Source organism: Telopea speciosissima, chromosome 1, assembly GCF_018873765.1.
Source record: "Telopea speciosissima isolate NSW1024214 ecotype Mountain lineage chromosome 1, Tspe_v1, whole genome shotgun sequence".
Classification (NCBI taxonomy): domain Eukaryota; kingdom Viridiplantae; phylum Streptophyta; class Magnoliopsida; order Proteales; family Proteaceae; genus Telopea; species Telopea speciosissima.
Genome location: NC_057916.1, coordinates 28,185,366 through 28,294,093, shown reverse-complemented (window position 1 = coordinate 28,294,093; position 108,728 = coordinate 28,185,366). Strand labels below are relative to the sequence as shown.

Below are 108,728 nucleotides of genomic sequence, written 5' to 3'. Positions count from 1 at the left end.
TTGACAAAATTGCCCTTCACTTAAGACTTGAATAACTAATACTTAAAAGACTAATCTGCCCCCACAATTTTTCAAGGAATATTCTCACCAAGCCAAAAATAAGGGGCTGTGACACTGTTCACGTGAACAGTAATGGGAACAGTGTTTTGGCCTCTTCTTCTTCAGGTTTTGATCTACATCAACTCTCCCCCTCTTCGAAAAGAATGTTAGGGTGATTTTAGTATGGTGCACATCCATCTTCAATCTGTAGAAAAATTCGGGTGATTCCTTGGATGTACGAATGTAGTCATTGAGGCAATGATGTTGTTCTTCAAGGTACTTCAAGGGGATGATAAACTCCATGTGTGCCACTTCAACGTCTTTAGATGTGTCCATGGGGTCGTCTTCTAGCTCGTCTTCTACCATTGTGTTCTTGACCTCCACATCAATTTGATGGTTGAGCTTCTCAACCACTGGTGCAGCTTGGTCTACTTGAATTTTGTTAGCTATATGTTCTTGAATTTCTTCAACACCGACTGTCTTAGTAGAATCTTCTGTTGGTGCATCAGCCATTGGTGAAGCTTCAATAACAGTCGTGCCACTTGCTTTTGAGTTGATATGTTCGGCGTTCCTTGTGGCTGTACCGTCGATGTTGTCACATTTGGTTGTAACCCTTTTAAAGTAAAACAATGGTATAGATGTTGTCGATCAGGTAGGACACACGTGTTGTTTTTAGGTTCAATCTAACCTGGTCGCTCGTCCAACCAATCACAACCTACTGCAATAAAGCTTTTTGGAGATGGTACCGGCTGACACCAAACATCGTCATAGTATGAGGAACACTCAAATTCAACAAAGACTTGACCTGTAGGCATGATGCAAATCTCTCCTATCTGAGACAACATATCCACCACAGATTGTGAAATAATGTTGTCACGTCGCCTCTCATCAACGCATAATATGGCTGTGCTCCCATTGGGTAGACGAACTCGGATCTTGAAAACAAAGGGAGGTGGATCTATCGAGGCTTGGTTGGAGCTTCCATCCACCCTATCTCTGATACCAAATAATGTAGAATAGGTTCAGCTGAGAACCACTCTACATTAGGATCGATAAACCGACAAATCCAACATAGCAACAGAACCAGAAATTTGAAGGATAGGGTTTTAGCCAAACCAGCCAACTGATGGACACCTCCTTTGGATCGAAGGTAGAGAATGCTAGGGAGAGGCTATCTTCAAATTTTGATTCATTTCTGATGGCTCGATGTGAAGTTATCAAGGAACCACCAAAATAGAAGGTTAAAGAAAAACCTTCCAAATCAGGCTGTGTTGTTCTCCAGCAGCAATGGCAGCAACTTAGAATAACTTGGAGGAGTAGTAACAGATCTCGGATGGCTTTCTGTGCAGTGGAGGAGCTTCCCAGCAAACCAGGCTCGATGGAGAAGAAGAAGAATGGAGAAAATAAGAAATAGAAGGTTGGGGGGATAGATGGATTAGGCTCTCTCAGCCAGGCTCCTTCAGCCCTTCTAGTCAATCATTCAACTTGAGAAGAAATCACAATTGCAACAAAGCAAAGCAATATTTTCATTCATCATAATCAAATCGTGGGGAAATGAACTTTTTGAAGTAGACAGCCTATCAAAAAGCGAGGGGGTAGTTCATGCCCCTGTGAAGGAGTCTCACATAGGTTAGAAAAAGGAGAACTAGCTTATCAGACCATCAAAACTAATAAAAAGGTCATGTTCATCTAAATGCTTTTATTGCATGTCTTAAAACTATTGAATTAAAAGATAATGTGAGAGCTCCCAAAATTGTAGGAGAATAAATCAAAGAACAAATCCTCTCCAAATTGCTCAATCCATGGTTTTAATGCAGGTTGCACCTCACTCTATTGATTCCAGTTCTAATTACTGAAAATTGCCTTGGTGGTATGCACTGGAAGATCTTATTTTGAAGACTAATTGATGGATGGGTTCATAGGATATTGGTTGTACACATTAAGGGAAGCTATGTTTAAGGGTGAGTTAGGAGTGGGATTAGAGTTTTTGATGTGGTTAGGGAAAATTTCAAGAAATAAGGACAAAAGGGGGAAATTATCAGAAAAAAAAAAAAAAAAGAGGTAGAGATAGGCAGGTTCTGCTGTGATATCACTAAAGAGCTCTAGGAACTACCCATAAAGTTCTGAAAGCATATCAGGTTAAAGGGATCCGATAGAGGAATAAACCAGCAGCACTTTAAGTGCATTTTGTTTCTGTTAAATGGGCCATTCGATTTTATTAAAATCAGGTGTGGCACACAACCTATGAGCAGGAGCAAGATTAAAGTTACCGAAGAGGGTCATGGACTCGACAATGCAATAAGATATAAGGCCCAGGGCTAGACCTGGATCTTCTCTAGGGAGTAATGTTTTCAAAAAATGTGAAATATCAAGTACAAACCTCAAATTGCATGAGATTAACCACTTCTTGTTTTGTTAGGTAGCTTGTTGAAAAAACTCACATCTGATACCAAAATCAATCAAACAAAAAATAAAGGCCTAAAGAAAAATTATGGGAATATTACTTTCTCTTTCCTGATTCCTCAGTTGATTCAGTTATTTAAGCTAGACACCGATATCTAAGTGAATAAAATCAACTATATATCTAAACCAGTTAAAAAGTAATGACTATGAAATTGTCAATTCCTTGAAGAAGAAATCAAATTACTCCCCACCAGAGAGAGAGAGAGAGAGAGTCATGGATTAAAGCAGTTGTGCAGCGTATGTTGATGCTCTAAAGGTTAGTTTGGTTACTGAGACCAGGGGGAGCCCATGTGGGCCCCACTGACCCTTTTGTTCCGAGTCTGCCTGTCTAACATCTGGCATTAGAACCATGATTGTACAATTTAGTGCCCTGAAATTCCCCAACATGATGGCCAGTTTTTTCTTTCTCCGTTCATTGTCTTTCTTTTCCAATAGAGACCCTTTGTTAATTTCAGCGTGATGTCTATAGTAAGCTATTGATTCCTTGTCTCTCCATAACCATTGGTATGGTGCCTCCGATGCTATGCCCTTGAGCTTTTGTGTCATAAAACCCCCAAGTGATGATGAGCTTAGCTGCCTTAAAGGACCTTGTTTGGGGCTCTGGGTTGATATTGAACTCAAACCATAGTTCTAATTCTCGGCGAGATCTCAATAACTCGAGAATCTCGAGCTCCTCGAGACGAGATTACATATGAAACTTAAAACCTGCAGTGTTTCGAATATTTCAGTCGAAATTTTGGCGAAATCTCGAAAATCTCCGATATCTCGACCTGCTTGAGAAGAAACTACTCTTGTTTCTTCTCAAACACTATGATGTAGCATTCATATGTCATGTAGATGGAAGACAATGCACGTCGGTTCCATCGGACCATGTGTGGACTTGATCCAGCATGTCATAGTTCATATCAATAGACAGACTCACAATATTGTATTGTGGGGACATGGAAGATTATGGTGTCTATGACATATGTATTGTTCATTGTACTTGGGTGTCTATTTAACATGCATTGTTCACTGTACTTTGTAGTTTTTACTTTAAGTCCTTAACTATGTCTTAAATAATTATTCAATATTATGTGTCTTTATCCATTATTGCATAATTTACTTGTTATATTTGCCCATTATGTCTCATAGCACTCAATCAATATGTATAGGCAAATATTACGTGAGGACTCAACATTTACTGCCAACCAAGGGTGCAAATCCAAAGCATAAAATTGGGTGTTTTTTTTTGACATTTTGAAGATTTAAATATGTTTATTAAGTCTAAAAAAGTTTCTCTTAAAGTTTGGGAGCCAACTATGGCCATTTGCCCACCGAAACATCAAACCAGAAAGAAAAAAAAAATGCACTATCTCGCCGAGATCTCGGTGATATCTCGAGAATCTCGACCTGCTCGAGACACCTCTTCGAGACGAGTTTTTGTACCTTGACTCAAACTAATGGACCACAATCACCTCCCTTCTCTGGAGCCAATAATTAAGAGTTCATTGCAACTTCTGTACCAGAACAACCATGCTGGAGATTTTAACCTTTCCAGTTGGAGGAGACTTGAACAACAACTTTCCTTTATTTTAGCTTGACTAATACTCCCTTCTACACATTTCCATGCAGTCCACCTCCAAGAAGGTGCTTTTGAAACCATTAGTTGCTATGTGAATTCAAAAGTCTTTTTAGGATGATAGGTGAAGGCCAGAATTCTGCTTCCTATGTGTTTCATCATACTGGTGAGGGACACAGTTTGGAGGATCTTTGTAAATTCTGCGAGGGACGAATTCCTGTTTCTGAACCCCCATGATGATGCGTATCTTGTTAAGTAGAAAAGATACAGAACAGCAGGAGCTGTTTTCAATGAAGTGATGACTCCAACCAGCAATAACACAACTTTCAATCGGAGGTATTGATGTGTAGGAAAAAAAGCCTAGAAGATGAAGTACTTGCGCTCGCCTAATTTGTATGAAGCTCCACCCTGGTTCCAGTAAACATACAATGGAAACTGAATATACCTGCCTGTATAAGAGAAACATACTGCACATAGAGGACTCGCATCGATGGACATCAATAGAAGTGCATGGATGGGCTTGGATAAACATATTCATCGTGTTGGTTCTTTATGGTTCTGTACTTAAGATGAATAGATTGGCATTGGTTCTACAATTTTGTGTTTCAAGTTTGCATCGTTCTTCATTTTTTTTTTCCTTTTTCTTTTAATGTGATAAGATTGAGTTGGAGAATAATTCTTGACTGCCAACTGTTTCACTATAACATGATTGTCATGTATTGGGTACAAGTTTCGCAGTTTCAAAATTTTCTGGCAACGATCTTATAATCATGGCTCTAAGATGTGACAATGCAGTTTTGCCAAAAAAAAAATGCTTCATACAACTTAATTACTCAACTGTTCCTCTTTGGAATGTTTTCCTAATTCTTCCTATTAATGAACTCTTTTTAAAATATTTTGTTTGTTTTTGTTGTTTATATGTGTGTTTTCTCTTTGTTTCCATGTTTTCCAGTTCGGAAAAGTTCGCGTAGAACTCACTTGACTCTTTTTTAAGTGTTATTTTAGCAACCAGGAAAACTTGATGAAACCTTTGTTTGAAAAATCAGACCACAATTGAGCTGTCAAAAAGTTACTGAAATAGGGATTCTCCAAGGTAAGGTGTAAAAAACATCTAATTGCTTGATTCCCATGGTTTTCCTACAAACCATACGATGTTTTTTCTTTTTCTTTTTTGGTTTTTTGTTCTAGGCAAAAAAAACTCTACTTCGTAGACCAGCTAAGGGAATTCGTGGTCTGGAACAATACACCCTGTAATTGGAATAATTACCACAATGGTCTGAAGTATCTGAAATGCCCTTATGATTGTATCTCATCCAACTCTCAAAAAATGTTGTGGTTGAGCAGAATAGCAATCCCTCATCCTTTATTTTATTTTGATTTTCATTGCTGATTTTTTTTTCTTTTGTTCACAGATTATTCGATCACATTGACTAAACTTTTTTTATTTAATGCCAGCATGGTTCAACTTGTTGATGGAATGAAATCCTCCTCCCCCCCCCCCCCCCCGCCCCTCCTCAAAAAAAACTCAAATTCTCTATTCCTCAAAGAGAGGGGGGGGGGGTTTGATATACTCTTGATTAATATCCCACAGAGTTAAAGAGGAAATGTAGACTAACTTATGGACATTATCCACTCCTAGACACTGGATGTGGATGACACATTTACTGGACAGGCCAGAATAGATTTACCTTGTGCCATTGACCTTTTATTAACCACACCTACACCACTGGTTGCAGAGCTATGGCAGCCCCCCGAACAATTGTGTTGCAAACCATTTTTTTTTTTTATATTTATGTAATTTTCTGTTGTAAGACAATTAGCAGTTGATGATCTTGCTCTGCAGTCATCGGCAGGTATCTCAATGTGAGCAAACAAACGGCTTTGGTATTCGACTGTAGATCATACTTCTCTTAGAAAAAGGGTTCTTAAATGCTTGTTACGAATACCTTCTCCATGCATCTATTTTTGTTTTATGTGGGAAATTGTTTAGCATTCATTTGAAAGGCAGGGAATTCTTAGATAGATCATATGCCAAATTATAGTTGGCAATCATATAGACCACCAAGAACAGGCTTCTCTTCATTTTTTGGATGTCTATAATATCCCAAGTCTTGAAAAGAATTGAAGTTTTCAAACAATTTGTGAAATATTATGATGATAAGTGGAAGTCAGATTTGAGTGGATTTGACGCATTACTAGGTGATAATATGAAGTTATGAACATGTCCATTAAATTTGGGTACTCACCTGGCTGCAACGTCGCTGCCTTGGCATGCTTGCAGTAAAGGATCCAGATCTCCTACGGCCCAGCTACCTGTAGCAGCCTGTGCGACGTGACAGGGCCATGTGTGCAATGACTGCCTTACCCCCGCTCGGGCAAGGCGTTGGGCAAGGGGTAAGGCGGTCATTGCGCACGCAGCCCAGTCTGCACTGCACAGGCTGCTACGGGCAGCTGGGCCGTAGATGATCTGCATTGTGCAGTAAAACATGCCACAAAGGTTGAGTAAGAAATCTGCTCTATTTTTGTATATTCATTAATGCAACATGCACATAAATACAAACACATAGCATTTAGTTATCGTTCAGAATTTCACTTTTTCAATGGAGGTTTGGAACAACAATAAAAGGATATTAGTCCTAAACCTGAACCCTTACTCAGTAGTAAGGGTAATGATGCTATTAATGCAGTAGGTATTATTCTTCAGATTTTAACTATTCTTTAATCTTATAACATTTTCTTTATTGTCACCAAAAAATAATGTCATTAATGAGTTTAGTAGGAGATGTTTACAGCATTTACAAAGTGTACATTTACAGCAAAAGACTAACCATGTGATAAGAAAGGGAAAACATAGCTTCAAGAAACCAAAATCTCAAAGGAGAAATGGTCTCCAATGTTCATCAAAATCTCTAGGAATTGTCCAACATTAGTGCATAATCGAGCAAAAATTCTCCTATTTCTTTTATTCCAAATGGCAAATGGAACGAGCTGCGAACCACCAGTGCTTAAGAGAGAGGAGAGGGGGCGGGGGGGAAGAAGTTAATATCTGTAAACTTGTAAACACATGCTTAAGACAAGGAGGGGGGCGCTTGCAGCGCTGAACATACCCATTAAGCTTGGGTGAAAGAGTTTTCAAATGGTCACGCTCTGGAGGTAGGGAACTTGCCTAGCTGAATCTACACTTTGTGTCATGAGTTAATCTATCATCACCATGAATCTTTCCTGTTCACAATCATAAATCAACTTGCAAGAGTCTCATGACCAACTACTTCCCTTTCCAGCCTCAAAATACACCCCTTGTTAGTAATGGATTTGTTTGAGAGATATCTGATTTCGCTTGAAAACACTTGCACTACAAGCTTGACTGAGAACGCTTATAGCCAAGCAGCCAACCCAGCTCCTCCATAAGTAGACCAAATAAAACTTCTTCTTTACCAGTTCCTTTTTTTATTGCTTCTTTTATTTTTACATGGAAGCATAAATGTATCCCATTGCTGGCTTCTTCTTACAACTAACCCTTCTGAACACTCTTGAGAGTGGGTCTGTTAAACAGACAACAGTGCTACATGAAGACCGAAAAGAATCGCTACAAATGATATTGAGCATTGCAATCCCATCTGGTTTCTTGAATAATGGCAGTCCATCCACTTCTGTGAAGCAAACATTGCCTAAATATAACTTTTGAGATCAACCATGCTTCATAAAGTTTGTTGAAGAGCAACCAATGGTTCAGTTGGTTGTACTAAATATTTCCCATATGTTTATCTTCTTGTAATATTTAGAACCAAAGCATGACAATATACAATTCTTGTTATTGCTTGAGCATTCTCAAGTATTACACTAATCCACTCAAATTTTATCCTTGCAAACGAACAGGGTTGCAACCATTCCATATTAAACTACAACTAAGTCGTTCCTATTCAAAGGGGGAAAAAATAAAGTAAGGATCTAAGAACGCTAATCTAATCGGTCGCGCTCTCTCACATCTAATCGCCTTGGAAATAACCGCCTTACCTTCATGAAAAGATGGAAATTCAATGCAGCAAGGCGTTCATTTCCAAAGCGATTAGGCAGTTATGTCTCTAGACGTGGTCCGCCTAGACCACGATCCGTCAATCAACAATAAAGACCCAAATAAGATCTTTGTCTACTAAGTACTAACAGACTAACAATGATTGCTTGACATCTTCACAAATTAACCAAACAGGAAAAGATTATTGGTACTTACTAGTATTATTTTTCTGGTGTGTTTGAAACGCTTCTACTCTTCCCACCAAGGTTCTAAAACTCGGGTTTCAATTAGGTTTCTACCAGTCAGAAAATGAGTTCGTCTCGGTTTCGACCATATCTCAGTCGAAACTTGGGACTTTCTCCAGACTAACTCGAACATTGGTTTCGAGGCCCAAAAGTTGGTTTTTTGCCCTAATTCTTGTTGTGCTACCCTATTTTTGACATTTTAAACTCAATCAATGCATTAGTTTCACATAGAGAACACTAAAAATATTACTTGTGGTTTTGATCCAAGTTTGATACTGTATATTGTTCTTGGACATGGTATCAAATAAGGTTTAACTAGGACATAACTTCTTCAATATAAATGAGATTTAAGTAATCTTGGATTTGTTAGAAAGTTTTGTTTTGATAGCTTTTCAATCAATCCAAGATTGCTTAAATCTAATTTATATTGAAGGAGTTATGTACTGGTCAAACTTAATTTGGTGTGCGCGAATGTTGTCAAAATCACTCTAAATGAAAATATTTTTTTGGACATCAAAACAAATGAATATTTTATCGCACTTTTGGTTTTTAGCAATGTTTTGCCATATTGACATTTATGGAATTTTTAGATTTGAGAAAAACCTCAGCATTAAAAAGTTGAAAATTGCACTTACCGTCGAAAATTCAGTTTTTATTCTTGAACTGGGGGGTTGACTTTTTTTCCTTTTGGAATTTGACTTTTTAACTATTTTTATTGAATTCAAATAGGGGGTATTTGCTTATTTATGAATATTATCTTAAGTAAATGAAACATTTACTTAAATGATATTAGACATAACTAAATGTTTGTCCTGGTTTCTGGCAGTTTCTAGCTTAAATACCTGTCTGTCCAAGTTTCGAGCCAAGTTTCCCCTAGTTTCGATGGGCATATGTGTCGAAACCACCGAAATATGATCGAAATTGGTCGAAACCATCGAAACCTGGTCAAATCCAGGGATTTTATAAAATCCCCCTTCAACTCGTCTCAGAAACCTAGGAAACCAAGTTAACTCGATGGCTTCGACAGGTTTCGTTCGAGTTTTTATTCCATGCTTCCCACACAGGCAAAAATGAGAGCGCGCGAGGCGAGTTTTGATTATAAAGCATCAAAGATGGCCGAAGTCTAACCGGTTGAACCGTTTAGTCTCATTCCAATCGGGTTTCACCCGCTGAACTGATATTTACACGGTCAAACTCTCACTCGTCCGGTTCCGAAGAGGAACTCTGGAATATATTCGATCGCCGTGCTAGCGAGCCGGAGACGGTTCGGATTCCGTCCTGACCGCCCGGTGAACGTTGATGGTTGGTCTTCGGGTGAACCAGTGGTCGATCTCCTCTTGAGAGATTTGCTTTGCTTTTTATTTTCTTCCCGTCCATCTGTGATTTCTCTGGTGAGCGGTTTAGACCAAGGAGCATAGCCGCGAGGTACCGTTTTTGTTCCTTCGACCTTGTCTGACTGATCGTTCGGCAAGATGCCCGTGAGGGTGGTGGAGAGCTCGGCACCTTCGCAAGTTTCAGGTACTAATTAAACTCGGATTCTATTTCTTGTCTGGTGTATTAAAGAGATGCTTGGTTGTTTTTTGCTGATTAGAGATGGAAACGTCTTGTGGTGGTGCGCGTTTTTGGGAGGTGATTAGGGTTAGATTTAGCTTCTGGTTTTGAATAGAAATTATGGGCGAACTGGCGATTGTGTTTTCCGATACCACTTACCTACTAACCAACTGACTATGACGCCTGCCTACCTAGAAGAGGGTGAGGAAGAAGAGAGGGATTTTCTGGGAGGAAACAATTGGAATTCTAGTGGGGGGAGAGGCGGGAGGGGTATGTCAATTGGAATTCTCCACTATTGGCGGGTCATTTTCTAGCTAATTTAAACAGTCTGCATTAGAAGTTATTGTTATAGATGGGAAATCTTTAGCACAAATTAGATGGAGGTTGAATGTTTACACATAGTACTCCTCCTCCACCTCCCCCACCCAACGTGGTACTTTGACCTTATCATTTTTCTGACTCGAGCCTTCCATTTTGTTATCTGCAATTTGTAAGCTTTATTTTGGGCGGACCTCGGTGCAACATTAAGGTTGCTCCATTGCAACCTAGTGGTCACAGGTTCGAGTCAGGAAGCAGCCTCTCCGTGAAAGGGGGGGGGGGGGGGTAAGGATGCGTGCATTTCTGAAAGAATGATAGTATGGCTAAAGTTGAATATGTGATTTTAATTTTTTTCGAACTGATGGATTTTAATTTTATTAATGATCAAAAGTGAGAAAATTTCTTGAAGCTGAGGTTAGAGGAATTCCTGAGAGACAAATGAAAGTCTCTCTGGCCCTGATGCATACTACAATCCTCACTAGATTCTTGCCACTGAAGCGTATTTAAAGCTGGTACTACTAAGTCCGAATTGTGGTTTTGGAAATACTTCCCATGCTGAAGATATTGTTGAAGCAAAGTTCACAGCTGAAGTTTTAAAATCCCTTGGTCTGGCATCTACCAAGTTAGCACCCAAAGACCTCTTTATTCCCTTTTGGAGACGCCTGGCTTTCAAAACAACCTGTAAAAGGCAGCGAACTAATTGTTCTTGAAACATTTCTTTCCATTGCTACTGAAGGCAACCATAGGCCAATACCTCTATTCAGTCGTCCCTTCACCATATACTGATCAAGGGGGGGGGGGGGGGGGGAGGCGATTGACAGAATGGGATGCAGCTGAATAGCATGTGTTCATGTGTATGTTATAAACGTTGACAATTGTTCAAGATCTCGGCGAGATCTTGCTGAGATCTCGGTTTGATCTCGCTGAGATCTCGGTTTTGTGGGATGTCGAGACAAGACACCTTGTGTCAAGACAAGACACCTTGTGATACACAAATACTTCAAGATCTCGAGATCTCGGCTCTATATCTCGTTTCGGTTCGACTCAGTCAAACCAGACTTTACTTATGGTACAAAAATTACATGTCTCGACGAGATATCCTCTCTCTCGCCTGTCTCGCCTTTGTGAAGGGGAAAACTCCATCTTTGGGGGTTTTTTTCACTTCTTTTGGCAAATCCCACCTCCAGCACCTCATCAAAGCTTGGTGCATTGAAGATTGAAGCTCCTAATCAAAGCTTGGTGATTGAGCCGGGGCCCCCGAGGGTGATGGTGGTGCTGGTAGTGATGATGATGATGGGGATGATCCAGCCGGGGGTGATGGTGGTGATGGGGGTATGCGCGAGAGGTATCACTACCAGGAGCCAGAGCGTGAGCCTGAGCCAGTGCACTTCACAGGAGAGAATCAATTCACTCATGCCACACAGGATGAGGCCCATGGTGGAGTTGCCTACAGGAGAGGGCCGAGAGGCTCATGTCAGAAATTCAAAAAACAAGCTGGGGAGCAGCAAGATAGCTTGGATGACACGATCAGGAGCTTGACTGACAGTATTGGAGGCTTGAGTATGGAGAGTGGTATTCATCATAGGGAGCAGTGGCATACACCATCAATATATGGCACGGGGAGCACCAGTTCCGAGTATAGTCACTATGCTGGGTATGGTCAGTTTGGGGGCTTTGGAGAGGCCGGCTCTTCATCATCATTACCCTCTGCCTATAAGTATGAAGGTCAGTCACACTCACACACTGAGTCAGGTTTTGTGGAAAGCATTTTTGGGGTCCCGGCCCCCCAGCCATACATGTCTTTGCCGGTTCCACGGGCACCATCTAGTAGCGGTGGCTCTCGATCGAGTTCCTTACGTTTTGGAGATATATACCCTAGGTTAGGGTACCTCCAGTACTCTGATGACTCGGTTTATAAGGTTGTTGTACACTACTTCGAGTGTTACTTCCACAATCATATGTCATCGCCAGCCTTTGTGATGCAATCAGAGCAGAGCTTGATTCGACAACAACAACACCACCTACGTGGTCATTATGATGATCCGGCCCGACACTCGTTTCAGTACGTGCTTCGATTTATTTAATCTATGTGACTATGTCTTTGGAAAGGTTTCTAACAATTATGAACAATCAGTCCATCATTATGTAGTATGTAATGGTTTATGGTGTGATGTATTTTAGTTCCTAATGCTTATTTAAGTTGTTTTGCACTTCTACTTTAATTATTTATGAGTTCTAAACATTGAATGGACTATGAAATAGCCTAGGGTAGACCTCACGCACGCCGTAGACTACCAACTTAGGGTCCGTAGTTGAAGTACCATTTTGGGTTTGAATCTGTAAAAACTAATGGTTCCACTGTGTTTAGAAGTCCTAAAATAGGGGGAATGTCAAGTTTCAGCCCCCATCTTGGCCATATGGCCACCGAAACCTACCATCGATCTCAAAAAAAAAAAAAAAAAAAACATTATCTCGCCGAGATCTCGGTTTCGTGGCCGGGCGAAACCGAAACCTAAAACCTTGACATTGACGGTCACAATTTTGCTTGTAAAAACTGCTATATAATTTCTTTCCATGGGAGGACTAGGCTACTAGCAACTGAAATGTCTTGGCACTATGTTGCTCCAATTGTTACCAATCAGTACCTCAGAAATACAGCAGTAAAGATTCCAACAATGCCCCCCCCCCCCCCCCCCCGCCATCAAAATCCTCTCCTTGGACACAGTACCAGTAGTAGTTTGCTTTCCAAGGCAGCCAAAAAGGGCAGCTACTTATTTATAATTCTGTAACAATGTCTTGTGCTCGTGTTATTCCTTGTTATTGAAGTACACAAGTTCATCATTAAAACCCATCTCCTTTGCCAGTTCAATCTGGTCTGTTGTTGAATTAATTCTACATTTTCTGAATCCCAGACCTGGAGCCAACTATCTAATTGTGTTCTTGACAGCCCACCCTGTTTTGGAGGATTTAACTGAAGAACCTGGTCCTGAGCTCGGCAATCTCTTCCTTGGGGGGCTGTCTCATATTCCTAGCTTCACAGCATTTTGAGCATCTTTCAACTGAAGGATGTTTTTCAGTGGTTTCTCTTCCATGCTATAAAAAATACCATCAATTTCCTAGATGGGTATATAATTCTTTAAAAAAAAAAAAAAGGCTTGAAGTGAACCAGGATGTTGGAAATGGCAACTTTGCTAAATTTTGATTCCCAGACCCCCCCCTGGCATAAAAAAAAAAAAAGGAACGAAAAAGAATAAGCTATTCTACCACTCTATCTAAATACGGCTATCAGAATGGGGACTGTTTAATTTTAAGATTGGACTTGTTGGTTGCTTCTTATAAGTTGTTTTGAATGCCGTGAGGAAGAAGATACTTCAGAACTATATTGTTACGTTTCTTCCTCTGTCTCACTCTTATTTGGCTTCTACGGTATTTATATACGTTACTCTAACATAAAATGTTTTCTTATGTGCCAAGGTGCAAACCAGGGACATGCTCTACCTCCTGCTTTTACACTCCTGAGTGTAGGACAGGTGAGCTTTTTATAAGAGCCCATGAAAGTTAATTAACTCCAAGTAGAACTTTGAGATGTCTTTCTATGTTTATGATGTTATAATGTATTTCTTAATCTAATATACTGACTACAGTTCCTGTTTGGGCCACCTCCTAAGTTCTCACGTAGATCTATTCATTTCTTGTTTTATACTTTTATTCCTCTAAGAGTTTCCACTCATCCGTTTCCACATCCTCAACACATTGCTAATGTTTTATGGTAGACAAGTTTTAATGCTAGGACTATGTTCGTATGCATCAAGTATCCAAGGTACTAAAACTCGGGTCTCGGTACCAACTCGGCTCTTGGAAAAATCGAGTCGAGTCGAGATCTCGCCGAGTTAGTGCATTTTTATTTTTATTTTTTGACTTGAAGCCTCAACTCGGTGGGTTTTAGACCTAGTTTGGGTCTGAAACTTGGTATTCAGCCTATTTTAGGTCATTTAAACACAATGGCACTATCAGATTTTGCAAAAACAAAGTCCAAATATAAGTTTCAATTCGGACCATAGGTTGGTAGGCGGTGACGTACTAAAATACCCTACTCTACACATAATTTAGTAATAGAGAGCAAGCAAAACATTCAATTAATAGCTAAATAACTTAAATAAGAATTAGAAATGCTAAATTGATACATCAAACTGTTTAACACTGTTACAACTATCATCACATAAAATGACTTTGAATCAAGTATTCAGTCCCCGCTAGTGTCACATAGTCTTCCCATGACTTAATGTGGCTGTAATGTTGCATATAGTGCTCCACAGCAAGCATATAAGAGTTCTGTCGAGTTAGGTAAGTAAATACATAGTAGATGGGTCATTTCCATGGGTCAACCCGAGATCTTGACCCAAGATCTGAGATATGTCGAATTATGTCGAGTTAGGTAAGTCAATACATAGTAGAAGGGTCATTTCCATGGGTCGACCCGAGATCCGAGATCTCGCACGGCGAGATATTGCACTTTTATGTACCGTATGCCATCTCGTTTGGGTTTCTCAGAAAACTGAGAAACTCAAAACTCGCCGAGATTTCGCTGAGTCGAGACGAGTTAGATGGGCAAAAAACTGAGTCGAAACCGAGATTCGAGATCTCGCCGAGAAATTGAACTTTTGAGAATTGTATGGCATCTCGTCTCGGTTTCTCAGAAATCTGAGAAACTCGCCGAATTGTAGGACTGATCTAGAAGAGTGGTGAGTACGTCACCAAAAAGTTAAAACTTGGGATGAATTTTTTTTTATCAAGTGTGATGTTTAACTTGATGACTTTCCCCTTGCATGATCTTCTTTCTTTTTTTTTTTCCCTGTTTTTGATTGGCTAAAAACAGAAAACTTTAATTGAGAATGGGCATAAATCAGATACAGCACATGCAAAAGAGAAATGAACTATACAAAAGTACATGTGTATATATGTGCACAGACCTTTTAAACTCAGGAAAACCCACCAACTGCCATCAACAGTATTGAGGTTATGTCTTCAAACTTCTTGGAAGATAAGCCCGGTCTGTTAAAAGTTGACCAGTATCCAACAGAATCTTGTAAAACTTGTTTCCTTTTTGTTAAAAATTCTTCATTCGCTCGTCCCATAAAGCCCAAACCCAACAAATAGCATAGAGGAGCAATTGCTGCACTATGTAGCATTGTAGCTTTTGGGAGGAAATTACTTATAGGCCACCGCAAGAAAGTGTCTTTTGGACCAGGAAAGGGAGGGGAATCAGGTCAATGCCAAACAAACCCACATAGGAAACTCAGAAAGCAACTTGATTTTGGCAACGGTCCGAGAACCCAATCAGCCTGCTTTAATGGGCCCAACTGATCTGTTTTATGAAGAAAAGGGGACTGATAAGTAGTATGCTCCTGTAAACAAACCTGTATCACAGGACCAGGAAATGCTGAGGCAGTCAGCAATAATACTGCAATACTTTGGTAACATTGACATCTTAATATTTGAAAGCAAGATATAACATAAATGGAGATTGATAGAAGTGGCATCATATTTGTATCACAAGCATACAACCAAATTTTATATCGAGTGATGTTATTAAATTAGTTGAGAAGTGATCCGACTTCAATTATATCAAGTTTAGACTCTTCATTCTTCACCACAAAAAGTTTGGTTTTTCAGGCTTTTGCTGGAACTCAAAATGTTTCAAGCATACAAAAGGATGAAGCGTGGAGGGTTAATGTGCGGATACAAGGTTGTGACCTTGATCATGGTTATCTATGTGGCACAATGGAAGCCCTTAATGTTCCTTCGGCTGACACACCTGTAAGAACTCTCTCCATCAAGAATGCATAACTAAGTGTCTTTGGTTTTATTATTCCTTTTTCTATGTATTTCAATAGGTTACAGTCTGCTTATCTTTGTTCTGTTTGTGAAAATACGCCTGATAAGTAGTAATATATGTCATATTTTCCCAGTGATTTACTGGCAATTTTTTATGAAATACTATTTGAAACTTAGCTGTTGATTAACCATGTTAGTTGACGCAATATCTGTGCAGTCCAAACTCCAAAATCTGATAGTATATCTTCTTCCCTTATTTCCTTCTACCTGTTTTTTATATAAAGGTTGTTGCTTTCACGAAGTTTATTTTTAAGGATTACCTGCATATATTTCAGTATTTTTTCACACGTTGCATTTCATTGAGGAATTTCTACTTGCTTCTGGAAGTCAAATTGTTAGTGCTGTGATTTCTTTTTCTTTAATAATCACAAACAGTTAAGTCATCATTGCCATCACCTTCACTCAATGTTTAAAATCTCATTTCGTTTCGGTATTTCGGTCTGACCGAAATATCTGAAATTTTGGATATTTCGGTCGAAATATTGTATTTTTTTTGCAAGGTTTCAATAGGTCATTTCGGTGGGTTTTAGGCGAAGTTAAGGCGTGAAACTTCATGGAAACCCTATTTTAGCCTATATAAACACATGTAAATGTTCAAATTGCAAAAATAGTCACCCAAAGTGGTGTTTTGAATTTGCACCATTGATTGGCAGTATACGGTCGAAGCCTAATGTATAACTTAGTTACACATACACATTGTTTAAAACTTTAAGTACTAGAGGACATAATGACTGATAAGCAATTTAAACAAATAAATTCACTTGGAAACATAAATTCAATGACTCATAATTCATAATATTAAGTACAATAAGTCAATAACATCAATATCCCAAATTCCCAGTACAAGTCAAGTAGTCATCAAGTGACACAAATGTCTACTAATAATAATTATTCCGTCGTCCAGGATTGACCCCACCCATAGTCCGGTGGAGCCGACGTGCATTGTTCTTCGACTATAGGACATATGAATGCTACGTCATAGTCTGGGAGAAGAAACGAGTGGTCATCCACAGTGACCATGTAAATATCATCATCAACATGTTGAAGGTAACCTATCCTAGGATATGGGTCACCAAAGTGTGAATAACCACGACTACCCATTGATCCACTGTGATATGACGGCTCTGGGAGCATGTACGGGTAAGGCTGGTGGGTTAGGTAGGAGAAGATGTCGTCCACAAAAAATGATCCACTACGTCCCTAGATGCGGCGAAGATTCGAAGGCCAGTTCAAAAATCACCAAAGAGAAGTGAAGGAGGAAGAAATGGGAGAAAGAAAATGAAAAAAGCAAGCCTTGTGAGCTCTCGGTCGAAATTTCGACCGAGACTCCTGAGATTTTGACATTTTATAACTTGGGTTTGTAACATCTTGCCGATATTTCGGCAAGATGTTACAAAGTACCGAAATCTCGACCGAGTTATTGCATTTTTTCATCTCGAAGTGGTGTTTCGTTTCGGTCAGACCGAGTTACTCGAGATTCTCGAAATCTCGATCGAGTTTTAACAAGTTTTTGTACTATGCCTTCACTTTTCTGACCATATTATTTTCCTTTTGGGATGCAATTCTCTACTCCCCAACCCCAAGAAATCGCATTGTCATCTTTATCTCTATCCTCTTCTCTTCCAGCCAATGCTGACCATGTTTTGATTTATAGTTCTGTCATAAATTACCATTCTGTGGGAGGATTTGCATGTAAGCTTCCACTATAATACCCAGATGAAATCATTTTGTAGGAAAATTTACCGATCTTGATGATTTCTTAAATCATTTAGTTGTAATGAGAGACTTACTTTTAAGCCAAAATGAAGAACTAAATATCTGCGATCTTGTTCAAAATTTTTTTAGTGGATGGGGGATATCAGCTTTGGTTAGCCTCAATTATCTTTAGATGAGTGCCTTCTAATAAAGAAACATCTGATTATTCTTTGGTCTGCTGGTCGATGTTCTGAACCATAGAGTTAAAAAGCCAATATATGAGTTACTATATTATTGTTAGAATAGTAGTGTGTGACGGTGTCCATGGAACTTTAGGTGTTTATGTCTTTAGTTATAATATCCAGCGTTTTAAGGGCCATACTTGTAATATTCTACTCATATATATATATATATATATATATATATATGTAGTGATACTATGTGGGTCACTAATCAACATTCTTTTCTTCCGTATCTTCTTCTTTTCTCTCTTCTTTCTCCTTCTTCTTCCCCCACCACCTGGAACTGGCTATTCATCTACCATTTTTTTGTCCTTCCCTAACATATTAGTTGTATAATTCTTAACTTGGTATTAGAGCTGGAAGAGTTTTGAGAGTCGACCAGATTATGTTCCTTCTTTTCTCTCTCTGCAAGCCCTAGAACTGAGGAAAGGCAGTAAGTTCTAGAGCTTGTAAAGAACGTCCAATCAACTATAATGAAGTTGAGGATTGATACTATGGTAGAGACCTATTGAAGGTAGTCTTTCCTGCAAATAGAGTACTGCTAGGTCAAGGAAGAAGCTGTTTTCTTTTCTCGTTTTTGGATTATTTTTTTTTCCAAGCAAGGAGATCAGCCAACTGGGATCGACCAGGGGTCCTCTATCGATTGTATACGAGTTTCGTTCGAATGGTGTTGCAGCTGCTGTACACAACTCAGAATCGTAAAGGGCTATAAACTTCCTGTTTTGCAAGAAAAACTTATGATCTGTTATAATCCCTGATGCAGGAGAATCTTGGACCGGGCCGACCCAAACCCAGTTGCACGGAGATGAACCGGGTCCAGTTTGAGTGTTTGGATCTAGTAGGATTTTAGGAAGTTTATTTTATTGGGTTAATTATGTAAGGAGATCTTTAATTTGGGTAGGATATGTAGGAATAGTTTTAAATCATCAAGAGTCCTAGAGTAGTTTCCTTTTTTAAAGTCTTTTTTTTTCTTATTTATATGGTTGTAACCAACGTATTTGAGAGAGAATGAAGAATGAATTGAATTTGAGTTGTGTGTGTGTGCACTCCTCTTCCTCCTTCCCCCCCCCCCCCCCCCCCCCCCCCTGCCCCCCCCCCCGGTTCTTCTTCTCCACGGTTTCTTCTCTTTTCTTCCTGCAATTCTGATTTCTTCCAAACTTCTCCTTTCTCCTTTCCGGTCCCCCATTATTTGGTATCAGAGCCGAAGGATCCAACTCCTTCCCTGTTAATCTCTCTCAACCCTTTCTTTTTCTTCTCTATCCCTTTCTTCCATTACCTGTTGTGCAACCAGCAGCAGTATAAAATAAATAAAAAAACCTGCGTATCACCCTCCCATGTCCCACCCCTCTCCTCCGACCCCTCTGAAAGCCCAGCCCCACCTTTCCCATCCCCTTCTACCTTGCTGAAACAACGAAAACACAAAAAAAGAAAGAAAAGTTCGACTCTGTGGAAACAGAGGTCGAATCCAAACCCAGACCCATCCCTCAACTCAACCAGAAACCCAGAACCCTTTTCTTCCACCACAACCCTCTCCTCCCTTGATTTCAAAAAAAAAAAAAAACTCTGTGATGTCACAGCAACCCTAAACCGCAAGTCCGCAACAAACCCCACTGCCCCTTTTCAGCGACAGCCCCCACCGCCCTTTCCAGTGACAGCTCCCGCCACCCTCCCTCTGAAATATAGGGTTCGACCCAGTGAAAAAAAAAAAAAAAGGAGAGCAGAGACGGCAGAGCGAGAGTCAGAAGAAGTGAGACAGAGAACATCAGGAAAAAAAAGAGGAGAGAAAACTCCTACCTGGTTTGTAGCTGCCGCTGCCTTCTTCCGTCGAAGTCGCCGTCCTTTGCTGAAGTCCAAGTGTGAGTCAAACTCCTCCAATCGCTGTTCAATTCTCCTTGTCGAAGATGAAGTTCCAGTCGAACTCCCCAAGCTTCAGCCATTTTTCCTGTAGGCATCCTCTCTGGTTACCAGTGGTAGAAGCCAAGTCTATCACATCTTTAAAAAAAAAAAAAAAAAAAAAAAAAAAAGGTAAAAGAATTTTTTTTTTTTAAATTCTATCTCAGAAGAATACAGATCACATGTTTCATATCTTATGGATATTTAAAGGGCTCAAGTAAATATCTGTGACTTGTACCTTCTAACAAAATTCCCTTTTTTTTTTTAATTTGATAAGATTTGAACAGATGATTGGGTTGGTGATCCTGGTATACAGGCAATAGTTATAAAATTTGATTAGTGACTGTTTATGTTAGTTACTGTTTTTGTTGGTTTTTAAAATGAAATATTTTGGTGCTTCAGTAATTTCAGTTTAATTTTTAGTGAAATATTTTGATAAATATACAACAACAACTCAGCCTTATCCCAACTAAATGGGGTCGGCTACATGGATCCTTGCCCTCCAAACAGCTCTATTCGAGGTCATATTTGAAACAAGACCTATGCTATGCATGTTTTTCCTCACCATTGAAAGATATAAATATAGATAATTAAAATGTTGGTTGGAGAAGTTGATTTATTTCTTCGCTCTAACCCAGCCTAGCCCATCAATGGTTCTGAAGTGTTTTGAATAAAATTTCCAAAAACCACTAGCTGCAAATTAAAATTTTTTATTTAAACATGTGCTTCATTTAGATGACTGAAATTAAATATTTTGGTTTTTTCGATCAACTTGGGACTACTGTTCCAGTGGTCTGCCAAAAGACTGTTTTCATAAGTTCCATTTTGGCATTCATCCCCCCACCCCCAACAGAAGGGAAAGAAAAAAAGAGTTAATTGCCTTGACTACTGATGTAATTGACCTTGAATCAAATAAAGCTCTCGACTTTTGAATATATTCCTATTGCAACACAATTTGATTCATGCTTGTTTTCTTCAAAGAAGAAACCTTACATACCTTAAATCCTATAACCTGTTGAAGATATTTAAGTAATTATTTGAGGCCTTGTTTCATCCAACATCTCTTTTTTTTTTAATAAATATTTCAGGTGGTGACATTCTGGGAGGGGGAAATCGTTGATACAAAGAACTATACTTTCTTCACTGGCAAGTGGGAAGCAACGTATGTCACCTTTGTCCAATCCCTTATCAGGGGACATTATGATGTTTGAAGAGCTTCCTTCAAATTGATAGAAGTAGTTGTGGATTATAATGGGTTTATTGAATGATATTGGGTGCTTCTGTACTTTGTGTTTGAAAAAGTAGGGCTGCTTTTATGCTCCTTTTAGCTCAAAACTTCTACATTTTAACAGGCCAGAAGATGACGTGAGGCACTGGTCCAAATTTCCATCTTTCTCTCCACTCTCAGTAAGACATTATGATTTTCTCTCTCACACACACACACCTGGGGGAAAAAAATAGATAAAGAGAATCATGGTTGTCTTCCATGTGCAAAATTGTTTTACTGAATGATCTTTTCCATTTTCAGAGTCAAGTGGAGGTTGATGGTGGTAAATCTTTGGACCTGAGTAACTACCCTTATGTATTTATGGTAGTACTCAATTCTCAAATGTTTCAGCAACTGTGGAAGAAGCTCATGTTGAATCAATTATTAATGTAGCCTTTCTGTTTTCCCTGCTCAGAGGTGGAAAGAGCAGTACTTTGTGAATGTTGGAATAGACTGCGGCTTAACCATTGCTGGTTTTTACTATGTCTGCTTCTCTTGTAGCGATGGCTCCATCAATGGCTTCTATTATGATCCTAACAGCAGGTATACATGATAGCGCAATTGTTATTTCTTTTACCCATATTTGTTGAGTAAATTTTTGCCCTGTATTGTTTCTGAATGACAGTGTCTGCCCATATTTTTTTTAACTTCAGATCAAATTCCTTTGTTGGCTAAGATTGCAATACCAAGTATCCACCCCTCCTCTGGGAAATTTAACAATGTACCCAAAGATAATTTTGAATCAAACAGAATTTAGCAAGTTAAAACATTTCTCCGGAGTTTCCTAAACACCCGCCTTACAGCAACAAAACCTGGCACTCCAACATGCCCCGACTTGCCTTCTGAGCCCTACACTCGTCCTTGTAAATCAGAACTCCCTTGCATGCTTAAGGGCAGATCAAATTAGGTTTGGCTCATAGTGGTTAAACCTTCCCCAAGCCTGACTTGTTGCTGTCCCTAATAACTGTGGTGGTGAAGAGGAAGAGTGATTTGTCCTTTTGATGACTGAATGTGTTTATTTTCATTAGAAATTTGGTGAATAAAAGGTGAGAATATGAGAGGAAGGGTGTTTTTGACAACTAAACTATGTAGACACCAAAGAGTTGATGATCCCCCCCCCCTCTTTTGTTGAAACATTAAATCAAGAAAGGGTTTCTTGTCCACTGAAATTGCATCAAGGCAAGATAAGGTCATATTTGGCTTTAATAATTTGGCTGGAATTGTTGACTGATTCTCACGTATGGCAAGCTAACATCTAGGTTTTGGAAAACAAGGGTAACAATAATATTAAAATAAGTTAGTAAAACCAAGGTGGACTGTTATATTAGATATTTAGCTGCCGTTGCTTGGTGTAATGGTAAAAGCTCAAGCTGCCAGCACCAAAATACTGGTTTGTGTTTGAGAGGCGCCACTTTGGGCAAACAATGTTGGAGGTTAGGACCATCTCCAGTTCACCCCTCTGAGGACCCTGCAAAAGCAGGACATGTATTGAGTTGAAGCCCTTTTAGGTTGGTCTTTGTAAATGAATCTCTTGTCCCCCCTCCCTCCCCCCCCCCCACAAAAAAAAAAAAAGAAAAAAGAAAAAGATGCCAATAAATATGTGCATGGGAGATACACTGGACTAAGCAGTCCTACATTTAGGATTAGCTTATCTAACTAGGATCTATTAAACCTGTTCACAAGAAAATTAGACCATCCATCATTTTCCTAAACCTAATGACTGACTGGTGAAAAGCACAAAGGAGTGGTATCTGAAGCATAACAGCAGGACCGCTTCTTTCAGGCAAAATTACATCATTGAATCATGTACCAGAATGGAATGTAACATGTGTTCGTACATCTGTTTGTCTTCATATATCAGACATGGCACAAAATATATAGGGAAATGTATCATCAACTAATTTTCAATCATGGCTTTTATACCCTTGACATATTGAAACAACTGCCACTATTGGTTTCGAACCAGTAGCGATTCATACTAGTGTATCAACTAAAGAAACCTTCCTGTTTATATTACCTGGCAAGTTGAAATGAAGAAAGATCAACTATCTGATTTTGAAGCATGCTTGAACTTGGTTGTTCTTTAGATACTGAGAAGGATAATTGAAACAAATTCCGGTCTTCTGCTCCCTAATTATGCTAGCTTGGTGCAAAGCCCTGAATGCTTTTCTTGAATGAGAGCAGAGACCTGGAGCCCCTTTATTTGGTATACAGTTTCTGCGCCCCCCACCCCCCCAAAAAAAAAAAATAAATAAAACCCCCAAAGATTATGTATATCGGTGGTTTTTGCACTCCTTGGTCATTCTGTATGAAAAAGTTTGGTTGATCTTTGGTGAAAACCGAAAATCTGTGGCCTGTGTTGAACTTACACCCAACATGATCTAACATTGTCAACACCAAATTTAACAAATTCCTCCAGCAGTCTTTAACTTCTGATTGATTTGAAGTTGAAAGTTATTGGAGCTGAGTAGATGCATAGAATGACTTAAATGGCATATTTTCTTTTTCTTTTGAATCTGGACCAGGTCTTCAGTTCCATACTTTTGATGAATCTCACCTTTTGTTTACAATTTGTGTTGTTTTGTCATTGACTCGAGTGGCGTGTTTTCTTCTTTTTTTTTTTTAAAAAAAATTTCTTTTTGTATTAGGGCCATGGCTTTGGTTCCATACGTACGATGGGTCTGACCTTACGTTCACAATTTTTGTTGTTCTATTATTACCATTCTCATTTTCATAATTAAATTATGAAGTTGAAGAATATATTCTCAACTCCAACTTGCAGCCCATTTCAGAAGCTTGAGTTGAAGTCCACAAACGAAGGAAGGTCAGGTTTCAGCTTTTCATCGTATCAGTTGCAATAAAATTGAATGCATACAATGCCAGTACGGTGCTCTCGTGGTAATTTTAACCTCCTACATGTGAATTTTATGGCCTTTGCTCCTTATTTAAGCTTTCAGAGTTCAAAAATGAATTTGTGTGTAATGTAATAGGTGCATAGAAGTGAACTATCATGTGATGTACATTCTATTGGAACAAAACAAGTTTCATATACACATACAACTTCTTCGTGTTTCTAATCCTAATGCCATGAGGGTACTTTTTCATAGCAGAACTTTCATTGTTTCAAGGGGTACAATGGATACTGTCAGGCTTTCAAAGCCACAATTGGCAGAACGGGAACAAGCGTGTGCTCCATATGGTTAGGGATGAGAGAACATGTTTTATGTTGGATTTTGAAGCTCTTTTGGAGGAATAATTATCACTTCCAATTCTCGGGCACCTCCAATTCCTCTAATAGGGGGGGGGGGGGTGTGGTGGATCCCACCTTAGGCAGTGTTTTCGGGCAGGGGGTAGGGTGGTTATTTCTGCCCCATGTGAGGAATTGAAGGGGACGGCGAACTGGAGGGGTTAACGATTCCTTTTGGAAGCTGAACCCCATTATGTGGACTAGGGGAAGAGAAGTGATATTTTATGAAAAGAATGTGATCAAAATGCTATGAAGGCTTCACATCTTTGCCCATGTATATTTACACAAATGCCTCTCATATGACTGTCCAACTATTAACAGCTTGATTATCCCTATAATTTGTTTTTAAATGTCTTTATACGTATATAGGGAGAAAAAAATTTCCTCCCGTTAAGATTCGTAGCATCTCAACTATCTCTGCCATATGGGAACGAATTAGTCATTTGGACTGTTGAGAATATAGGTAATTATTGGGATCATGGTTTTAGTAATTGGTATCATCTCGACCTATACTGATATGATATCGATCCTGATTGGCCCGTATCAGCCTGGATCAGATGATTTTACTCGTAAATGTTAACAAAAATTGATTTAATCTACATTTTTACCTTTGGTCAGGACCCTGGGATCGGTATTGTATTGGTCAAGGATCGGTACTGGTGGAACCTAATACCGATTCTTCAAATCATGATCGGGATAGGTCACAATTTAAAATTTTTTATCCATCTCAATTATGTGGCCTCCATGTATGGTAGTATGGGATCATTTTCCTTCTTCAAAGCTATAGGATCTCCAAATTGTCTTCAGAATCAAATTAAAAAAGAAGGTATTAGCACATGATGAAGTCAAATTGAAATGAAGACCAATGTCTAGATTATGATTTATGCAACATGCTGACTTAGTTTTATATGATAGAATTTTTATTTTTTTTTGGGTAGAGTTTTCTATGAGAGATGATAGCATAGGTTGGAATGCATTATGGAAATATATTACTCCCTCCGTTCAACTAAGATAATTTTATTAATCTTGATTGAGGTTTTTCAGAGTCTCAAAATGTTTGTTCATTGTAAGATCCAAGACTTGTTTTTTTTTTTTTAAGAAGGTTTTTCGAGCAAGTGGCATAGAGGAGCATGTGCACCAAAACAACATAGTACATTAGATGAGCACCAAAACAATTTAGTACATTAGATGACAATGAGATCATTATATGTTAAAGAGAGAGAGAGAGAGAGGTGCTAATGTGTTCTACCCCTAGCGGGGGGAACTTTTTCCCTATTCTTTTATGGATTTTCCATTATGCCCCCTATGTATTCATTTACACATTTGTTTATCCAAAAAAAAAATCTACACATTTATTGTATGAGCATTTATTTGATTTTTACCTTTATTAGGGAAAAAGAATGCTGCATGATCATGTTCCCATGCACCACACACCTCCTCATTGATCCTCGTGCTTGTGCAGAGGCTACATGATCGGACAGCAAACCTTTCCCCTTTCCTTTATTATATTAAATTAAACAATGCAGCCATATTGGAAAAAGAGTTTGAAATAGTGGCTTATTAATTCAAAAAAGGGGGTGTGGGTGGTTTATGCATTAAACAACCTCCTTAAAGTCGGGTTTTTCCCTATAAGACAATCTTTGTAGGATAAAAGGAGCTATTTCTAAATAATAGTCTAGCAATATTCTTGGAATCTTTTTAACATCGTTTTTTTGAAGGATTGAGTTTTCCTCTACCCAAGATGAATGGGATCCCATTCACCGCGGAGCATGAGAAGGCTGGAGGGGATAATCGGGAGGACATTTTGAGAACATATTAAAACCTGATAAGGATTTGTAAATCCTTGGATGGTGGGTGAACTGTCCTCTATGGGTGAAGGAAAACTTAATCCTATTTTATGCATCTTTTTAACATTATGAGACTGAAGTTTATGTGTTTTTTTCAATCTTTTTGGAATTGAAGCTTGACAATGAGATCTACACCCCCGATCGAACCCCAACCCACCCCTACCCAAAAGTGTAAGAAATAATATGCACACCACATCAATGAGGATCTGAAGATGGTATACTTCATATGCTCAGAATAGGAGAGAGAATGTCACTTTGCGAAAACTTAGAAGGTATATATTAGAATCTGCGGCATGAAGTTCTTTTTTCTTTATTTTTATTATTATTTTATTAGTAAATTTGGTAGGCCCAATGACAAGTTTATCTAATACGACCAAAAATCTGCCATTTCAGGCTCAATTAGTGTGGATAGGTAAACCCCTAGGTCCCAGCTTATATGTCAAGTTATGCCCAAACAAAGTCTACAAAGTGGTAAAATAGAATTTTAAAAAATGGAGAACTATGGAAGAGGGCACAATACTGGTTGGAATATCATAGGCATATATGGACATATATGGGGGTGATTGCCAATAAATAAATAGGGGAGTATATGGTTGAACTTGAATATGAATTTTGACATGACTGTATCATTACTATCCTATATTCCCATGATTGAAGTTGCCACATCATTTTTCTACACTACAAATTTTGTGGACCGTTAAAAGAAGTTTATCTTGACAAGGCTGTGAAGTAGTTTATTATAATAATAATAATAATTAACTATGTCCTCGAGCTCGAGATTTTAACCTTTCATGGTAGTATTCTCGTTGACTTGGGATTTGCTAATAATTAAATTTGTTTTGTTGAAACCCCTATTGTGACTAGCATTTGCTGTTGCAGAATAAATCAATTTAAAAATAGGATAACATGCTCGATAAGGCATAAGCCATTGGTTGAAGATAAAAGTATATCGAACCCATATGAACTCTTACCATGAGCAAATTGTATCCATTAGGAGAATATGAGTTCGATCAAGATTTGTTTCTCCGGAGTACCACAAGCGAGCATGACATCGTTATGAACATAGAGTCCCAAGGTATGGAACCTGAGAAAGAGGCTTGCCGAACTTAAATTAAAAATTGGGGGCAATATAATCCTTACGTAGGGGTCATTCTATTCAACTTTCAGGCATCAAGATTCGAGAAGGTTTTATCGAAAACATGAGGAAACACTAGGAAAACAACAAATATTTCTTGGTTAATTTCAACCCTGCAACCTATAAGCAATAGGAAGGGGTCCTACAGACCTATTTTAAAACGTATCAGCCGACCCGATTTACAAATCTATTCTAACTATCAACGAATTCCTAGGATTTTAGGTGGAATGGGGATTGTAATTCTTTCTACTTCTCGATGTATAATGACAGATCGGGAGGCTCGACTAGAAGGAATCGGAGGATAATAGATATTGCTGACTCTGATATCTAATAAGTTATACCTATTGTTGGATTTGAACCAATGACTCCTACCGTATGAAAGTAATACTCTAACCACTGAGTTAAGTAAGTTATTTATCATCACAAATAGAAACAAATAAGATCATCACATTGATGGATTATAGATCCAATATTACTTCTAAGCAATACTAAAGCAGGAAAATCTTGACAAGATAGTTTCTACATGATAAAATATATATCACAAACGCAAGGCCCACGTCAACAAGGATACTACCATGAAAAGGTTGAAACCTCGAACTCGAAGACATAGTTTATTATTATTATTATTAATGACTTGAGGGCATCCACATGATAGAGGATGACACACACACAGTCACACACACACACACCCATTCCTATGGTCAAGTTTTAAACCACCCTAAATGAGCAAAGGAACCAAAAAAGTCAGTCCAAAGTTTCATTGCTTATTTATTGTAATGAATTTGGTGGCACTCTTGTAAATATAATTTTAATTTGCTTGAAAGTTTGGAGCAGTCTTCTAGCTAGTTGTTTCCGGATGAAGGAAGTTATTCGACTATGGTCCCACAAGGAGGTGAGTAGGTCCATGTATAGTATAGTACTATAGTAGGCTTACTTGGTAAAGTAAAAAAATTGTTGAGCTGTAAAGCTTAGCATTAAATCAAATAATGTTACGTACACCCTTATCCTCGTGTGCTCACGCAGCTATTGGTTATTGTATAGTTGGTCAAATACCAAATGAAACAACAACTAACCAAAAACAAAAAATATCCTCTCTTCATAAGGTACTGCTGAGCATTTACCCCTTTTCATGAGAGAGTTGGCCCCGTTTTTATGCCACCACATGCCTCTCTCTCTCTCTCTCTCTCTCTCTCTCTCTCTCATGGTTTAGTGCACGGTATTGGCCAGAAGTATTTTTATATGCTCTATTTCAGGGGGCAGCTCCATTTTCTTAAGTTCCTCTAATAAAAGGGGGGTTGGACCCTATCCGGGCAGTGTATTTGAGTAGGAAAAGGTGGTCATTTATGTCTCCTTCTATTAGAAGAACTTGGGAAAATGAAGTTGCCCAGAAAATAGAGCAGATAAAGGTCCGTATTGGAATGAGTATCGATCAACATGGAAATTGATATGGTATCGGTTGTATCGAATAAATTTATCTTTGATTTTTCATTAAAAATATGTTTTTGACCATTTTACCCCTTATCCGTATCGTATCACTGATACGATATATTGGTATCGAGACAGTATCGGAATCGATCACATGCAAAACTGGTATGTATCACCCCGATACAGGCGACAGGATACCGAAACCTCAAAACATGTCTGTCTCTCTCTCTCTCTCTTTCATTAATCACGTACAATTAACTTGTATTTTGGTATTTACAAAACAACGTACCCTTAGGTATTATTAACCATGGTTGCCCAAGTATAAATAAACCCAACTCCTTTCTCTCTCACTCTCCCTCAATATAAGTATAACGTACAGTAACGTCCCTCCCAGTCTCCCCCACTATCCACTATACATTTTAGTGGAGAGTGTGGAGGAGACTACGAATAGATCGAGGGCGAAGGTTTAGCAAAAACTGTCCATCTAAAAAATAAAAAACTCTGCGTTCCTGCTCCCCCTCTATTCTACTCTCCTCGCTCCTTCCTATAGCTACTACGTTCCTTAATTGCTCCCCTTAATTTTCTCTTGTCCTTCCTCCATTCACCAACCGTGTAATATTCTCCTTCCTTTCTTCTTTGTATTGCCTAGCTTCCTTAGCTTGCTGTATAGATCTACCAAGTATACAAACAACTCTCCGTTATATTAATTAATTAATTTATTCTTCTTTTAAATCAATAATACAAGGAAGGTTTTACAGGGTTTATGGAGGAGAGCAGCTTATTACTCTGCGACGAGGACTGGCTTAGAATTAGCCCTGTCCAGCCTTACCCAATTCACAAGGATGATGATGATGATGATGATGATGATAGTGTAAGCAGGAGGAGCACCACCAATGTTGTTGTTGGTTCGTTCTACACCACCACCACCACCACCACCAGAGAAACCAGAGAAGACCGTGAAAATGCTCTTAAGGTTTTGTTGCAGAAAGAGAAAGAGATTGGTTATATGCCGGAAGCTGCTGGATACATTGAACGTCTCTATTCCTTGGATTTAATGACCACCAGATTCAAAGCTGTTCGTTGGTTTATCAAGGTGATCGATCAGCTTCAAAGCTTCCTTCCTTCCTTCCTTATTATCTGCTCTCTCTCTTTCTCTCTCTCTCTCTCTCTCTCTCTCTCCATTGCTGCTTAAATTCTTCTTCTTTATATATACATATATAATGCTATCACTAATTCACTTATATAATTTTTTTATATATTTTCAGTCTCAATGCCGGTTTAATCTTTCTCTAGGAACTGTCTTCAATGCTGTGAATTACTTTGATCGATTTGTTTCCGCAGAGTATTCCGAGGTACAGAATGTGAATAACAATATTTCTCTTTCTCTTTCTCTTTCTCGTCTCTCTCTCTCTCTCTCTCTCTTTTAATAATCAAAATTTATGCAGAAATGGGAGAATTGGATGATTGAATGGGTCTCCGTTGCATGTTTGTCGATCGCTGCCAAGTTCGGAGAAGTATCAATCCCTCAGCTTCAGGTGGGGGTACGTATTTAATGGAGATTAAGAATTAATTAACAAAATAATAACTTGTTAATTTCCAGGCATGCATAATCGTGGTTAAAACTTCTAATTGCTACTCTCTCTCTCTCTCTCTCTCTCTAAGTGCTAATTGGTTAATGGTAATGGTGAGTTGAAAGATATGGGAGGATCATGAGCTTTGGCTGAAACCAATAACCCCCACCATCCAAAGTATGGAACTGAAGGTATTGAAAGCGCTTGGATGGCGCCTCAATTGCGTCACACCTTACTCTTACGTGGATTTGCTTACGTGCCAACTTGATTCTCTCATCCAGCCATCTCAAGTTCAGGTTGACTCCTCCTTTCGCCTCACTGAACTCATTCTTCTGGCCACTCTTTCAAGTACGTCTACGAATTGCGAATTGGGTCTCTCTCTCTCTCTCTCATGATTTTCTTTCTTAATTAGTATGTAAATATATATATACATATATTAATTAACTGGTACCAAATGGATGGTCCAGATCCTAAGTTTCTGGAGTTCAGGCCTTGTACCATTGCAGTATCCGCGTTCAGATGTTGTCTAGAAGAAATGTTTCCTTCCAAAACCGATAAACATCTCTCCATTAATATTCAACATCTCATCCCTCCAGAGTTAAAGGTAAAAGAAATCACTGCCAAAAAAATATGGTTTTCTATTTTATTTTCATTCACAATTTGACATGAACTCATGGTGGTGGTGGTGTGGTCTATGTGTGTGTATGTATATAGGACGATATGGACAAATGCTACAAAGCCATGGAAGAACATTTAGCGGATCCTCTATACAATGGAATGACTTTTGGGCACTCTTGTGGCCCTTCCAGTCCCATCACTCTAATCACCAAGGAGACCACCTTGGATCGCCTTGCTCTCTTTGATCTCCATTGTTGTTGCCTCAACTCCAATCCAAAGAAACGAAGGAGAGAAGAAGAAGAAGAATGCACGGTTTCTTCATAGTTCAGAATTAATCCCAATATCACTTCATCTGGTTTTTGGTTTTTTATTTTTTATTTTTTTAAATCCTATTTGTCTTCTGTAATTAATGGCTCCTATTGTTGTTGATTTGTCGATGATTGTTATATTATATTGCTTTCACTATAAATTGAAATGTGAAATTTAAGAATGAAATATCCAATCTCTTGTTTGATGCAATTCTATTCACAGCCCTTTAATTTGAAGATGCAAAAGTATACAACTCATTTATTGTCATGAGGGAAATACAGTTACAAAACAAGAAAAATAAAAGAAACACATTCAAGTTATGGAAATATATGTTAACGAATTGATTTCATAATGAAGTTGGAACTTAATTCAGCAAATATTGCATGCAAGGATTGGTAGAGTAAGGTGTTAATTAGAGTCTTTAGTTGGCCTGAAGAATCCTTCCCTTATTCTGCTCCTCAATTTCCTCAACAGCTGCAAAAATTAAAACCCAGAAAAACTCTCGTGAGTCGTGAATGATAAATGATAGCCATAGCCACGCACGCAATCGAGAACCGTCCATGGCCAGAACTTAATACACCACCTGAATAAGCATTGGTAGAGATTGGAACGTTTGTGGACGCCTTGTTTGTTGCTGGATTTGTTTTTATTGTTGTTGCTGTTGTTGTTGTTGTTTTTGTTGCTGAGCCTGATGATGGTGAGGAATCGTTGGAGGTCCAGAGCAATGAAGAAACGGCCTCCCTAACCTTCTCCACCATCCCATCTTCATGGTTAAAACCACTGGTGAGTTTCCTTGGACTGATGGCTTCGGTGATCACCTGAGAAAGGGCTCTTTCTTCTTCACCTGGTTCCAGTTTGTGTGTCAGATACTCTTTCACCGACACCCCTTTGTCCCATTGCTGCTGATGGGAACCAGCCCCAGCACCGGTTCCGATGACGATGCCGGTGCCGGCAACACTACCAGTATGTGTGTTGTCAGCAGTACTTGGAGAGATGATGGGGTTATCTGCTTGGGTATGATTAATCTTGAAAGCCATTTGGTGGGTGGCTTCAGAAACAGTGGTTGGAGAGATGATGGGGTTATCTGCTTGGGTATGATTAATCTTGGAAGCCATTTGGTGGGTGGCTTCAGAAACAGTGGCATAAGCAGGTGCGAGATTGGCTGTGACAGCTGCACGGGCTGGGGCAAGCTTATCGGTCACGGTTTGGGTGAGGGTCTTGTTTTGGGCAACTGGGTCATTAAAATGTTTTGTGTGAGGAGGAGGGTCTTTGTCAAGAACTTCCATACTACTATTATTTTGAGTGGTGAAATTAGTAGCCAACATATGCTTTTCAGAGATCACTGGATTTGCTCTTGGGTGTTGCCTCGCTGCTTCCCTACACTCCTCAGGTGCCATTTCTGATTCATACACTGCAGTGGGAAAGTAAAGATGAAGAAGTCTTAAGTAAGTGATAATAAAAATCACAAAACGTACATCTGTTTCTACCTTCTGCCATTAGTTTGCTTGGAGGGATATTTATGGAAGCAAAAAAGACACATGTTATCATCTAATTGTACGTGAATCCAGAACCCTTTGTGTTTGGTTTGATGGTGAAATTAATAAAAAAAAAAAATTGCAAATATATTTCTTTTCATCGCTACATTTGCATTTAGATTGATCACATGTCAAATTTTAGTCATCTAATTTATCTTATGATTTATTAATATTTCTCTTTAATTATAAATCTATTAGTATAAAATTAATCTTGATTTCGACAATTTTCAGCATTTACCATGAAAATGCTGGGGTGTGTTACAGAGGGTTGTTCTAGACACACCTTTTGGCTGTGTTTTCCGGATACTTGGGGGAAGGAAAGTGATGCATTTTAGTTTACTTTGTTGGTTATTTTTCCTAAGAAAAAAATAGTTAGGAACCCCAAGATGGGAAGGAAGTACTCTTTTCCTTAGACTTTGAGTGCTCAATCCCTAGTTGTATCATGTGGAAGGGTAATGTGGCTATTCAGACTATCAAATATGTTAGAAATTATCTTTGATTGGTCATTTTCTAAATTTCAAACTCAAATTCAATCATATACTTTCCTAAATACTAGCATACACACGTTGTGGTTCAGTTAAGATCTCCTACTCACATGTCAAGTCTGCTTCAACAGAGTTGGGAGGCAAAATAAAAAGCATTGAAAAATAATATAAATCCCTACTCATCCATTGTCCAATGCCAAAAACTTTTGAGAAACATTATTCTCCAAATAAAATTTGGTTAATATAATTTATGAAAAATAGAGAGAATATTAAAAGAATAATCTTTTACCAATTTGCATGGAAATCACAAGGCAATTAAGCAATCATTTCTCATATTATTGCTAGACCAAATAAATATTTAAACTATTTTCTAAATAATATTTCATCAAATTTTGGCTTCATTTTTTTCCATGTAAAATGTTCAAAGTAAAAAACAAATAAGGGTCAATGTTTTTCTTTTATTTTATTTTATAAATTTTAAAAGGTAAATTACACGTCACCCCCTGGTTTTCAAACGAAACTCAAATCACCCCCTGATTTTTGAAAATACTCAAATCATCCTCTGTATTAAACCTCAATATGACAAATTAGTCCCTACCGTTAATTTTATGCTGTTAAGTGATGATGTCAGCCAATTAAATAATTTTAAATTCCTAAACTACCTTTGACCTTTATAATTTTACCCTTGTAACTAGAAACCCCAAATTCATCCTCTTCATCACATCTGCAACTCAATCTCCAGCAGAAGTAACGGTGTTAACTTAAATCCCTGGTCGGAACAAGGGAAAGGGGAGAAAGAGGGGATGTAAAGTAAGTTACTAGGGGCTCCCAGATATTCGGGCTCTCCTTCTTGGTCATCATCTTCCTCCTCCAAGCTAAAACCCCATGCAGGAGTGGCATTATCTTCAGAACTCTGCTTTTTCTTGGCCAGTGTGTCTCTCCATCTCTTAGTCTTCTCTTTCATTTTTGCCAATACTGATTTCCTCGATTGCGGACTCTGATCTTCTTCGTGGAACACAGGAGAGTGTGCATCATCTGGAATCCAATTAAACATTATTAACCAAATTATAGGAATTGCTTTTACTAAATCGATTACAGGACTCAAATTATCCAGATCATCTTTAAGTGCTTTTGTTTAATTTGCTCTATAATCAACTGAAACTGAAAACCATGAAGAAGAAGAAGAAGAAAGAAGTATTGATGAGTTAGGTTTGAAGATTAGTTACCGTAGCTGAGAAGTTGTTCTATCGTAAGTGTATTACGTGGAGTTCCTCCGCCACTTCCCCTGTTTCTTTGCATCCGCTCCATCTGAGCCATTTTCTTTCTGCAATTTGCAATCAATCACCACAATCTTGAGTTGAGTAAATGAGACTTCTTTCAATTTCTTTCTCTCTCTCTCTCTCTCCAACTTTCAAGACACAGTAAATTCTGAAGAGAGGCTAGAAATGCTTATAAGTTGGGATTTGGGGTTTGGATTTTGGAGTTTACCCTGTGGAATAAGAAACCGACATGTGTTATAAGAAGATCCATTAGAAAAGCTTGTGGGCTCCAATTATACACATGGCATGATATACAAGACTGTACATTAGAATTGTTTCCACGTGGCATCGTACAAATGGTCATTTCTTAATATAACCGTCGACTAGGTCTCTAACTGAAACAACCCCGTTTCCTTCGTCTTTGACCCCAAGTTCCGCGCAGGGAAGAATCGGTTAGTGTCGATTTTTATCCGAATTGGATTGGAATCGGTCTCCAAGAACTCTAGAATTAGTCCTTAGATTTAAAAACAGTGAATTTTAAAGGTTTTCGGGTTTAAATCGACAGTATTGGAGTGGGCAGAATCAGGATCGATCACGGCTGATCTATCAATTTGATTCCCTATCACTCCTCTTGGGTGGGTTGGGGTGGGAGGGCAAAAATGTTCAAGTTGGAAAATGCCATGGACATGAGAGTCCCTTGTATTTGGATTCGGTTAAGAATCTGTTTTGGATATTCTGTTTTGTTACTCAATTTGAATTTGGTTTCGATTTGAGACACATTCTATAAGTTTTGCTATAGCATTGAAGAAGATGAAATTTATCGTTTGAGATACCTTAGGGTTACACTATAAGTATTGATTTTGGATTGGTCCAATCAAGGTTCGATTTGTTTTCTATTTAGTTTTGATTTGGTTCGATTTTAAAATGCTTGATTTTGATTCTAATTTTTGTTCACTTATGACACCCTTAATTGTAGTACGTGGAAGCACTCATCTTTTAGTTTGAAAAAACCCTCGCTCATGGATTGTTAAATTAGAATCAAACTAATATTTACATTGAAACATGGTTTTAGTAATCGAAATCAGTATCAGATGAATCAACTTGATTGGTTCTTGTAATCGGAATCTGATCAACGTAATTGCCTGATCCATATTGAAATTGACCGAGCCCGATCCCAAGTCCAACCGATTCCTGATTCCCTCTTCTGAATTGCCTATTATTCATGTTGGAATTTTTTTCCCCCTATTGTTTCTTATTTTAAGAATCGTATCAGATGAATCAACTCGATTGGTTCTAGTAATCGGAATCTGATCAAGGTAATTGCGATTCCTGATTCCCTCTTCTGAATTGCCTATTAGACTTTGACAAATTCGAACAGGAGTTCTTGACATGCCACCACTTTAGCTTCTATCATCTATGATACCAATTCTCTTAAACGAGATTAAAAACCATATGGTGCGTAATGCGCAGAAGGCGTACCACACACTTCTAAATCATAAAAGTGTGTGGTGTGCGGAGCTGAGAGGGGTTGGTAGATAAGGTGAAGGTGAAGGTGAAGGTGGAGGTGGAAGTCATATCTACGGTGACAGGAAGAAAGCAATGGCTACGTTACCAGTCGTTTCTTCATCGTTCCCTATTCACGCTAGAGCTGAGACTGCTGCTCATCCCACTCATCATCGCTCGCTCTTCCACCATTCTAATCGGCAAAGCAGAACAAAGAACCAGAAGCCCGTCTCCTTGAGGATCCGAGCTGCAAAACTTCCCCCCCGTGTAAGTCATTGAATCTTCTGTCCATTCTTCTTGTCTTTCTTTCACTTTGTGACCTGAAATAACTGGAAGCAAGGAAGGTAGATGAAACGGGTCTTGAAATTTACAGGTGGAATTGCCAAAAGTGGAGCCAAAATTCACAGCCCCTTTTCTTGGCTTCACAAAGACTGCAGAAATATGGAACTCCAGAGCTTGTATGATCGGCCTTATTGGGACCTTCATAGTAGAGCTGGTGATTCTTTTTCCTTCCTTCCTTTATAGATAAATCTGATATACTTACTCTTCCAAGTACAGAAGAGATCAGCCACAGTCGTTCTCATACCTCTGTTTCTTCTTTGATGGTTTGTGGTTCAGATCCTGAACAAGGGTATTCTTCAGATAATTGGAGTTGACGTGGGTAAAGGACTTGACCTTCCTCTCTGAGTACTTACTGGAGTAAATGTATATTCTTCTTCCGACTTGGGCTTGTATTTGGATCCATTACTATTCTTCCATCGTTCTGTACCTATCGTGATCAATAAATTAACTTAGATCACCCCCTTAAAATGTTTTGCATAACTTCAACAACATTTTACATCTATCTGAAAAAAGCAAAAAAATATTTGAAATTTATGGTGTGGGTTAGATCAGTCACACAATTCAAAATAGTTGAGTGTCCCTCAATAACAATAACATGGACATGATAACAGTTAGATCATTCCAATCCAACCATCAGAGGCATGACTATCTACTGTGTGAGCACTTCCACAACACTGGTGCATTACAAGTCACCAGTTCCCCCTTCTAACAGAGGAGCATAATTCTGGTTGTTAACTTCAATCCAACTATAACCTGGCTTCTTCCTCACTCCCCTCTCACACATAAGTTTGCGTATTTCTGTGGCATCCTCCCAACAACCCCCAGTTGCCAAGATATTTGCTAGCAACACATATGTTGCAGGATCATTAGGCCACAGTTCAAGAAGTTTCTTGGCAGAACGCATTGCGATATCTACATTTCCATGAACTTGACAGGCACTCAGCAAAGCTTTGTAGGCCGAGGGTCCTGGCTCTATACCCATGTTATTCACAAAGTTTTCCGCTTCATACAGACGCCCTGCTCGACCAAGTATATCAACAATGCAAGCATAGTGCTCTACTCTTGGAGGTTCCAGTGAATTATCACGTCTCATCAAATCAAAACATTCAAGCCCCTTATCAAGCAACCCAACATGGCTACATGCAGAGAGCACTGAAAGGAAAGTGGTTTGGTCTGGTTTGATACCAGTTCTTCTCATGTGCTCAAACAAATCAACAGCCTCCCTACCATAACCATGTTGAGCACATCCAGATAGGAGTGAATTCCATGAAACCAAATCAGGTTGATCCATTGATGAGAAGACCTGCTTTGAATCATCAATTGAGCCGCATCTTGCATACATGGAAACAAGGCCGTTCTGGATATTAACATGTGATGCATACCCAGTTTTGAGAATCAGAGAATGAGTTAGCTTCCCTTCTTCCAAAGCTGAGAGGATTCCTATAGCTCTTAGGACGCTTGTGAACGTGAAGAAATCAATTGTTATACAAGCCTTCCGCATTCTAGCAAAGCATTCAAGGGCCTGCTCACCCTTTCCTAAATGAGAAAAACCAGCAATGACAGAGTTCCATATTATCTGATCCCGGGTTGACATGGTAGGGCACATCTTACAGAATTCCTCCAAAGAACCACATTCTGAATACATGGTCATGAGGGAAACTACTATATATGTGCTGGACTCCAAGCCTTGTTCGATTACTTGGCAATGAACTTGCTTGCCATGATCCAAATCATTCGGACTAGAAAATGAGCTCAAAAGACTGTTATAGGTTATGCTATTCAGTTTAACACCCAAACGCCGCATTTCTCTTGTCAGAATCATGGCCTCATTAGATTGTTGATGATGTGCATATCCAGTGACCATTGAAGTCCACGTAACTGTATTTCTATCTGGCAAGTGATCAAACACTCTCTTCGCATCGTCAATATTTGAGCACTTCGAGTACATGTCAATCAAGCCTGTTCCCACGAAGACATTAGACGAAACACCAGACTTCAGACCAAGAGCATGTACCTGAATTCCCAACTCCCCTGCTTTTACTCGTGAGCAAGCCACTAGAAGAGCAGAGATAGTGGATGGATTTGGAGCAAAACCAAGTCTGAGCATCTCCAAGAACACTTCAACGGCAATATGGGGAAACCCGGCATGAAGATAAGCGGTAATCAAAGAATTCCAAGAGACCACATTTCTATCAGGCATTTCATCGAACATCTGTCGTGCCGACGAAATGCTGTCACAGTTACCATACAAATGTACGAGGGCACTATTGATGAATACGTTAGAATCAAAGCCGAGCTTGATAATTGCGGAGTGAGCTTGCTCTCCCGCGGACAGATATGACGAGTGTGCACAGGCAGACACAAATCTGCTGAGGTAATGAGGTTTGGATACTGACCCATTTCGCAGCAACCGAGCGAAGAGCTCCTGTTTCTCATAACTCGACTCCTTCTCCACATCGCACGCAATCTGATCGTTGCAGGAGACGAAATCGATTTCCGGGTACGTAGACGAATATCTGCAGTTCGTTGCAGCGCGGGAAAATGATGAGTTGGTGATTATTGCCGCTGCTGCTACTGCCAGAGAGCGTCGTAAGTAATAGACCGGGAATCGGAGGAGCATTTTCTCATCATCTCGCTTTTTTCGTCCTTCATTTTCCTGTGGGTGTGATTCTTAGTTCGAACTTGCAGTCACCAGCCCACCACACACATTTCATCCTCTGAAATCGTCCCAGAATATTGGTTTCATTTGATTCTCGACCGAAATTGATATTGAGGGGGTGGACCGCCGCCCGCCAACCGGAAATTCTGCCATAAATTGAAGAAATGGAAGAACAAATATCGAAAATTTTACAATTTAGTCCGGAAAAGCTGAATAGGTTTTTGGCACGTAGGCATGGATCCAAAACCTGCATTAGGATGTAATCATAATCTCATATGTTCGTCTTGGAATCAGGTTCCTCTCCCCAGCGGGTAACCACCATAGTTTGAAGAATCGGTATCAGATCGGTAGGATCGGCTGATTCGTATCAATATCGATGGAGATCGATACAGATTCTTGACCCCAATACAATATCGATACAGGGGTACTGATTAATAGGGGTATAAATGAATAGTTAAAATCCGTTTTCGTATCCGTATCCGTTTAGCACTATTCGAATTCGTCCGAAAGCTAAACGGATGTAGATACAGATAGGCTATAGCTATCCGGAAAAACTATATTTACATGTAAACGGATAAAATATCCGATCCGTATACGTGTCCATATCCAGTTAGCACTATCCGAATCCGTCCAATAGCTAATTGGATGCGGATACAGATATAGCACTATCCGAGCCGAATCTGATCCTTTACAACCCAACTGATTAAGGGTAAAAATGTAAACAAATACGGACCCAGATCGAAATTAGATTGATAAGATGTTTGATCTACAACAAAAGCCAAACCAATAACTATCAAATCGGCCGGTTTTTAACGATCACTTATTGGGCCAATTTTTTTATTTTTAATGACCCAGCACAAGATTATAACATTTAAATCCCTTACTTTCTAACCCCCCAAAAAAAAATTCCCTTACACGTATTAGTAACCACCACCACCACCACCTCCCCACCCCACCCCACCCCCTCCAAAAAATAAAAAATCATGCTTATTATAGTTTTAGTAAAAGGTAATTCTCCAAAAAATTTATTTACCAAAAAAAAATTTCTCCAAAGATTTTATTAAAAAGCTTAAATGAAAGCAAACCAGAATGCATTCATACAAAACAAAGGTACTGATTAATTTGTGCTGCAGATTCAATTGTTCAATTTCACATGCATATCACTGAATATTGAATTCCACATAGTATGACAAACAAATTGTCATACAAAAAATTTGCTCCCTGTTACAAAACCCTGGCAAAATCACTTCCACTTTGAACTTTGATACCAATGTAATTCAGTCATAGATACTGTATTCAGATTTTTATAACACCGTGTAGTGCATTTACAATTCTTGGATTGGTACATACTATGAAAATTGGTAAATAAGTTCATGGCAATGCATTGACCAGTAGATACCCCCCCCCATCGAAACAACCAATGCATTATGGATCAAAATCTTGAATTTATAAATACAGCTTAGTTTACAGAAGAAAAACCCACAGTTTCTTGAGATCAGCTGCTACAGAAATCCAGCCACCAGAAAATTACAGCACTCTGCTGATACGAGTATCTATCACTGACACCTTTGAATAAGGGTCTGGCACCACTGAATAAGGGTCAGAGAACTCCATATCTATCTCAGGCATCTCTGAATCAGGATCAGGTAACTCAAACTCCAGTGCTTCAGCCAGTGAAAGCCGATGATTTCCCCATTCAGTCTCTGCCCATTTCCTCATCCGTTCTCCTTCTGCCTTCCTGTTTTGTTGAACACACAGAACATCCGCATATCCACCTTTATACATGCAATAGATGCCATGTCAATTCACTATGAAAACCATTTTTTTTAACAGTCCAAACATCAAATCATCCATTGTTTTCAGTTGGTTGTCTGATGGTCGTGGGTAGAATGAGCATGTAGCAAGTATGCGTTTACACATATATGGTGTCAAATTGAACTGTGGTGGGGGATGGTCCTACCACAGTCTAATGGTCCTTTAACACATGGGTTAAGAACATTGTGTAGGATCCAGAATATGAGTAAACTTAAAGCAGATAACATGAACAGAAACACTATTTGGAGCCCAGGAAACTGATCTGCAAATTGTAACTTTATTTTCAACCAGGGTAACTCAATGCAATTCCAGGTTTCGACGCTGTAATTTTTAACGCAGTTTAATTACAAAAAACAATAACTCAGCCTTATCCAAACTAAATTGGGTCAGCTACATAGATCCTTACCCTCCAATCAGCTCTATTTGAGATCATACTTGTTACAAGGCCTAAACTATGCTTGTCTTTTCTCACTACTCCTAGAGTCATTTTAGGCCTGCCCCTAGCTCTTTTAGTTGCTTCAATCTGAATCAAATCACTCTTCCGCACATGAGTGTCCCAAGGCCTCTATTGAACATGGCCATGCCACCTCAAATGACTTTCTCAAAGCTTACCATGTACCAAGGCAACTCCTAACTCAACTCTAACATGGTCATTCCTTATTTATCCTTCCTAGTTTTGCCACACATCCATCTTAACATCCTCATCTCAACTACACTTGGACATTTCTTAACTGCCCAACATTCCGCACCATACATCATAGCCGATTGTACGCCTATCCTATAAAATTTTCCTTTAAGCTTTAAAGGAATGCATCGATCATACAACACTCCGGATGCACCTCTCCATTTCATCCATCCTATTTTAATTTTGTGGGAAACATCATCCTCCATATCACATTTTTTATTTATAATTGAGCCCAGATATCTAAAATAATCACTTTGTGGTATCTCTCTCATCAATTTTCACCATTTTATTATCCATCTTAGTGTAACTAAAGTTACACACCATATATTACGTCTTTGTTATACTTATCTTAAAACCTCTTAATTCCAAGGTTGATCTTCATAACTCCAACTTAGCGTCAATCTCTATTTTTGTCTCATCCCACCAAAACAATATCATCAGTAAAAAGCATACACCAAGGAACCTCATCTTGAATGTTCCTAGTTAAATCATCCATGATTAGCGCAAACAAATAAATCTCTAACATGTAAATGGGCTTGATTTCAATGTCGGTGATGGAATCATGGTTGTCCTCCCCACATTATTCAAATATACCCATCACTTTGGACTGGTAACAGTAGGTGTGGCATCTTGGATGTATTTTTCAGTCATAGCCATTAGACAGTTAATAACCATCACTACCAAGAGTTTCTGCTTGTATGACCAAGAAGTCTAGGACATAGTTGGAAGAAGAAATATTCAGATATATAAGAAAGAAAGGAAGCCATTTAGATCAGCCAACATGAGGTGAGAATAATTCAATGGCTAGGTAATCCTACAGCAACAGCCCAACATCTGAATAATCAGCGTGTTAACAAAAAAAGAATGGACATAAAACAATAATAAGGACCAAGAACAACAACATATAGCTATGTATAATCTCTTCATACAAAATAGAAAGTAACACAAAAAGACAGGTCCATAGTGCATCTTGAAAAGCATTTAGATATTCAAGCCATACCTCTTGCAAGGGCTATTATATCTCTTCTATCTACCTTGCATTCTGCACCAGCATCAAAGGAATTTTAACTGGGTTCAAAATTAAAATGAAAAGTAAAAGTAAAACTACAAAGACAAAGACTTAAGATGGAGAATGCTATACCTTCACTCTCCAAAGGTGGAGATTTTAGCAATTCGATTGCCCTCCTGTAGAGTCCCTACAGGTAAAACATTGAGTAAAGCAATGAGGCCCATATCAAAACGTATCAACAGAGTTTATGCTCACAATAAGAAGAGAAGAATCATTTGAAGGGCTAGTGAATAAACAAGCTAACTTCTTGAAGAAGTTTATTGGGAAGTAAATAGAAAACACAAATCAACTGCATTCAGTCGTCAACCTATCAGGTTTATCAGAGAACTACAACTGATCATATTAAGTCACTGAACCACTGCTTCACAGATCCAATAACCAACTACAATGACATTTGCTAAATAAATCATGGAAGATGCTTTGGTCTTCAAACTTCTCTATTTGCAATAGTAAAGGCATGCATCAGTTCCAACCTCTTGAATCAAAAGAGTACTTGAAAACTCTAGCTTTGCTTTGTGCCGAAACATGAGAGCTATGCAGGTTAGGATGATCCCAACCTTCGGATGATGCAATCCTAGATCATAACAAAGATGAAAGGAAAATGAAAAACAAGGACAGTAAACATCCAACATCCTATCAAGTGGAAGCAACGCACTAAAAAGATCCTACAGCACTCTCATTTAATGACTGCAAGCAAGGGTTACAAACCATAACACTCCTCTGCTTGCGTTAATGCCCTTGTCAGTACGTCCTCTGCATCTCCAAAAAATCTGAAAATAATACATGCAGGATGCAGGACTCATAAACATAAAAGAAGTGGAGGAATAAGCTAAATGCAAGATCAACTAGTAAAAAAAAGCTTACTTACCTTGCATGTGCTCTAAGCTGTCCTAAAGCACAAGAGGCCCCCAAAAGAACTTCTTCTGGTAGCATATTGCAAGTGGATAAGATACACGGGTCAACAAAATCTCTGGTCTCAGACACCCCTCGAATTGCCTTCTGATAAAACAGCTCCGCACGCGAAAAATTTCCAATTGCATGCAAGTATTCTCCATATGACAAAGCAACATTGCCTATAAACAGAAACCATCAATATATGATAGAATCAACATGTCCTCCACAAGGACTTGATCCGATAAAAAGCATCCTACCAAAGCAACTTTCATTGGCCCCGGATCCTACAAAGCACAACCCCGCTGCAAAACCAGAAGCAGCTCGGTTCTCAGCCACGAGTACAAAAATAAATAAATAATCTACAAATGGCAATGCACAAAGGGCAAATAGGTATTCAGCCAGACCTGATTCAGTATTACCAAGCACAAGCTCAACTAGCCCTTTGCCAGCTTTAGCCCGAGCTTCCAGAACACCACCATCGGTGCAATATTCAGTTTCTGATTCACTGCTTCGAAAGAGTCGCAAGCATTTATCTGCGAGCACTGACGAGGTATCATCCTATATAGGGAGAAGGATTTTCTGAAATGAATTCAAATGACCAAACACTCCTATGCAATAACTCTCCCCCCCCCCCCCCCACCCCACAACACACACACACACAAACAAAAAACAAAAAGGAAAAAGACTAGCAAGAAGAGCTAATTTACGAACCTTCCCCAACTCCAGATTGAGTCCAACAAGACCTTCCATGGCAGCAACTGCAAATTAAAGTGCATGAATGGTAAATACCAGTGTCATCCAATTCTACAAGGGAACTCAGGATAACTGTTGGGAATATGCATCCAAAACCATAAATGTAAACAGGGGAACAAACTTATCTGAACCATAGATAAACTGCAGTTAATAACGGCAAACTTAAGCACCAAACACAGCATCATGAACCTTGTTAACTACTGTACAGTGGGATACAATCTGATTGTAACACGATAGGAGGAGTTTTCCTTCTATTGTGACTTGGTTAGTATCCTAGTGAGTCCAGGATTGTTAGTTTAGGTTAAATTTAATTTATTTTTGCTTCTGATTCCTTCTATTAGGAGTCCTCTTTCTATGTAATTCCCAGGTTATAAATAAAGCAATTGCAGGGACTGCTAGACAATCAGCTCTTCTTCTCTAGACAGTCCCCCTTTCCATTCCTTCTCTTCTCTTCTCTTCTCTTCTTCTCTGATCACTGGTTCTATTATTCAGATACTGTCACATGGTATCAGAGCAATAAGAAACCAGTGGTAATCTCCTGCAACTCTGTTTTGATTGGTGCTTTAAGTTATTTTCTCGGTTCCTGGCTGTCCAGCACCATCCCTCCATTAGAATCATCCCATATTACAGCCTCAGCTCCATTAAACATCCCCCTCCACTCGATCCTAAGTTCTGCATTCCTATCTCAAACCCTAAAATCCCCCCAATCTCCATTAAGTCCAAAACCCTAGAACTTTCAGATCCATCACTTCCAGCAAATAACACAGCCACTAGGCCGAGTGGTGTTCCCTATCAGTACAGAACTCAACCTTAGCCCCTTGCCTTAATTCCTAGTCTAAACCCTAGATCCCATCACTCTCATCTTCCCCAAAACCCGAAACCCAAAACCCTAATTCTCTGGTTTTTATTTTCTCACTCAAACAACATCAAACCTATATCATTAGCTTCCCCTAGACCTGCCTATTAAAAACATATAAGACTTACCTTCATTACCCTAAACCTAACCCTAATTCCCCAATTCTACCCATTCGAACCAACAGCCCCTTTTAGATCATGTTGCTTGGCCTCTAGTAGGATCCTTCTCCTATCTAGAGCTACATCAAGTGGTATCAGAGCTCATGGCTGACCCCATGGCTGCAATGCTCGAGATGTTCCAGCAGCTTGAGCTGAACAAAGGGCTGCAACTGAAGCCCAAGAGGCTAAAGCTGATGCAATCATGACTAGATTGCAACAATTGGAAGAACAAAGAGTATTACGTCTAGGGCTAGAGCTACATTAGCTATTAACTTAGTTTTTATTTTTGTAATAGTTTCTTAGTTATCAAGTCTAGGTATCTAGTAGTTTCTAATTTTATTTCTTTCTTTTTAGTAATTACTATATTTACTAGTTTCTAATTTTGTTCCTTGCATGTTGGCTGAACTATAAAGCCTAGTTTCTATTTTCATTAGGTTTCTATTTTAAGAAGTTGTTATTTCTTTTAGAAGTTACTATTTCTTTACGTTTCTAATTTTGTAAGCTGACCTATTCCATTAAATAGGCAGCCCCTCTTGTAAAAGAGACAGACTTGGACAGGAGAATGCCTTTTCTAGGAGCTGACTTTAGGTAGTGAAGGATACGAAGAACAGCCTCCATATGAGAAGAGTAGGGATCATGCATAAACTGACTCCCAGTACTCACAGCAATAGCAATATCAGGACGTGTGTGTGAGAGATAAATCAACTTCCCCACTAGTCTTTAGTACCGGCCTTTATCAACAGGTTCACCCTCTTTTTCCTTGAGACGAACAGTAGCATCCATAGGAATATCTGAAGGGTGACATCCTAACAAACCAGTTTCAGCCAATAAATCTAGGACATACTTCCTTTGGGAGAAAAAGATGCCTTTAGAAGATCTGGCACCCTCAATCCCAAGAAAGTACCGTAGCTTTCCTAGATCTTAAATCTCAAACTCCTGCCCAAGAAAGGTCTTCAACCGGCTGATCTCATCACCATCATTGCTAGTAACCACTATGTCATCAACGTAGACTATAAGAACAGTGGGTTTTCCACCAACCCTCTTTATAAAGAGAGTGTATCTGCATTACTCTGCTTATAGCCCACAGAAATCATGGCCTTGTGAAACCGGCCAAACCATGCTCAAGGTGACTGCTTCAGCCCATAAAGTGCACGCTTCAATTTACACACCTTACCTTGGTTTTTGTCACAAGAGAACCCTGGTGGAATGTCCATATACACCTCCTCATCCAGTTCTCCATTTAGGAAAGCATTCTTCACATCCAACTGTTACAATTCCCATCCATGATTGACTGCACAGGATATCAAAACTCGAACAGTATTCAGCTTTGCAACAGGGGCAAAGGTCTCCTGGTAATCAATGTTGTATGTCTAGGTGAACCCCTTTGCCACGAGTCGTGCCTTATACCTATCCACAGTGCCATCCACCTTCTGTTTCACTACAAATACCCACTTGCATCCAACAGTTCTCTTCTTCCATGTGTTATTTTTTTTTCAGGGGTTCCATTTCTTCCATCATCGTTGCCTTCCACTTTCCATCTGATAGAGCTTCCTGCCAATTGTTATGAATACGAACAGAAGAAAGAGAAGAAATAAAAGCACGAAAGAATGGAGAAAGGGAGTCATAAGAAACAACATGGGATATAGGATGCTTAGTGCAAGCCCTGACACCTTTGCGAATAGCAATAGGTAAATCAGGAGAAGAAGTATTACCAGGTGGAGAGGCAGCAGGTTCTGGAATTAGGTTCGGCAATTAAATGGGTACTGGTGCTACAGTTGGTTGAAGCTGCTTATGTTTCCTTGTATAAGTCTGCACGTTAGATTCATTAATCCTCCTCTAAAATTCACTAATGGTTTTCTGGACTGGAGTCTGGACTGGAGTTTGCTCCCCCTGAATAGGAATGTCAACAATATCATCTGGGATGGTCTCCTCCTGTATAGGAACCTCTCCCCCTGAGGCAAAGGGAGGACTGGGAGTAGGAGGAACAGGAACTGACTGTAGGGGAGGTTCTATGGTCAGCACATATTCACTAACACTCTCCCCCTGAAGAGGTGGGGACAAACAATAAGATACATTTTCATGAAAAACAACATCCATACTGACCAATGTACGTCTGGCAGGAGGATAATAGCATGTGTACCCCTTCTGGGTGGCAGAGTACCCTAAGAAAATGCAGCAGAGACTACCGGGTTCAAGTTTACCAGGGGACCTAATATCCCTGGCATAACAAATGCAACCAAACACCTTAGGGGGAACAATAAAAGAAGAAGAGCCAAGTAATAGCTCGACAAGGGACTTGGCGTCAAAGAACCCGACTGGGCAGCCTATTTGATGAGGACAACATCTCCCCAATAAAAAGAAGGAACGTGTTGAGCAAACATAAGTGCTCTAGCCACCTCCAAGAGATGGCAGTTTTTCCTCTCAGCCACACCATTCTGGGCTGGAGTATCAACACAACTAGTCTGATGTAAAATCCCATGGGCAGCACGGTATTTTTGAAACTGACCTTCCATATACTCTATCCCATTGTCACTTCTCAAGACTTTGAGAGTGGCATTAAATTGGGTCTGGACCATCTTGTGAAAATGCTGAAAATAGGAAAAAACTTCATTTTTTGTGTGCAACAGGTAGACCCAAGTGAATCGGGAATAACAATCTATAAAAGTGACATACCACTTATGACCAGAAAGAGAAGCTTTTTGACTAGGACCCCACACATCAGTATGAACCAAGTGAAATAAGGAAGAAGACCTTTTATTAGAAATAGGATAGTTTGAACGTGTCTGTTTGGCCAAGACACAAAGCTCACAAAAAAAATCTTCCTTATTACAATTTTTTACTAATGCTGGAAATAAATGAGATAAAGTACCTAAGGGGGGTATCCTAGCCTAGAATGCCATTGGTGTACTTCAGAGTAGAAAGATGCAGGCTGACATAGCTGAGAAGGTAAAGCTTGTGTAGCAAGAGGGTCACCATCAAGCAAGTACAATCCACCATGCACTTTACCTGATCCAATCGTCTTCCCCGAGTCCAGTTCCTGAAAGACACAATGAGTTGGAAAAAAGGTCACTTTACAATTCAGATTTTTGTAATACTACTAATAGATAGAAGGTTAGTAGTGCAATTGGGAATATGCACCACAGAAGACAAGGTAAGAGAAGGGGAACAACTAATGGATCCTTTCCCGGAAATAGATGAGAGGGACCCATCAGCTATTTTAACTTTATCCTTGCCAGAAGTAGGGGAATAGGTATGAAAAAGGCTGGAAGAACTTGTCATGTGATCAGTGGCACCGGAGTCTATGATCCATGGAGTGGAGACAACCAATGCACAATGACCAGCAAAGGAAATACCTGAACAGGCAAAATGAGAACCTGATGGTGTGGAATAACGGGCAACAGATATAGTAGAGGCAGCGGAAGTCTGTAACATACGCCTGAGAGCCTGAAATTCTTCCTAGGAAAAAACTTGTTCAGCAGTGGGGGTTGTAGTTACACTTTCAGTGTGATTAGCCTTGCTTTTAGGTTTACCACGACCACGTTTGGCCTCAAAATCAGTGGACTTCCCATGTAATTTCCAGCACTGAGCCTTAGTGTGATATAGTTTGTTGCAATGTTCACACTTTATAGACTCTTTTGCAGGAGCAGCAGCAGTAGAAGCACTACTCTCAGAAGTAGTAGAAGATTTGGAACCAGTAGTTTGTAGGGTTGATCTCTCAACTGTAGGAGCCAACATCATAGCAGCCCGACGTGTCTCTTCAGTATGAGCATAAGAAAAAGCCTGCTCCAATGTTGGAAAAGGGACCCTACCAAGAACTTGCAAACGAATTGGATCATATTCAGCATTAAGACCAACCAAAAAAATCATAAACTCGAAACTGGTCTACATACTTGCAATAGGCAACAATGTCAACAGCTGTAGAGGGCTGAAATCGAGCGTAGCCATCCAATTGTTGCCATAAGCTCTTGAGGACAGCATAGTATTTGGCAACTGACAACTCCTTTTGAGTAGTGGTATGGAGTGTCTTTCGGATGTCATAAACTTGTGCATCATTCCCCAATTGTCCATAAGTTTCCTTGGCAGCAGCCCATATCTGTGTGGCTGTTTCAAGGAAAAAGTACTGACTGGAGAGTTCTTGTTGCATGGCGTTCAGAACAAAGGACATAACCATAGCATCATTAGCATTCCATCGAGCTTGAAGGGGGCCCTCTTCAGTGGGCTGTTTAGAGGTGCCATTAAGATGGCCACTAAGTCCTCTTCCAGCCACAGTCAAAGAGAGAGATCTGGTCCACATTAGATAATTGGTGCCATCAAGTTTAATGGCAGCAGCATAAGGGAGGAACTCAGTCCTGGACTGAGCATCTCCTCCAGAAGTAGCCATTGTAACATCAGAGTCTGGCATGATGATGGCAAAACCTTAGCAAAAAAAAACAGAAGTAGAAGCTGAATATCAGGTCTAGTAACCCTCTTGACAGCAGCAACTTGCTTGAAAAAAATAGCAGTAGCAAACAGCCCTAACCCAAAAATCGATAAGGCTCAGGGTTTTGAAAAAACCCCGAGAGAGGAGATCGATTGGGGTTAGGGGTCTTCAAAAAATCTGAAAGTGGCTGATATTGATGTTGAGTGCTCTTTGAAGTTGAAGAAACACACCCTCCAAAAATCAGCAAGTTCTGAAACCTGTAACCCTACAAATCGATTGGAGTCAAGGTTTTGGAAAACCCTGAAAGAGAGATCGATTTAGGGAATTGTCTTCAATTGTTGGTGCAGACCTTATATAGTTGCTGTCCAAGGCTGCTAATATGGATCTCCAAGAGGTAAAATAATCCTCAGGGTAATAGAGGCTCAATCTCCAATAGGGGAGAAATCCAAAAAATCGCAGAAGGGGAAATCCGCAGCTATCGATCTCAAGTGTTGTTTAACATTGATGAATGAGGTTTGATGAAGGGCAGCATCTAGATCAGAAGATCACCTCATTAGAGCTGCCCTAAAAGGGACGGAGCGAAGCAAGGAGAAAAGATAGAAGGGAAGAGAAGAGAAGAACAATGGAGGGGAAGTTTTGAAAACCTAGATCAGAGAATTTGGCTCTGATACCATGTTAAGAAAACAAAATATGAGAGAATGCTTGAATGATCGAATTGATCAATCAAGCCATATATTTATAATATGGAAGATTACATCTTAGAGACAAAAATACCCCTAGCTATAGCCGACTTAAATAGGCAGTACATAAACTTAAATATAAAGCAATAAAAAGACTAGAATACTCCCACGGTATTCTGGTGTACATTATTCAACACTATATAAGTGGCGTTTTGACTTGGGATCCTATCTGGGAGGGTTTTAAAGTTGTTCCATAGCATGATTTATCAAACCTAGTGTAGATTCAAGTCCGAAAGACATCTGGAACATCCTACTAATTATAGTGTGCTCAATCATTCCGGTTTTTGTTTTCTAGGAATTTTCAATCTTGTGGGTGATTGTTGGATTCTATATTAAAATTCAAACTTCATGGCCAACATTGGATAAGGATTTACCAATGTTGGGGAGGTTTTGTTGATGTGTTGCCATGTCGGTGGTTCTTCTCTAAACGTTGGACAAAGGTTTCTCAAAGTTGGGCTTTATCGGAAACTCTTACAATATGTTTTATATGTTGCCCAATGTGTAATGAGTTTTGACAGATGTCAGATGTGTGTCAGTCGACATGTCGACGGTGTCAGCAATTTCTTATTACATGTCCAGATTTCATTGGGCTTCGATAACGGCTGATTTTTTAGTTTCTCTTTAATAGAGATTAGAGAGACACATCTTTGGGCTCTATTGGAGGTGCTTCCAAGGGATGCCTCTCCTCTAGAAATAGCGGACGTCTTGGACAGTTGGAGTTTTAAGTGTCTCCTTCCTCCTCTCTATATCCTACACACTTTCTCTTACTCTTCAGTATAGTTTAGTTGTTTTCAAGTGTTTTTGTGTGTTCATGATTGTTTCTTTCTTTTGTTGATTGAGCACAACCCGAGTATGTCCCAACGTGGCCCAGTAAGCAAGGGGATCCGCAAGAACCAGGCTTGCACCATAAGGGGTATCTATAGTCTTAAGGAAAGTGATTGGCGGCGCTACTCAGCCCCATCAATTCCTTAAGGTTCTTCATGCATTTTCAATTTCGTGATGCCATGTTTGGTGCTTAAGTTTGCCCTTATCAATTGTGGTTTGTCTATGCCTCTATAGTTCAAATAAGTATCTTGTTTCCCTTATTTACATTTATGGTTTTGGATGAATATTTCCAACAATTCAACACTGGCAACTAGTCGGCAAAACCTCACCCAAGGTCCCTAAATCCTTATCCGACAATATTAATATAAAATACAATAATAAGGAAGATGCCAACCAACCTCTAACAGCCAAAGAAGATCGGGAAAAATCTTGAATTGTCTCAAGTTTCTCTATTGCTTCGTCGATGTTTCCCCTGTTGGAAAAAAAAAATGGATTGACGGCAAATAGTAGTGTCAATGGTTAAATAACTAAAACTAATAAGAATTTTCTGTTGGGTTTGGTTTGCTTTCAGCTTCATCAAAGATTAACGAACCTTTCTGATAATAAGCTGGACATAGCGAGCAGGACCATTCCCCTTGAAGTATCTGTCCCCTCTCGTAAGTTACCGGACAGGCATTGCTCCAGAACAAGGAGGCCTTGTGCGTAAGATTCATCTGTGAACAAATAATATAAATATATCTATATAACAGGAATTTATCCACTTGTAATGGTTCAGATAATATCGAAGCCACTATCGTGGAATGGATAGAAGATAACAACTAAATTAAATTCATTCTTTGGGTTATGAGAGAGAGAACGATGGACCTGATTTCTGAGATCTAGCGTGACCGAGTGCGTATTTGATCATCTGAAGAGAAACAGGGTCGACATCAATGGCGTTGGTTCCGTAAAACCTGAGGGGTTTGGGAAAGACGCGGGAACGTTTCTGAGATTGGAAAGCAAACCCGTTGCAGCTAGCGCCTGCAGATGCCGCTGTTCTGAGTCTTGTTACCGTGAAGCGAAGCATGGCGTTGGCGCTTGGTGGTTATCCAGAGTATGAAAGGACCTTTTACTCGAATCTGGGACATCCAGCCGGGGGACAGGGGTTTAGGCCTTAGGGTTTATACTAGCGGCTCAATGAATCCATGGTCTCCACTCTCCACTCCCCCACTCCCCACTCCCCACTCCCCACTCCCGGGTCCAACAGGTGCCACTTGCCACCTGCATCGGCCATTCGACCCGTCGCATTCAACACGAGATCTATTGCAATCGTGTCGTCAAAAACTGCTTGCGCAGTCAGTTGCACCCTGCTTTTTTGAATGCAGGGCTTAGGCTTTGGTCTCGAGTTCGAGACTTTCCAACCACGGTTCTAGCGTCACAGGGAGACAAGAGTTGGTTGGGCTTACTATGCTCGAAATTTGAAAGCCAAAGTGGGCTGTCGAGTGCCAAATCGAGTGGGCCATTATGCTATGCAATGGTTGTGCCACATGGCAATTTAAATAAAGCCCAAAAAATATTTATATAGTGTTGCTTATTTGTATTTCCTAGCTATTGCTGCTCTGAACCAGCTCCCGCCTCTTGCTGTTTTTTGGAAGAACAAATTCTCTTTTCTTCTCCTCTTTGTGCTTAGTGTCACACCTTTTAAGGATGGCTATGAAGATTGGCGAAGGCACAGATCAGACCAGAATGAGAACAACCGTGAGGCTTTAGTATTTCAATCTCGTCAATTTAGGTTGAAGAAATGGAAAAAGATACAAGCTGGCGAGGTTGTAAAACCAAGTGCCAATGAAACAATCCCATCTAACATGGTTTTGTTAGTAACAAGAGATCCAAGTGAAATAGTTTATATACAGACAATAATTTTAGATGGGTATACTCGGCCAAAAACAATTTCAACTATTTTTTGAAGGGCACACCATAACAGGGAAAGAATAAGAGGGATAAAAAAAATACCTCTACACGCTAAGCAGGTCGTCGGGATTGTTCAGCTAGGAGGACAAGAAGTCATCGGAATGTCTTCGTCGGAGATTCAAAGCCTCTAGAAGATCACCTTCGAGGAGATGAAAGGGCTTGTAGAGAGTAAAGCTCAACCTTAATTACTTGATTTCATTTGAGATTTGGGGTCTTTGTAAAGAAGGGTAAATCCTTAAGTTTATCCTTCTTCAAAAGTAGTTTGACCATTTAGTAAAATCTAATATGTTGATATCATCACTTAATAGGGAGTGGATCACTCCGATATTACTTGAGTTACGGATTAGTTTTAGGGGTACAAGTAATTTACTCTTTGTTTTTTAATAATAGAAAGGAAGTACATGATAATATAAAACTACAGTATCATAGGAGGACTACTATAGTGTTATAAGGATTAATGAATTATAGAACTTATACACCAGATATCTTGGGGATCGGAGGGGAAGTGGGGGATGGGGACAAGTAGAACGGAGGAGAAGATCCCCAGCCAAGAGAGAATAGCCGACTCCCAATCATCCACTGAAAATGTCTCTAGTCACTCCAGCAAGGGGTTATTGACGAGGGCTGCTAGTATTTGATTGAATTTGAATAAGAAATTTGAGATATGGACAATTCAAACAATTCCTATCCGACTGATGTGGACTAGACTCTCATCCCATTCCTGACCATGGAGCGCATTCATTGCATCAACTCCCCCCAATTTTGAGCCATAAGCTTCTATATGGTTGGTGCATGGACAACCCATTTTAATACCACTTAATGACGTCCAACCCAAAAACCCAATCTTAATGGTGGAGAGGCCCTTCCAAGGTCATAAGCCAAACAGTTGCACTACTCGACCAATGTGAGACTAAACTCCCCTCCCATTGATGGCCATAGAGCGCATTCACTGCATCACCCGTTCCCTATGATAGGTGGAAATCCCGCCCTCAAGATTCAGCTACGCCCCCTCTCATTGGCCCCTGTGCGTACAGGGGCACGCTCCCCCACAGAGAACGGTTTCCTGAAAGTTTTATACATACTTACAAGTAAAAGAGTTGCATTAAACACACTTAGATTGAAATAAATGCCCATCTAAAATGACATAAACACCCCTACTCTTTCTATTTAATGAAGTCGATGAGAGAATCTCTCGTGTACGAATTCTTTTATGAACATCGTCAACACTTTTATCATGGGATAAGAACACTCGATCCTCATGCACTTATTGACCGCTAAATTATTGACTGTATTTCCTAGGGGCATGGCAGTCATTTTTGCTTGCCCCTGTATCTGGGCACATGGGCAGCGAACCCCATGCGCTCAGGTAGCATTCTCTTTTCTCAAAATATGTATATATATATATATATATATATTATTTTTTTTTGAGATTGGGGGCTTTTATATATAATTTACTTTGGGGGGGGGGGACTGGGGAGGGGGGAAGGTAACAACCACGAGACTCGAACTCGAGACCAACTGTGCTAAGCAGTTGTTGTTAAAATAAACATACTTATATTTTGAGAAGATGGGCAAGCCTGATAATCTTGGATCCGGCACCTCTCCAGGGAGCTCAGCGCCCAGAGAGTACCCATGGGGCATCCAAGGGTTGGGCTGTGCCACACACATCTCAACACACATCTAGGGATGTGCGCGGCACAACCCAATGGCTGGATGCTCCTTGGGCGTGCTGGGCTCCCTGGAGAGGAGTTCAATTGGATAATCCTTCGTTAGATTGGGATCATGGAGCATTGAAGTCAAATAAAAAGGAGGAAAGAATTGAGCTTCATATGAATATAACAGTTCATACCTGCCTATCGTAACACGATAGGAACAATCCGCAAATAGCCTGGGCCTGCCAGGTTTCGCCAAACCCACAGCCCACAGCTCTGCGTGCAGTGCGAGTCTGTGACCCTCTTCTCCTGTTCTGGGCACTCGCTCTCCTTATCCCAGACACCCAGTTCCCCCTACCCACCGGGGAGAGAGAGAGAGAGAGTGAGTGGCGTATTGGGCTACGAAACCCGTATACCAATACTATTCTCCGATTCTCTCTTCGCCAGGGATCAGTTCATATCCTTGTCCGCCTTTCCTCCCTCATCGAGCAATAGTCAGTCAACACTCAACGGGGCACTGACGATGGCGTTCTGCGGCACGGTGCAGCTGCTGAGCCCCAGTCTCGGCCCTTCCCTCAGCTCCCCACGCAGAGTAGCCACCTCCTCCGTCTCTCATCCCACCGTTTCACACTGTCGTTCTTCTTCTTCAACCACCATCAAATGCGATCACTCCACTTCACTTCCTCTTCCGAACCCCTCAAATTGCTTCCCTAAACCTAAAATCCTCCCCTCTCTCCCCAAAGCCCTAGCTTTCTGTGCTGCCTCCGGTCTCCTTTTTCACCTATCCTCCTCTGCCCCTCCTCTCTTCTCTCTCGCCAGTCACGGCCCGGGCAACAGCGGACCCGTCGATGGAGGCGGTGGCGGTGGCGGTGGTTGGGGTTGGAATGGCAATGGAGGTGGAGGTGATAATGGCGGTTTATGGTCGCGGTTATTCTCTCCGTCAGCAATAGCTGGAGAAGAAGAATCTCAATCTCAAGAATGGGATGCGCATGGTCTTCCCGCCAACATCGTGGTTCAGCTCAAAAAGCTCAGCGGATTTAAGAAGTACAAGATTTCCGAGATTCTATTCTTCGACCGTCGCCGTTGGGCCACCGTCGGAACCGAAGATTCCTTCTTCGAGATGGTCTCCCTCCGACCCGGCGGTATTTACACCAAAGCCCATCTTCAGAAGGAGCTTGAAACCCTAGCAACATGTGGGATGTTCGAGAAGGTAGATCTCGAAGGGAAGAGCAAACCCGATGGAACCCTCGGTATCACGATTTCCTTCACCGAGAGCACGTGGCAGTCGGCAGACTCCTTCCGTTGCATCAATGTTGGTTTGATGCCGCAGTCCAAGCCCGTGGAGATGGACCCTGACATGACTGATAAGGAGAAACTGGAGTATTTCCGGAGTCAGGAGAAGGATTACAAGAGGAGAATTGAGAGGGCAAGGCCGTGTCTATTGCCGCTGCCTGTTCAACGCGAGGTATTGCAGATGCTAAGGGAGCAGGGGAAGGTCAGTGCCAGGTTACTACAGAGGATTCGGGACCGAGTTCAGAAGTGGTACCACGACGAAGGCTACGCTTGTGCGCAGGTGGTGAATTTCGGCAATCTCAACACGAAGGAGGTGGTATGTGAGGTTGTGGAGGGAGATATTACCCAAATGGTTGTACAGTTTCAAGATAAGCTTGGGAATGTCTGTGAGGGTAATACCCAACTTGCTGTCGTCAGGAGAGAATTGCCCAAACAGGTAACGAGCTTTGTCTTATAAGTTCATCTAGTCAGTTTATATACTGTCTAGTAAGTTTATTTATTCAGTTTCAGTGAACGATGGTTTCTACGTGATCTTTAATCTGTTTTCTTGGTTGAGTTTTAAACGTTTCTGTTGTGTCCAATACATTAGCTTCGACAAGGCCATGTTTTCAATATAGAAGCGGGGAAACAAGCTCTCAGGAACATAAATTCTCTTGCTTTATTCTCCAATATTGAAGTGAACCCACGGCCTGATGAAAAGAACGATGGAGGAATCATAGTTGAGATAAAGCTGAAGGAGCTCGAGCAAAAGACAGCTGAAGTCAGCACAGAGTGGAGTATCGTTCCTGGACGTCAAGGTCGACCCACCCTGGTATACATGTCATCTGTGGGAAATGTAAACTCTTTTATTCGTGGATTGCAGTTGGACATATTTTCAGCCATGGCTAACTTCTGAATGTTGCTACCTTCAGGCTTCAATCCAGCCTTCGGGAACCGTTTCCTTTGAGCATCGGAATCTCAATGGGCTGAATAGATCCATTCTAGGTTCAGTAACCACCAGCAATTTCCTCAATCCACAGGTATTATTAGCCTGTAGTTTACATTCCTTTTATGTGACCTAGGCTATGTTTCATGCTTGTGTAATTTCTTGTTCAGGATGATCTTGCTTTCAAGCTTGAGTATGTACATCCATATCTTGATGGTGTATACAATCCTTGCAACCGTACTTTCCGTGCAAGCTGCTTCAACAGCCGGAAACTGAGCCCAGTTTTCACGGGTGGACCTGGCATTGAAGAAGTTCCACCCATATGGGTTGATCGAGCAGGCTTCAAAGCCAATATAACAGAGGTAGGTCTTAATGCTTCCATTCTATTAATGCTATATTATTCAAACAGGCTTGAAAATTGTGTGAAATAGAGCAGCTCCCCAGCATCATCCTGATTTTCTTTTGGCACTTTTTAGAGCTTCACTCGGCAGAGCAAATTTACGTATGGATTGGTGATGGAGGAAATAACAACACGAGATGAAAGCAGTCACATTTCTGCTAATGGTCAGCGGCAATTGCCAAGTGGAGGAATCACTGCAGATGGACCTCCGACAACTCTCAGTGGCACTGGCATTGATCGGATGGCATTTGCACAGGCAAATATTACACGCGATAACACCAAGTTTGTGAATGGAGCCATTGTGGGTGAGAGGAATGTGTTTCAGGTGAATCTCCAATGCTTGTGTTTGTCTTATTGTTGTATGCCATGTACCATTTGGTTATGATATTCAACTTTATTACACAATTGAATCAACCAAACTATTATTAATCCTGAATCATTGCCCAGATTATACTGAGCGAGGTGCTTCGTGGTTTTATGTTTTTTACTGTTCTACTGCACAATTTATAAGTAATACGAATTTGTACTATTTGGGAGGCCTTTGCTGTATTTCCCTTCTTAAAAGCTAAATTCTCCTTGATGTGTCCTTTTGTTTTCTTTTATGATATGGGTTTGATAATCATCAGCTTTATGGTGAAAGAAGTCTGCAGTTATCATCACGAGGCACCCTAGTATCAATCATTACCATTTGAGAAATGAAATGTACTGTAGAATAGATATTTTCTGGATTAAATAAATTATATATTTCAAGCCACTGTTTTGTTTGCTGTTTATAGTTTATTGGGTCTTTGAAAAACTTTGGGGCGATGTCGATTTACAATGGTGCTCTTGGCTGTTACTGAAATGAAGGTGTGGATAATATTTCAAGTAGTTGTTATTTTGCCAAATTCATGGAAACAGGACATTTCGAGTTGCCATAAAAAATGGAAATAATATTTATAGTCTTGTTAAGAAGTGTTTTTTTTAAATGATAAATGTAAACAAATCTGTATATTTCTCTTTTCTCATTTATTCTGCATTTCTGTTTATAGAAGAAATTTCTTTTTGTTCAACTAAAGTCCATATTCATAACCAAATGCAGCTGGACCAAGGCCTTGGAATTGGCAGCAAGTTCCCATTCTTTAATCGCCATCAGCTAACGGTGACCCGCTTCGTCCAGTTGAAGCAGGTTGAGGAAGGTGCTGGTAATCCACCACCCCCTATATTGGTCCTTCATGGCCATTATGGTGGTTGTGTGGGAGATCTCCCCAGTTATGATGCTTTTACACTCGGTGGACCTTACTCTGTGAGGGGATACAATATGGGCGAGCTTGGAGCTTGCAGAAACATCCTGGAGGTTGGTACTGCTTTTATGCTTCATAGCTTTCAAATAAACTCGTAACCTTTTGCATGTGATGTATCATAGGTATAAGTTTTGTAGGCTTCATGTTTGTTTGTGTAGTTAAGGCGAAAAAGAGCCTGTCTGCATTTCTTGTGACATTGCTGCAACTTGAATAATGATCAAAGCCTCCTCTTGGAACGACATAAAAACAATGAATGCGAAGCTGCTGCAACTTGAGTTGTGTTGTGAGATTTGCTGAAGGCGTGGAGAAAAACTTTGGTTTTTTTAATCTATATTACTCGTTTTTTTGGTTTTTAACCTTGGCAGCTGGTGAAAACTTCTGTTAGTCTCTCGAAAAAGGAAAAAAAGTTCTAGTCTGCCAAGACTAGAGATTTTCTCTAGTCCAGCACCAAGTTTTGCCACGTGGAAGGGTGATGTTGCAATTTTGGTTATATGGATATCTAGAAAATGGTCATATGCCAATTTTTAAACTCAATTTCAGTTATGCACCCTCCCATGTTTTGGCATATTCGCTTGTATTTCAGCTGCCATTTATTTTTTCGCTGGATTTTTAGGGCTTTATTTTGCCACTTGGCCGACTCCATTTTGGCTGAAACTTGTACTGTGCCCAAAATTTCAGCTCTATCCAATTTGCCATGTGCAAATATTGGTGTCAGACTAGAAAAACCTTTTCCTATTAAAGAAATAATTTTGGGTGGGAAGCATTCGTATTACTTACTAGTTTAGTCTTTATGGTTTTTTTACCTCCTTGTGTCCTATTTTTCAAATTATACGCTACTTGTTTTTGTTACTCTATTTTTTGTTCATGAAAGATTTTCTTTAGATACTTTATATACATAGAGGAGTATATATGTATGTAAATATACATACATTTGGGTGTGTGTGTGAGTGTGCCCCCCATTGTCTAGATTTAGTATGGTTGCCATGTCCAACACTCTTTACCCGTGACCATGCATTAAAGATTAGGAAAATCTAAGTTCTTTAGTGCATACTAGATAATGAGGCCTATGCATTGTATTATAACCAATATTTAGAATCATAGAGCATGCTTTGATTACTCAAGCAAGCAAGGGTATGAGGCTGCATTGGTTGAACAATTGCTGAGTAGCACAATCCAACCATGGAGGTACATGGACTAAAGTCATGCACATGCATGAACCATAGTGTAGTAGTGCCTGGCATGAAGCAATGAGGTGCAAGAGATGTAATGCAAACCCAATATTGGTTCTATTTTAATATTTATGTGATGCAGATTCATCACCGAAATGGGCTTATTTCTTTAGAAATAAGTCTAGGGTTGGGTTATATGTATGTTGGGCCTTTGATCCCATGGGTTTTCTATGTAATAGGCCACTTTAATGAGCCTAAACTAGGGGTATATAGGTTGCATGTGGGATTAGTCCAATACTTAGTTATTTTTATGTTTTTAGATTGACCTGGTTTAGAATTGGTTGCATCCAATTGGTTCAATTGGTCTAATTTAAGTGAAGTGTTCCTATTGGTTAATAGGTCCTTATATCCTATTTGCTAGTATGAAATCTTCTTTTAAATTAGATTCTTTTATTTTAAGTTAGTAGGGGTATCTTTGTCAATTTACTGTTTAAATTTGTTAAGTTAGATTAAATCTCTCCCTTCCACGATTTTAGAAGGAGGAGACTTTAGTATGTACTAGGATTTGGCCATTGGCCCTTTATCATAAAAGTAGAAATCGTGGGAGGCTCCCCCCCATTGAAATTTGAATTTAAAAAACTGTTTCCTGCTACTGGCCGACTGCTGCTGCTGTTTTGCTCTTTTGAGTGTGCATCCTTGTGGATTTCAAGGTGGAAAGGGTGGGTGGATTCCTGCGACTCCTTACATCGTGATGGCTGGGAGGATCTCTCTCTGAAGGTGGCTTCATCCTTCATCATTCAAGCTACTGTCGGTGGATTCCAGTGGTGAGTTTGAACTTTAAATTTTGTTTTTTCTATTCATTCTCCTTCCCAATCAATTCCCCCTTTATTTTCTGTTTTAATTTCATAAACCCTAGTGTTCTAAATTCTGTCCAGCCATAGCCTATCACCCAAATCCCTTCAAACTTCAGATACAACATCACTACAGTAACCCCTCCACTCGATCCTGACTGCTGCCCCCATCCCTAGTTCAAAACCCTAGAATCCCCTCATCCCCCATAAACCTAAAACCCTAAAATTCCAGAATCAGTACTTCTAACCATCAAAACCCTCCCATATTTGGATCGAACCTTCCCCTCCCTGTTTGGTAAACTCGAACCCAAGCCCAGCCCTCACAGCCCACTTGAAACCCTAGTTTTGGTTGTTTTCCTAATTTCTAAAACCCGAAACCCTAACACTAATTCTGCAGGAATTTTAAACTGATCCAAATCTCAATATTTTTATATCAAAATAACCCCCTAGACCTGTTGATCATTACCATATATTACATTCACCCCTAACCCTAGCCTAAACCCTAAATTTGCCCTAAACAGCCCCAAATCTGCCCCAAACAACAGACTCGATCAGAACCTGATTTCACCTGGCTCCTAGTCGGATTATCTCCTATTCTAGGACTACATTACTATGGTTATGGAATTTTAATTCTTTTGGTTTTATTTGTAATGGGCTGGATTATAAGGCCCAAAGTGGGGGTCTAAAGGGTTGTATGAAAATAGATATTGAATTAGTAGTAGGGTCTATTAGATAATGTGGTTGGCTTTGGTTTAGTCATTGAAGAGTTCTATTTCGTTTAGTTGTGTGCTGCCCAAGTTATTTAGAAGATTTGGGCTTCAACAATTCTAGTTAGTTTTAGAGTCCTTCTTAATTAAGTTAGTTTAGCTATCTAAGAGTTTTAGATGTAGGAGGCTTTCATTTGTTTTCTTATAAATAATTTCCCCCTGATGATGGTTAATGTAATAGAATACAGAATTTGGATTTAGATTGTGTAGCCAAGGGTTCCTCTTTGCTCAATGTTCTCCCCTATCCCTCTATTCTCTCTTCCTTTTCTTCAATTTCCATTCACAGGTACTGTTCACTGTCCCATAGCAACTTTTATCTCTTCTTTCTTTCCCCCAGTGAAGGCTACTGAAAGGAGCAAATCAGCGAGCCTTTCCAATCTTGTTTTATTAGGAAAACAGTTCAGACTTGGGCTTGTGGAGCAGCTTGTCTGATTTTTAATTCATACTCTGGAATCAGGCTGGCTGCATCAACTTGGTATTAGAGCCTAACCTGGCCATGAATACCTTTATTTTGAGACTAGAGTTCATTTTTCCCAATTGTAAAGGGAGGAATGAGAATCTTGTCTTGCAGTCCGTGGTGCTAGATGTCATGCATTTCCAATATGTCATCATAGTTGGTCAATCATGGATGGAAGAATGGAGGGTCATCCTTAATCGTGAAGGGAACGTATCTTAAAACCGTCTCATCTACAACAAATTATTGTCCTCAAAAGGGTTGCAGCATGATAGCTCTTTAACGACAAAAAGGAGTTGAAAGCGGCTTGAACAGGATGAAGAACTTGCTATTTCAACTGAGCCTGTCAGGGAAATTCAGTTCCTTCTAGCAGAAAATGAACTAGTGAAAGATCCTATTGCAACGTAAGTTGTTCCATATCGTGAATTCATTCTTCCTCTATTGAAGACAAGGAGCTGCAAGCACACATCCAAGTGTTCTTATTCCTACTCTTCTACAAAACTAGAGGACGAGTTTTTCTGACTGAGGGAGAATAATGTAGACCTAGTACAAAAATTGGTCCTATTTGTAAGGGGCTGGATTTTAAGGCCCAAAGTAGGGGTCTAAAGGGTGTTACAAAAATAGATATTTAATAAATAGTGGGGTCCATTAGGTTGGCTTTAGTTTAGTCATTAAAGAGTCTTATTTTGATTAGTTGTGTGGGGCTCAAGTTATCTCGAAGAGACAGTTATACAAGTGCACATCCATGGTTGGACCATTTTGACTCTCTCTGGAAACCCGGGGCAAGCTCGGCTGGGTCCAAACCTGGTTTTGTGATTCAATAGAGCTGTCCTGGATAATTTCTATTTAATGGGGTATTTTGTAATTTAATGTTTATTTAATTATTTCTTTATTGGTGTTTTCTACCTAGGATTGAGAGTCCAAATTAGCTTGGAACTCTATTTTTAGACTTGAGTTTGATTCCATTATAGTTTTAGATAGGAGTCTTTTATTTATTTTTTCTTTATATATGTGAGCAATGTCATCAACAAAATTATTTTTAGAATGGAATGAAATTTGGAGTGTTTTGTTCTTCACAGTGGTGGAGTTGTGTGCTACCCCCTCTCTCATCTCTTCATTCCCATCGTTATTTTTCCATCTCCCTCTTTTCTTTTCTGTTAATTCCTCCCATTCTGCTGCTGTTTTCCCTTGTTCCAGTTATCTGCAGTACATCGGGGTTGGGTATAGTTCGATAGATCTTGTTGGTGACTCAACCTCTTGACTTGAAACTTTGGGAGATCACTTTTCTCCCCAATACGACACAAACCCTTGAATCTTATTCATAAAGTCCATTCTTCCATGAGTAAATAATCTGAGATCAAACCTGGTATCTACAATACCATGTGGTTTAGTTTCAGAAGATCTCTTTCAACTTCCGGATTGCTGGTTGGGTGATTTATTAGGTGGGGATTAGAGATTAGTGGCTTGACAAACTACTCTTGAATCTTTAGATTGATTGGATCTCTTGAGTTGGAGATTCCCATATCGAAATTGTTGCCCTTTCTGCTGCTGGTTCGACTCTGAGGTTGAAGACAGCCTCTATTGTGAGGTATTTTAACTCTCGTTTCCTTACCTTCCAAAATTACCCTTCCTGTTATCTCTAGTCTATATGTGTCCTTTATTTTTTTACTTCCAAATCTGCCCCTGCTCAATAAATCCTCAACCTTTTTCATATCCATTTCTCTTCAACTTACCTAGTATCCCCTTGAGTAATCTGGTTATTTACCAGGTTGCCACTTTCCCTTGGCAACTTCAATTTATTTACTGTTTTGCCACTAATACTCTTGATTTGATGGGTGGGCCCATAGTGACCCAAATTAAGGGTTTTTCAAACCCCGGGATTGTATCACTTAGGCTTCAACAATTATAATTAGTTAAGTATTTTAGAGTCCTTGTTAGTTAAGTTATAGTCTAGCTGCCTAAAATTTTAGATTTATAAGATTCTCTTTTGTTTTCATACAAAACCCCCCCATGATGATGGTTAATGGAATAGAATACAAAATTTGGATTTGAATTGTGTAGCCAAGAAGGCTTCCTCCTTTCTCTCTCTTCTTTCTCTTCAGTTACTATTCATGGGTACCGTTCTTTAGTCTATAACAACCCTTTTCTGTTCTCTTTCTTTCCCCAATGCAGGTAATGTAGTCCTAGGTAGGAGTAGTCCCACTAGGAGCCAGGGTAATGGGGTCACACACAAGGGCTGGCCGATTGGGTTAGGGTTTTCTAATTTAGGTCAAAACTAGGGTTAGGGTTGGACAATGACAATGGGGTTTATGGGGTTTTAATGTGCAGGTCTAGGGTGCTTTAATGACATATAAATAATAGGCTTTGGAAAGGTTTTAAAATTCTGCAATTCTGGGCAGAATTGTTTTGCAGGCTTTGGGTTTTAATGGAGGTTAGGGTTTGATGGATGAATGAGGGTTTGGATGTGGTCTAATGAAGGGAATGCTGGGCAGATTGTAAAGGCTAGGGTTGGAGGATTAGGAGAAGAAGGGTGATTGCTGAAACTGTAAAGTACTTACTTGAACACTGATCTTCAATGGCAGCAGCTTTGAAGATGAACAATGGGGTCTCCCGATCTACAAGATGCAAGGAGATAAGTAACAGCCCTCCCGATCTTCACGATGCAAGGAGATCCACCAATCATAGTTGTCATGGGGTGGCCATATCGACGCCATGGAGTCATATCGCTGGAGAAGTGGGCATATCGACCACCGATATAGATGATGTAAGAATATCGACCGATATGGCCTCCATGTCGTCGCCATAGCGCCGCCATGGGCGCAATACCAAAACATATGGCCATATCGGGCGACATGGTTGTTTCAAATTATAAAACTTAATTTTTTAACAATAAATTTTTTTAACCATTTTTTATTTTAATGCTTTTTCCTTAACATAAAAAAAAATTTTAAAAAATGAAACAGAAAACACGAATACACAATCACATATTCACATCAGCAATTTTTTTTATTTATTTAGATGGGTTGTTTATTAGCTTTATTCACTCAATATAAATTACGTTCTTGTAATTGTTTTTTTGTTTTGTTACTTTTGTAGTCACTTTCATATGAATCATATCTCAACTCTCATGAATTTTCAACTTTATTATCAGCAAGACTATTGCTATCAATTATTTGATAATCCATGATTTCATATACACTAATGGATATTACACTTTCATGAATTAAACCATAGTAGATTAGTAGTACACTTTCATGTTAACTTTTGATGTTATAGGGTATATATTATAGCATACCAAATGTCATTAAAAATAGAGAAAATAAAAAATAAAACATGGTCGATATGATCGCCATGGCGGGTGACATGTCACCCCTCCACCGACTTGGATCGCCGTGACGACGTGACAACTATGCCACCAATCTCTTCACCTTGATATTACTCACAAGGCACACTCACAATGGAGCATAGGCAGCAACAAAGGCAGCAAGCATAGAGCTGAGTTTTTATTAATCAAAATTCGTATTCAATGCTGGCCTCCCTTACAAACTTATATAGAAGACTCAAAAATATACTTAGACACTAAACAGGAATGGCCTAACCCTATCCCTAACCTATTAGGTAACTTAAACTGACTAGGAAACTAGAATACTAAAAGAAATTGACTTTAAACATGACTGGACTTATAGAGTCCTAATCCAGCCTAACTTACATCACATGACCACTTAAGTTGTCACATGACCACTTAACCAAGTCACATGATCACTTAAATTGAACCAATTGGATGCAACCAATTTGAACCGGTTCAATTAAAAAAACATAAAAATAAATTAAGTATTGGGCTAATCCCGTATGCAACCTATGTACCCCTAGTTTAGGCTCATTAAAGTGGCCTAATACATAGAAAACCCTTGGGAACAAATGCCCAATATGTATATAACCCAACCCTAGGCCTATTTCTAAAGAAATAAGCCAATTTCTATGATGAACCTACATCAGCAGGCTACTGAAACCAGATAAATCAATGAGCCTTTGTTTTATCAGGAAAATAGTTCAGATTTGGGTTTGTGGAGCAGCCGATCTGATCTTTAATTTCTAATCTAGAATCTAGGTTGGCTGAACACATCAAGATTTGCCTCTTGACTGAGGTGTACACCTTAATAAAGTAGTGATGCAGTTTCGGTGCAACATTAGGGTCTGTTTTGATAGTATTTGGTTATGGGCTTTTGTTTTAAACATTTTTATTTGTATTGAGCTCAATTATAAGGCCCAAAATTTAAATCTAGAGGGGGTACACGAAATTAGTACTTTAATTTGGTAGTTAATATTATAGTGGGTTCCATTAGCTATTGGTTAGGAAATTATCTTGGGTAAATTACGTATGAGGTGCCCAATCTTTGACAAAAGGATGTTTTGGGTATGTCATCTTTTAAAAGTGACAGTTGGGGTTCCCTATCAGGTTAGTCCTACCCCAAGCTGAGTAAATTTCCAATTTTACCCTTTAACAACTCTCACTTCCCATCTCCGCACCGGTCCACCCCATCAGCTCCACCTCCACCTCCTCGCAACCGTCAACCACTTTTGTGTTTGTTTTGGAGAGCTTTTGTCCTGGGTTTACTGTGTTTTAGACATGGGGAATGCCCTTTGGTTTGCGAGGGAAGGGGGTATTAGAAGTTGCAAATGTTTCAGACTTCTCTTCTTCGATTTCTTCGGCATCAGGGAGCAAGTGGAAGGAGGGTGTCCCGCAAATAGCAACACAACCACTCCCCTGTTGCTGCTGCTACCGTTTGACTTTGAGCTCACCAATCTCACAAAATTTGCATCTGATTCTTGTATGTCGCCCGCACGGGGAAGCAAGCGTCATTGACGCAGCTCGATCTGCATATGGAATTCATTCTTTCTTCCTTTCTTGGCCTCTGGCGAGTTGGTCTGGAATACAAATCTTTGTTGTAATGGGTTTCTCTTTCTGAAGCTATAAATTCTCTGAAACAAGTCTTAGATTGCAAGAAAAGATCTCGATAGTGTTGAACACACTGCCTCTCAGTGGCCATCTGTTCAACAGACAGCAGAAACGGAAAAGAAAGAGTAAAGCCCTTCCTTTATTATGGCATCGTCCTAATGCGTCATTTATGTGGTTTTGGGTGGTGTTTATGAGTGTTTGTGTGTAATAATTTCACATCATTAGCCTTAGCCATGACTGATTTCTCGGTTCTGGGTTTCCTGCAAATAGCAATGCTACCACAACCGCCGCCACCATCATCACCACCACCACCAACAACCATAGTGGAAGGGTTGGCTTATTCCCCAGCACAGCTTCTCCTAATTACAAAATGCCTTAGCTTATTCCTGACAGCAGTAGCAACCCTTCCAACCCATTTTCTCTTCTTCCCCTAACAACCTCCCTGCGAATCTCCCTCTCCCTCTTTCTTTACCTCCTGATGTTTTTTATCAGCAGCAGCAAACACATCTTGAGCTTTCTGCTTTTTAATTCACAATTGCTAATAAACCAACCATAAGTCCATCATCCTCAGACCCTGGATTTTTTTGTGCCATCATCTTTCTCGCAGGAAGGGCAGCACCTCCTTTCTCCCCAATCGAAGTACCACCCACCATGCTGCTGTGGTTGACCCGATCTCTCAGATCTCCCAAGGTTCTGTTTGCTGAATCGGGTGAAGAGCTTTACCTACGGAGGCAACAGCAGCAACCACAAGCCTTCCCTCATCATCTTCAACAGAGGGGAATAATGGCGCGGAGCAAAATCAGCAGCTCTCCCCAGTAGGGAAGCCCCTATAAAGGGTTGCTTTCTACTTCAAGGAGGCCCTGCAATTGCTTCTCCTCACTAACAACACTTGCTCCACTCCTCTCCATAGGAATTCCACAACTTTTGATGTTCTCGAGATCGGTGCCTACACGGCCTTCTCGGATACATCTCCACTCCTGCAATTCGCCAATTTCACATGCAACCAGGCCGTCCTTTAAGTACTTGATGGGTTTGGAGGATGTTGTCAGCTGGGTTGGTGGAAGTGGAGGTGGAGCCGATAGGGTGGGTGGTGGGGTGGCTTGAGAGTACAGAGAGCAGAGATGAGAAGGATTGAAGGAGTAAACTCCATTTGAGGTAAGATTAGTCTAATAAGGAACCCCAAACATCACTTTTAAAAGATTAGGCACCCTAAATGTCCTTTGGTCAAAGAGTGGGCACCTCAAATGTAATTTACCCAATTGTCTTGTTAGATAAAGTTTATCTTACTTGTGGGACCCAGTTTAGAGGAGATAAGGTTAGTTTTGAGTTTAACTAAGAACTCTTTCCAAAGCATCCCTGTTTAAGTTGGGTCTTTTAGTTTTTTGTTATTAAGTTATTTGGTTGGTTAGAAACTCCAATAATGGCCAGCAATTGAGGTGGGGGAAGGGGAGGAGAGAGAGAGAGAGAGAGAGAGAAAATCGGTCTGATTTTCTTTATTTTACAGCTTAATAAATACATGTAATGCTTACACAGCCCCCATGATTTGATTAACGGATTGATTTAGTTTGTTTTGAAAGTGAGATTGTTGCCTCTCTCCTTTCTCTCTCTTCTCCCCTCTGTGCCATTTCTTTCCCCCATGATGTCCCCTCTCTCTCTCTCTCCTTCCCCTTCCCTGCGATTGAACTTTCTGATCTTCTCTCTCTCCCTCTTCTCGTCTTCCACGATCTGTACCCACCACCACCAGATCATTTTCCTCTGATCGATCTACGTCATGTAGTCTCAACTCGACTCAACTCAGCCTTATCCCAACTAAATGGGGTTGGCTACATGGATCCTTACCCTCCTATCATCTCTGTTCAAAGCTATACTTGTTAAAAGTGAATGTCTTTCCTCACCACTTCTGCTAGAGGCATTTTAGGTCTACCCCTGACTCTTTTTGCTCCTTCAATCTGAATCAAGCCACCCCTCTGTATTAGAGCATCTAAAGGCCTCTGTTGATCATGGCCATGCCACCTCAAACGACTTTCTCACAACTTATCATTTATCTGAGCTACTCCCAAATCAGTTCCAATTTGTTCATTCCTTATTTTATCTTTCCTAGTTATACCACACATCTATCTCAACATCCTCATCTCAGCGACACTGAGTTTATTTATGTGATTTTTCTTAACTGCCCAACATTCCGCACTGTACGTCATTGTCGGTCCTATGACTGTCCTATAAAATTTTCCTTTTAAGTATTAAAAGAATATTTTGATCACACAACACTCTTGATGCACCTCTCCACTATGTCCATCATATATTAATTCTCTGCATAACATCATCCTCTATTTCTCCTTCTTTATTTATTATGATTGTGCTCAGATACCTAAAATAATCACTCTGTGGAATCTCCCTCTCATCAATTTTCACGACCTTAAAAGTAGTCTATGGAACAATATTTCCCGATAAAAAAAATTCCAGTTTAATGGGCTTCTAAAAAAAATTCATGAGTTCAGTCACATACATTAGGATATTGGATGGTCTAGAGGATGTTAAAGTTGGATGGTTCTGTTCAAACAATTGGTTTTCTCCTTGGTCTTTTTCTATTCTTGTTATTTCTCCCATGTGGGAGCATAACAAATGGTATCTGTGATATCTATATTTGCATTTAGCAGGAAACAAAACACAGCTTTATTCTCATGTTCATAACAATCATATGCCATGGTTTTTTCTGAATACAAATATGAAAAGAGCAAATTACATAGCTGACTAGTTTCCTATGATGTTATGCAGCTTGCAGCTGAGCTGCGTGTACCCGTGAGGAGCACCCACATTTATGCTTTTGCTGAACATGGCAATGATCTTGGAAGTTCGAAGGATGTGAAGGGAAACCCAACAGAATATTACCGTCGAGCAGGTCAAGGCTCCTCATATGGCGTTGGTGTGAAGCTGGGTCTAGTGCGTGCAGAGTATGCTGTTGATCATAATTCTGGGACTGGTGCAATTTTCCTTAGGTTTGGCGAAAGGTTTTGAGAGGAACGGTTTCATTTAATTTCAAAATTTTGCTTAAGATCCATTTCTTTTGCTGGCATTTCTGCAGTTAGAGAGAATATTTTTTCGGAGTTGTAGGCTGAAAATCAGAGTTATTTTATATACTATACTAGAGATAGTTTCTCGTATAAGTCAAATTCAAGGCTTCCTGCTCGGACGAATCTGGAGAGAAATCCCAAGTTTGTGCGTAGGACATTTGGACCTACTTATCTATTCAAAGCCTCTAGAAGATCACCTTCGAGGAGATGAAAGGGTTTGTAGAGAGTAAAGCTCAACCTTAATTAATTGATTTCATTTTAGATTTGGGGTCTTTGCAAAGAAGGGTACATCCTTAAGTTTACCCTTCTTCAAAAGTAGTTTGACCATGTAGTAAAATCTAATATGTTGACCTCATCACTTAATAGGGAGTGGATCACTCCGACATTACATGAGTTACGGATTAGTTTTAGGGGTACATGTAATTTACTTTCTTTTTTTTTAAATACAAAGGAAGTACATGATAATATAAAACTACAGTATCATAGGAGGACTACTATAGTGTTATAAGGATTAATGAATTATAGAACTTATACACAAGATATCCTGGGGATCGGAGGGGAAGTGGGGGATGGGGACAAGTAGAACACAGGAGGAGATCCCCAGCCAAGGGAGAATAGCCGACTCCCAATCATCCACTGAAAATGTCTCTAGTCACTCCAGCAAGGGGTTATTGACGAGGGCTGCTAGTATTTGATTGAATTTGAATAAGAAATTTGAGATATGGACAATTCAAACAATTCCTATCCAATTGATGTGGACTAGATTCTCATCCTATTTCTGACCATGGAGCGCATTCATTCCATCAACTCCCTCAACTTTGGGCCATGAGCATCTATATGGTTGGTGCACGGACAACTCATTTTAATATCATTTAATAACATCCAACCCAAAAGCCCAATCTTAATGGCGGAGAGGCCCTTCTAAGGTCATAAGCTAAATAGTTGCACTACCTGACTGATGTGGGACTAAATTCCCCTCCCATTCATGGCCATGGAACGCATTGATTGCATCACCTGCTCTTTGTGATAGGTGGAAATCCTGCCCTCAAGATTCATCTACGCCCCCTCTCATTGGCCCCTGTGTGCAGAGGGGCACGCTCCTCCACAGAGAACGGTCTCCCAAAAGTTTTATACATAATTACAGGTAAAAGAATTGCATTAAACACACTTAGATTGACATAAATGTCTATCTAAAATGACATAAACACCCCTACTCTTTCTATTTAATGAAGTTGATTAGAGATACTCTCGTGTACGAATTCTTTTATGAACATCATCAACACTTTTATCATGGGATAAGAACACTCGATCCTCATGCACTTATTGACCGCTAAATTATTGACTATATTTCCTAGGGGCGTGGTAGTCATTTTGCCTACCCCTGTGTCTGAGCACAGGGGCAACGCACCCCATGTGCTCTGGTAGCGTTTTCTTTATATATATATATATATATTTTATTTTTTTTTGAGATTGGGGGTTTTTATATATAATTTATTTTGGGGGGGGGGGTTGGAACTGGGGAGGGGGGAAGGTAACAACCACGAGATTCGAATTCGAGACCAGCTGCGCTAAGTAGCTGTTGTTAAAATAAATATACTTATATTTTGAGAAGATGGGCAAGCCTGATAATCTTGGATCCGGCTCCTCTCCAAGGAGCTAAGTGCTCAGAGAGTACCCATGGGGCATCCAAGGGTTGGGCTGTGCCGCACACATATCGGTACACACCTAGGGATATGTGTGGCACAACCCAACGGCTGGATGCTCCTTGGGCGTGCTGGGCTCCCTAGAGAGGAGTTCAATTGGATAATCCTTCGTTAGATTGGGATCATGGAGCATTTAAGTCAAATAAATAGGAGGAAAGAATTGAGCTTCATATGAATATAAGAGTTCATACCTGCCTATTGTAAGTTTGTAACACGATAGGAGCAATCCTAGGCCTGGCAGGTTTCGTCAAACCCACAGCCCACAGCTCTGTGACCCTCTTCTGCTGTTCTGGGTACTCGCTCTCCTTATCCCAGAAACCTATTTTCCCCCCACCTACCGGAGAGAGAGAGAGAGAGACCGTATACCAATACCATTCTCCGATTCTCTCTTCGCCAGGCATCAGTTCATATCCTTATCCGCTTTTCCTCCCTCATCGAACAGTAGTCAGTCAACACTCAACGGAGCACTGACGATGGCGTTCTGCGGCACGGTGCAGCTGCTGAGCCCCAGTATCGGCCCTTCCCTCAGCTCCCCACGCAGAGTAGCCACCTCCTCCGTCTCTCATCCCACCGCTTCACCCTGTCTTTCTTCTTCTTCAACCACCATCAAATGCGATCACTCCACTTCACTTCCTCTTCCTGACCCCTCAAATTGCTTCCCTAAACCTAAAACCCTCCCCTCTCTCCCCAAAGCCCTAGCTTTCTGTGCTGCCTCCGGTCTCCTTTTTCACCTATCCTCCTCTGCCCCTCCTCTTTTCTCTATCACCAGTCACGGCCCGGGCAACAGCGGCCCCGTCGACGGAAACGGTGGCGGTGGCGGTGGCGGTGGCGGTGGTTGGGGTTGGAATGGCAATGGAGGTGGAGGTGATAATGGCGGTTTATGGTCGCGGTTATTCTCTCCGTCAGCACTAGCTGGAGAAGAAGAATCTCAATCTCAAGAATGGGATGCGCATGGTCTTCCCGCCAACATCGTGGTTCAGCTCAACAAGCTCAGCGGATTTAAGAAGTACAAGATTTCCGAGATTCTATTCTTCGACCGTCGCCGTTGGGCCACCGTCGGCACCGAAGATTCCTTCTTCGAGATGGTCTCCCTCCGACCCGGCGGTATTTACACCAAAGCCCATCTTCAGAAGGAGCTTGAAACCCTAGCAACATGTGGGATGTTCGAGAAGGTAGATCTCGAGGGGAAGAGCAAACCCGATGGAACCCTCGGTATCACGATTTCCTTCACCGAGAGCACGTGGCAGTCGGCAGACTCCTTCCGTTGCATCAATGTTGGTTTGATGCCGCAGTCCAAGCCCGTGGAGATGGACCCTGACATGACTGATAAGGAGAAACTGGAGTATTTCCGGAGTCAGGAGAAGGATTACAAGAGGAGAATTGAGAGGGCAAGGCCGTGTCTATTGCCGCTCCCTGTTCAACGCGAGGTATTGCAGATGCTAAGGGAGCAGGGGAAGGTCAGTGCCAGGTTACTACAGAGGATTCGGGACCGAGTTCAGAAGTGGTACCACGACGAAGGCTACGCTTGTGCGCAGGTGGTGAATTTCGGCAATCTCAATACGAAGGAGGTGGTATGTGAGGTTGTGGAGGGAGATATTACCCAAATGGTTGTACAGTTTCAAGATAAGCTTGGGAATGTCTGTGAGGGTAATACCCAACTTGCTGTCGTCAGGAGAGAATTGCCCAAACAGGTAACGAGCTTTGTCTTATAAGTTCATCTAGTCAGTTTATATACTGTCTAGTAAGTTTTAATCTGTTTTCTTGGTTGAGTTTTAAACGTTTCTGTTGTGTCCAATACATTAGCTTCGACAAGGCCATGTTTTCAATATAGAAGCGGGGAAACAAGCTCTCAGGAATATAAATTCTCTTGCTTTATTCTCCAATATTGAAGTGAACCCACGGCCAGATGAAAAGAACGATGGAGGAATCATAGTTGAGATAAAGCTGAAGGAGCTCGAGCAAAAGACAGCTGAAGTCAGCACAGAGTGGAGTATCGTTCCTGGACGTCAAGGTCGACCCACCCTGGTATACATGTCATTTGTGGGAAATGTAAACTCTTTGATTCGTATAATTGCAGTTGGACATATTTTCAGCCATCGCTAACTTCTGAATGTTGCTACCTTCAGGCTTCAATCCAGCCTTCGGGAACCGTTTCCTTTGAGCATCGGAATCTCAATGGGCTGAATAGATCCATTCTAGGTTCAGTAACCACCAGCAATTTCCTCAATCCACAGGTATTATTAGCCTGTAGTTTACATTCGTTTTATGCGACCCAGGCTATGTTTCATGCTTGTGTAATTTCTTGTTCAGGATGATCTTGCTTTCAAGCTTGAGTATGTACATCCATATCTTGATGGTGTATACAATCCTCGCAACCGTACTTTCCGTGCAAGCTGCTTCAACAGCCGGAAACTGAGCCCAGTTTTCACGGGTGGACCTGGCATTGAAGAAGTTCCACCCATATGGGTTGATCGAGCAGGCTTCAAAGCCAATATAACAGAGGTAGGTCTTAATGCTTCCATTCTATTAATGCTATATTATTCAAACAGGCTTGAAAATTGTGTGAAATAGAGCAGCTCCCCAGCATCATCCTGATTTTCTTTTGGCACTTTTTAGAGCTTCACTCGGCAGAGCAAATTTACGTATGGATTGGTGATGGAGGAAATAACAACACGAGATGAAAGCAGTCACATTTCTGCTAATGGTCAGCGGCAATTGCCAAGTGGAGGAATCACTGCAGATGGACCTCCGACAACCCTCAGTGGCACTGGCATTGATCGGATGGCATTTGCACAGGCAAATATCACACGCGATAACACCACGTTTGTGAATGGAGCCATTGTGGGTGAGAGGAATGTGTTTCAGGTGAATCTCCAATGCTTGTTTTTGTCTTATTGTTGTATGCCATGTACTATTTGGTTATGATATTCAACTTGATTACACAATTGAATTAACCAAACTATTATTAATCCTGGATCATTGCCCAGATTATACTGAGCAAGGTGCCTCCTGGTTTTTGTTTTTTACTGTTCTAACTGCACAATTTATAAGGAATACTAATTTGTACTATTTGGGAGGCCTTTGCTGTATTTCTCTTCTTAAAAGCTAAATTCTCCTTGATGTGTCCTTTTGTTTTCTTTTGTGATATGGGTTTGATAATCATCAGCTTTATGGTGAAATTTGTCTGCAGTTATTGTTGAATTAGGCTGCTTACTGCTTACCGCTTACCGCTTACCTGATTGGGGTAAGCAGTCCTAGTTCCAATAGGATTGGTCGTACCTGTCCTAGCTTACTAGGATTAGTCCTAGTCGAGTTAGGGTGGTTAGTCCCACTTTATTTATGTTTCTTTTTCTTTATTATTTATTCCTTTTATTGTTTTTCCCCAACCGAGTCCTAGTTTGGGATTCCTAGTTGCATTAGGAATTCCTAGTAGGACTAGGACTGAGTTAAGTTTCTATTTTCAGTTGTAATTCTGTTCTTTATATAAATAGGGCCTGAATGATCGAATTATTCATTCAAGCATTCTCTACATCTCTCTTTTAACATGGTATCAGAGCCAGTCTCTCAGATCTAGCCTGGTTCCTAGCCCCCCACCCTCCTTCCATTATCTCTCGATCTCCATCTTCTCCCCCCCACTCAACTCTCTTCACTTTTTCTGGTTTTTTCTCCACTTAGGGCAGATCTAATGAGGTGATTTGTAGATGCTGCCCTAATTTTTCACCTCAACAATTGATGATTTAAAAAGTTCTTTGATCGATAGCTGCTGCCCACACTTCTGCAAATTTTTTTTTGGAGTTCTCCCTTATTGAAGATCAGATTCTCTTACAATTACATGCTGGTTTTCTTGGGATCCAACACTGCTGATTTTTCTGGACAGCTGCTGTCTCTGTTTCTCTTCCTACCATTGAGGCATGTATCCATATCACTCTCCAGGTGTTTTTTTTTGAACAAATATTCAAGACCTGCTGCTTCTCGATCTGGTTTATTTCTCCTCTCTGCGTGGGCAGTTTTGTTGCACATATTTGCATAAACTATGAAGACAGATTCTGCAAATTTTTTTTACGACTTGAAGACCCCTGAATCTCAATCGACTTCTCTTATAGGGTTTCCTCAAAACCCTACCTATGGATTTTTTATTTAGGGTTGGTTCTTATTGCTACAGAAGGGACTCATCGTTCAGTTTTTATACTGTTTTGTCTGCAATATGGGAGACTCAGATGTAACCACGGCCAACTCTGGAGTTGATTCTCAGCCGCGGACAGAATTTCTCCCTTATGTTGCAGCTATTAAACTTGAGGGATCAAATTACCTCATCTGGGCCAGATCTATCTCCTTGACTATGGCTGGTAGGGGACTCACTGGCCATTTTACTGGCACCACCACACAGCCTACTGAAGAAGGTGCTGCCCGTACTAAATGGGCTGCCAATGATGCTATGGTGATGTCCTTTATTACGAATTCTATGACCACTGACCTTTCCAATCAATATCTACTCCTTGACACTGCTACCCAGATCTGGACTACTGTCAAGGGAACTTATGGCCGTTCAGGTAATGATGCTCAGGTGTATGACATCAGGAAGACACTCCAACATACCACTCAGCAGGAGTTGTCTGTCACTAAATACTATGCTGCCCTCAAGTGTTTATGGCTGCAATTGGATCACTATGCTAGGTTTTCACCTACTACTACTACTGACATCACTGCCTATCATTCCTATGTTGATAAGTTTCGGGGCTATGATTTCCTGGCTGGCCTCAATGATGATTATGATCCTATTCGGGTACAAGTCCTTGGTCGGATTCCTTTCCCCACTTTAGAGAAAGCTTTTTCTTATGTTCACAGTGAAGAGACAAGAAGGGCTGCCATGATGATTACTCTCAAAGTTGAGAGATCAGCATTACTGACTGCTGCCTCCACTCCCGTTACTTCTTTTGACAGTGTTTGTGCTACCACTACTAAAGAGCCTGTGAAATGTGAGCATTGTCACAAACCATATCACACGAAGGCTCAGTGTCATGGCAAGCCTGCTGATTTTGAGGCCAAACGAGGACGTGCTAAGTCTAAAAGCAAAGCCAATCACACTGAAAGTGTAGCCCCAACTCCTACTGCTGACATCAGTTTCTCTCAGGAAGAACTCCAGGCTCTCCATCGTATGTTGAACACATCCACTGCCTCTACTACGTCTGCTGCCAATTCAGGTTCCTTCTTTGCCCGTACAGGTATTTCTTTTGCTGGTCATTATGCATCTGTAGTATCCACTCCATGGATCATAGACTCCGGTGCTACTGATCACATGACAGGTTCTTCTAGCCTTTTTTATACATATTCTCCTGCTCCTGGTAAGGATAAAGTCAAAATTGCTGATGGGTCCCTCTCCTCCATCTCAGGGAAAGGATCCATTGGTTATTCTCCTTCCCTTACCCTGCCATCTGTGTTGCATATTCCCAAATTTACAACTAACCTTCTTTCCATTAGCAGTATCACTAAATCCCTAAATTGTAAAGTGACTTTTTTCCAACTCACTGTGTTTTTCAGGAGCTGGACTCGGGGAAGATGATTGGATCGGGTAAAGTGCATGGCGGATTATACCTGTTTGATGGAGATCCTGCACCTACTGAGTCTTTACCTTCGGCATCTTTCTCTTCTGAAATACATAAATGACACTCTAGACTAGGCCATCCCCCCTTAGGAACTTTATCAAATTTATTTCCAGCATTAGTTAAGGATTGTAATAAGGAAGATTTTTTTTGTGAACCTTGTGTTTTGGCTAAACAGACACGTTCAACTTATCCTATTTCTAATAAGAGATCTTCTTCCTTATTTCATACTGTTCATACTGATGTATGGGGGCCTAGTAGGAAAGCTTTCTTGACTGGCCATCGGTGGTATGTCACTTTCATTGATTGCTATTCTATCTTCACTTGGGTATACCTTATGTACACAAAAAATGAAGTTTTTTCTTGCTTTCAGCACTTTCATCAATTAATTAAGACCCAATTTAATGCCACTCTTAAAATTTTGAGGAGTGACAATGGGAAAGAGTATACAGAAGGTCAGTTCCAAAAATACCTTGCTGCCCATGGAATCCTCCATCAGACCAGCTGTGTTGACACTCCAGCCCAAAATGGTGTGGCTGAGAGGAAAAATCGCCACCTCTTGGAGGTGGCTAGAGCTCTTATGTTTGCTCGCAATGTCCCTTCCCTTTATTGGGGAGATGCGGTTCTTCTGCACCTATTTAATTAATAGATCGCCTACGGGTTCTTCTTTCCAAGGCCCCTATTGAGCTATTACTTGGCTCTTCTTCCTTCATAGTCCCACCTAAGGTGTTTGGCTGCGTTTGTTATGCCAGGGATACAAGGTCCCCTGGTAAACTTGACCCACGTAGTCTCCGCTGCATTTTCTTGGGTTACTCTGCTACCCAGAAGGGGTACAGGTGTTATTACCCTCCTTCTCGCCGGACTTTTGTTAGCATGGATGTTGTTTTTCATGAACATGTTTCATATTATGTGTCCCCACCTCTTCAGGGGGAGAGTGTTAGTGAAGATGTGCTGACTATTGACTCTCCACCTCCACTTCAGTCTGTTTACTACGAGTCTGAACCAGTTCGGCCTATCCTCAGTACTTCTCCTGACTCAGGGGGAGAGGTTCCTATACAGGGGGAAACTATCTCTATTCAAGAGGAGCAACCTACCCCGGTCCAGACTCCTATCCAGAGGACTATTAGTGAATTTCAGAGGATATTGATGACCGTATTGTGAAGACCTATGGAAGGAAACATAAGCAGGTTCAATCAACTATTGCTCCAGTACCCATCCAATTGCCGAACCCGGATCTAGAACCTACCTCTCTACCTGGTAATATTCCTTCTCCTGAATTACCTATTGCTCTTCGCAAAGGTGTCAGGACTTGCACTCAGCATCCCATATCTCATGTTGTTTCTTATAACTCACTTTTCCCATCCTTTCATGCTTTTGTTTCCTCTCTTTCTTCTGTTCGTATTCCTAACCATTGGCAGGAAGCTCTATCAGACGGAAAGTGGAAGGCAGCTATGATGGAAGAAATGGAGGCCTTGAAGAAAAATAACACATGGGAGCTTGTGGTTCTTCCACCTGGGAAGAAAACCGTTGGATGCAAATGGGTGTTTGTGGTGAAACAGAGGGTTGATGGCACTGTGGATAGGTATAAAGCACGGCTCGTGGCCATGGGGTTTACTCAGACATACGGCATTGATTACCAGGAAACTTTTGCACCTGTTGCAAAGTTGAATACTGTTCGTGTGTTATTATCTTGTGCTGTCAACCTTGGATGGGATTTGCAACAGCTAGATGTAAAAAATGCCTTCCTAAATGGAACACTGGATGAGGAGGTGTATATGGACGTCCCACCAGGGTTCTCTTGTGACAGAAACCAAGGAAAAGTGTGTAAATTGAAGTGTGCACTTTATGGGCTGAAGCAGTCACCTCGAGCATGGTTTGGCCGGTTCCACAAAGCTATGATTTCTGTGGGCTATAAGCAGAGTAATGCTAATCACACACTCTTTATAAAGGGGACTGGTGAAAAACTCGCTGTTCTTATAGTCTACGTCGATGATATAGTAGTTACTGGTAATGATGGTGATGAGATCAAATGATTGAAGACCTTCCTTGGACAAGAATTTGAGATTAAAGATCTAGGGAAATTACGATACTTTCTTGGGATTGAAGTAGCCAGATTTTTTGAAGGCATTTTTCTCTCCCAGAGGAAGTATGTTCTAGACTTATTAGCTGAAACTGGGTTGCTAGGTTGCCATCCTTCAGATACTCCTATGGACCCTACTGTTCGACTCAAGGAGAAAGAAGGGGAGTCTGTTGATAAAGGCCGGTACTAAAGACTTGTAAGGAAGTTGATTTATCTCTCACACACTAGTCCTGACATTGCTGTCGCCGTGAGTACTGTAAGCCAGTTTATGCATGATCCCTATTCTTCTCATATGGAAGCTGTTCTTCGTATCTTACACTATTTGAAGTCAGCTCCTGGAAAAGGAATTCTTTTGTCTACGCATGGTCATCTACGGATAGAAGCATACACTGATTCTGATTGGGCTGGTTTTGCAGATCGCAAGTCTATTTCTGGGTATTGCTCCTTTATAGGTGGAAATTTGGTCATGTGGCGTAGCAAGAAGCAAAATGTTGTTGCACGTTCTAGTGCCGAAGCTGAGTTTCGAGCTATGGCATAGGGTATTTGTGAGTTACTCTGGCTTAAAGGGTTGTTACAAGATCTTGGTGTTCCTAGTCGTCTTCCTATGATGTTGTACTATGACAACAAGGCTGCAATCAGCATAGCACACAATCCTGTACAGCATGATCGTACCAAGCATATTGAGGTGGATAGGCATTTCATCAAAGAGAAGTTAGAAGATGGGTTGATTTGTATTCCTTTTGTGACATCTGCGGATCAACTTGCTGATATCTTTACCAAGGGATTGTCTGGAAAATTGTTTCATCCCAATTTAGTCAAGTTGGGCATGATCGACATCTTTGCTCCAACTTGAGGGGGAGTGTTGTAATAGGCTGTTTACTGCTTACCCGAATGGGGTAAGCAGTCCTAGTTCCACTAGGATTGGTCCTACCTGTCCTAGCTTACTAGGATTAGTCCTAGTCGAGTTAGGGTGGTTAGTCCCACTTTATTTATTTTTATTTTTCTTTATTTTTTATTCCTTTTATTGTTTTTCCCCAGCCGAGTCCTAGTTTGGGATTCCTAGTTGTATTAGGAATTCCTAGTAGGACTAGGACTGAGTTAAGTTTCTATTTTCAGTTGTAATTCTGTTCTTTATATAAACAGGGCCTGAATGATTGAATTATTCATTCAAGCATTCTCTACATCTCTCTTTTAACAGTTATCAGCAAGAGGCACCCTAGTATCAATCATTACCATTTGAGAAATGAAATGTACTATAGAATAGATATTTTCTGGATTAAATAAATTATATATTTCAAACCACTGTTTTGTTTGCTTTTTATAGTTTATTGGCTCTTTGAAAAACTTTGGGGCGATGTCCATTTACAATGGTGCTCTTGGCTGTTACTGAAATGAAGGTGTGGATAATATTTCAAGTAGTTGTTATTTTGCCAAATTCATGGAAACAGGACATTTCGAGTTGCCATAAAAAATGGAAAAATGTCTATAGTCTTGTTAAGATGTTTTTTTAAAAAAAATGATAAATGTAAACAAATCTGTATATTTCTCTTTTCTCATTTATTCTGCATTTCTGTTTATAGAAGAAATTTCTTTTTGTTCAACTAAAGTCCATATTCATAACCAAATGCAGATGGACCAAGGCCTTGGAATTGGCAGCAAGTTCCCATTCTTTAATCGCCACCAGCTAACGGTGACCCGCTTCGTCCAGTTGAAGCAGGTTGAGGAAGGTGCTGGTAATCCACCACCCCCTATATTGGTTCTTCATGGCCATTATGGTGGTTGTGTGGGAGATCTCCCCAGTTATGATGCTTTTACACTCGGTGGACCTTACTCTGTGAGGGGATACAATATGGGCGAGCTTGGAGCTTGCAGAAACATCCTGGAGGTTGGTACTGCTTTTATGCTTCATAGCTTTCAAATAAACTCGTAACCTTTTGCATGTGATGTATCATAGGTATAAGTTTTGTAGGCTTCATGTTTGTTTGTGTAGTTAAGGCGAAGAAGAGCCTGGCTGCATTTCTTGTGACATTGCTGCAACTTGAATAATGATCAAAGCCTCTTCTTGGAACGACATAAAAACCATGATTGCGAAGCTGCTGCAACTTGAGTAGTGTTGTGAGACTTGCTGAAGGCGTGGAGAAAAACTTTGGTTTTTTTAATCTATATTACTCGTTTTTTGGTTTTTAACCTTGGCAGCTGCTGAAAACTTCTATTAGTCTCTCGAAAAAGGAAAAAAAGTTCTAGTCTGCCAAGACTAGAGATTTTCTCTAGTCCAGCACCAAATTTTGCCACGTGGAAGGGTGATGTTGCAATTTTGGCTATATGGATATCTAGGAAATGGTCTAAATTGGCCATATGCCAATTTTTAAACTCAATTTCAGTTATGCACCCTCCCATGTTTTGGCATATTCGCTTGTATTTCAGTTGCCATTTATTTTTTCGCTGGATTTTCAGAGCTTTATTTTGCCACTTGGCCAACTCCATTTTGGCTGAAACTTATACTGTGCACAAAATTTCAGCTCTATCCAATTTGCCATCTGCAAATATTGGTGTCAGACTAGAAAAACTTGTTCCTATTAAAGAAATAATTTTGGGTGGGAAGCATTCGTATTTCTTACTAGTTTAGTCTTTATGGTTTTTTTACCCCCTTGTGTCCTATTTTTCAAATTATACATTACTTGTTTTTTGTTACTCTATTTTTTGTTCGTGAAAGATTTTCTTTAGATACTTTATATGCATAGAGGAGTATATATGTACGTAAATATACATACATTTGGGTGTGTGTGAGTGTGCCCCCCATTGTCTAGATTTAATATGGTTGCCATGTCCAACACTCTTTGCCCGTGACCATGCATCAAAGATTACAAGCAAATAAGTAATCGGTGTCGGAGGGAAAATCTAAGTTCTTTAGTGCATACTAGACAATGAGGCCTATGCATTGTATTATAACCAATATTTAGAATCATAGAGCATGCTTTGTTTACTCAAGCGAGCAAGGGTATGAGGCTGCATTGGTTGAACAATTGCTGAGTAGCACAATCCAACCATGGAGGTACATGGACTAAAGTCATGCACATGCATGAATCATAGTGTAGTAGTGTCTGGCATGAGGCAATGAGGTGCAAGAGATGTAATGTAAACCCAATATTGGTCCTATTTTAATATCTATGGTTATGGAATTTCAATTCTTGTGGTTTTATTTGTAATGGGCTGGATTATAAGGCCCAAAGTGGGGGTCTAAAGGGTTGTATGAAAATAGATATTGAATTAGTAGTAGGGTCTATTATATAATGTGGTTGGCTTTGGTTTAGTCATTGAAGAGATCTATTTCGTTTAGTTGTGTGCTGCCCAAGTTATTTAGAAGATTTGGGCTTCAACAATTCTAGTTAGTTTTAGAGTCCTTGTTAATTAAGTTAGTTTAGCTATCTAAGAGTTTTAGATGTAGGAGGCTTTCATTTGTTTTCTTATAAATATTTTACCCCCTGATGATAGTTAATGTAATAGAATACAGAATTTGGATTTAGATTGTGTAGCCAAGGATTTCTCTTTTCTCTATGTTCTCCCCTATCCCTCTATTCTCTCTTCCTTTTCTTCAATTTCCATTCGCAGGTACTGTTCACTGTCCCATAGCAACTTTTATGTCTTTCTTTCTTTCCCCCAATGAAGGCCACTGAAAGGAGCAAATCAGTGAGCCTTTCCAATCTTGTTTTATTAGGAAAACAGTTCAGACTTGGGCTTGTGGAGCAGCTGGTCTGATTTTTAATTCATACTCTGGAATCAGGCTGGCTGCATCAACTTGGTATTAGAGCTTAACCTGGCCATGAATACCTTTATTTTGAGACTAGAGTTCATTTTCCCAATTGTAAAGGGAGGAATGAGAATCTTGTCTTGCAGTCCATGGTGCTAGATGTCATGCATTTCCAATATGTCATCATAGTTGGTCAATCATGGATGGAAGAATGGAGGGTCATCCTTAATTGTGAAGGGAACGTGTCTTAAAACCGTCTCATCTACAACAAATTATTGTCCTCAAAAGGGTTGCAGCATGATAGCTCTTTAACGACAAAAAGGAGTTGAAAGCGGCTTGAACAGGATGAAGAACTTGCTATTTCAACTGAGCCTGTCAGGGAAATTCAGTTCCTTCTAGCAGAAAATGAACTAGTGAAAGATCCTATTGCAACGTAAGTTGTTCCATATCGTGAATTCATTCTTCCTCTATTGAAGACTAGGAGCTGCAAGCACACGTCCAAGTGTTCTTATTCCTACTCTTCTAAAAAACTAGAGGACGAGTTTTTCTGACTGAGGGAGAATAATGTAGACCTAGTACAAAAATTGGTCTTATTTGTAAGGGGCTGGTTTTTAAGGCCCAAAGTAGGGGTCTAAAGGGTGTTACAAAAATAGATATTTAATAAATAGTGGGGTCCATTAGGTTGGCTTTAGTTTAGTCATTAAAGAGTCTTATTTTGGTTAGTTATGTGGGGCTCAAGTTATCTCGAAGAGACAGTTATACAAGTGCACATCCATGGTTGGACCGTTTTGACTCTCTCTGGAAACCCGGGGCAAGCTTGGCTGGGTCCATACCTGGTTTTGTGATTCAATAGAGCTGTCCAGGATAATTTCTATTTAATGGGGTATTTTGTAATTTAATGTTTATTTAATTTTTTTTTATTGGTGTTTTCTACCTAGGATTGAGAGTCCAAATTAGCTTGGAACTCTATTTTTAGACTTGAGTTTGATTCTATTATAGTTTTAGATAGGAGTCTTTTATTTATTTTTTCTTTATACATATGAGCAATGTCATCAACAAAATTATTTTTAGAATGGAATGAAATTTTGAGTGTTTGGTTCTTCACAGTCGTGGAGTTATGTGCTACCCCCTCTCTCATCTCTTCATTCCCATCGTTATTTTTCCATCTCCCTCTTTTCTTTTCTGTTAATTCCTCCCATTCTGCTGCTGTTTTCCCTTGTTCCAGTTATCTGCAGTACATCGGGGTTGGGTATAGTTCGATAGATCTTGCTGGTGACTCAACCTCTTGACCTGAAACTTTGGGAGATCACTTTTCTCCCCAATACGACACAAACCCTTGAAACTTATTCCATAAAGTCCATTCTTCCATGAGTAAATAATCTGAGATCAAACCTGGTATCTACAATACCATGTGGTTTAGTTTCAGAAGATCTCTTTCAACTTCTGGATTGCTGGTTGGGTGATTTATTAGGTGGGGATTAGAGATTAGTGGCTTGACAAACTACTCTTGAATCTTCAGATTGATTAGATCTCTTGAGTTGGAGATTCCCATGTCGAAATTGTAGCCCTTTCTGCTGCTGGTTCGACTCTGAGGTTGAAGACAACCTCTATTGTGTGGTGTTTTAACCCTCCTTTCCTTAGCTTCCAAAATTACCCTTCCTGTTATCTCTAGTCTAATTGTGTCCTCATTTTTTTACTTCCAAATCTACCCCTGCTCAATAAATCCTAGACCCTTTTCATATCCATTTCTCTTCAACTTACCTAGTATCCCCTTGAGAAATCTGGTTATTTACCAGATTGCCACTTTCCCATGGCAACTTCAATTTATTTGCTGTTTTGCCACTAATACTCTTGATGTGATGGGTGGGCCGTAGCGACCCAAATTAAGGGTTTTTCGAACCCCGGGATTGTATCAATTAGGCTTCAACAATTATAATTAGTAAAGTATTTTAGAGTCCTAGTTAGTTAAGTTAAAGTCTAGCTGCCTAAAATTTTAGATTTATGAGACTTTCTTTTGTTTTCATATAAAACCCCCCATGATGATGGTTAATGGAATAGAATACAAAATTTGGATTTGAATTGTGTAGCCAAGAAGGCTTCCTCCTTTCTCTCTCTTCTTTCTCTTCAGTTACTATTCATGGGTACCGTTCTTTAGTCTATAACAACCCTTTTCTCTTCTCTTTCTTTCCCCAATGCAGGCTACTGAAACCAGATAAATCAATGAGCCTTTGTTTTATCAGGAAAGTAGTTCAGATTTGGGTTTGTGGAGCAGCCGATCTGATCTTTAATTTAATCTAGAATCTAGGTTGGCTGGACACATCAAGATTTGCCTCTTGACTGAGGTGTACACCTTAATAAAGTAGTAATGCAGTTTCGGTGCAACATTAGGGTCCGTTTTGATAGTATTTGGTTATGGGCTTTTGTTTTAAACATTTGTTTTTGTATTGAGCTCAATTATAAGGCCCAAGGGGGTACACGAAATTAGTACTTTAATTTGATAGTTAATATTAGTAGTGGGGTCCATTAGCTATTGGTTAGGAAATTATCTTGGGTAAATTACGTATGAGGTGCCCAATCTTTGACAAAAGGATGTTTTGGGTACATCATCTTTTAAAAGTGACAGTTGGGGTTCCCTATCAGGTTAGTCCTATCCCAAGCTGAGTAAATTTCCAATTTTACCCTTTAACAACTCTCACTTCCCATCTCCGCACCGGTCCACCCCATCGGCTCCACCTCCACCTCCTCGCAACCGTCAACCACTTTGTGTTTGTTTTGGAGAGCTTTTGTCCTGGGTTTACTGTGTTTTAGACATGGGGAATGCCCTTTGGTTTGCGAGGGAAGGGGGTATTAGAAGTTGCAAATGTTTCAGAGTTCTCTTCTTCGATTTCTTCGGCGTCAGGGAGCAAGTGGAAGGAGGGTGTCCCGCAAATAGCAACACAACCACTCCCCTGTTGCTGTTGCTACCGTTTGACTTTGAGCTCACCAATCTCACAAAATTTGCATCTGATTCTTGTACGTCGCCCGCACGGGGAAGCAAGCGTCATTGACGCAGCTCGATCTGCTGATGGAAGTCATTCTTTCTTCCTTTCTTGGCCTCTGGCGAGTTGGTCTGGAATACAAATCTTTGTTGTAATGGGTTTCTCTTTCTGAAGCTATAAATTCTCTGAAACAAGTCTTAGATTGCAAGAAAAGATCTCGATAGTGTTGAACACACTGCCTCTCAGTGGCCATCTGTTCAACAGACAGCAGAAACGGAAAAGAAAGAGTAAAGCCCTTCCTTTATTAAGGCATCCTCCTAATGCGTCATTTATGTGGTTTTGGGTGGTGTTTATGAGTGTTTGTGTGTAATAATTTCGCATCATTAGCCTTAGCCATGACTGATTTCTCGGTTCTGGGTTTTCTGCAAATAGCAACGCTACCACAACCGCCGCCACCATCATCACCACCACCACCAACAACCATATTGGAAGGGTTGGCTTATTCCCCAGCACAGCTTCTCCTAATTACAAAATGCCTTATCTTATTCCTAACCGCAGTAGCAACCCTTCCAACCCATTTTCTCTTCTTCCCCTAACAACCTCCCTACAAATCTCCCTCTCCCTCTTTCTTTACCTCATGATGTTTTTTATCAACAGCAGCAAACACGTCTTGAGCTTTCTGCTTTTTAATTCACAATTGCTAATAAACCATCCACAAGTCCATCATCCTCAGACCCTGGATTTCTTTGTGCCATTATCTTTCCCGCAGGAAGGGCAGCACCTCCTTGCTCCCCAATCGAAGCACCACCCACCATGCTGCTGTGGTTGACCCGATCTCTCAGATCTCCCAAGGTTCTGTTTGCTGAATCGGATGGAGAGCTTTACCCATGGAGGCAACAGCAGCAACCACAAGCCTTCCCTCATCATCTTCAACAGAGGGCAATAATGGCGCAGAGCAAAATCAGCAGCTCTTCCCAGTAGGGAAGCCCCTATACAGGGTTGCTTTCTACTTCAAGGAGGCCCTGCAATTGCTTCTCCTCACTAACAACACTTGCTTCTCTCCTCTCCATAGGAATTCCCCAACTTTTGATGTTCTCAAGATCGGTGCCTACACGGCCTTCTCGGATACATCTCCACTCCTGCAATTCGCCAATTTCACATGCAACCAGGCCCTCCTTTAAGTACTTGATGGGTTTGGAGGATGTTGTCAGCTGGGTTGGTGGAAGTGGAGGTGGAGCCGATAGGGTGGGTGGTGGGGTGGCTTGGAAGTACAGAGAGCAGAGATGAGAAGTGGAAGAAGGATTGAAGGAGTAAACTCCATTTGGGGTAAGACTAGTCTAATAAGGAACCCCAAACATCACTTTTAAAAGATTAGGCACCCTAAATGTCCTTTTGTCAAAGATTGGGCACCTCAAATGTAATATACCCAATTTGCTTCTTAGATAAAGTTTATCTTACTTGTGGGACCCAGTTTAGAGGAGATAAGGTCAGTTTTGAGTTTAACTAAGAACTCTTTCCAAAGCATCCCTGTTTCAGTTGGGTCTTTTAGTTTTTTGTTATTAAGTTATTTGGTTGGTTAGAAACTCCAATAATGGCCAGCAATTGAGGTGGAAAGGAAGGGGGGGGGGGGTGAAGGAGTGAGAGAGAGAGAAAATCGGTCTGATTTTCTTTATTTTTACATCTTAATAAATACTTGTAATGCTTAGACAGCCCCCAAGATTTGATTAACGGATTGATTTAGTTTGTTTTGAAAGTGAGATTGTTGCCTCTCTCCTTTCTCTCTTTTCTCCCCCTGTGCCCTTTCTCTCCCCCACGATCTCCTCTCTCTCTCTCTCCTTCCCCTTCCCTGCGATTGAACTTTCTGATCTTCTCTCTCTCTCCCTCTTCTCCTCTTCCACGATCTATGCCTGCCACCACCAGATCATTTTCCTCTGATCGATCTACGTCAAGTAGTCTCAACTCGACTCAACTCAGCCTTATCCCAACTAAATGGGGTTGGCTACATGGATCCTTACCCTCCTATCATCTCTATTCAAAGCTATACTTATATCAAATGCATGTCTTTCCTCACCACTTCTGCCAGAGACATTTTAGGTCTACCCCTGACTCTTTTTGCTCCTTCAATCTGAATCAAGCCACCCCTCTGTATTGGAGCATCTAAAGGCCTCTGTTGATCATGGCCATGCCACCTCAAACGACTTTCTCGTAGCTTATCACGTATCTGAGCTACTCCCAAATCAGTTCCAATTTGTTCATTCCTTATTTTATCTTTCCTAGTTATACCACACATCTGTCTCAACATCCTCATCTCAGCTACACTGAGTTTATTTATATGATGTTTCTTAACTGCCCAACATTCCGCACTGTACGTCATAGTCGGTCCTATGACTGTCCTATAAAATTTTCCTTTTAAGTATTAAAAGAATATTTTGATCACACAACACTCCTGATGCACCTCTCCACTATGTCCATCCTACATTAATTCTCTGCATAACATCATCCTCTATTTCTCCTCCTTTATTTATTATGATTGTGCTCAGATACCTAAAATAATCGCTCTGTGGCATCTCTCTCTCATCAATTTTCACAACCTCAAGTAGTCTATGGAACAATATTTCCAGATAAAAAAAATTCCAGTTTAATGGGCTACTAAAAAAAATTCATGAGTTCAGTCACATACATTAGGATATTGGATGGTCTAGAGGATGTTAAAGTTGGATGGTTCTGTTCAAACAATTGGTTTTCTCCTTGGTCTTTTTCTATTCTTGTTATTTCTCTGATGTGGGAGCATAACAAATGGTATCTGTGATATCTGTATTTGCATTTAGCAGGAAATAAAACATAGCTTTATTCTCATGTTCATAACAATCATATGCCATGGTTTTTTCTGAATACAAATATGAAAAGAGCAAATTACATAGCTGACTTGTTTCCTATGATGTTATGCAGCTTGCAGCTGAGCTGCGTATACCCGTGAGGAGCACCCACATTTATGCTTTTGCTGAACATGGCAATGATCTTGGAAGTTCAAAGGATGTGAAGGGCAACCCAACAGAATATTACCGTCGAGCAGGTCAAGGCTCCTCATATGGCGTTGGTGTGAAGCTGGGTCTAGTGCGTGCAGAGTATGCTGTTGATCATAATTCTGGGACTGGTGCAATTTTCCTTAGGTTTGGCGAAAGGTTTTGAGAGGAACGGTTTCATTTAATTTCAAAATTTTGCTTGAGATCCATTTCTTTTCTGGCATTGCTGCAGTTAGAGAGAATTTTTTTTTCGAACTTGTAGGCTGAAAATCGGAGTTATTTTGTATACTATACTAGAGATAGGTTCTCGTAAAAGTCAAATTCAAGGCTTCCTGCTCGGATGAATCTGGAGAGAAATCCCAAGTTTGTGCGTAGGACATTTGGACCTACTTATCTATTCTTACCGTATTTGGAAGCTGTTCACTTCCCAAGTAATGTTATCTAATCTGTGATTTAATTTTTTAATAAATTTTCTTTGTTTCTTCTATAGGTGATATGTTTGCTTTCAGTTGATTCAACAGTAAATGTTATACACGAATAAGGTTGTTTGTATAGAAAATATTTCTTTTGATTTTTCTGTGTCATTTACGTATAATAATGCATTTGATTTTCATTCTCTAATGGTTATTTCTATTCATCGATGATGCAACAAGTATATGTGTAACCAAGATGACCAATCAAATGCGGTTCCATCCATGTGTTTTCAAGGTCCTCTTCTTCCTCAAGGCAGATGAAGTTATTATCTAGTATCTGGGACAAAGCTGTACAGTGGATCCTATTTAAGGAATTTCTTATGTTGAGGAAAGAAAGAATTTACCAGAGAGTTTGAGTTTGGTTAGAAGTTATTGAAAATGAAAGTAAAACTACTTCACTTCCAATTACACGTACTATTGAAAGGTTTCCCCTTTATTTCTTCCTTTCAACTGTTATAAGCGAGACAATCTACTTCCCTGTGAATCACTGAATCTTCTAAACACACAATGCAAAGTCTAGGATAAGGGTGGCGATACGTCAAAATTGCTCTCCAGCTTTGGGGGCTTTCCTACTTTTAGTTGCTGTAGCCTTGAAACTTCTATTAGGAAAAGGAAGGCCCTTCTTTATAGGAAGAGTGATACTCAACAAATCTGAAGTACAAAGATCAGTTGAACTTTAAATATGCAGTTAACCATGTCTGAACGGAAAGGGGTTGGGTTTGGGTTGAGGACTTTGAATTTTCTTTTTGGAAAAAATTCTTCAGTATTGGCAAGATTAGAGTCTCTAATTTGGTAGCTAACTGTGATGTGGCAATTTTGATCATATCGATATCTACAAAATGATCTATATAGGTCACGTACCATATTCCGGACCCACCCTCCTATGGATTGACATATTCCCTTACTTTTTTAGCTATCCATTTTTTTTTGTGTGAATAGTTTCATAAGTTTTTTTATTTTTTTTTTTGGGGGGGGGGGGGATAAAGAAAAAGTTTCATTAGTCATTGACTTCCTCATGGCCAACTCCATTTTGGCTGAAACTTACATGTAAACCAATATAAACCATTTTGTAGATATCTATAAAAGCCTTCGGGATTTATTTGTCCATAAAATTTCAGTTCTATCCAATCTCCAGACAAATATTGGTGCCGGACTAGAGAAACCGAGACCCTTTCCATGCCCGATAAGCTGTTCAAGGTTGAAACAAACAACATGAACGAGCAGAGCTTCACTGAACCTGCGGCGGAAAGCAAATCATATCCATAAAGCCATAGAGTTCAATCCTTCCGAGCAACTTCATGGGAGGGGCTTCTTGAACACAAAAGTTGGAATCTTATACAAGAAGGAGGATAAAGTAATAAGAGAGGCATTGATTGTTTTGTTTTATACTTCTTTTAACAATATTAGTCATCCAAGTCTATTAATTACACTTAAAACTCGCAATGCAGATCTTAGGATTCTTACCTTTCATCTTGTCTGCTACTTCCTTAAGCTTCCCTCGACCATGGTTAGATGTGGTTTATACACCCATTTGGTGCCCTTATTCTGTAGAGGATTGTAATGCCAGGTTTTTCCATTATTAATCTCATGGTTAAAGAGAGGGGGAAGAGGAAGGGGGAAGCGAGCCATACGAAAAGAAGGATAAAGAGGGACAGCTTAGGCTCAACATCTCTGTAAAGGGTAGAGTGTTAGGCACTGAAATATACAATCACAAATCATAATCTAATATAGATTAATTCAGGAGAAAACCTCTAACCAAAGCAAGGGATATATGCCACTTTGACTAACAGTAGAAAAAAAGTGGTGCCATTGCCCCGTGAAGTACTCTCTTCTTAAACCGTTCCACTTGCTTGCGGTTGTCAATCACACCCCATGGTGGCGAAACAAAAGGAAGCCCACTCTCCAGTCTTCCCCCCCTTAACTCCCTCCCTCTCTCTCTCTCTCTCTCTGCATCACATTAACATTGCATACCTCAAAGACTCTCAAACACACCATCACCTTCTTTACAGTTCGAAGACAAAATGATGCCAACAGTCTCACGCTTCCTTCCCTTCCTTTTCTGCCTTTTCATCTCCCTCCCCTTAACAAGTATGGACCTCTGTGTGTGTGTGTGTGTGTGTGTGTGAAGTTGTAAGAAACTGAAGGGTTTTCTTTTGTGTTTGATTACAGATGCAATCCAACTCATCTTGGTGAATAACTGCAATGAGAGCGTTTGGCCTGGGGTCCTTGGTACCGCAGGTCAACCATCTCCTGGGGACGGCGGCTTTCTTCTCAACAGGGGTGAGGAGGTTGTTATTGATGCGCCAGAGAAGTGGTCCGGTAGAATTTGGGGCAGGCAAGGTTGTTACTTTGATGCAAACGGCAAAGGCTCTTGTGAGACTGGAGACTGTGCTGGCTTGTTACATTGCAGGGGCACAGGAGGGGTGCCACCCGCTACGGTGGTTGAGATGACTCTTGGCACCTCCGCATCTCCTCTGCATTTCTATGATGTGAGTTTAGTGGATGGTTTTAATCTCCCAGTTTCCATGATACCCGTTGGTGGTAATGGTGGTGGTGGTGTTGGGTGCGGCGTCGCAGCTTGTGAGTTGGACTTGAACGTTTGCTGCCCATCGGCATTGGAGGTGAAGAAAGGGGGAAAGGTGGTGGGTTGCAAGAGTGCTTGCTTGGCCATGAAATCCGCAAAATATTGCTGCACAGGGGACTATGCCAATCCTAAAACTTGTCAGCCCTCGCTTTTTGCTCATCTCTTCAAGGCCATCTGCCCAAGGGCCTATAGCTACGCCTTCGATGACTCTTCAAGCCTTCACAAATGTAGGGCAGCACGTTACGTTATCACCTTCTGCCCTCCCACTTGAGGGAGTGATTGATAAAATTGCAGTTTTCACTCTACAAACACAGTTGGATGTATTAGAGATTTAAGCATCTTTTGTGAGTGTTATTGTCTCGTTGATCATTAGCTTGTAATATTATTCTCTTCCAACCATATAAGAAGTGAATCTTTTCTTGCTGTAATGGATGGTTTAGTCCTCGCCACCTACTCAACATTGTTAGCTTCTGTAAATCGAAGTCACAGGGATGTCTCCAGGAGTTGTTTTTCATTGCTAAACTCCACGATCCCATACTTGAAGGAGTCTTTCCCACAAGAGTCGACTCTTGATGAAGATCAACTACTTTCATATATGCGTACCTCAAAGTCCATTTACCACCTCTGCAATATTTCTAGATTTTCAGTGACCACTTGCACCCAGTATAGACCAGATGCAAAGATGATTGTAAATCTTATGTTGATGCTGTAGGTGGGTCACTATTGCTGTCATATGGGCATCATCATCATGGAATGAAACTGATTGCAGAAACCCCCAATTTTTCTCTCTAGTAAATCAGTGATCAAGCCATTATTATATAATGGCAAAAATTACAAACGAGTACTACTAGTCACAATAAATAGATGCATACTTTTTCATTACCTTCCTTCTGTAATATACACATTCCTTTATAATTGAATAAGCTTTGTTATATACAGTAGGGCACATCCCGAAAGGAAACTCACCAAGACTGTTGCAAACTATAAGCAATATGGCCACAAGTATAGGCCTCTAACATAAAAGCAAAAGCCAAAAAAGAAAAAAATCATAATAAATAAATGGATATCCACCTAATTCTATTCTTAGTGAACACATTGATGCTAAAAAATGACCACTTCCCAGAGAAACAGATGGGACTGTCACGGCGAGGATTTACTATTCGATTGAATATTCTCTGAGGCATCCCAACCAATGAGGTGGTGGGATTGTGGGAAGGAACCTACGACCTCATCATAAATGGAGAAAGCTAACACTGCAACAAGTTGGAGATGCAGATCCTTTTCTTCCAACCTGCATGAGCAATCGAGCAGTTGAAGTGTTAAATCAACATTGCTGGGAGCAAAAACCTGATACATGAGCTACATTAAATTATTTTTTTTTCGGGGGTGGGGACCAGAACTCAAGAGAGTATGGCTCCAGTACACAGATAGCGCCCAAAGATACATTGATATAGTTATGAAACATTTAATCTGTATTTCACCCAGTCAATGTTCAGCAGCACAGAGTAACATCAATACCACAGAGAGTAACTGGAATTCAATGCATGTTATTGTCATCTTGCAAAGACTTCGATTGTGACAAACATTTTGTTCAACCAAAAATTAAGGATCAGTAGTGTGGTCACCGGTGGTTTAGTTTTGAAAGTAACATTCAACTAACTGAAATTTCAAGTTTTATTTCATTAAGTCTATCTTAATGCATTACCAGACAAACTAGAAATGGTCATTTCATTCTTGCAACCACTAATATTTACCAAATTATATGCAGCCTATTGGAAAACAGGGACAGTAGAAAACTATGAAATGGCTCCAGCTCCAAACAAGCTGCATAAGAAAACATGGCATTGTTGGTAAGAAGAAGACAAGGGGCAAGGGTTGTGAATCAGCAAAAGGGCCTTCTATACAAAAATGACACTAACAAGAATGAGACAAAGTGCACTGCAAATCCCAAGCACAGTATGAAATTCAACCATGATACTTACTCTCTGTCAGATTAGTTTATACAAATTCTGCTACAAAGTGATGTCAACCAAGAACAATGACAGATTATCTGCCAAAAATGAAAAAAGTTGATAGTCAAAGTAGCGAGTTTTGTAAATTGAAAGGCAAGGCAAGAGCTACCTGTCCTATGTTACAAGAAAACGATGAATTACATACCTATCCTCTCCGCTAGTTGAACTGCGTCCAGTAGACTCCCTGTTCCGCTCATCCCCTTTGTCAGCTGTTTGACCATGATACCATTACCTAGGTTCTTAAACTTGGAACAGATGGCAGAGCATAGGTGGCAAGCAGTTATATGGATACATTGCTTTACCCGTAGACGCTTCACAATCCTATTCTAATGCTAGGAATCAAGGAGTCTTTTTTCTGGGTCTTCAACAATTGAGATGTACCTACCTCCTCCCAAGTAATTTCTCAACAGATATCCAAACATGCGACGAGTTTTTCTTACAAAATGCCCTAACAAATGACTCCTGAACAGCAATATTAGGAACAAGTCCCTGCTCTAGCATTCTATCCAGCAGCTGCAGCCCCTTGTCGAGTAGACCATTCTTAAGACAACCATCAATGAAAGTGGAGTATGCAACAAGATCTGGCAAGAAACCTTTGAGATGAGCCTCGCCAAAGATATCCACAGCATCCTTAATTTTTCCCTTTTTACAGTGAATCTCAATCAGAATGTTGTATGTAAAAATATCGGGATCAATCTTTTCCATGATTGTCATTCTATGATACAAATTATTTACTTCAGATAAATTTCCTGTCTTGCAATACCCATTCAATAACGTGTTATAAGTCACAACATCAGCACTGAAACCTTTGCACTCAACCAAATATTCCGCTTCCATCAGCTTTTTAGCTTCACAAAGGCTATGAACCACAATATTATAAGTCCTAGTATTCGGACAAACTCCCTTCTTTAACATGTCAACTAATAGCATCATAACACTCCGCCAGTGACCGATCTTACATAATGTATTCATCACAATATTGTAACTTACCAAACTGACTTCCCAATCAAAATGGAAACTCAGGTCCAAAACTTTCTTTGCCTCAAAAACCTTTGAAGCATGGCAGAGGGAATCAAGAAGTATACTCATGGTCACAACAGTAGGATATAGTCCATTGCCCATCATAAGTTCTAATGCTCTGTAAGCTTCATCAGCCTTGCCCCCTTTACAAAGTGCATTCATGTAGGTGTTATAACTGATAGTGCTAGGCTTCCAACCTTTCGATGTGCCTTCCTTAAAGATCAACTCAACCTCATCAAAACGCCCACTTTTGCAAAGTGCATCAATCCAGATGTTGTGAACTAGAGAATTCTGAAGACAATTGCTCACCCGCATCGTCTCAATCAGTGTTTCTGCAGCTTTGACATCTCCTCTCTCACAGTGAGCTTTCAAAATAGGAGCAAACGTATAAACATTCGGATCACAGTTCCGATCGAGCATCATCTCTATTACAGCTTCTATATCTATAATTCTTCCTGCTCTAGAAAGACCAGTAATCAAGGTCGAGTAAGTAATCACATCTGGATTGCAACCCACAGAGGACATCTCATCCAGGACACGGAAAGCCAAATTGAACTGATAGGAATGACAGGAATACGCCTTGACCAAGATGTTGAAGGTGGAGACATTGGGAATTACACCGGAAAAGTACATCTCCTCCAAAACCGCACGAAGCGCATGAAAGCGATTCGCAGCAGCGAGGCAATTAAGCACGGTGTTGTGACAGAGAACGTTGGGATAGCACGGACCTTCTTTCATCTGACGGAAGAGCCTAAGAACTTCATCTACCTTGCCGACCCGACTGAAAGACTTCATCAAGCTGTTATATGCGGCTGGATGAGAAGTAGAAGGGTTAGCACCATTTTTTGGTTCCCCAACAGGGGAGGAGGCGAGATAAAGTTTCGAAGTTTTCACAAGAAGCTCGGAAATGGTAAGACGATGATTGTTCTCAGTAAACTCCTTAGGAGGTTTCTCCTCATCAGCTGGCTGTGATGATGAACCAGAAACCCTAACCCTACCCTCAGGGTCACCAAATCCTTCAATCTCCTTGGAAGGAAACGAGGTCCGTTGTTCAGCATCTGGATCGTCCCAAGAGGGATGAACGTCATCGATTGCCACGTTTACCAGTGACCTTCGAAGACAAGAAGCACCGACTGTGCCATTATGGCAAAACGAGCAACGTAAGGTGACACGGAGGGATCTATTGAAGGCCGCCAACAGAAATGGCTTCTAGATAGAAGGAGTGAAGAAATTACCTCCGAGACCATCAGCTTGGGATGATGATGCTTAAGGCTTTACCTTCGAGTGACCTAGGATCTCAGCTTTCTGCTGCTGAGCCAACGAACCGCTAAGCTTCGTTCAGCAGCGGCATAAGTCACAAGTGTGGTTGATGATGTACAGTAACATTTGAATGACTTAACAAAGAAACCAGTGAAGCGGCATACACAGACCGACCTTATAGATATTTTTAGTAGTAAAGTGAACTTACAAACCTAATGATGACCCCCAAAACCTATCCATAGCCGGGTGGACCGGTTATAAGCCAGAGTGGATAAACCAGCAGAGCAAATGTTGCGGAGTTGGAGTTTTGGAGTTGGAGTTGCAGGAAAGGTGCTGTTCTTGCTGCTCATTCCTTATCGTTCCTGAATCTTTATCCCAAAAATTGTGATTTTTTCTTTTTTTTTTTGGTAATACCTTTCCGCACTACAGAACCAGAAGGGTTCTCAGTAATTCTTGGCCTAACCGTACGCAGGAGGATGACTTGGTACCATCACCATGGTAGAGGTATCGTTGTTGTTAAATAAGAGAATATTTACCTGGCGATGCAGTTACAGCCAAGGCAAATACTTAATACCATTCTAGTGTCCACTGTGCAGGTTAAGCTACAAGATCAATGCCCCCGGTCCCGGTGTTTCTCTGGAATGCAAAATCAAAATCAAAATCAAAATCAAGGGTTTCTTTCTGCCCATAGGGCTTAGCCCTAGGGCTTCTCTCAATTACCATTTACCACGAAACCCCATGATGACAAGGATCCATTCAACAATTTACCTACACCTACCATCTCCCACGCCCCACCTCCTCTCTTCTTCGCCTTCTATCGCTTCACTGCGTGCGTGCGTGCGTGCGTTGCGTGTGTCTCTGCTTAGCAGAGGAATGTAAAAAAACAGACCTAATAAATACTGAATATTGGGTTTAAGATTAGTTATAAATTAGGGGACGAATTGTATGGTTGCTCATCCAATTTGGGAAGTGGGAACGAAGGAGGTACGTGAAGAATGCACGGTAGCCATTTTTTAAATTCCAAAAAAATCATTTGGTTTTGAACTCATCAGGCACCACTAGATTTGCAGTGAGATTTAGTGCTAACCAAACCTCTCTAGTGGGATTACAGGCATAGCATCAGTCAGTTCTGGAGAGCCTGAAGAATTTGAAGGCCAAACACCAAAACGATTCTAGCCAACCAGTCCATACAAGCCCCTGCTCGGCAATAGAAATAGTACAATCATTAGAAACTCAAGAGCAAATTTGCTGAACTCATAGATATACTCCCTGATAAATTGTCCGGCTCCATAAAATGGAAATTTTTGTAATTAAAATTCCAAAACATTTCAAAACTGTTTATCAAGTTTTACTTTACTTTTCAGGGAGATCCCTTTGATATAAAAGAAAATAAACTTTAAAATCAACTTCACTTTTCTTTCCTAGTTCCCTTTGCTTGCAACCAAACTGAGCCTTCATGTTTTCAACGAATGATTATGAACCATTGTAGTTGTTCATTTCGTTTTTAGGCTCGTCATGGAAAAGAATACGAAAAAAACAAACAACAACAACAAACACAGCCTTATCCCAACTTAATGGGATCGGCTACATAGATCCAAACAAACAGAATAGAGAAAACAGAGAAAATATAGATATACTCAGAGAAAAGAAGAAAAGATTGGAGAAGAGGGATGGGGAAAGATATGAGAAAAGACAAAGGAAAATGATAAATGGAAGATACGAAGTAAATAGAAAAATGAAAGATAGTAAGAGGCAAAAGGCACACCCCAACACGTTTAGGATAATCTCAGCTAAATGGAGTCTGTGACATGAATTCTTGCTCTCCAATAGGCTCTGTCCGAGGTCATACTTGGAACCAGACCTAGACTATGCATGTCCTTCCTCATCACTTCTTAACTCCTTCAATCTAAATCATATCACTCCTCCTTACTGGGATGCCCCTAGGTTTCCTTTGAATGTGATCATACCACCTTAAGCGACTCTCTCGGAGTTTGTTATTGATTAGGGCAACTCCCAAATCCGCTCTTATATGTTTATTCCGTACTTTATCCTTCATTGTTTTTCCACACAGGTAACGTAACATCTTCATCTCTGCTACACATAGCTTATCAATATGACACTTCTTAATTGTTCAACATTCTGCCCCGTACATCATAATCGGACGAACAACAGTCTTATAGAACTTTCTTTTAAGTTTTAGAGGAATACGTCAATCACACAACACTCCGAATGCACCTCTCCACTTCAACCAACCTACTTTAATTCTCTGTGAAACATCATCTTCTATGTCACCTTTATTTATGATTGATCCCGAATATCTAAAATAGCCACTTTGTGGTATCTCTTTTTCTTCAATTCACACTATATCAGTATCCATCAAGGTATGACTAAAATTAGATATCATATACTCCGTCTTCATTTTACTAATCCTAAAACCTTTTGCTTCCACAACTCCAACTTAAGAGTTAATCCCTTCTTTTGTCTCATCCATCAAAACAATATCATCAACAAAGAACATACACCATGGGACCTCATTACCATGGAGGACGACCTTCTGGAATTTACCCCATGGAAACTGTTTTCTGATATCACCATCACACCACATCAAGCCAAAGAGTTTCTCTACAAGTCATCAATATCCTGGTATTTTGACGTACTCTCTCCTTAGCATAGTCATGTAAGAGAATCTCACACACAAAATATACTGTTTCTGAAAGGAAACCATACAAAAACCTCCACATATGTTCCAAGATCACCACCTCAAGAGTATATCTTCAATACATTGCATGTCCTGTCCCAGGATTGTAGAAAATGCAATCCACATAAAACTCTCACATGCCTTCCAAGAGTATATCTTCAATACATTGCATGTCCTGTCCCAGGATTGTAGAAAATGCAATCCACATAAAACTCTCACATGCCTTCCAAGATCACCACCACCATCAAAGAGATAACAATCCACATATAGAGAAGAAACACACACACACACACACACACACACACAAATACCAAAAAAGAAAAAGAGAAAAGGGGGGGAGGGGGGAGGACGGCCAAACACATTTCATGAACCACCTGACATTCCAAGGCATACTTGCTGCTAGATGCCATCTAGCTAGTAAAATCCAAAAGAGAGCTCAAAAAAAAAGTCATTCTTAAAATATTACAAATAAGTCCGTGAGTGAAACAATAAGTAAATCCACTGGTTTCTGTATTGAGAAAATGAAAAGAAAGATTTTACATAACACAAAGATGCCAATAAATCACTAACAAGATATTTCATCAGTGTCCTGGCATTTCATAGTATATGCCCCTTCAGTTTGATGCCAACTAATAAGAGAAAACAATAAATCAGTAAGTCCGTGAGTGCAACAATAAGTATATACACTGGTTTCTGCATTTAGAATATGAAAAGAAAGATTTTATATAACACAATGATGCTAATAAATCAATAACAAGATATTTTCATCAATGTCCTGACATTTCATAGTATGTGCCCCTTCAGTTTGATGCCATCTAGTAAGAGAAAACAACGGGCCAAAAACGAGTCTTTGCTTGTTCCAATGAGCTCATCGTTAAACCTTAAAGTAAATCAACTAGCTTCTCTGGAGATTCATTGAGAGAGAGGAAGAGCAATATTCCATATGATGACAACCAAATTCCAAGTGTCATAGAATAACAAAGTATTCAGGACCTGATATGAATCTCCACAAAAGCTTTGAAAGCTATGTCCGAAGCTTGCAGGGTGATCGGAGACTGAGGGAAGAGCTAGTGAGGACAAATCAAGGTCCTCAATAGTACATAACATATTAACAGACCAAAAGATGCTGATCTCTTGTCTCCTTTCATCTGAAATTCCCAGCATAGGTTTCCCCTTCCTCAGAAGCAGACAAGAAGATGAACAACGAGATCTGGCTCTGGATTGCAGGGACTCAGGTTTCTTCCTGCAATATCAGCGAAAGCATACACCCAAATAGTGTAAGTTCAACCTATGCAACTTATCTTATTTTCAGCTGTTAAGATACATCTAAGGTGAAACCCACTTTGCAGATCATAGTTGACAGGGCAGCAGAAGTGGCTTTACATGAATTGAAAAATTGCTGTATCAGGTTGTTTCCGACTTCCATTAGCAGAGAAAAGAGATGTAATCAATATTAGCAGATGATCTACATTAATATGGGCAAACCTATTAAATCTCCAATCAGCCGAAACTGGTTTTGGGTGACATGTCATTCTTACTGGCACTTCCAAGGTCAGAAAGCAGTTCTTCCCAGCCACCATTCCAGCATTCAAGTACGTTACCTCACATTCCTAGACACAGATGGAAATCCAGCTTTTTTACTAGGATTATAGAAATCCTTAGATCACATGGTAGGAATATAGAAAAGTAAAAACAAGATACATACATAACAGAGTGTGACTGAAAGTGCATAGTCCTTTCTACTGACAAGAGATGTGTTTGCATTGAGAGACATTTCAAAGCGATGAAACCATCTTGCACATATAAAAGCTGCAGTAGGTTATGTAGTTTTGACTTCTCTTTATAGTTAGTATTATCCTGCAATACTTTTATTTTTGGGTGGTAAATAATAATACTTGTTTATTTATCAATATATTTGGAGCAGATTGGCAGTTAAAGATACTCAATAGATGTGGAGGAGTTCCTCCTCAATTCATATGTGCTAATGAACAATGATAAAGGTAGTCTCCTGATACATCATGGGGAAAAGAAGCAAGTTTGTGTAACTAAAATACTACCCGAGTTGTTCCAAAATTGATCCAGTTACTAGCATCAGTTCACATTCAGATTCTAACTTCCAGCCATACTCATGCAAGATGATGCTATTCTCGACATCAAAATCAAGGGAAACCGAATCCTGCTTGACTAGTTATCAGTTCTTAACGCTCTAGTCATTAAGGTATTTGACATTCTGTTTTTCTATTAGCTCATCTCCTTCTGGGTTGTAAAAGAATAGAATAGTGATTACAGCAGCTATAAGCTTCTACAATATTTTCTTCCATCAGTGCTTCACACATGTAAGCTATGTAAGATCTGCCAACACTCCCTCCATCCCACAGTAATTAGCCCTTCCCAATTTTGTCTGTGTCCTAAATTGTTTGTCCATTGTAAGTCGTGTAATCAAGTGGAGTGTCTCAACCCCCTATTGATCTCCAAATCTTTGATAATTTCTACAGACTTGTTCACATTGAAGTTCTCTACATCCAACCAGTTTTCGTGTGGAACCACCTAGATCCGGGATCTCCTGGATGGCTTTGTTCAGTAAAAGTCAATTCAAGTAAGAATGTTTCTTGGAAGTTTACTTTGTATTGAGTTAATTTGTTCTCTATAGGCACATTACTCGCATGCCTGTCTCGTTTGTTCTGCTTCAGAATTGGTATTAGAGTGAATAACCCGCTATTAAGGTGGTGTCTAGTAATGATTTACAGAAGGAGGTCAATGTCTTCAAGGCTGAATATTGAGAAACCAAACAACTTGAGAACAAGTTGAATGGAGGGATCAGGATAATTTGCACCTTCACATGGAGGCCTAATAAAAGAACCAGGGGGCATGACAGGTTTTGGCCACAGTACTGGAGAGAATAGTTGTTCAGTACTGCTACAATCAGCTGTGGGAAATATGCAATCCCCACCCCAGCAAGTGGTAGTTGTCACTTCCACAAATGATATAATCACCACCATCTGCTCTACTCATCATTGTTACAGCTTCCTACATCTAATACTTCAATAAAGACTATCTAATAAAGGTTAAGATTCCCAACTTTAATGGTAAAGATGATCCCAGTGCTTTTAGATTATGAAGTGCAAATTACAGAAACAAAGTTAATGTTTTCTATCCATTTGGTCGAATGACCATGTGCAATGAGAAAGTTTCCCATGGGTTAGCTCCTATTGCAATATGGGTATGACCAGCTTCCTGGTACTGATCAACCACTAACAATCCAAATTTCCAGTTGCAGAACTTGAGGCAGGAAAAATAGTCTTGGATGCTCATACACATAGTTCCACAAAATCATGTCGAGGTATCAAATACATGAAACAGAGTTTAGTGTGTTAATTCTTACTTAAAGGGTCTGAGACGAGATATCAAGAATGAAATCATCAGTGGGGACTTCAAAGCTGATGACATCCTGCACATTCACATGCACATGGAGCTCAGAAAGTGAGAAGCAGATTGATGAAAATGATAAAGAAAAAAAATAGCTCTTTGGCAGCTAGCTTCAGCTATGGGAGGTCGTAATCTACAACATTCAGCATCAATCCCATGGAGAATGGTCAAAGTTGTCGACGTTAGAGAGAGAACAGAATCAAGGAGTAGGAGCTGCTAACGTTCTCTCTATTAGAAATCCGTTTAAATTTTTTAGGACTATTATGGATGATAGCAGAGCAAACTTACCCCAACCTATTGAATCGGTTTAGTTTCATGGATTGCACCATCGATGCTCCATTCGTTTCAGTATTTCTTGGAAAATCAACATTTAGTAACTACCTTTTATCATTTCCCCTTTTTCTTTTTTGGGTGCATGAAATGGAAGCGTTTTAGTAAGGGAGAAATAGGAAAAGACTCCAGCGAGATGACTGGGGGTGGTGCCCTCCATGGGTGGCAATCTTCTATGTTTCACCACAACACAGCCACTTTTTTAGGAAACTGACATCCATAAATTCAATTGGGAGTTGTTTTCGAAATTTTTTTTATTGCATGCAGTAAAATAATTATACTTCTTTCTGTTCAATAATTGGTGCTTTGGAGTTTCTACACGAAATCATGGCTGCCCCCCTAATCTTTGCAGCTACAAATTGAACTTTTAGCCCATTGATTGACCAAAGTTAATTAAAGAAACCCTCTAGCTGTGGATCAAGTCAAGAAGAATCTCTTGATTGAACTTTCCATGAAATTGAAGCACTTTCAACTACACTTCTTACCTACAAAGTTGTGTAGATATAGCCCGTCTTGGTTCCTTCCATAGATGTATGAAATGGGAACTACTCAAGGTAGTGGTTCGGGTACTTGCCTATCTGAATTAAGTAGAATAGTCCCCTGATGTTGCTTCAAAGTGAAGGAACTGAAAGAAGTTTGTTCTTGAGAGATCATACCAACATGAGTGTAGTAGGATTAGCGACATAATTAGGAACACCTAACATTTCTCCCATGGCTAGTACAAGAATGGAATAGCAGGTTGGATGCATCACATTTGGGTTACAAAGAATCAAATTTTCCAGGAAATATTTTCAGAATGAGCAGAAGCTATAGAAAAACCAAATAAAATAGGTGGATTGGTTCACTTTGAAACCCAAATCTAATGTGAGGCTTAAACAGAAATAAGATTTGAGGATCTGGGGCTAGGGTTTCATAAGAAATGTGGTTTCATGGAAAAATAAATTATGCAAATCCAAAGAAGGATCTGCTGTGGTGGGCTGAAGAGAGAGAATGAGAGAAGAAGAAAGAGAAGTAAAGGATTGTTACAAGACTGTGTGAACAGTAATGTATAAGAAAAAGACTGGAAAGAGCAGAGAAGAGAGAGAGAAAGGAGAGATGCCAACCTCCACTTCAAAATAAAACTGAACCTTAACTCATTCCATTATCAATTCATTTCATTACATAGCATATCAGACCACTAATAACTAACCCCTCAAATATGGACCCAATCTAACCTAAACCTTCTAGAAAACTAAAAATAGAAACTATTCCAAAATAGAAACAAATCAAAAAAGGATGCTAACTAAAAGGAAACTGACCTAAACAAGGATGCTAACTAAAAGGAAAACTGACCCAAACATTCAGATACAACATACTTAACTAATAAAGACTTTTTCTAAACAAAATTAACTTAATTAACAACACATGGGACCCACACAATCTTTTCTATATCCACAATCCCATGTACCCCCTTTAAATCCTAAGTTTTGGGTTTAGGATTTAAAACTAAACCTTAACTCATTCCATTATCAATTCATTGCATTATATAGCATATCAGACCACTAATCTATAGATTAACTAACCCCTCAAATTTGGACCCTATCTAACCAAAATCTTGTAGAAAACTAAAAAATAGAAACAAATCAAAAAAGGATGCTAACTAAAAGGAAACTAACTTAAACATTAAAACAAATACTTACCTAATAATAACTCTTTCTAAACTAAATTAACTTACTTAATAGTACATGGGACCCACACTAATTTAAAAATTAACTAACGCCTCAAATATGGGCCTAATCTAACCAAAATCTTGTAGAAAACTAAAAAGTAGAAACAAATCAAAAAAGGATGCTAACTAAAAGGAAACTAACTTAAACATTAAGACACAAAATACTTAACTAATAATAACTCTTTCTAAACTAAATTAACTTACTTAACAGTACATAGGACCCACACAATCTTTTCTATATAATTAATCCCGTGTACCCCCTTAAATCCTAACTTTTGGGTCTATAAAAAAGACCCATTACATTGATAAACTAAAAAATAAAAGGCCCAAGGCCCATAGAATCGAACCATAAGCCAAAATAAAGTATTTCAAGGCCTAATTGGTCCAATTGGACACTCTTCGCTACATCAATAAAAGATCAAAAGGCCTGATAGGACAAGGGGTAAAGAGGTTAAGTGACTGCAAAAAAGTAAGATTTTGGTCAGTGGTTCACTCGTAGCTTTGTTGCTATGATGTAATGTTGCAAGGCGAAAAGGATTAGGGTTTTCAGTTGTTGCATGCATTCCCATTTACGCAAAGGATAACAACTAGAGCAATTCATGCTAATATTGTTCTTTAGGCATTCATGTTTGTCATGCAAGTGCATCCTCATGAAACAAGATATTATTTAGAAACCACACTCTTTTTTCCCCCAAAAGTATGGACATGAGTTGTGAGAAAGTCATTTAAGGTGGGATCGGCACGTGTAACGGAGGCCTTTGAGTGCTCAAGTGCGGAGGGGTGATTTGATTCAGATCGAAGGAGCTAAAAGAGCTAAGGATATGCCTAAAATGACTCTAGGAGAAGTGATTAAAAAAGACATGCATAGCCATGAGCTGTGAGAAAGTCATTTGAAGTGGCATGGGCATGTGCAACGGAGGCCTTTGAGTGCTCCAGTACGGAGGGGTGATTTGATTCAGATCGAAGGAGTTAAAAGAGCTAGGGCATACCTAGTACACGAGGCTCTCGTCATTGCGGGATCTAAGGAGGGTCATAATGTACATAGCCTTACCCCCACTTCACAGAGAGGCTGTTTGCAAAGACTTGAACCCATGACCACTTGGTCACAATGGAACAACCTTATCGTTGCGCCAAGGTCCACCCTCTTTAAAAGAGCTAGGGATAGGCCTAAAATGACTCTAGGAGAAATGGTGAGAAGATACAAGCATAGCCATGAGTTGCGAGAAAGTTGTTCGAAGTGGCATGGGCATGGGCAACGGAGGCCTTTGAGTGCTCCAGTACGAAGGGGTGATTTGATTGGTTGAAGAAGCTAAAGGAGCTCGGGATAGGCCTAAAATGATTTTAAGAGAAGTGGTGAGAAAAGACATGCATAGCTTAGGACTGGTAACAAGTATGATTGGCGAAAAAGGGTCATCTGAGTTGAGAATTTTTTTTTTTTTTACCCCCCTCTTTTCCAATTTTTTTTTTTCTTTTCCCCGAAGTTTTTGGGAAGATTAATTGAAATTATACTTAGAAGAGAAGGTATGAAAAATCCTATGGATTTCATGGATAACAAACTTCTGATTCTGCTTATCTATTAAACTTCATTTCTTTAGAATGAACAAAGAAAAACAGATGGCTATTTTGGACAAAAAATGAAATCTCCTGTTCAGAGCTTCAAACCACAAGCCTACACCAAGCATGTTTTTCCTATTTCCCTTTCCACTGAGAAAAGAATATCTAATACCATAGGCTAAATCCTGGTCAGACTAGTAGGAGGAGAACATATCACAGGATTAGAACAAGAATCTAGAAATCCCAAAGGGTTGTAAGCACTTGCCATACGGAATGATTGGTACCCAAATATCTAATATCATGGGCTAGTCAGGCCAGCAGGAGGAGAACATATTACAGGATTAGAAAAGGAATCTACCAGAAATCCCAAAGGGTTGTTGTAAGCACTTTCCATACGGAATGATAAGTACCCAAATATCCTTGAGGGATTGAAACAGCACCAGACGTGAATTGCAGAAGCATTATTTAAATGTCAGGAAGCGGTTATATATGCCTGTAATCCGAAAGAACAACTTTTGGCTACCTCTCCAAGTACCATGTTCGAGGTACACATTTTTGGGTGAACGAGGAATATCTCTACACTGGTTAACATTTTAGTCTTTCATTTTTCTCTTTCTCCAATTTATTTTAAAAGGAAAAGTTTTGCTTCTGCTACATGAGAATTCTTTAAAATCTAGAAAGAAGTGTCAACATCCAATATGAGTTGACAAGAGATGCTCTCTAGTAGTTTTGATTCATATTGAGTTTGTAGGAGGAAGGTAGGACCGTCGTATGATATGATTGTTCCGCCCTAATATATAATGACTACATTTTGAATTATCATTCGAGATCGATTACAAAGAATAATAGGAGCGATAATATAAATATACAAATCATACCAGATGAAGAAGAATGAATTCCGAGAAACTCACCAGTAATTTTATTTATCATTTGCGTTAACGTCAATCTCGCTGCTGCTGCCGCTCACGAAACATGTTGTTATAGGAATGATGCGAGTCGAAGCCATGATAGGTAGGAGGAGGGGCTGGTGGATTACCGACGGGCATCCTCGTATGGCCATGACCATGGGCGACACCAAGTACCGGCATTGGCAGCAAAGGCGCAGGATATGGCATCGGAGGAGGCATGTGGGTGTTGGCACCAGAGTCGTGAGAGCTCTGCAGCACAGGGGATGATGCGAAGAGATGATCCAAAGAAGAGGGGCCCTCGTTGGACAAGCCTTGCAGCCTCTTCAGGTACAAACGATACTTCTGGAGATGGCTGGCGACGTTCTCTCGGGTTAGACCCTCCACGTTCATGAGTTGCATGATGGTCTTGGGCACGGCGTTCTTAATACCCAGATGCGCGACAACATCGACGAATCGCTTGTGAAGCTGCGGAGTCCACACTAATCGGGGCCTTTTCAAGGTCCGAGCAGACTGATCGTCATTATTATTGTTAGAATTATCGTTTGGCAAAGCCGAATCTGACTCTTCAGCGGTGTCGAGTCTCCTTACTTTACGAGCATCGGAGCTGTCGTGAGTGGCACTCTCAGGTTCATTTTCGTCACCTTCAACGACCAAAGGGTCATGACTTGGGCCATCGGCGAAGGAAGGTAAAGACCCTAGGTGGCTGGAGGATAAAGGCTGAGACTGGCGGCAGAGGCTGGATAGAGTATTCTGCGAGGCGCGATTCACATCGAGCACGCTTCGACAGGGCTCTGGGGATATACTAAAAGCCAAGGCGAGCTCCATAGGGATCAGAGACTGAGATAAGGGTGTGAGATCGTCTGCACTGGGCAGTCCAGCTTCCCATTCCTGGACCTCGTCGTCGTCGTCTCCTCCGCCTCCAAGGCCTCCTTCGTAGTCGTTCATCGGCGATTCTTCCCCCATACTCTTGCGGCCGTCCTTTCTCAATTTTCAATTTTAATAATTCAATTAAGTTAAAAGTAGCAGAACAACAAGGAAACCATAACAATTTTTATGAGTTAGGGATCAACTCAAACATCGAGTTCGACCATAGACGGGAATTAGGGTTTCAGCAACCAGGGATTTGAAATTGCGAAACCTTATCACCAACACATTGAAGACCTGAATACAGAGAGAGAGAGAGAGAGAGAAAGAGATGGATATTATTTAGGTATTCCGATCAGGTTTGTCGGAGATCAAAACAAGTAAAAAAAAAAACGAGAGACAGACAAAGAGAAACCCTCTTCGTTTCTCTCAAGTCTCGGGTGACGGAAAAGGCGATAGGAGGGGTTAAGATAGAAGATGGGGGGTACAGTAGGGTTGGAAGTTTTGGATAGATATTTTGGAGAGCTTCGTAAGATTAGTAAAAGGTGTTTGTGTGTGTGTGGCACAGTGTGTGGCTTTGAAAAGCATTGCCCTTTCTTACTTTTTGGCTTCTGCAGCAGCGGTGAGGAGAGAAAAAGTGCAACTTCTGATTCCAA

The 108,728-nt window shown here is 40.2% G+C and overlaps 11 protein-coding genes and 4 long non-coding RNA genes across 17 annotated transcripts; 8 read left to right on the top strand and 7 right to left on the bottom strand.

The window, feature by feature from the left end:
* The first annotated feature begins 9,692 nt into the window (after positions 1–9,692).
* On the top strand, positions 9,693–24,285 carry LOC122651292 (glucose-induced degradation protein 4 homolog). The gene is made up of 8 exons (XM_043844631.1): positions 9,693–9,838; positions 13,664–13,719; positions 15,863–16,006; positions 21,003–21,076; positions 21,267–21,321; positions 21,443–21,505; positions 21,597–21,724; positions 23,964–24,285. Exons 1-8 carry the CDS (start codon positions 9,793–9,795, stop codon positions 24,040–24,042), a joined length of 645 nt encoding a protein of 214 aa, XP_043700566.1. The 5' UTR covers positions 9,693–9,792; the 3' UTR covers positions 24,043–24,285.
* Positions 24,286–29,598: 5,313 nt separating this feature from the next.
* Positions 29,599–31,348, top strand: LOC122642309 (putative cyclin-D7-1). Its single transcript, XM_043835776.1, has 6 exons — positions 29,599–29,928; positions 30,101–30,187; positions 30,281–30,370; positions 30,532–30,754; positions 30,874–31,010; positions 31,121–31,348. Exons 1-6 carry the CDS (start codon positions 29,599–29,601, stop codon positions 31,346–31,348), a joined length of 1,095 nt encoding a protein of 364 aa, XP_043691711.1.
* Positions 31,349–31,590: 242 nt separating this feature from the next.
* On the bottom strand, positions 31,591–34,670 carry LOC122642218 (low-temperature-induced 65 kDa protein-like). Its single transcript, XM_043835687.1, has 4 exons — positions 34,580–34,670; positions 34,173–34,388; positions 31,917–32,744; positions 31,591–31,807 (listed from the first exon to the last, which is right to left on the bottom strand). The coding sequence occupies exons 1-4, from the start codon at positions 34,668–34,670 to the stop codon at positions 31,755–31,757; spliced, it is 1,188 nt and encodes a 395-aa protein (XP_043691622.1). The 3' UTR covers positions 31,591–31,754.
* A 1,480-nt stretch (positions 34,671–36,150) lies between these two features.
* LOC122644917 (light-harvesting complex-like protein OHP1, chloroplastic) lies at positions 36,151–36,919 on the top strand. Its single transcript, XM_043838285.1, has 3 exons — positions 36,151–36,382; positions 36,489–36,611; positions 36,734–36,919. The coding sequence occupies exons 1-3, from the start codon at positions 36,212–36,214 to the stop codon at positions 36,800–36,802; spliced, it is 363 nt and encodes a 120-aa protein (XP_043694220.1). The 5' UTR covers positions 36,151–36,211; the 3' UTR covers positions 36,803–36,919.
* Positions 36,920–36,926: 7 nt separating this feature from the next.
* LOC122644892 (pentatricopeptide repeat-containing protein At1g11290, chloroplastic-like) lies at positions 36,927–39,157 on the bottom strand. Its single transcript, XM_043838262.1, has one exon. It carries the CDS (start codon positions 39,075–39,077, stop codon positions 37,140–37,142), a length of 1,938 nt encoding a protein of 645 aa, XP_043694197.1. The 5' UTR covers positions 39,078–39,157; the 3' UTR covers positions 36,927–37,139.
* Positions 39,158–40,588: 1,431 nt separating this feature from the next.
* LOC122644923 lies at positions 40,589–40,905 on the top strand. The gene is made up of 2 exons (XR_006330439.1): positions 40,589–40,694; positions 40,763–40,905. It is a non-coding gene; the product is annotated as an uncharacterized LOC122644923 (long non-coding RNA).
* Positions 40,626–52,416, bottom strand: LOC122644898. Its single transcript, XM_043838267.1, has 13 exons — positions 52,196–52,416; positions 51,924–52,044; positions 51,730–51,803; positions 44,291–44,337; positions 43,984–44,137; positions 43,837–43,881; positions 43,554–43,758; positions 43,394–43,455; positions 43,159–43,259; positions 42,758–42,812; positions 42,617–42,658; positions 40,755–40,891; positions 40,626–40,696 (listed from the first exon to the last, which is right to left on the bottom strand). Exons 1-13 carry the CDS (start codon positions 52,395–52,397, stop codon positions 40,673–40,675), a joined length of 1,269 nt encoding a protein of 422 aa, XP_043694202.1. The 5' UTR covers positions 52,398–52,416; the 3' UTR covers positions 40,626–40,672.
* On the top strand, positions 42,132–42,347 carry LOC122644937. The gene is made up of 2 exons (XR_006330442.1): positions 42,132–42,226; positions 42,264–42,347. It is a non-coding gene; the product is annotated as an uncharacterized LOC122644937 (long non-coding RNA).
* A 2,929-nt stretch (positions 52,417–55,345) lies between the features above and the next one.
* Positions 55,346–70,107, top strand: LOC122644883 (protein TOC75-3, chloroplastic-like). 2 transcript variants are annotated; one of them, XM_043838257.1, is made up of 7 exons: positions 55,346–56,662; positions 56,816–57,037; positions 57,138–57,245; positions 57,322–57,513; positions 57,628–57,876; positions 58,633–58,887; positions 61,964–62,068. In XM_043838257.1, the coding sequence occupies exons 1-7, from the start codon at positions 55,457–55,459 to the stop codon at positions 62,051–62,053; spliced, it is 2,322 nt and encodes a 773-aa protein (XP_043694192.1). In that variant the 5' UTR covers positions 55,346–55,456; the 3' UTR covers positions 62,054–62,068. The 2 variants fall into 2 exon arrangements, with proteins under 2 accessions (XP_043694192.1, XP_043694188.1); XM_043838253.1 differs by lacking the exon at positions 61,964–62,068 and adding an exon at positions 69,808–70,107 and having other exon boundaries at positions 55,347–56,662.
* A 2,059-nt stretch (positions 70,108–72,166) lies between these two features.
* Positions 72,167–89,650, top strand: LOC122644879 (protein TOC75-3, chloroplastic-like). Its single transcript, XM_043838250.1, has 7 exons — positions 72,167–73,497; positions 73,610–73,831; positions 73,933–74,040; positions 74,117–74,308; positions 74,423–74,671; positions 81,117–81,371; positions 89,162–89,650. Exons 1-7 carry the CDS (start codon positions 72,280–72,282, stop codon positions 89,399–89,401), a joined length of 2,484 nt encoding a protein of 827 aa, XP_043694185.1. The 5' UTR covers positions 72,167–72,279; the 3' UTR covers positions 89,402–89,650.
* Positions 89,651–91,325: 1,675 nt separating this feature from the next.
* On the top strand, positions 91,326–92,729 carry LOC122644905 (thaumatin-like protein). Of its 2 annotated transcripts, XM_043838279.1 has the most exons (3): positions 91,326–91,796; positions 91,878–92,593; positions 92,710–92,729. In XM_043838279.1, exons 1-2 carry the CDS (start codon positions 91,730–91,732, stop codon positions 92,561–92,563), a joined length of 753 nt encoding a protein of 250 aa, XP_043694214.1. In that variant the 5' UTR covers positions 91,326–91,729; the 3' UTR covers positions 92,564–92,593; positions 92,710–92,729. The 2 variants fall into 2 exon arrangements, with proteins under 2 accessions (XP_043694214.1, XP_043694207.1); XM_043838272.1 differs by lacking the exon at positions 92,710–92,729 and having other exon boundaries at positions 91,878–92,638.
* A 1,156-nt stretch (positions 92,730–93,885) lies between these two features.
* Positions 93,886–94,458, bottom strand: LOC122644933. Its single transcript, XR_006330441.1, has 2 exons — positions 94,271–94,458; positions 93,886–94,116 (listed from the first exon to the last, which is right to left on the bottom strand). It is a non-coding gene; the product is annotated as an uncharacterized LOC122644933 (long non-coding RNA).
* A 227-nt stretch (positions 94,459–94,685) lies between these two features.
* LOC122642135 (pentatricopeptide repeat-containing protein At1g12300, mitochondrial-like) lies at positions 94,686–96,119 on the bottom strand. Its single transcript, XM_043835589.1, has one exon. It carries the CDS (start codon positions 96,117–96,119, stop codon positions 94,686–94,688), a length of 1,434 nt encoding a protein of 477 aa, XP_043691524.1.
* A 138-nt stretch (positions 96,120–96,257) lies between these two features.
* LOC122644927 lies at positions 96,258–96,596 on the bottom strand. The gene is made up of 2 exons (XR_006330440.1): positions 96,560–96,596; positions 96,258–96,504 (listed from the first exon to the last, which is right to left on the bottom strand). It is a non-coding gene; the product is annotated as an uncharacterized LOC122644927 (long non-coding RNA).
* A 10,645-nt stretch (positions 96,597–107,241) lies between these two features.
* LOC122642044 (transcription factor PCL1-like) lies at positions 107,242–108,286 on the bottom strand. The gene is made up of 2 exons (XM_043835482.1): positions 107,466–108,286; positions 107,242–107,426 (listed from the first exon to the last, which is right to left on the bottom strand). Exons 1-2 carry the CDS (start codon positions 108,169–108,171, stop codon positions 107,242–107,244), a joined length of 891 nt encoding a protein of 296 aa, XP_043691417.1. The 5' UTR covers positions 108,172–108,286.
* Positions 108,287–108,728: the final 442 nt, after the last annotated feature.

Coding starts and splice junctions, on each gene's coding strand:
- LOC122651292 (XM_043844631.1), top strand. CDS start 9,793: ATGCCCGTGAGGGTGGTGGAGAGCTCGGCACCTTCGCAAGTTTCAG. Junction 21,322..21,442: donor CATCTTTCTCTCCACTCTCA/GTAAGACATTAT, acceptor TTCCATTTTCAG/AGTCAAGTGGAGGTTGATGG. Junction 21,506..21,596: donor ACTACCCTTATGTATTTATG/GTAGTACTCAAT, acceptor TTCCCTGCTCAG/AGGTGGAAAGAGCAGTACTT.
- LOC122642309 (XM_043835776.1), top strand. CDS start 29,599: ATGGAGGAGAGCAGCTTATTACTCTGCGACGAGGACTGGCTTAGAATT. Junction 29,929..30,100: donor CTGTTCGTTGGTTTATCAAG/GTGATCGATCAG, acceptor ATATATTTTCAG/TCTCAATGCCGGTTTAATCT. Junction 30,188..30,280: donor TTTCCGCAGAGTATTCCGAG/GTACAGAATGTG, acceptor AAATTTATGCAG/AAATGGGAGAATTGGATGAT.
- LOC122642218 (XM_043835687.1), bottom strand. CDS start 34,670: ATGGCTCAGATGGAGCGGATGCAAAGAAACAGGGGAAGTGGCGGAGGA. Junction 34,389..34,579: donor AGAACAACTTCTCAGCTACG/GTAACTAATCTT, acceptor ATTGGATTCCAG/ATGATGCACACTCTCCTGTG. Junction 32,745..34,172: donor CGAATATCTGGGAGCCCCTA/GTAACTTACTTT, acceptor TTCCCACTGCAG/TGTATGAATCAGAAATGGCA.
- LOC122644917 (XM_043838285.1), top strand. CDS start 36,212: ATGGCTACGTTACCAGTCGTTTCTTCATCGTTCCCTATTCACGCTAGA. Junction 36,383..36,488: donor CTGCAAAACTTCCCCCCCGT/GTAAGTCATTGA, acceptor TGAAATTTACAG/GTGGAATTGCCAAAAGTGGA. Junction 36,612..36,733: donor GGACCTTCATAGTAGAGCTG/GTGATTCTTTTT, acceptor TTTGTGGTTCAG/ATCCTGAACAAGGGTATTCT.
- LOC122644892 (XM_043838262.1), bottom strand. CDS start 39,077: ATGCTCCTCCGATTCCCGGTCTATTACTTACGACGCTCTCTGGCAGTA.
- LOC122644898 (XM_043838267.1), bottom strand. CDS start 52,397: ATGCTTCGCTTCACGGTAACAAGACTCAGAACAGCGGCATCTGCAGGC. Junction 44,338..51,729: donor ATCTTCTTTGGCTGTTAGAG/GTTGGTTGGCAT, acceptor TTTAATTTGCAG/TTGCTGCCATGGAAGGTCTT. Junction 43,456..43,553: donor CAGCTTAGAGCACATGCAAG/GTAAGTAAGCTT, acceptor TATTATTTTCAG/ATTTTTTGGAGATGCAGAGG.
- LOC122644883 (XM_043838253.1), top strand. CDS start 55,457: ATGGCGTTCTGCGGCACGGTGCAGCTGCTGAGCCCCAGTCTCGGCCCT. Junction 57,246..57,321: donor GCAATTTCCTCAATCCACAG/GTATTATTAGCC, acceptor TTTCTTGTTCAG/GATGATCTTGCTTTCAAGCT. Junction 57,514..57,627: donor TCAAAGCCAATATAACAGAG/GTAGGTCTTAAT, acceptor GGCACTTTTTAG/AGCTTCACTCGGCAGAGCAA.
- LOC122644879 (XM_043838250.1), top strand. CDS start 72,280: ATGGCGTTCTGCGGCACGGTGCAGCTGCTGAGCCCCAGTATCGGCCCT. Junction 74,309..74,422: donor TCAAAGCCAATATAACAGAG/GTAGGTCTTAAT, acceptor GGCACTTTTTAG/AGCTTCACTCGGCAGAGCAA. Junction 74,672..81,116: donor GTGAGAGGAATGTGTTTCAG/GTGAATCTCCAA, acceptor AACCAAATGCAG/ATGGACCAAGGCCTTGGAAT.
- LOC122644905 (XM_043838279.1), top strand. CDS start 91,730: ATGATGCCAACAGTCTCACGCTTCCTTCCCTTCCTTTTCTGCCTTTTC. Junction 91,797..91,877: donor CATCTCCCTCCCCTTAACAA/GTATGGACCTCT, acceptor GTTTGATTACAG/ATGCAATCCAACTCATCTTG.
- LOC122642135 (XM_043835589.1), bottom strand. CDS start 96,119: ATGAAGTCTTTCAGTCGGGTCGGCAAGGTAGATGAAGTTCTTAGGCTC.
- LOC122642044 (XM_043835482.1), bottom strand. CDS start 108,171: ATGGGGGAAGAATCGCCGATGAACGACTACGAAGGAGGCCTTGGAGGC. Junction 107,427..107,465: donor TCTCTTCGCATCATCCCCTG/TGCTGCAGAGCT, acceptor CCAACACCCACA/TGCCTCCTCCGATGCCATAT.